Raw genomic sequence first — 144,179 nt, 5'->3', positions numbered from 1 at the left:
TTTGACGATTGCAAAGTTCAATGTGATTTATGAGCTTGTAATGTCACTACCTTTTCATTATTTAATGAAGGCGGTTCATAGCAAAGACGTGAAACATATGTTGATGGTATTAACCTACTTTGAATGTTAAGTCAGAATTACTTTAGATACAATATGCATCTTAAAAACCTTATTTACCTTATTACCGTTTTTGTTTGTTTGATTATTATCACATTTAAATACACTGGCATAACGTTTCATTTAACAAAAGCTTCACATTTGTCACAGATGTATGGATATGTATAATAGAGGGAATACTTCTTTAGGAATAAAACATATTCTGGTACAGAATAAAAAAAATGACACTTAGCCATATGTTTGCAGATACGATATCAGCAGCATAACCTTATCGATTATGTAATTTTAAGTAATTAACCATACAATAATTGCATACCTGAATGCCGGAAAATCCACGGAAGTGGACAAAGTATCTTTCGAGCTGGTACGAGGGAGAGGTAACGACTGCAGCAATAAGGGCGAATTACAGCACCATCAGTCTCATCAGCCATCAAGGCAAAGTAATGCCACGCGTCATCCTCAATCGACTGAAAAGACCGCGGAAGAGAAGGCTTGATGCGGAACTGGACGGAACACAGTGGGACAATTCTTCAACTGCAGAGTCATCATTGAGAAACGCATGCAACCCACAGTGAGCTCTTCCACAACTTCATCGACTTATAAAAACAACTCGACAGTGTGGAATGATTGCCTTTGGCAAGTTTTGAGAGAATTAAACATTTTCGGGAGCTTTTGCTAGTCATCTATGAATTCTACTGAAAAGCCAGCAACGCAGTAATTCTCCATGGACCAATGGGCGACCTCTTCATGACATCAGTGCGCGTCCATCATGGATGTCCGCTCTTCCCCGTTTACTTTAACCTTTTTTTTAAAGATTATAATTCAGATTACATTCCTTAACCAACATGCAACACTCTCTTTTTGTGGCCGACCCATTTTCAACTTGAGACTCGCTGATGAACCTCTCCAATAGATTCAATTAAAGGGAAGAACATACGGGAAGGAGATCAGGTCAGCACAATTACTTGAAGATCACGATGAACAGCACGAACAACATTTGTGAAGAAATCAACATCAACGTTCAGAAGCTGAAAGAAGTTAGCCTCCGAAAGTACTTTGGAGCAAACCTGTCCAAGAATGGCATCAGTACCTCAGAGGTCCGAATAAGAATTGACTTGGCGACCACAGCGATTGCCAAATTGAGAAGGTTGTTGACAATAGTTGTATTAGCTTCCCCACCAAGCATGGGCTGTACATGTCCCTCGTCGTCTCCGTCAACTGTACGGCAGGGAGACCTGGACACTTAAGGCGGGTACAGAACACAGGCTTTTGAAATCAAGTGTTAACGAAGACTTCTCTGCATCTCCTTCACATAGTAAAAGGCCAACTAGTTCGTCCGGAACGAGGCAGCTTCTCTTGTCAGCCCACAGGAACCCCTCTTGGCTACCATCAAACGACGAAAGCTGGCTTGGCATGGACTGTGATCCAGAGCAGGCTCGAAAGACTTCGCCGTCGAGGCCATCGGCAAGAAAGCAGTATGGACAATGTGAACGACTGAACACTCTTTCTACTCACAGAATCGTCTCTGTATCGTCGTAATCTCCCACCAATGGACAGAGGGAAAGATGATGAGATGATGATGGAATTCAGACCGTGCTTTTAATTAGTTATATACTTGCCCGTATCAACACACGTAAAAACAGAGTAATTTTGTAACGACCTTTGATTTTCAAATATTGGCGTTAACAAAATGCTTAAGTGGACGATAGCTTATATTTCATGTGGCTTATTACCACCTTGAACATAAATGCGTGTATTGCAAGCGCGCTACGATCTACGATCAATAGCTCCTCTAACAACAGACAATCATGTTATCGTCTCATTGCACACATCAGATGAAATGTGAATTTTCATTTTATTAAGATTATCCTAAGAAAACTATATGCGAACGAAAATCAATACTTTTCACAGACTTTCAACTTCATATCAACCGCTTCTGATCAATGATTTAAAAACCACGAAGCAAATTACCGAAAAACCAACGAACACGCAATACATTTAAATACGATACATTGAATTGTTTTTATAACTTATAATTATAAAAGGAATACGTTCGGAGTTCCTTTCAGTGAATAAGCGATAGGAATTTACTGGCAACTGCGGTTCAACATCGTTTTTATTCTGTATGCCCCCTACTTTTTACGTATGTACTTAAATGAAAACGTTACAAAATAAAAGTGACGTATCCCGCCAATGTTGTTCGCGAACAAGGCAACATCTCTTTGGAATTCCGTATTATACATACATATAAGCCCTTTTTATTTGGCAATAACATTGAGTGTCTGTCACGACCAATCGCACACTATCATTGATTTTCATCAGTACGTCATTAACATGCTTCCAACGCATACGTTTGAAACAATTGTCCGATATAATATCTCCTTTTAAGTTATCAGAAGGTCACAATATTTAAAAGATATAAGACAAAGATAGATATCGATGTTTTATATCATATCATATTTTCCTAAATAGAAAACTGTAGCATGTTACATATCTCACATAAACATCCTAGACGCTTGTCTTTTAATCCATTAAAGGTCAAAACATTTTTTGTTATGCATATGAATGTTAAGTTTTATATTGGCTTCGGTTGGGTGTTGTACTGGCACCACGTTAATGAATAATTGCTATAAATGAAAATGCAACATGCTGCTAAGCGTGAAATAAAATACCAACATTTCATTACTTAAACAGCTATTATATTCATGTAAACCATTTGCACATCAACATTTACTTATTGTCTTAATGTATTGATAAGAGAGCGATTGAAGCTGATCCGATATTCACCCATAATATAGTAAAGGCGGTATTTTACCTACCACTCGCCAAACATTTTTTCATAATATGATAATATATAACAAATGAACATTCGATTTGTTACCAAAACATACACTTTTAACTATTTTTATCTTTTATATGAATGATGCAACGCACCCAACCATTAAAGCTTATTATCAAACTGACAACATGTTACCTTTTTTTCACAACTTCCGTTGTTCGCGTGTGTAATCATAATGAAACTTCTTTGACATGATCAGGGAAGTTTTATTTGTGATGTGTCTATGCAGTAGAACGTATTTCCTTATCGTTTTAATATTATGCATTATGGTGGATACACACACACATAACTTTCAGCTTCCGAGCTAGGATTGTGAAATGAATGCATAAAGCACGTACTTTACTCGATAATCATCGTTTTTCCTGCTGTCATGATGAGACAACAAAATTATATAGAACCAATGATCTAGAACAACTGTTATAATGTTAGTAAATACATTTTATCTATTCAGACAATAATGTTCTGTTGAGTTGATGTAGGCATCTCAAATCTAATTATTGAAAGGCGAAGATAGATATTAAGCCGAAAATAATGTTGGCTATGTTTTTGGTTTTAAAATACCACACTGTAGAAACATAATTTCATAATATTTCAGATTTCATGAGGTATTCACATCGCTCAGTTCAAGAATTTTATAAGATTATGATGAACCAAAATGTAAGACGTATATAATTTATAAACTAACGAATAAATGTGACCCTGTAAGATGTAGATCTGTAGCTTAAAATTCTTTCTACAGTGTACCTATAAAGGGTTTATTGTAAAGTAAAATAGATAAATCGCACAAATAAATGTTTTCTATGTAAATGTGAAACGCCATCATTTATCGGAGCATCGAATAGAAGTCTGAAATGTATCAGACTGCTACAACCGTTATTTTCACACTGTAACTGCAGACGTTTGCATTCACAAACACACCCTCTTTCCTGTCATAGTTCCATTGTTCAAAAGCTTTTGCCAGTAGAGTTACTTTTGAGTATGCCATGGTTGCTGTGTCACATTGTTTACTTAAATATTTTTCATCATGCGCTGTTATTATTTTCATGTTATTTAAAGTCGATTTGCAATTTGTTACTTGATTTTGGCCAAAAAAAGTCGTGTTTCCTTAAACCCGACCGACCATAATTGTTCGATCGTATTCAGTTAATTCGATATTATTCGTTAATTTTAAATATTATCAAAAATAGTTGCAAATATATGTTTAGTAATTTGTCATTGAAAATCCTTGAAACGAAGCTGGTGTTGATGAAATTGACCTAATGGGTGGAACCATCAATGAACTCTCAAACCTCACGCACAGATTCAATGAAAAATCAGACACATATGGGATGGATGTCTGCATGGAGAAGTTCGTGGTGATCAACACGAAAACACCAATGCAGACATAAGCATGAACGGCGTAAAGCTGGAAGAAGTGACCAACTACAAGTACATGGAAGCAACCCTGTCCAAGGATGCTACCACTACCGCCGAGGTCCGAATAAGTATTGCAATGGCAACCCCAGGTTTTGGAAAAGCAACTCCATCAGCTTCAACACCGAGCATATGCTCTACAAGTCCTGCGTAGCCTCCATTTTTCTGTACGGCTGCGAGACATGGACACTTCAAGCGGACACAGAACGCAAGATAAACACAGAACGCAAGATAAGGAACTTTTTACACAGGTGTCAGCAAAGATTACTTCGCATCTCTTGTATAGAACGCAAGACCAAAGAGAACGTATTGGGCACGGCAGCATCACTTGTTAGCCCACAAGAACCTCTCCTGGAGACCATCAAGAGACGAAATCTGGCTTAGTTGTGACTAGTCACCAGGCAGGATTCTTCGTGGTGTAAGAACGTGGTCCACGGCACGCTAGAGTGAGGTAGCCGTCGACGACCTCCCCATGGATACGCTTCTCCCAGCAGCTCACAGCAGCTCACAGCAGACCTGACTGGCAGATGATCAGCGTTTAGTCACCCCTCATCTCCACTCAAAGGCCAGACCGGTCATTGGAATGATGATGATGGTTATACAATTCGGAAATAACTAGTTTGTTTGAATAACGCGACGAACAAAGTTGGGTTAACTAAGTGCCCTTCTTTTGGAAAATGTTGTTTAAAAAAGACAACTTCTTCTCTAGGCCTTTAATAAAAGATGGGAACAAACGTTTGCTGCTTGTAATATTTCAGTAGTTGAAATAATCATATATTCGCAATTAACCACTTGCAATCGATAAATAACTAATTTATAAGAGAACATTTTTTTTTTTTTTTTTTTTTTTTTTTTTTTTTTTATTCAATATCATACATACAATGTAAACATGTATATGATCATACAATATAGTGATATACAAAGCAATAAAGTTCAGACATGTTTTACAAGATATGCTAATATATATTTATTTTTTTTTTAGAGAGAAAAGAAAAGCACAACAGAGTAATAGTTATGAAAAATGATGAGTTGTATAAAGTCGGAAGAAAGCATACTGGACTTGTGTTTTTTGTTTTATATTCACAATGATCTTGTCAGATTAAAAAATAAAAATTAAAAAAAATAAATAAACAAAACTATTTTAGAGAGATAAACTAACATTAGGGTAAAATGTATATAAGTGGACAAAACATTATGAGAATTTAATCCGATTCCATTTTTGTTCAAAGATTTGTAATGTGTCATTACTGAGGGCTATTTCTTTCTCAATCTGGATTTTTAGTTTAAGACTATGGACAAAGCAATTAAAATTTGGTACTTGTTTTTTGTACTTCATGTTTAAGATAAAATATTTCATCAATATAACCATAAAATTCACAATATTATTACAGTCTATTGATTTCAATGAGTTAATTCCGAAACTTACATTTAAGAAAGATAGTTTAACGTTAAGTTGTTGTTGTTCAAGAAAAGATATTAATTGATTCCAAATAGGCTGGATGTGTTTGCACTCCCAAAAAAGATGTTCTATAGTTTCAATGTTTTCAAAGCAGAAGTCACACAGATTTGAGTTAGATAATTTGCATTTAAAGAGATATTTATTTGTAGCTATAATTCTATGGATGTATTTATATTGAAAATTTCTCAGTGTGCTTTCAATAGTTGCTTTATATGGCATGGTAAATATGTGTTTCCAATTAAGTTCATTTTCTTCAAAAAGGACTTGCCATTTATTTTGGATTTTGGAGTTTTCTGTAGGGTTTTTAATTTGTAGTGTGTAAAATATTTTATTTGTTTTGTTTTTTCTTCCAAGTATGTTTTCTACAAATGTTGTTTGAGTACATGGTGTATTATTTGTATTGATTTCAGATTTAATATGTATGGGTATACTTTTGATTAGTGTGTAGTACTTCAGAAAATTATTTGAAGGTATTCCGTATATGTAGCATATATTATCAAAAGAGTAGAAATCCTTAATTCTGTAGTCATATAATTGGTCGACATATTTAATGCTTCGTTCAAACCAGTCTTTATAGAAAAGCGTCTTATTGTTTGAAGTTATGTCTTTATTGTTCCATAGAATTGTTTTACTGCTAGTTTGGGTTTCTAAGTTATGAGTGACATCACTCCACGCTGATAGAACATCAGATAGAAATATGTTTTCGTTTGCAATGTCATGTAAGATAGTATTGCTGATGTTACATTCAAAGATTAAGGAGTCACCATATTTTTTTAGGATTTTCTGGTAGAATAATTTCCATTTACTCGTATTGGTATTATCTAGGTATCTTTTAACCCAGCTGCATTTGATTGCATTCAAGAATGAGTCAATGTTCGTTAATTGAATACCTCCATTTTCTACAGATTGAATTAACTGAGTTCTTTTTATTTTATCAGGTTTACCGTCCCATATGAAGTTAAATATTGCTGATTTTATATCGTTAATAACATTATTTGGTGGATTTGGGAGGACTGTTAAAACATATATCAATTTAGGAAGTGCAAACGTTTTCAATACTGTGTTTTTTCCGATTAGTGTAAGTTTACGATGATGCCATGATTTTAAGCAGTTTTTAAAATTCTGTAATTTAGGTAGTATGTTTTTAAGAACTGTATCCTTTTCATTATTTGTGAAAGTAATTCCTAACGTTGTGGCTTCATCGGATGTCCAATTAAATTTCATTTCTTTTTTATATTGAACATTACTTTGTTTTAATTTACCTACTCGAAGCACAGTACATTTACTTTTGTTTAGTTTAAGACCCGATGTCATTCCGTAAAGGGTTAGCGACTCTATTAGGTTATGGAAAGAATCGTAATTGTCATTTAAAAAATAAGTTGCATCGTCAGCAAATAGGGATTGTTTGATTTCTTCGTCAGGTTCTAGTGATATGCCTTTTATGTGTTTATTTGATTGGATGTGATGTGATAGATACTCGATGCAAATAATAAATAGCGATGATGAGAGTGGACATCCTTGTCGAACCCCTCGTTCGATGTTAAAACTGTTCGAAAAGAAGCCATTATTAATAATTATACTGTTAATATCGGTATAGAACAGTTTGACCCATTGAATGAGACTTTCACCAAAGTTCATATTTTCTAAGCAAGAGAACATAAATGAATGATCAAGCGAATCGAATGCCTTTTCAAAGTCTGCAAAGAATATTAGACCAGGATTATTTGAATTGTTGAAATAGTTTATGCATTCTTGGATAAGACGAACGTTTTCACCAATGTAACGTCCTTTTATGAAACCAGATTGAGATTTTGAAATGATTGATGGTAATATTTTTTTTATTCTGTTTGCTATACTTTTAGTTGCAATTTTATAATCATTGTTTAGTAAACTAATCGGGCGCCAGTTTGCTAAGGATTCTAAGTTTTTTCCGGGTTTTGGAATAAGTGATATAATACCTTGTTTTTGTAGCGTAGTTAAGTTTTCGTTGTTAAATGAATAGTTAAGTGAATTAATTAGATGTGCTTTTATATCATTCCAGAATATTTTATAAAATTCGATTGTGATGCCATCAGATCCTGGGCTTTTGTTATTTTGCATTTCTTTTAGAGCTAATCCACATTCATATTCATTAAGCAATCCGTCGCACAATTGTTTTTCCTCCTGGTTTAAAGCGTGATGTGTATTTTTAAAAAGGGTGTTATTTTCAACATTTTTTCGTTTATAGAGGGTTTCGAAAAATAAACGTTGTTCTTCTAGTATTTGAGTTCTGTTTGTTATATCTTTGCCATTGACTACTAATTTGTGTACAGTTTTTTGTTCACTTCTACGTTTTTCAATGTTTGCGAAATATTTTGTATTTTTTTCATTGTGTTCAACATGCTGTGCACGCGCTCTTAGTATTATTCCATTGAGATGTGTATGATAAATTCCATCTAATATTTGCTTTTTTAAAGTTATTTCATTTTCAATGTCGGTGGTATCATTTGTGTTTGTTTGATGCAATTGTTTTTCAAGTGTTTCAATGGTTTTGATGGTTTCATTTTCAAGTTTGTGTGTTTCTTTTTGTTTAAATGATGTGTATCTAATTGTTGTGTTACGTATATTTCCTTTAATTACTTCCCATAAGGTGTTTGGGTTTGCATCTTTATTATTTTGAACTGTATTTAATATTTCCTGTTTTATTTGTGTTTGATATTGTGTATCTAATAAGATGCTGTTGTTAATTTTAAAGTATCCTGGGCCTCTTTCAGGTTGTATATTGTGCAGTTTAAGTTCAACTAGAGAGTGGTCAGTCATAAACCCTGGTTTTATGTTACATGTGTCAATTATGTTGCAAAGTGATTCAGATATTAAAAAATAGTCTAATCTACAAAATATTGTTGGTTTTGTGTTTGAGTGCCAGGTGAATTTGCTTTCGTTTGGGTATATTGTACGCCAGATATCTATCATATTGTAGTTTTCAATTATGTTGTTTAAAATGTTTCTATTTTTAGTATGAGTATAAAGGTTTCCATTCTTTTTATCTAATAATGGGTTCAGGACAGTATTGAAATCACCACCGATTATAATATTTTTATCTTGGTTATTGATTATAAAGGATTGTAATGTTTCGTAAAATGTGGAATCGTCTATGTTAGGGCCGTAGACGTTGATTAATGTTATTTGTGTTTCGTGTATTTTGATATCTATACTTGCTTGTCTGCCAATTATTATTTCCTTAAAGTTATCGACTGTGACACCTATATTATTTTTTATCAGAAAGGCAATGCCTTGTTTATTTGTATGTTCTCCACTGAGATAAATTTCTCCGTCCCATTCATCTTTTAAGGTTTGTGCTAAAGTATGTGTCAAGTGACTTTCTTGTAATAGGCATATACTATATTTTTTGTCGTCTAACCATTTGAAGATTTTAATGCGTTTGTCTTTGTTGTTTAGCCCTTTAGCATTTAAAGTACATAATTTAATCATTTAAAAAGGTGGAGGGTGATGTTAATGATAGTTTGTGTGTGCTTGTCCAGTTAGTTTCTTTTTTTAAACATATCCAGTTAGTCTCTATTATAAGACATAAGATGTTTACACATACGAGCAAAAATAGAAAACAAAAATTAGGGATACAAACAGATGAATATTCCATAGAAAGAAGAAGTAAAAAGAAATAATGGATAATGTATAATGGATCTTGCCTATTAAGATGAGAGAGTTGTGTTAAAAACGAGTTTAAAGACATGAATAACATGTATAATAAAAAAATAGTGCGTGGTCGTTAGTTTTTGTATAAATGAAATATTTATAAAAAAAGGAATATAATTAGCTCATGAGTGTAAATATGTATATATATACATATACATATACATATATACACATACACATATATACTTCATGTTCAATGTGAGTGTATTATTTCTTTTGCGTGGTTTGTTACTTTTGTCATTTTTTCTTTTCTATAAGTCATTAAGCTCAACTTATATGGATGTCTATCTATGGATGCAAACGTATAAAAATTCCAGAAAAGCGTACGTGCATTCGTTCGTGCGTGTGCGCACGCGGTATTGTGTGTGAATGTGTGTGTGTTTGGTGTATGCGCGTGCGTGCGTGCGTGTATGCGCGTGCGTGTGTGCGCGTGTGGGTTTGTATTTGCACTTGTGCGAGCCGATTTGTTTTTCTCTAAAGAAGACTAATTACATACATGTTCGTATACAGTACAATAACACCAAGAAAAACAACAACACTATGATCAAAATCATTATCACCACTGAAAAAAACGATAGCATCGGGGGTAATCTAGGATACATTCTTTTTCAATTTTGAGGCTTCACAATTTGGTAAAAGTTCTCCACGTAAGAACCGTATGTATCAATTATTATGCCCCGTTGAACACTATAACTGTGTCTTCATGCAACTGCATCCAAGATGATATCGTTTTGCCATATGTTAGTGGTTACTTTAAAAGATTAAGTTAATCAAAGATGTCAACAAATCGTAGTTAAATTCACTTAAATATATGTAACGAAACTATAAATATTATCTATAATTGATTTATAGAAAGTTTGCAATAATATCCGATAATCGGTTAATCTTATGCAGTTTAAATGATTAATAACACATTGGACTAGTCTTATTTTGGGTACAAATAGCATACTACCAGTTTAATCTTTTGCCATCTTATCATTTATCTGTTTACATTTTTAACAACTTGGTACAAATCTGCATTAGATCTATAGTAAATGCATACTATTCAACAAGTTAAACACGTATCCTGTAGCATAAATATCGGATAATTAGCTAATCAATCGGAGTGATTGTGTGTGTGTGTGTGTGTGTGTGTGAGGGTGTGTGTGCGTGTGCGTGTGCGCGTGTGTGTGTGTGTGTGCGTGCGTGCGTGCGTGCGTGCGTGTGTGTGTGTGTGTGTGTGTGTCTTAGTGCGTGTGTGTGTGTGTGTGTGTGTGTGTGTGCGTGCGTGCGCGCGTGCGTGCGTGCGTGTGTGCGTGCGTGTGTGCGTGCGTGCGTTTGCACTTGTGAGAGTAAATTTGTTTGTCTTACAAAAACTAAACACATATATATTCGTATACAGTACAATAACACCAAGAAAAACAACAACATTATGGTCAAAATCATTATCACCACTAAATAAAAGACACACTATAACTTCGAGGGTGATCTAGAATGTATTCTTTTGCAATTTTGATGTTTTACAATTTGATAAAATTTATCCACGCCTGGACTGTCTGTATCAATACATTATGCATCGCTGAACAATATGATTGTGTCTTCATGCAACTACATCCAAGATGATAACGTTTTTCTACATGTAAGTGGTTACCTTGAAAAGAGTTAATCAAGGATACCAAATGTATATAGCATCACTACAATTATGTATCTATAATTGATTTTTAGGACGTTTACTTGTCACAATATTATCCAATAATCGGTTAATCTAATGAAGCTAAAAAGGCGAAAACACATTAGATTAGCCTTATTTTGGACACAATAAGCATATCAAAAGTTTGTATCGATTGCTATCCTAATTGACAAATTAAACACATGTCCTGTTGCATAACTATCCGATTATCAGCTTATCTAATGGAGCGAAAAAGCGAAAAAAATCTATTAGATTAGCATTCGGACCACTTGCTATATATTACAAAAATGCATGCATATATTTTATCATTCTAATTGTTATAGGTGCATTCATATAAAATCGGTCTACTTGAACATCTTATTACATATTTTACAAATAATACCTTTTTGCCGCTTTATAATTTTTTGCATTAATAAAAAAAACTTATTTTTTGATATAGATTGAAAAAAACTAGCCTTTTGCAGTATACAAATAATTCATTAGATTGTACATAGCTATCCAAAATCGTATTTAAAATTCACACAAACGCATATAGTTAAACTGTAATTATGTATTTATAATACAGTTAACGAACGCTTTTATGCATTGATAAACGAACTTTGTTTTTATAAGCTGAAAAACACAAAAAAACTACTGTATGTCAATATACAAATAATTCGTTAACTATTATTTTCTATTTTTAGGAGAGCTTGATGTCTTATAAATGTGACAAAATTATGATTCAACATATCCCTTTAACAAAAATCACCAGTGCATGGTTTCAAGCATCGTTTCCTCGTGAAAAACGCTTATGCGTATACTGTTCGATGAAAGATAGAGTGCACACATATTATGAATTGTTAAACTGTTTGAGTATGGTGTTCCATTCTGGCCCTGTCCATTTGCTGTACTCGTCAAATCGTACTTGGGTAATTGTACCACTTGCTGTTTTCACGTACAATTTCCCTTCCCAGGACCAAGCTGTTTCATTTCGTTCTTGGTTCAGTTTACGTTTTATTGACATCAAAACAGCTTGGTTCAGCTTTGTTAGGTCGTCATTTAGAAAGATGCCAGAACCTTTCAGGCACCTTCTATTTTTCATCACTTGATCTCTCTTGTACCTGGACACGAATTTCACAATTGCTGCTCTTGGTTTACTATTGGTATCTCTCTTGCCTAGTCGATGTGCTATGTCAATATCGTTTATGCAAAGATTAAGCCCCTCGATCTTCTCATTTAGAAATTTTATTATTGCCTTGCTAGTGTCTTCTGCCGTTTCACTTGTCGTTTTATTGTTATTGTTAGTATTGCTCGCTTCGGCTAACCCTGCTATCCGGATATTATTCCGTCTTCCATACTGCTCAAGCTCGTTGAGTTTACCTGATTGTTTTTCCATGACCCTAATTATGCATGTTTTGTCATGTTGTTCACTTTCCTTTGCTTTCTTCAGATCATTTTCAAGGCTTTCAATTTTCCTATTTAATTTGTCACTGTCGAGCTCTTTTTCGAACAACTTTGCTTCTAGAATTTCAATTCTCTTTTCAAATGGCTTAACTATTTCTGCTTTAACCTGTGTTGTTATTTTAGTTACCAATTCCTTTGTAAATGAGTCGTTTTTATCTATAAACGATGTCAACTTATCGCTCATCAATTTCAGTTCGACTTTCAAATCTTGAATTTGGCTCTCCATACTTTCACCCTGTGTTTCAGGGATCGTTTTTCCTTTTGATGCGACTATTTTACCTTTTTTCTTCTTTTGTTTTTCTACCACTACTTCACTTATACTTGACTCTAACTCACTCCCGCTTGTACTAATGTGCTTTCGCTTATCCGCCATTTACTATTTTCTTTTGAGAAGTATACATATTTTGATCTTGTTGTGCAGGCGTGTGTATTATTGTCAGTTTACACATATGTCAAAATGTACACATTCAATATGGCGACATCCTCTTTTGAAGCATAGCGTGACCATGTGCACTATAAAAAGTTTTTACATTGTAGTTGTTTTTCAATTTTAAATGAAGTCGTATTACCTCGTTACAAGAAAACTTCCATTTTTCACAAATACCACTTTAATCCAGTGAAAATATTCACTTTACTATGTTTTATTTATTTTTTTGCTCTGTCCAAAAATAACACGTCCTCCCTCAAAGGGAAACAACTCTATAAGAGAACATAACAAGTTGTTTACTAGAAGACATCGTTCCGTTTTAATAACCATCGCAGTAAGTAAAGCAAGATGCCAATTATATGGCCGCAACTGAATGTCGTAACCTACCGTAATCGAGTATATTATTGTTTTGTTTATTATTTTGCTATGATTTTATTGTAGGAGGCAACATCCGGTAACGCGTAAGACTTATGTGCACAACTGCACTTTATTAAATGCTCTCTTTCCAAGGAGAAGACTTTGTAAAATCAGGACCGATGTCAATGAACTGTACAATAGGTATTGAAAACCTCACAATTTCTTGTCAAGCAATTTAGGAAGGACTATAAATATGATTTAACTGTGGATTATTTTAGATCATTTTTTGCATCATTTTAACAACGGAAAAAATACAAATTCCTTTTTTACAGACATTTTTCAATGTCAATGAAAATTATGTGTACTTACCACAAACTCGTCATCCATGTCCATGGCCGAGATGTAATAAAATCCTTCAATATAAAGTTAATCCATTAAGTGTACTATTTACGAATAACACCAATTCATCATATAAATAGTGTGGTTGATGGGATGAATCGCACTTTGATTAAGGTTCAACGTAATTGAACAAATAGTTCCGAATTAATACATTTATTCGACCACTACCATATTAACCTTTAAATCTTTAACATGTGATAATATAATTTTAAGATGTTGTTTAAGTTAAGCGTCATTGACATATTAGTCGTTAAATATAGTGATTCGACTACTACCACATTCAATATTTAATCGTTTACATGCGATAATATCAGTTCTACAAAAGGCGCGTGTTTTCACGATACGGAGCATATCTTGAAAACCATACGAAGATATCCATTTGAAATGTTAAGCCGAAGGCAGATGTCATCAATGGGATGTTCAGCGCACATCAATCAATGATTTTGCTTTCCTATTTTGAGAGCAAGTTTCCTATTTAATTTTAATTTTTAAAACGGGCATATCATTTAAATTGAACTATAAGTTCACATTAATTACTCTTAAAAATTGCCATGCTGAAATTTTGTCAACTGCATATATCGAATATAAAGGGAAGTATCAATGCGACAGTTCATAAATGAAGCTTGCATTATTGTATTGTTGGGAATTCAGTTTTTAAAACAGAACTGTCTGTGCCTTTTGACCAAGCGACATGTTTCAATGACGTGGGAAAGGGGTATTTCAGGCACGGCAGTTACTGTTCTAGTTTTATGATGCCACGATATGCTACGATATGTTTGCTTCATATTCTGTCGTATAAAGGGGCCTTTTCACAGATTTTGGCATGTTTTGAAGTTTTTCAATAAATGCTTTATATTGATATATGTTAACATTGGACATAAAAAGCTCCATTAAAAAATCAATTATAAAATTTTAAAAAGAAAAAAGGTAACCCTCAGCAGGGCTCGAACCAACTACCCCTGGAGTCCTGGAGTAAACAGTCTCCCAATTAGACTACTCGGCCATCCTTCCGGATACAATGCTAGGTGTATTTTATACTTCATATAACCAATCCTCGTAGTTTCACAAAATATAACGACAATAACAGAACTCTCCAAATTATTAATTCGTTTTGCGTTGCAACGCTTTATAATTTTCGGATTTTTAAATCGTCAAAAGATGCATATACAATGTAATGGCTATTTTAGAGCATGGTAAATGTTCAGTATTACTGTTTCCTCACAAATATCATAACTGAAACGAAAATGTGCGAATCTGAAACACCTTTTTTCAATTTTGTCAATTTACCCAAACGTGAAAAGGCCCCTTTAATAGTTTCAGTCAAATCTCATTGATACGTTGTCATACCTTCTAGGCTTAGTCAATATTAGCGGTAAATATGAATATTTTTTATTTATTTCTTTGACAGTTTATTAATAATGGTTAGGCAAAAGTTTTTATGATTTACTTATTTTGCAAATACATTTGTAATATAATCTTAATTTCGTAGATCTTGATTTTAATTCATTGTTTTAATTTGCATTCAACAAGTTTTATTAAAGCCGGATACATGTTCATATTCTGTCGTTTAATAGGTTCAGTCAAATCTCATTGATACGTGTTCTTACCTTCTAGTTTTTTGTTCAATATTAGCGGTTAATATGAATATTTTGTATTACTTTCTTTGACAGTTAATTAATAATGGTTAGGAATTTTTTTATGATTTACTTATTATGCATATTCATTTGTAATATAATCTTAATTGCGTAGATCTTGATTTTAATACATTGTTTTAATTTGCATTAAACAAGTTTTATTAAAGCCGGATACATTTTCATTGCGGTAGAGTTAATTGCAATGTGAAATTAGAATATTACAAAATTAAGTCTTCACCACATTCAAACATTAAATCATCCTGATGTCGTATAAAATAACGCGGTATATTAAACGTGTCGTTTCTGTATTAACACATATTGATTTATCCTAATATAAGGATAGCTACGTATGTCTAAACTACTGTTCGATTATTTTATTTGTGGATTGTCGGCGGTTATCTTGCATTATTTGTGATATATATTACGTGAATATATATTATATAAAAGGGTTGTGAATTTCGGAAGGCGGTCATAAGATTGTTGAGGCTATATTTTGGAACAACAATACTATGGTTGTTATTATCAAGACGTATTTTACAAACACATGCGTATTTTACCATGAAGTTGAAGCAGTTAAATAATCAGATAAAAACTAATTGCTTTCAAAAATTACTGTATGATAGCCGATTGTGTCATGTATTCGAATAACAAAGCAAACCATGCCATGTTGTTGCTTCAGTCTATTTGAACTATGTGGCGCAAAAAATACTCACCATGCAGACATTCAAAGGCCTGTTACACCATCACGTGTCACTTTAATCGAACTTGAATTAGACGCTTTCGTTTGCTATGTGAATGTTCATTTTCTGATGAAGATTCGTCATGGTCATTATATCTGAACTGTAAATTGGATTTAGTGATATAATTATTATATAAAACAATATAAAATACGTTGCAATGAGAGAATCGCTACACTATACATTAAATAGTGAAAGTATGTAATTAATTGTTTAAATAATTAAAATTTGTTAAGAGTTTTAAGATTTATCAGTAGCCGAACAAAATGTATTCATATTCATAAATTTTAAAACGCAATTGCATCTTTTTCAATATTTGCATTCTTATAATTATATATATTTAATGTACGGTTTAGTTAAACGTGACGATATTTACCAGCGTATATGCAAATCTTGAACATTTCGATTAACGCAAACAGATGCATACACACAGAGGCGACTCATTTCATTATAATAGTTATTGCCTTTCTGTTGTTATAAATACGATCTCCAAATGAAAATACTATATTAAAGTACATTTTAAACTAATAAATAATAAATATATTTTGATCAGCATGCATAATTATTTCGGTCAAACAAATCTATGCATCAAAGAGAACAATGCGCTGTTGAATGTCAAAGGCCAACACTTCAATACCGGTTGTTTATAGCTGTCAGTTAATGTAAATTTTGGTTTGTTCGATCAGATGGCCAATTGATGTTTATACGTTCTGATTCTTTTGACGTGAACATTGACGAATATTATCTGCAAAAAACATTCGAACAATATACTAAACACGTAAAAATAGTTAGTACTTTATTGAAGACATCGCCATATAAGAAATTCTCCGAAAAATATATGTTATACATAATAAAACCCCATTTAGTGTTTATGTTCGTAAAATTCGTTTGTCTATGTCTAAAAAACTAAAGGTTAATCGTCAATTTACTTAAATCTACGTTAACTTGCTCACCTTTATTTTGTGTAAAATATGCTGCTTGTCTCTATTTCGGATACTCGACGGAAGGCCCAGGTCTTTATGTCCCTATCTCCGGTTATTTTTTTTTTTAATTTTTATTTGTGTTTTGCACTTCCGGAACAAGACGAAATTATTACGCATTGAGCGTAATAAGTCCACACAAAATAGTTCGCATTAACTACTATACTTTGGGGTACATTATTATATTGTTCTAATGCTTTTTGAGACGTACATGTAGACGAAAAGCTTCTTCTAATATATAATATGGGTCCAATTTTCTTTAAACTTTATAATATGATAGATGTATCTTGTTTTATGGAATAAAAACTGTTAACCACATAACAATTATGTACATTCCTAGAATTGTTATTCATAATGTTAACCTTTGTCATTCGATCATACGGAATTACACTAATTTTGAAATTGTATAACACTTGTGGTTAAATAGTGGAAAGACGTATCGGATTATCAATCAATGTATGCTTTGAACATGGCGAAATTAAATTCGTCACCATATCGTCTTAACTGTTTTATCTTGAAATGTATATCTGCCTAGATTAATTCATTCTTAAACGTGTTAAAAAATAAAAATATGTTTAAATGGTTTTTAAATTATTGAATTGAATCAATAGAATAGTCAATAAAAATAATGCTTTAAAGTAAACTTCATGCAACATTTGCAGCTTCTTTGGAATAATGCAAACGCGTATACATTATAGACCACCAAAATAATCTGACACTGACCATTATGTATATTATTTAAAATAAATGCAACTGTGAATATACGTTTCTGTAATCGAATCGAGATATATACATATCGAAAGTCTCACTAAATTATCGTTATGTTGTAATTAACCTCGTGAAACTTGTGCCCGAACAAAACCGGTAGTTTGACTATTAGAAGCAATATATGCGTGTAGTTCATACTTATAATGGTTACAAATATTCAGATTTATTATAGTAATCTCTATATTTGCAATGTGTCATTGTGAAGGACAAAAGAACGTGTATTCAAGTTCAGGTGCTAAACAACTGTATTCTGCACACAGTATTTTTAACATTTCAATAAATTAAAGTGTTTTTGTCCCGTCGACATGCTATACCGTCATTAATTCATGTCCGTCGAAATGCTATACAGTCATTAATTCATGTCCGTCGGGATGCTATACCGTCATTGATTCATATCCGTCGACATGTTATACCGTCATTAATTCATTTCCGTCGACATGCTATACCGTTATTAATTCATGTCAATCGATATGCTTTACCATCATTAATTCATGTCCGTCCTCATGCTATACCGTCATTAATTCGTGTCCGTCAACGTGTTATACCATTATTAATTCACGTCCGCCCACATGCTATACTGTCATTTATGCATGTCCTTCGACATGCCATACCGTCATTAATTCATGTCCGTCGAGATGCAATACCCTCATTTATTCACGTCCGTCGAGATGCTATACCGTCATTAATTCATGTCCGTCGACATGCTATACCGTTATTAATTCATGTCAGGCAAGCATTGATCCACTCATAATACAGCCGGTAACACTTTGCTATCAGTACATATAAACGTCGAGAGTAACAATATATCAGTTAACACATTTTGAAGTTTATGATTACCATAGTTAAATATTATGATGGTGTCAGCACAAACGTTTTATTTACGAAATGCATAGCGTGGTGTTGCGCCTATTATTTAACACCAGCGGATCTAAGTACAGACAGCTCAAATGATCATCTAATTTCACGCTTTTCGACGTTTGTCTGCATGCTGACCAATTGAAATTCCACCTTGCAATACCTTACGTGTGTGACAAACCGTACGTCAATGCATTCCGTATACAAGAGAATACAAGGTCAACCTAATAATAACATTAGGTTATTTATTTTGGAGACGGATAAAAGAACACCTTTTTGAAACATGTGTTAAAATGACGCTTTTGTCCGTACAAGCTTCAAGGCATGCAGGAATAACCACATTTGTTTTATTGCTTAACAAGGCATAATAAGCAACACAACATGGTTGTATGATATAACAGTAATTCTTTTTATCTAAGGCATTCTTCAAATACGAACGACATGTAAATCTTCATTTAACTAGAGTTCGCGCTTTTAGTTCTTTTTTCAAAGAAAGCGTGCTGAAAAGTAGAAACTTAACGGGCTTTTATTTAATATCAAGCTTACAATGTTGGTGGTGAATGGGTTTAGAGAATGTGCAAGAAGTAACATGCCACACAATACGGCATAATTTTACACGCTCAATATTTATAATTTATATTTTTGGAAACAGAAATCGAATACTTGGCTTAAATAATCTCCGTCACAGAGTAGGTTTGAAGACAGAAAATAAAAGCTTTTATGCATCTAACCTGAACCAAGCACTCAAAAGTGAGTCGGATCTTGCGTGTTTAAGCTACAGAATAAATATATATCTAATAGAGTAAACACACATAATATAAAACTACCTAACAGACGTAGAGACGTTAGTCTACATTTAAAACTACCTTTCCTAGTCAAATGCATCGAGGGTTGTATTGCTTGCTACAGATCAACTATCTAAGTGTTTATGCATTTCATTAAGAAAAACTCTGACAATATATTCACCCACGTCGAGGAATTTCAAATTGGCAACACGAGTAAAAGTAAAAAATTTAAGATGCAAACAGAGACATTGGTCTGTATAAAAAATCAGAACTTTTTGAAATATAAACAGACAGCAGGTGATTTTTGATTCTGTTTATAAAAGGCTAATCTAGATCATAAATGCTCCATGTTTGTTGAATATCAATTCCTTTCATGTCGTGTGGCATATGTAATATGGAATTTTTACACCCATTATTGCTGCTTCTTCCTGTATTTGCGCGATGATTATCTGAGATATTAACTATATGATTCTATATTCTCAAATCTTTTCTATAAAGAAGGAATGTAGTTGACAATTGTTAATAGTTTTATTTGATCGTTCGTCAAAAAGTTGTAATTCTGTTACTCTTGTATCTTCAATGCAATTGAGTAATTAAATAGTAATTAAATTGAATGCGTTTTAATTCCCTTTTATTATTGTTTAATTTGAGTTACTATGCTATGACGTTAAATTTTATTTACACTTAAATGTAATATGAATATTGCTGGGCCAAGTGTGAGGTTGAGCGCTCTATAACCAGGTTTAAACCCTCAATGCTTTGCATTGACCGTTCAAAGGCGGTGACCCCAGCTTTATTCATATTTGGTGTTTATGTTGGTTTGTATTGTGCTGTATTGTGCTGTTTTGTACTGTTTGGGCAATCGGTCACTTGCCTTAAATAAAGGACCAACTTATTGTTTTTAATGAAAATTCAATACTGCTCCAGCAGCTGGAGTTTCACTTCTTTAAATATAATAATTAGTTGACTAGTGTGCCACGCATTAAAAGCCAGAGTTATAACATACACGTCTATTATTGCTGACGTTTGACATTTGCTAACATAATTACTGCGACATGAATACATAACATGTAATCAAACACATTAATGATAGAGTTTCAACAATTAATGCTAATTAACAGTTAATGCAAATTAACGATTTTGACACATCTGAAGTTGGTATAAATATGTAATAATATTACGCCTACCGTCTTCAAAACTCAGATAAATCTTTCAGATACTAATTAGTACGTTCGTATTAAATTAAATTCGTATTCAGCAGGGACATGAAACGTTTTGAAATTAAGTTAACATAACACATATAAATACAATCTTACAATGCCAGTTGCCTCAAGTGTGTTTATTGTTTTCAGTACTTTCTAGGATGAGTTAAATTCACTGTACATGCTTTTTCACCAAAAGGTGCAATATATTGTACGGTAGTGTACTGTGCTAAAGTGTATTCTACTGTAGTGCAGTACGCTATACTGTACTGTAACTACTGAAGTGTAATGTAATGTACTGTGCAATAGTGTACTTTACTGTAGTGTACTGTACTGTAGTGTCGTGCAATTGACTGTACTGAAGTGGACGATACTGTAGTGTAATGTATTGCAGTACAATATACGGAACTGTAGTGCAATGTTATGTAATGCAGTGAAATATAGTGTAATGCAGTGAATTGTAATGTAATGTAGTGCACTGTAGTGCAGTGTAGGGTCATGTAGTGATATGTAGTGCTTTGAAATATAATGTAGTGTAGTGTAACACCCTACTGTAGTGTACTGTACTGAAGTGAAGTTAAATGTAGTGAAGTGTTATATGCTTTTCTGTAGTGTACTGTAGTGCAGTGTAATGTAGTGTAGTATAGTGCATTTTACTGTACATTTGTGTCCTAAACTGTATTATAATGTGGTGTACTTTACTGTGTACTATGTACTGTTGCATAATATACTGTTGTGATATGTTCTGGACAGTAGTGTAGTGTGATGAATTTTGGTGTAATGTACTGTACTGCAGTGAAATTTACGGTAATGTAGTGTAGTTTACTGTACCGAAGTGCAATATACTGTTCTGTAGTGCAATATACTGTTCTGTTGTGTAATGTACTGTACTGTAGTGTAATGAACTGTACTGTTGTGTAATGTACTATACTGAACTGTATTGAACTGTAGTGTAATGTACTTTACTGTTGTGTAATGTATTGCACTGTAATGTATTGTACTGATCTATAGTGTAATGCACTGTTGCCTATGTTTTGTAGTGTAATGTGCTGTAGTGTAAGTTACTGTACTGAACTGTAGTTTAGTGTAATTTATTGTAGTGTAATGTACTGAACTGTAGTGTCGTGCACTGTTCTGTGGTGTACTAAATACACTGAACTGTAGTGTAAGGTACTGTATTGTAGTGCAATATATTTTACTGTATTGTACTGTACTATAGTGTAGTGAAATGCACTTAAGTGGTATGTACTTTAGTGTAATGTAATGTATTGTAATATTCTGTAGTTTAATGTACTGTAGTGTACTGTACTGTAGTGTACTGTAATGTAAGGCAATGTTATATAGTGGCATATACTATAGTGTAATGTTAAGTTTATCAGTCTGATTAAATGACGTCGCCTGCTGGATGCGCCTAAGTTGACGATTACCATAAAGGTTAAAAAGCGAATGCTAAAACCAAGAATCTGATTTAGTGAAAGGGTGGACGATAGTAGAGATAACATGCAAATATTCAAACTTTTAACATGTTCATCCACGCAAATCTTAAACGCAAGTGTATTTGGGCATGTATGTCGCAATAACGTGCAGTTCACCATATATGTATTTCATCATGTTTATTCCAGGCTAAATAGCAATTTGAACTTATGTTTAATATTTATATTGTTTTGCCAGTCAATACTGAGAGATCGATCACAATATATACATGCATCTAATTATTATTATTAATAAGATGTCTTTGAACATGCTTGAAAATTCACAGAAACATTCCATAATTTCATTGTCAAGAAATACCATCGTTTGAATCAAGTTCACGGAAATAAACGTACTAAGTATTATTTTTATTAAAAAGCACGTTGTCTCAAGTCTAAAGACTTCCAAAAACAGATGCCGTTAGTTATGTTTATGTTAAGTGAAAGTAATTTTTTTATGTTATATATAGAAAATATTTGTGTGTTTTTTAAATATAAAAGGAATAACGAAATTCCGTCAAAGACAAAACAATTCCTGTTCCCTTCTAATTATATTTAACTAGAAATGGCGCGGCAGAGGCCGACGCGTATCCCCACGCCGCATGTCTGACCCAGGGGCGCCCCAGGTTTGGTAATGGGGCCATGCATAGTTGAGATTGACCGTATTGTCATAAGAGAAGTTCAGTATCAATTAGAAGTGAATCGGTGTAGAAATGAAGAAATTACAGTAAAAGGCAATTTTGGGTGGGCGCGGTCTATGTGGGCGGGGCGCCCCAGGGTTGGTAATGGGGCCATACATAGTTGAGATTGACCGTATTGTCATAAGAGAGGTTCAGTATCAGTTTGAAGTGAATCGGTGTAGAAATAAAGACATTATAGTAAAAGGCAATAGTGTGTGGGCGTGGCCTATGTGGGCGGGGCGCCCCAGGGTTGGTAATGGGGCCATGCATAGTTGAGTTTGACTGTATTGTCATAAAAGAGGTTCAGTATCAATTTGAAGTGAATCGGTGTAGAAATGAAGAAATTATAGTAAAAGACAATTTTGGGTTCGCGTGGCCTATGTTTGCGGGGCGCCGCAGGGTTGGTAATGTGGCCATGCATAGTTGAGATTAAACGTATTGCCATAAGAGTGGTTCAGTATCAGTTTGAAGTGAATCGGTGTAGAAATGAAGAAATTATAGTAAAAGGCAATTTGGGGTGGGCGTGGCGTATGTGGGCGTTGCCTATGTGGGCGGGGCGCCCCAGGGTTGGTAATGGGGCCATGCATAGCTGAGATTGACCGTATTGTCATAAGAGAGGTTCAGTATCAATTTGAAGTGAATCGGTGTAGAAACGAAGAAATTATAGTAAAAGGCAATTTTTGGTGGGCGTGGCCTATGTTTGCGGGGCGCCCCAGGGTTGGTAATGGGGCCATGCATAGTTGGGATTGACCGTATTGTCATAAGAGAGGTTCAGTATCAATTTGAAGACAATCGGTGTAAAAAATGAAAAAATTATAGTAAAATAACATAAAAAATGAGTAAAAATCTCTGACCCGGCCCTACCCCAACCCCTATCACTTTTGACCTAGGGGTCAGATCAATATTCCAAATAGTTCACCGTCGCGAATATGCTCATAGCTACCATGTGTGTACGTTTCAAGGTTCTAGTGCTAATAGTGTAGGAGGAGCAGGTGGCCAGGACGGACGGGCGGACAGACGGACATAACCACAATATCCCCACTTTTTCTCCGAAAAGCGTGTGGATAATCAAAGTCAAGAAACATATTGCCTACATCATCCCAGGAAACCCGATACCTTGTGATTAGTGTAATACCATTGGAGCAGTGCTCATTATTTTAGCATGAACTAACATAGGGTAAGTAAATTGGAAAAAATAAAATTGTTGATGTCCTTTTTGAAAGCTGTGTATTAACATTGATAATAAACATAGCTTTTGGCCTTCATGTAGAAAAAATCCTGTCAAATTTTCTTTAAAAAATGAGAGAAATGTGGCTCCCTGAAGAAGAAGATTAGCAAAATGGGCCATGTACAGGCATTTAGGGGAGAAAAACTGCTTTATTTTGCAAGCCACTACAATAATTAAAGGATTTATACAAATTTACACATGTCTGCCATAACCTCTTAGCAGGGTTTCTCTAGAAAACTATTTCTTGTGGAGAAATTTGCGTTTTTAATTACCATGTTTGGAAAACATGTGTACCATCTGGAAAAGACCAGGAAATTTTATATGAACAGTGACTTTATAATTCTTTTTGGTGACAAAAAACCTAATTTCCAGCCATTTTGTTGCAATTTCTTTGATTTGTTGAGGCATAGAATAAGTGCATGCGGGCACATATGCATACAAATGTACTTTTAAATGCCTTATTTATTATCAATAGTGTCCTTTCAACATTCTCGTGTTTTATTCCTTTTTACCAACACTATTTTTATTTATTTTTTTAAGAAAGACTTGACTGCTTTGTCACATAAATTAATTGGTTTGGTACAGAGAATGATGTCTTAATAAGTGTATATGGGGGTTGTATATATACTATTTAATTAGTCACCGTTTTAAAGTAGTTGGAAGTGATGATATATGTAAATCGGCATTTATTAGTAACTTAAAAGTCAGGTTGTAAGGGAGTTGTTATACAGTGAAACATCCACTAACAGTCACTGTCAATTTTAATTTTTCCAATTTACTTACCCTATGTTAGTTCATGCTCAAATAACGAGCACTGCCCCCATGGTATTACACTGCTCACAAGGTATCGGGTTTCCTGGGGTGTACATGTATACTTAAAGATTGCATTGAATTCCGGTTGCGTTGATGCGAGTATGAATACAATTGCTGAAAGTGACAAATCCATGCGTGACAGCTTGTGTGAGAAAACATCACTGAATAAAAAAAGAATCATTGATCAGCACGACATAAGGTAATATTTTACTATCACTGGTTTGTTTATAAACATTAAGTAGCTTGCATGGAGAGCAACTATCGATAATATAAGTCAGCTCTCAATTTAAAAGATTTAAAACCCCATAAATGGATAGATTTCGTACTGTTTTTATTGTCAGTCTGTGACATGTCAATAAACTTGATCTTGTTTGAGTTCTTTCAATAATATATATTTATATACTGCTTACGTTAATAATTAAACATTAAAGTAAACATTGAAATTCGTCCTCAAGAACGTTACAGTGTTGTTTTTTTTTAAACAGTATCTTTTTCGGCTTGTGCTATCCCCTTGCTTCCACTTATAGACAGATTCTCTATAACGAGTTAACGCAATTATACAATTTTATACATTTTCTACATTTAAATATGGTTGAAATTTTAAGCGACTGTAAAGGCTTGCATTACAATTGATCAGGTTTGCACACAGATATTCGTTGTTGAGTAATGGATAATAATATATTAATATATTATAACCCTTGACAAACCCGTTCTTCACTATATCCTTATGTTTCTAATAAATCCTTGAGAGATTTAACCCAAAAACTTGTTTTCTGGGTATATATCATGAAAATGTAATAACATATCATAAACGATTTTAGATGTATTTGACATCATCAGAAAGTAATATTTAATACCAGTATTTAAGAACACAAAAGGTACGTTTCTGTTTTAACGGTACACGTCCCAGTTCTCTGTAAACTAAATTATTTTGTGTTTGCAATTTGACACCTAACAATTGTTGACAATATCATATATGTATTATTCCAATCTGAACATTATTATTTAACGCCCATACTTCACAACCATAGAGTCGAATATGTTTAAAAAAGTTCATTAAAAAGCTCGAGTCTATGATTAATTGATATATCAAGGTATTAAACTGAATTTGATTTCATTTAAGCTTGTATATTGCTTTAAGAGCTTGTCATGAAAGGGCTATATAATGTTAATGAAAAATACCCCTCCCCCGGTAAATACTATACCTAGGTTGGTAAAATTACTCACTATTTCTAGAATGTTTCATTGGTTATACACATTTAAATTAAGTCAATTATGTCCGCCTATTAATTCCCCTGGTAGGATTGTATATAGCAGTCGGACCATCAGTTCGTCCGGCATTCCGTTTTCCGGAGTTTTTCCGGAACGCTCACGGAGAGGATTTTTGGTATGTACAAATGTACATGACCGACAGATGAAGCGTGAATTTGAACCGGTTCATCGATTTTGGCGAAGTAATGGGCACTGGACTTAGAAATTTCCTCTAAAATAACCGCTTTCCGGAGTTTTTTTATGCAACGCAATCATATATTGAGCTAATTTTTGGTATGTGTGTCTACCTACATGACTTACAGATGAAGTATGAGTTTCATTTCTGATCATTGATTTTTGGCGAAGTTATGGGCATTGAACTTAGAAAATTTCCTTATTTATACCGTTTTCTGGAGTTTTCTACGAGGCGCTCTCATATATTTAGCTGCTTTCTGGTAAATGATGCTAAATATGACTTACAGATCAAGTTTTAGTTTCGTTCCCGTCCATTGGTTTTTGACGAATTTATGGGCCATGTACTTAGGAATTTTCTTTAAAATAGTACGGATTTGTTTTCCAAAACGCTTCCAGATACTGTCCAATGCCTATAACTTTGTCAAATATCAACGACCAATAACTTCGTAATAATATTTTCGATTGGGATATAGCTGCTTTGTTGCTTCAAAGCGCAGTTGAGGGCATTGTTTTTCACAACCCAGCTCTTGTAAAAACAACAACACATTTTTGATTTAATCACATAACCATAGCTTACATCTAGTAGAATTCTTCTGTAAAATCTAATTCCAAATCCGCAAATATTACAATTAAATCAGCATAATTATAAAAACACTTTTACATACCAAAATAAACTCATTCAAACTAATTGGTCATAACATGTTCATCAATATCATTTTAACACATCGAATACAAAATTGGCGATATAGATTCACAATGTCTTACTCCCAAATATCATGTTAAGGAATCATTACTGATATCATTATTAAAATTTATTTTCGATTCAACAAAATTGTTCATCTATCTTACTGTATTAATACTTTTACCTCGAATCCCTTTTTGTATCAATGTATACCATGTGACATCTTTAATTATAAAATCAAATGTCTTTGTTAAGTCGACAAATACTGTGTACAGTTGTTTTCTTGTAAAAAACATGCGTTTTAATCCCTTGCAGTACTAAACATATGCAGTTGCTCCGGGATTGAACTATCGAAATTCTATTTTCATCCGACCTGTCCGTTCTATATGTGTTCAAGCTATTATAGAAGTTTAAGTTTTTATCCTTTGACACTCGTCATTTTACGAATACTTCGTGAAGAGATTGCTCTTTTCTAAACAGTGTATTGTTTAAGATGTTTTGCTGAATAAATATATGAACATTTTTATTCAATATATTCGCTGCGGAACAAATCCAATGGTTTGATCAGGAATACAATCGTGTTACTAAGAACATTTACAGAGTAATGCTCAGAATGCAAAAGTAGTACGTACATTTCGTTACACGACGATGTAATTTCAAGCTCTTGAACATCTTTGCGTATTTTGGTTAACTAAGCGTTAGAGTTTCAATAATTTACGTTATGGAAAAAGCATACTTTATGCATTCAAACTTAAATCGTATGTTTAATATTCCGTCAATCATTTTATAAATTATGAACGAACAAATAGATGAAACATGTTGTTACTAAGACGAATTTTGTCCTAACACACTGCATGTCATTCGGGAATAACCACTTTTACAGAATAAAGCTCACAGTGTAGTTGTTTAAAATGACATAGAAACAATTATCTTAATCATGCTCGAAATAAGCACGCAATGTGAGCTTTCTTCCCTAGATTTTATGCTCATAATTGGTGCAAACAAACGTATGTTTGTTCAGAGGAATTACAGATGCGATGTTTGATAACATAAAGAAACCTGTATGATTGATCTTCTTTTGCAAAAAACACACCTTAAGCATGTGTCTTTGGGACTACACTTTGATTAAGTATAACAATACGTTAATACAAGTTTAACAAAAACGTGCGCATTTGTTACTGCAAATAAGTTCACGTGTCATGATAACTAATTTACGTTCTTTCAAAGCAATGCATGTTGCATAATTTATACACTGACAAACTAATATACGGCATTAGAAACAATACTACTGCATTTTGCTACTTTAAAGAATACATGCGACACATTTACTTCAGTAATGTACATATATGTTCATCCCGTAAAGGGCTAGTTAATTTGACAATCACAACGATACGACTGGTTGATTTACATCATTTATTTTAAAAAAATATCACCAATATTAGTTCACAAGTAGCGATTTTTTCTTATTTCCTTAGTTTTTTTACTACACTTTAATGAAAAACATATACATAACGAAGAAAATGAACAAACTTACCAGTATTCCACTCATTTTCACCCAGAAAATAGTATTTCAATAAAAATGAAAGTAGGTCAGCTTGTTGACAATGTAAACATCTGCTAGGTGGCGCACAACGAAATACCGCGAGACAAGTGATACTGCGAGTCAAGTGATGTTGAGTAACTGTTGTTTTCATAGAATTTACAAAAAAGATGTGAGATTAGTTATTTAAACGATTGCGAAATGTCAGTGCGCCCAATAAGCATGTTATATCAATGCTAGTCATGGTTCAATCGAAACGGTTTATAACAAATAGGGGAAACATCTGGTAATGGTATGCGACAAAAGTGAATTGATTGGCTCTTGCTCAGGTAATAATACATTTTAAAACATCTTTTTGCCTGTATAGGTTTCTGCATTTGATTTATTAAAAAACATCATGTATGCTTTTATAGGTATCTACATTAAAATATCACGTATTAAAGTGTTATTTTAACACTATTTGTTTGAATGAAATGAATGTTAGTCTAACAAATCAGAATACAACTTAAACAGAGATATTTTATCTTTATATATTCTAAACCTTATTATATACACGTTATTAAATGCAAACGCTCTGAAGGAATGTATTGATTTATGATGTTAACTGATATTTAAAATTCCGGCACACATTAAGATATATAGCATTAATTTGAAAAAAGTCCTTACAAATCCTTACAAATAGAGCAATCGATAAAACTTTGAACTATACATAACAAACGTTAACACTCAAAGTCGATATCCTGATTTAAAACAATGCCTTTGTTAACACTGTTGATTTTCAGATATCAGCTTACACCATTGAACGGTTTAAACAAAACGGCTAATAGTTTGCATGTGTTATTCGTTATAATTGCAAATTTGCTTACGATAACACTGGTCACATAACTGTGAAAATGGTGAAAAATAGACATATAAAACAACTTTTTACTTTGATATTGGTCGGATTCGCAGTACATGTATTTTTCGGTGTTTTGTATACTCCTTCAAATGACCGAGCTGTGTCAGCAAAACTTGTCGACTCAACGGATATCATTTTCGATGTATATAATTCGAATGCAATAGAAAGCGAAACAACACCAGTGACAGCAAAGCATAGAAATGGATGTTTGAAGGAAATGAAAAATTGCATTCGCGTCTTTAATACTTCTGTGGACTATTCTAGCGCAAAGCAAATTTACAAATGCGTTGAACTGCGGGTACCATCACAGGAAAATACACCGATCTGTGTCTACGATCCCGCGATAGATAAGTACGTTTCTAAATACATCTTAAGCACTGGCAGTTGGGAATATGTGTATGTGCAGACAGTATTAGACATACTGACCCTACACCCCAATCTAGAATTTTTGGATTTAGGATGTAATGTTGGTGTTTTTACGGTGTCAATCGCCAAAACTGGTAGAAGAGTAACAGCTCTTGACGCCAACCGGAAGAACCTTGAAATGCTGACGACGTCGCTTAAGATGGGTAAACTCACGAAAATGGTGACAGTGATTTGGAATGCTCTTTCGGACAAACCAGAAACAGTGCAATTTAAAGAAGACAAAGAAAATGTCGGTGGTCTTCAAATGGTAAGTGACATAAACGACACTAGTAATGTGAATGATGACAACGGCTCAATAGCAATCGTTTTGGACGATTTAATACCGATGTTTGGGAACAAATCCGTGTTTATCAAAATGGACATAGAGACCTACGAGCTTAAAGCCATGTTAGGTGGAAAGAATTTTTTCGAAGAGGTTGACGTAAAGTTTCTATTCATGGAATGGTTCCACCATAGACATACAGCTATCGGTCTTCAAATCATACAGTTCATGACCGAAAGAGGGTATTCCCCATATGGACCGTCAGATAAGTTCATGGCACGGCCGTTACAAACTAATCATCGAAAGAATTGGCCATTGGATATAATATGGATGAAGGATTTAAATAAACAACCATCGAAAAGAAAAACAGTTGGCGTTATATATGCTGTTGTAATGATGATGTGTATTGCTATTTTTGCGATTGCTTTTGGGTTTGTTTTGTGTGCGTTCGTTGTAATATTTACACATTAGATATCGAAATTTTGCCTCCCAAATAATATTGCTTACTGTAAACTGCCTTCTGAGATCATTTATATTAAAAGCTTACCTTTCCTATACTGTTATAAATGATTATTTAAGTAAAAATGTATTTTACAAATAAATAACGTTGTTTGCCAAATTAAAATCCCGCATAAGGTTTTTATTTATTTATTTGTTGATGTGGTATGTACCTGCAATTATTTACAAAAGATGTGGTGTTATGCATGTCTAAGGTGTGTTCTGTTCCTTGATCATACTTGGGTGTGATACAAATTTCTAAAATCTATTCGGTTATATCTTTCTATTCGGCCACTTTCTAATGACGTTAAGAACTGTTAATTCGTGTATTTGCACGTGTCCGAGTCATGCGAGAGTTTAAGAAACATCCATTTGTCCGTCATCGATACAATGTGTGTGTGTGTGTGTGTGTGTGTGTGTGTGTGCGTGCGTGCGTGCGTGCGTGCGTGCGTGTGTGTGTACTAGGGTACCAGGGTACTAGGGAAGCAACCAAAGCCTTTCGAATGACACTGGTACTTGTAGTTTCCTTTGTAGTTTCGAATATTTGATGATACTTTTAGAATACCTGAGCAGTATTTGAGGAATTTAATTTTAATAGCTGAAATAGTAGGGACGTTAATGTTTATATAGGAAGACGTTAACAAAAACAAAATACTGTCAGTAGAACATTGTTTTAGCTAGGAAAGTGTGCTATACATTGTTTTCTAAACAGCATGTTAAACTATGTTTCATTTGAATGATATCATTCATTATAGGATAACAGCATGCTACAAGAAATAAAAAACGCACGCCCCCAAACGACCTCAAAGTACATGTCTCAAGAAAATTTAACAATGTGCAGCGTTGGTCAGAAGACAACATATAAAGGTTTAGTTAGCACTTTGTGTATGGGAAAGCACAACATAAGTTATCATATTAACGACTATTGGTGAGATTTCAAGAAATCGTAAATCAATGAAAGATATGAATTGACATGCTTGCACACAATACAGGAGATCCATTTCGATGACGTGAAAAATCATATTAATACAAAATCTGCGATAATTGACGGAGGGAAAATGGCAGCTGTGTTTGAAAGAGAGACATATGAAAAACCTATTGCTTAATGTATTAATAAAGATTCATCAAAATATATTTTCTTTTTTTACGTAATTTAAATGCTCTGTGATATGTTTAGTAGCAACGACCTTGACTTTAAAATTAAAAAACATCAAAGGGTCCAGTTTTGCGGATGGATAAATTGACAGACAAGGGACAGAACAAGTATAGAGTGCAACATGATTAACTAGAAAGGACATTTTATTTGTGTTTACATCAATTTCCTATGTTAATTTGATCTACATATGAAAGTAAAACATTTGAGGGGCATTAACCGGTGCCCTAAATATAAACAGAAGGTGATCGATTCAGGAAATAAATAATTTATCTAGATCGTGAACGTGTGTGGTATATTGAGAAGAATCACATCGCTTCATGTCGCGTGGCGTACTACGGTAAGATATCAAAGTAATTACACATATCAAAGTAATTACACAGTTATAAAACATTTACATGTATAATGGCCATGTCATTTCATGCTGACATTCGACTTTTATTTGAATCATTAATGTGACTTGAATACATTAAAGGGAATAAAACTCATCAAAGATGTAGTTCGCACTTTAATGTCATTAAAAATATGATACTTCATTATGTTGATAACATTTGCATATTTATACGCATATGGACTCCAAAAAGAGATAAATCTTTAATGAACTAATTGGTACGTTTAAGTAAATGTTATATTTATGTTTCTTGATTCAACAAGGATGACACAATTTTGAAGAAACATTAGAATCTACTCTCAAAATCATTGCATAACGAATGTCTTGGCTTCATTCTAACTGCGTTTAATTACAATGTATATTTGTTTTACATGTTTCTTTCAAACGTACATATATATGTTTGATTACATAAACCATATACTGAACAAACTGCAATATATGAAACAAATACATAACCAATATTACAGCAATATAATACTTTTATAATGTTATTAATATGATGATACTGTTTGTTCAAGGCATATGACCATCTTCCACACATTACGCAACATTCGTTTATTAACACTTCGGTCTCCTTATGGCAGTCATAAGACGTTATTGAGATATATTGGGATACTAAAAAACAAAAGATTATATACATGCACATTCAACACTCACAGGGGAATTAATCAAAATGGACATAAATACAGCGAGAGATAAAGCGAGAGAGAGAGACATAAGATAATTGTTAATGTCAAAATTAACAAAAAGAAGAGTAATCTGCTGTGTAATAATAACTTTAGTTTTTGGAAATAATTAAATAGTCATTCACATATATCTATTAGAAGATAAATGTATATTGTGTATAGATCAAAATGATAAGACAAGGCCGGTTGTGTGAAAGAGAGTCGTGACTGACCTTAAAAAATAACATGCTTTGTTCGCTCCCGTTTGCTGTTTGGTCGAGTTGATATTCGAGGAGCTATTATGTTGTAACAAGACAGAACACGATATACACATGTACGTTATTGAAGCATAAAGAAGAGGACTTGTTCACCCGATGACCATGGCCATGAACTCTTCATCCAGTATCAGGAGGCACCAATTGATCGCAAACACCCCTGATAGGTCATATGCGTTTACACTAAAATTCTCTCTCTCCCTCCCTCCCTCTCTCACTCGCTCTCTCTATCTCTCCCTCTCTCTCTCTCTCTCTCTCTCTCTCTCTCTCTCTCTCTCTCTCTCTCTCTCTCTCTCTCTCTAAAATTCTTAAAGGTCTCAACAATTCTTTATTTATTTATTTGTTATGCCGACAATGTTAGAAATAACAAATATCACATTTGTCTAAATTGTCGCTTAGGCGAAAGTCGCAAGTGATTTAAACTCAAGACGTGAGTAACTACTAACCATGTTGTAGAAAATGTTTTATCTGTCGTATATATATATTTGTGTGTTGATTGTTAAGAAGGGAAAATGCAGACATACTTCAGATTAATGTGCGTAAAGTGCATTTTACAGACAGTCATCTTAAGAACTTGAGTTTGTTTACGTTTAGTCACGTTCCGTCTTAGTAATTACGCGGAAGTTTGAGCAACGAAACAATATAAACTATTTGCTTCTGTAATATAAGAAATTATCCGCAAATTAGGTACAGATACGCGTTTTTGTTTTGGCCCAAAACAGGACAAATCGTTCACTTTGCTCGCTTTGATAATAAAATTCCATTGCATATTTTGGTAGAAGTAACCTGACAACATATTTCAAATTTGAAGTTTAAGAACATGTAGTTATTGAAAAATGTATGAAGAATTATACTTGGAAATGCATAAAATACAAGTAAGTGCTACATTACTTAAATATAGGCTTGTGTTGTAATCCCCAGTGCGTTTGTGTTGTATTATATATCCAACTGACAAATTTCAAACAAGAACTGTAAAAAACAACATAAAAGAACTGTGAAATTAATATTAAGGGGCGTTTTTATTATAAACGTGCGCTTGATAATGTTTTCGGGTTTCTATTTAATACTTGCATCATGCGTAAAATTATCATTGAAACAACATATCCTCCTTAATAACTGTGCATATTTAACGATATTTAACAGCAATGATCCTTTTGTGAGCATCTATACAGTTAATATCATTCGTGCTCATCGGGTCAAAACTGTCCGAGGTCACAGGCGTCACACTATTTATATAGATTCGAGGTGTAAAATAAAATACAATGTTCATCTGTGAAACCAAAAGTCCCAGAGGGATCTTATACCACGTTTGTGAAAATGGTGTCCGATATGTACAAACTGGTCACCCTGGGTAATATTGCTTATTTAGACTTATATTGCAAAATGACTTTGCTCAGTGTAACTACTAGGCCAAGAAAAGATGTAATTGGAATATAACAATTTTTTCAAATCATGCCTTGTCAAGCAAAACAGGCAAACAGCCGAGCGATATAGTTTTAATCACATACATTTAAACATTTATATAAAAATGTATGCAGGTAAGCGACGTTTTGCAATATTTCCGCCATGTTAATAAGTATGTGTAAAAATTGTGTGTTTTTTTTTATAAATAAATACGAGTTTTACCACTTGTGTAATTTAATTCCGCTTTTTGGTTGCATTTATTATGAAATGTTTTATTAATGTTACATCAATTACATAACAAATTAACTAACAGCAACCTTAATTTTGAGGATTTAATTTCATCCGGATATATTTTTATGAATCCCACTAATAACGTACGGTAAGTGTGTACGTTTTAAATTTTATGCGGTCCGCGCACAAATTGAGTGCTAGAAATCCTGCATTTTTTTCCTGTTGCTTTTTACACAAGTTGAGTCTCATTTATATAATATGATATTCGTTACTGACGGTTAGTATGTTGAGTACCTTCAGACGTAATCATTTTAATTCATGATTATTTTTTAAGTATAAACTTCAGTTATGTGCGATAATTCAATAATGGTATGAAAAAACAAAATGCAAAGTGCAAGTTTAAATACTAATAAATTAAAAACATATTTCGTTTAATAATATACAATAACATATACTACGTCAAATTGATATAAACATATATGTAATTAACCATTATTAATGTTAAAAAGCTATTCATTATATACGAAATTAAGTCAAAATGATTGACAAACAACACAGGCTGTGTTTTTTTTTTAATTCAAATATCAAATCGGAGCTATTAACTTCATTCACGTTGTGATGTTTATATTAGCCTTATATACCAATTTAAATATAAGTTTTCATAATTTTGAATCTGTCATATCGCCATCTCGTCATATTTGATCAGAAAGTGTGTTAAAAAAAACCCAAATACTTCAAACTCTGTTCAAATCTGTGCAATCATCATCTATTAAAAATGAACCTTCTTTGTATTAAGAATGAATATCATTAAAGACACATTTGAAGAAAAAATGTTGATTATACGCGAGTCTTCATTCTATGTAACTCTTTATACGACATGAATATAAAACACATACTAAAAGTATGCGCAGTTTAATGATTTATTTAAACACTGGTCAACGATTATCGAAAGGTCCATGCTTGTCATAAACAAATATATTTCAAACTGTTGTATTCAGCTTGACAAGTAAATTTGTGGTTCGAAAACTAAGTCTATTTTACAATATTTAAATGTGGTAATACATTATTTATTTGAAACAATACCAAACAACAATTACCATTATAATCACGTATATGCAAATTTTCACACAAAAAGTATTTTTTTTATCATAACAATTATTTTATTAATTGGTTGGACATAGTTATTTATCCATTTACTTTTATTTTTCAACGACCTCCGACATATTCACGACCTTAACCGAATTTCTGATTGCAAACCTCAGGTATGTTTTACACAATTTTCTTTCAAAGAAAAATGAGCCACACAATGTAAACAATTAACTGAAAATACTATTCGTTCATTTTTTTTAAATAATTTCTACATATCATTTTGTAATAATGCTTTATTTTATGTGTTTGTCGAATCCTGTTTTAATTAATTCTACTACTAGTGTTAGTAGAGTTGAAGCAACTCATGATGGTTTTGCTGAATGATTTGACTCCATGTTCAATTGTAAAAGGCGTCATCTACAAATGTGTATAAGCCATTGTGAAAATACACAATTGCATATTTAAGGTTCAGACTATTTTTAATGTTTTCATCCTTTCTACAAATTATATTCTATAAAAGAAACGATAAACATGTTTTAATGCAAATACGAAAGTATCTGTTCGTTCCACTATATAATCTAAAGGTCGCCGTAGCGTAGTGGACATGGTGTCCGCCTAGCGACAGGGAGGTGACGGGGTTGCTCCCCACTGTGGGAGCCTTCTTTAGATCTCCCCCATAGACACCAAGTACTGGTTCTAGTGCCACGAAGTGGAATCGATAGCGTTTCAAATAATTGGTAAATACATTAAATGCAAACGAGCTAATAAAATAAATAGGTTTAAACGCAAAGAATCTAATATCGGTGTATGTATTAAGCTTATTAGTAAAAAAACAAAACAGTTAAATACATTAATAAAAATAGGTTATACAGTTATATATCGTTTATATTTGTGAGTGTCTAAGAAATAAACAAATTTATTCTACAACAAATTTCGTAAGTTGATTTTATGTTTACTCTAGGAATCGCAATAGTATATGCTATCACTGCCATGAACTACATTACCATCGCAACGAAATCTGCATTTTAATATCTTAATTGTGTTATTATTGATACTTTTGCACTGTACAATAAAGGTGAAAATCATCATCATTTTTAGGAGGATGAGCAAACAAATACACGCAAGGCAATTCATATCCTTTATGATGACAGTCACAACTGCCATTATTCTATAGTACCGTAATCTAAATTTGACACTAACTGAACATCCTTTGTCCTGAATAACCATGTATGAAATTACTGAGAAAAACTTTCAAGATATAAAAAACAACAACATTTTGATATGTATAGCTCACATTAAAATGACAAATGTAAACCACATTAAAACGGCATGAGTTAAACAAAGTCTGTACTGCACTTGAAACTTATTCTTATTAATTAAATACCAAGACAATAAAAATGATCAAAGTCATTCAAATGTAATTAGTCTAAACTGGAATCATAACATTCCAGAGGCATAGCCCAGAATGAAACTCCTGTTACATTGATATGGTATTCTGTTAAAGACAAGTAAACAATTTCCCACACACTCTTACTAATAATACTAATAACACATCAATAAACAACCATTAAACCAGTAGTAGAATCAGTTTTAGAAGTAGTAGTAGCACTGAATAAATTATTTTATATTCAAACATGTAATGCATCCGCAAACATTCCAATTTAAAATAAACTAACCATCAACTAATGCTGTGCTACGTGAGAGGTATTCTTGAATAAAAACAACTGCTAACATTTCTAATTATAATGTCTTACCTTAGAACGCGTGTTGTAAATGTCAAGGTGTTGACGAATAACTTAAACATATACATTTAATTAGAAATGTTATTTACATGTTTGATGTATTAGTTTTTAAGACATTTGTTACTAGAAATATTCGTTATATGCGCGAAAAAAACCATTTATCAAAATTGTTCAAAGTGGTTTGTCCTCGACCCTACATGGCCTTATGCACCAAAACTATTTTTCTAGCAAGTCTATTGTCATGGTTTTGAAAGTAAAATTTTCAAACAGTAATTTGACAAGACAAATATTTACTGTAAAACTTAATGTTCGTATTTCGATTTGCTTGCCAATACTTGTCGTAAGGCATTTAAACCGGTGATTGTGAAAAACAAAATTAAACGTCAAACATTGTGATTTGCTTCAAACTTTGTGTTACACACTTTTTTCAATTATATACACCATAAACATGCTAACTCATTTATACAGAAAGTAAATTTCTACTCTTTTTCACTTATTTATCATTAACATGTAGATTTTTATTCATTTATGAAAGCATTCAAATTTTTAATCTTAAAATGAAAACTTATTTATTTATTGTAGTTATACTAACATTTTATAATACGGTTAAACTAATTGAAATAAACAATTAAAAATCAATTTTCTATTTACATAATTAAACTCCTTTACATAGAACATGTTACAGTGTGACAAAAATGAGTTGCTTTATGCCAATATCATATTTCTGTATTGGGTAGGCATATACTTGTCTGCAGGACATTTGTTAAAGCTACATCCAGACTACTGTTATCTTTTACACTCTTAAAACATGGACAATATGATCATTTTTTTTCCAATGGCATTGCGTTTAATTACAAGTTATGCACTTTGTGCATTTCGTAACATAAATACATAAGCTAGTTTCATTTGTCAATAACATTAGACTCAGCCCTATCCTATAATTTCTCAGTTAAAGGTCATTCACATGGTCAACTCTCTTGATGACAAACATTTATTTTTCAATTGTGCTGTCTTACCTTACCAGGAAAATTAGCTAATTAAATAATGTGTTCGACACTGTTACTTGGTAGTTAACATGTTAGTATCGACAAAATGTGAAGCATTTTTAAATTTGATTCAAACCAAATTTCTATGCATCACTTCCCCCGAATGAATTGATGCATTTTATGAAATAGTTATTAGATACATGCGCGTCGTAACCATTTTCCAGAATAGTTTATCTATGAACTCTAAGCTTTCGAAGAACAATACAAAGTCACCAATTTTCAATATAAAAGGTTCTGACTCAGTTGAAATAAAATAAATGTGTATCTGGAGTTCATCTTCGTGCATGAATTGTAATTCATACAACTTTGTTACTAAAAAAACAAAGTCACACATAGGCGCACATTCATATTGTTGATTTAAAGTACACATTTTCAAATTTCACTCGGGAAAGTTTAAACAGCGTTTTTAAATTAATACAGCATAGCAAAGGGTGCCACGATTGCGAAACATACACATACAACATCAAAGCAAGTGTCATTTCATAGTTTCAACAATCTATTTCTTATGTTCGGAGATGATTGGGCACGTTTGCTAGTTGTTGGGGACAGACCGACATGGACTGATATATACTTAATTTATGTTAAACAAAGTAAATTAAAAAACAAACATCGATACATACGTTTAAAAAACTTATCAACAAATAGTTTCAAAAAAGCAAATGCATGCGTTAAACAGACGTCTAAATACTTGAATGTATCTGGAATATATTAACTATTGTTAATATTGATAACACTAGATTGCAGTGGTATGGGCGCCCCTCGGTACGTGGTACGTCTTCACGCAACTAAATTAAAAAATGGAAGTGACAAGACCAACATTCTAGCATAGTTGCCTATATACATTCATGGTTACAAATACATTTATTGATGCAAGTGTTTTCAATAACCGGAGTTAATACATTATTTATTTATTAATGATGTTATTCAAAATCCAGATATATCTTTAAGTATGAAACAGGATCATACCAAACACAACACCAACATAAAAACCTTTATAATATAATCCTCATGACTTAATAGAGTACAGCCTTCCTAATTGTGACGTCATTGCTATCAACATTCCGCAAACAAGTATGACCCATATGGCATAAATGTACACGGAAGAAATATGTACATGTTATTGTTCTGCTGTTTATCAAATTTAATGTGACTAAAGGTTAAACCACAAATGTTTACATTTAATATTAAAACAATAGTTTACTATCAAATAATTAAAGTCAGTAACTTAAGTTAAATAGTTTACTACTTAACTTAAGCTCGTTTCAAAGTAATACACCGCCAAATCGATATACAATTATAAAAATATATAATTATGTACGAGCACTTCTTTTAGTTTAAATAACATTTGTTAGCATTTTGTATTTGGATATTGGCTGGACAGAATTGTTTCATATTTAAACAACAACAATCGTTTATACAGTATTGCACATATAATACATGTAATTGATTCTCGTAACTTTTATTATTTTCATAGAACTGTTTGGCATTTATTAAGTTGATTAAACGAAATTGCATGGAATTAGTGAGATTTATTGATCGTATTGACTTATTCCTGACAGTTTTCGTTTTTCACCGTATACCTCTTTGTATATATCACGGAACAATTTCGCATGTGATTATTTTGTATTGAAAGACTTCTCTTAACACAAAGCTAAGTAAAATGGTGAAAATGAACTTTTTTTTGGATCGGTCGGTCGATATTCAGCAGAGGAATAAGGTGCCTCGTGATATGTAAAATTTTTAATCAGTATAAATGAAACATAATTTGATAGTTCAATTATTTAAGCCTTTCTAATTATGTTTCTGTTGTTTCTATGTTTGTCTGTGTGTTAAGTAGCCCATTGAAACGTTGTTAGTCAAGTTCCAGAGTAACATTGCATGAAAAACCCTTATGTTTAGGATTGCATCAAAAGTTCTTTAGAATGCAAACACCATTTCTTCTACGCTAGTTGTTCTTGAAGAATATATTGCGATGCCTTGGCTGCTAAAATAACCGAGACGATACAGTCGTTTTAGTATTCCGGTCATGTATCGTTTCTGTGCCTAGTGATTGGAATTAGCCATCTGACTGTTAAAGGAGCCATAATTTTTCATGCTGTATGGCCATCAACATCAACAATCTAGATAAATTGGATGTAGCGATGCGATATGCCATTTATTATTATGGTTGTATGCTCTTAATTACATATCCTTCAAGTAAACATCTATTTAATTGAGCATAGTATCAAAATGCTTACTACTTCGCCGAGTTCATAATGAACATCATCTGTTAATAAAATATAGGACAGTGACCGAACAGGTGGTCACTGGCTAAGAAAAAAACACTGTCCGGCGAAAAGCTACAGGTTAAATACAAACAGTTTATTGCATAATGGTATATAACCAGTGGAAATCAAACACAGTTGAGCTTCTGATATAAATGCATGTGGTGAGCGTGCATTATTCGATAATCTTTGTCGTACCGGATCTTGTGATTACAAAAACACTTTAATAAAAGACATGGTTTTGTGCATTTTCTGACAATCGTATCCGGTAACTATAAACAAACACATCTCAAATTAACTTTTGAAAAAGCGAACATATATATGGTTAATGTCAGTTTGTAGGACATCCGGATACGTCAGCAAATTATGATTCACACGCTTCAAAAAGGGATTTAAATAAAAACGGCTCTTTTAATAGAGTTGTTGGATGAATGCAAAGCAACAGCGTAACAAATATATATGACTTGATTATTTGCTTCATTGTTTAAAAATGAACTTAACATTATTACCATTTATTTTGTAATTTCCAATGAAGTGATGGTACTACGGGAATTGGATGCCACACTTTATACATCATTACATTTAATGATATGCACATACCAGACATTTTAATGTACATGTATATCACATTTAATAATCATGTGTATTCAGGCGTGTCGTTGTGTATAAACGATACATAAATGCGCAACTTGAATGACGGAAAAGGGATCTTTTATTGTCTTATATTTAAAGAACGAAGACAATCGTATCGGTTTCTCAAATCTGATTACCATATAAAATTAGTGCACGAATAATCTCATGCTTGTGATACAACGCCGCTTACGATCTTTTTTATTCCAAACACTGGCAAAACATACTTTATCGTTACCTACAAACTTAAAATAATGTATTTTTAAATTGTGATTGCTTATATACAAACGGATATGAACTATTTATATTTAGAAAACTGGACATTACGTTTCAATTAGTCTGCCATGCTCGATAATGCTTCAATTTAACCGCACTTAATTTTCGAAGAATGTTGTCATTGAAGTTTCACACGATGTCTTCTCATGTGGACTATTGACCTATTTGATGGTAGTTTGTGTAGTAACAGCGTGGCCGTTACAGAAAGTCGTGAGTAAAATTACTGGAAAAAATCTTTTGACCGCGTTTATTGTTTCGTGTAGGAGGTAAATTAGAGGTACCAAGTCAGACTTCATTTTATACATGCACTTAAATTGAAATAAAAGCAGGCGAACAACTGATGACCGATGACCACGATACTGTACATGGGGTACATTTTGTATCAGGAAACATATATATTGTCAAACACGTTAGAAATATTTAGAGATGATTTAGGGTTCAAGAAACTAGAGCAACAAGTAAGTTAGCAAATAGAACCTAACCAGAAACATTTTGGGTATTTTTACGAAAATGACAGTGTCTGTGTTATTTTATTTAAAAAAAAACATCCTTATCTTTTACTTAACTAAGTGTTTCCAAATAAAACATGGTCAGTAGTATTTTGCATAGGAAAGCACTAACAGCAATGGACGTCAAATTACCATAGAAATTACAATGTAGATCGATATAATATTGTTTTATTGTATTTTGAAACTTTGGATTCAGCACTCTTTTCTGACGAACGCTGTGTTGTGTTATTGTAAATGATTGACTCATTCGCAAATTGGTAAGACTTAAAAAAAAAGGATTTTGAAAGATAAGGTTGGGTATATTTATTTACGTATTCAACGTATAGAGAGACTGGTTTGATGCTCCGCCCAGTGGCAAATAAATACTGAATAACTTGTTAAGTAAAGAAAAGCCAAAAAAGAGAAGTCGATCCCTTAAAAAAACAACCTGACTTCACGAAAACATTAGAAGAGACGCCCACTCACAACGATGGTTGAGACTGACCTTGATGACGAAACAATTTTAACCCGCGTCACATGTGTGTTTGAGGAAGTGTTAACCAATGTAGTGTCTTTGATACTACCGACATTCGTCTGCAGATGCTTGTCATTGTCAGCGCCTGTCCCGAGCGAGCCATGAAATAACAAGGAAGTTTAAGCAACAAATTAATGTGAATTGTTTACAAGCACGCATCAACGGTAATTTCCTTCAATTTACGGGACATTCAAGAACATAACCCTAAAAAATTGAAGACAGGAGATGAATATGTTCTGCGCACATTATCTTGGCATCGTTTGCAATTAATACAGTATCCTATTAAGAAAATTACTGTAAAACTGTGTACGTATCCATTTAATATTTATAATATATTCCTCAACAGTTAGGAAAACATGTAAATATTTGAAAACAACAAAATAACAAAAATAAAGTTTAAAAAACCTTTTCTTTTGGAATCTGTGTTAAATATTTATTTGCCATTTTGCAAATTGGTGAACAAGTGTTAACATGTTTGTGTTATTAAAAAGCAACAATAACAACATGTGAATACGTATTGCTCGAACGTACAAATACGTTGGGCCAACGGTTTTTCTTAGTTAATCAAGGATTTAATGCGAATAATGCGGTTAAACATTTCGCATGTTGATCAGTCAATTAAACGTTTTCTCAGTTTTTCTTAGTTCTTGTAACAGTCACACACAAGCCCATAGTCAACCGCAGTATAAACCGCATACCGCCATAAATACAACATTCTAAGCGTTTCTATGAAAATCCCAAATCTAATTGTAGATTTACAAAGAGCGTGTATTTATAGTATTCAGATGCCGAAGATTAATTACCACGAGGATTTTTTTGGCCAAACGTCATGGTTACGGTAACTTTACGTTATTACGTAAACGTTGACTTATTTATGGCTCTAGGCTATGATGAATGGTTTGTTTTTAACCGCACTTTTTCTTAAAAGTACTCTATGCGAATGCTTTACTTTATATGGTTTTTGTTGGCATGCAATTGTTTATTTAATAAAAGAAACAAATGAATGTACATCAATTTTAATACACTAGTTTTGCAATTGTACGTTTTGATCTTAATGGCTAAATTTTTTCAATAGACGGCATCATTTATAATCAGTTTATTGGCAATCCTTATTGTCGACAAATATATAAAAGTGAAGCTAAAGCTGTACCAGCACGATATGAACACTTATACTAATTTTATCGATGTCCAAACACTGAGAAATCATACAAATGAACTATATGCGACACTTAATGATACACATACACAACCACAACAGCCGCTTTAACTTATACGTGTGTGACTATAGGTAATCCAGTCGCATGACATGTTCGAATGTGGCAACTCAAACAATGCGGTCAATAAATTGCACATTCTTTCGTTCGGTACCTAATTGGTTTCGAGCAAAAGTACATTATACTTGTAATATAGTGTACTTCGTAACCCGAATATTCTGTTATTCGTCGGCAATATTTAGGTACTAAAAGTATCAACGATGAATATATATACGCTATATTAAACATTAAAACATTAATTTTATTCTGTTTCAAGCCCTAACATCCGCAGTCGGCATGTTAATAATAATTATTATGTAATAGTGCATAGTAAAAACTGCGAAAACAAATATATTTTATATACAATAGTATAAGTTTAGATGAATGAACATTATTTCATTCCGAAACAACTTCATATGACGATAATTTGTGTGTGCCTCAGGTACACCGCATCTTTAATTTATTGATAAGTCACAAAAAGCATCATTCGCAATAAAAACGAACTGTAAAACGCAAGAAATATAGATTTTCATATCATGTTACATTTTAGATTACAGAACGGTGGCTTCGGCACTGCAAATCACAAAAATGTCATTTAATCAGAAAGTATTCCATTTGTTGTGAGATAATTGTATACAACAAGTATATAAGGGCTATTCGGTCACTTCGATTTAATTAATGGCTTTATATAATCGCTTGATAACTTGAATTGCTAGGCTGGCGTACAATTTAGTTGTTCATTAATAAACGGTTTTATTTATCATTCCAAAACGTGCCATTTTTCGGGCATGTATCGAGAAAAACATTGATATTAATAATTAACTCTATTGCATCTCAAGACGGGTATAGTAATCCCGCACCTAAATAACAATGATACTTTCCTGAAACATGAACTGACTTTAATATTTGAATAAATACTGTGTATTCATTGTTGTGGTTATTTCAATCAGAGTTTAGATCAATACTGGGTTATTTACTTGAACTTTGCTGATGAGGCAAAATTTAATAATTAGTACTTAATTTGGGTGCATTACGATATGACTATAACACAGTTGAAATCATTGTCGTCACAGAATACGTGCAATTTTTACCATTTGCAAATTAATGTTTGTCTGTGGATTAGGTATGTTCAAACACTATCAAATATGACAGAGCATATAAATGGCCAATGCTAAAAAATCAATAAAAGTATTCGATTATTAGATGTACGATGTGTTAACTTATTTGTTTTGGCCAATATAAACATAAGTTACCTTGATTATTTATCTATCTTCAAAAACTTTTAAATACATAAACAAAACATCGCAGTATTTATTAGGCAATGTGTTTCAAAGTCCTATCGAATACGTGCTTTACATATGATGTTATGGTGATCGAGTAAAACAAAGCACATGGACAATAAGTGCTCCATTTGGACATAGCATTTGTAAATAGGACCATTACGTTAAATGCGTGGTTCTTTCGTCCCCCACTTAACCTCACATGAGGTGTTATTTGAAGAGTGTTTAAATAATTGGAAAAGTTATTAATTTGCTACTCTTTTTTCCTTTTTGGCGTTAAGTGCTTTCTTAAGACATTTGATATCAAAGTTAAACCTTAATCTTAAACAGTATCATATTGTTTTTGTTAGTTTGCTCCTCTTTTATAAATCAACACGTCAAGTATGATATAATACAAATTAGTATATGCATATGCAGTAAGTCATAGTGTGAGGTGGCCAAGTTGCGGGGCAGATAGAAACATCAAAGAACACAGCTAATTTATAACTAAATAAAGCCCCGTCCCCACAAGTAGTGGGTCGAGATTAGACAAATCAACATGAATAAAAATTTACGAAGGATAGGTCACTCAATACAACCTAAGTATTAGCATCCGTAGTCACACAAGTTACTAAAGTATTAGCAAGGTGAACGAGAAAAAGAAATCTGTTTAAACTCACGTCTGTTATAAGACTTAATTAATCCGTTTGATGCAAAATTAAAAATGACCACATTTCTTCGTTATGGAAACATGTTTGTATCCCGTTTTTTATGTGACTGTTCATCAAAGTATAACTTGATTATTGATATTGAAGGATCATTGCACATATTTTGGCATGTGTTGAAGTTTGTCATTAAATGCTTTATATTTATAAATGTAAACATTGGATCTACAAAGCTCCAGTACAAAAAACAACATCAAACATACAATTAAAGACAGAAAAAAGTAACCCTCAACTGGTCTCGAACCACTTACCCTAGGAGTAAAGGTCTAACGCTAAGACCTCTCCGCCACCTATGCTCATACAATGAGTGATGTATTTTATACGTTATATAACCAATCATCGCAATGTCACACAATATAACGACAACAACAGAAATCCAAATTATTCTTTTCGCGTTTCAACGCTATATAATATTCAGGTCTTTAAATTGTCTAAAGATGAATTGATATTTTAGAGATTGGTAAATTTTAAGTTTTACTGTTTCGTCATCAATATCATAACAACAACGAAACTTTGCGAATCTAAAACCATTATTTTATAATTTTGTTAATTTTTTTTTTTTTTTTTTTTACCAAAACGAGAAAAGGTCCCTTTAACAAATACAAAATTGTATGCAAATCAAACGTCTCTATGTCTGTAAAGCATATTAAAGCGAATACAATTAATTGCAGTATTTATACAATCGAAAGTTATTATTTAAACGTACTTCACGCATGCAGGCTTCAGAGAAATGCTTCTTAAATTTTACAACCACAGCTAAAAAATACTCGGACACACAATGCAAAGCTTGGATTAGTTGTTTATCGGGAAAGTTAGTCGCATTCGTACAATATTTAATGTGTATTGTCGTTCTTGTATTATATGTTACTTCAATCTTGACGAATATATAAGTAGATATGATATAATGTTACATTACCATCACGTCGAAAATCTTTTGAAAACCAAAGGTCGTTCTTAAGTGGCGTTTGTCGGCGGAGCTGGGAGTTTAGTGTCCAAGTCAAATGGCATGGTATGATCAAGACGGTAATGTCTTTGTTTTAACAAATTAACATGCAATTAATGACTTAGACTTTGCGTATATAATTACACAAAATTAACAAATACAATATGTTTGCAACCTAATTTGAACCACTCGACCAACAAGCTTCTCTGAAATGAAAATACGTTTATGTTCTTTTTGTACTTAATGGGACATGTTTGAACTGCACAGAAAACTGGTTAAGTATATAAACTATTTTCCTGCCAACCACGGCCATCCATGCTGTAGTTCTGTAACAACATCATATGTATGTAATGTGTGCTTGATAGATCACCGGTTTAGAGTTACAATATCATTTACTTGTATGGACATAAATGACATCAATGTTAAAGAAAATGCGTGGATGACTATGAACTTATAAAATGAACAACAACAAGCATAGCTAACATTGAAAGTGAAACTATATGATTGATACCTTACAGCGACGTTACTCCTCAGTAGTTTGAGCAGGAGCTAAGGTTGCATTTCGTGGGCAGCTTAATGAGGTGGCTCTTCCCTATGTTGTTATTTATTCTTCTTCCCATATATTGCTAAAGAGCGGGTAGAGTAGCTAAACACTTGCCTCCACGTCAACCTTCAGCGCCTCTGCCGTTTTACATATTTGTCGTCCTTCACTAACTTGATGACGCTGCGGGTTTCTTCTTTCGTAAGTACTCGATCCACCTCTGATCTGCCCTTGGTCATTTGCCATCTACCATCATTCTCCATTATTGTGTCTTTCCTGGACTCGCTGGCTAAGCATACTCACCTGTTATTATCTTGGCTCTTGCCGAATGAGTACAGGGCTGGTATCCATAAAGCTCCTTATCTTTGCATAAGCTGGATTTAAGGGAAAAAAAAAATTCAATTTTTCTATTGAAATTCTCATGATTTCAGTTGTGTAATGCCAAAATACTGTTCGTCTATGCAAAATTTACTTAAATAAACCAATTAAATGAAAAAGGACACCAAAATAAAATAGCAAAATACTTAAGGAATTTTTAATTATTTAAGGAGTTTTCTTAAATTTACCCTTATGAGCTATATGAATACCATCCCAGGTCCACAGTATTGTAGTGTGAATAAGCATCATGATTTGCGTATCTTGCGGATGCATGTTCTGTCCACAGACGGTCGTGAAATGTTTGTATACGTCTATTAAATCAGTACGCGTACCGGTCAAATACTTTTCACTATCCTAATGGCATTGTTCGAATGGAAGAAACTTATTGAAACATAAAAATTAAAGGTAATTGTCAACGATTTAGCATTTGTATTGTGCTCGTTGTTTCTGAGTAAACATTTTTATATTTTCCTATGAAAACATTTAAAACCAAAATGAATACTCAAAATCAACGTAAACGTGAGAATGGCTTCGGGGGCAGCGTCTGAAGCACGACGTAGTTCTCGTGAGCTGTCCGAAGCCAGTGTCGCGTTCGCTCGTGAATGTTCGGATATGTCGCGGGAAATTCAAATGAAATATATTGTCACACAAACAATAAAAATAGCATTTTTTTATTTCCTTAAATTTATATAAACGGACCACATCTACGTTGGAATTTTGGCTTTTGCTATTAGGAACACTAATATTTTAAGCGTTAACTTTATTTTTCGAAATATTTTATGAAACATCGTTGATTTTGCGTGTTAAAGGGACTTTAAGCTATGTTTGAGTTAGTTTTCAAACAATAGTTGCTGACTTACAAAATAGGCAGTGATATGCCATTAAACTAAATGGAAAATGTGATTTAAAGACTATGATGCTGCCAATTCATTAGCTTTGCCACTATTAATCACACCCGCGAACAAACTTTATCGTTATCAGTCGTCGCTTGCAATTACTGCTGATTGGATAGCGAGAAAGTGATAACTGGTTTGTAGGCGGATTTAGAATAATGAATACTGACCAATGGCTGAGCAATAAACAGCTTTAAGAAGCGCGGGGCGGAGCTAACGGGGTGCGAATTATCAGATTTTCTGTTAAGATTTGCACATCTTGTTATAAGAAAGAAGCGTACATTCGGGTTCTTGGACATCCAATGGATTTCCATTTGATGTAAAATGGACATACCACTACAGTTTTGGAGCACAATATTTACGCTACAGAGGTCTATTGTTTGAATCCTAGATGCGTGTCCCCCAATCCGTGAAACGTTATATCATTGTTTCATATGCACAAACATGCTATATAGTGTACATTCTGAACAAATAGATATGCTAAAATTTAAGCATACTTACCGATTTATAAAAAATACATCCTGTTGAATAGTCATTTCACGAACGTTCTAGTTTATAGTGGTTTCTAAGTTTAAATGCCGTTAAATTACCATTGTACGTGGCAATAATCTAGTTGAATATGGTGCTTTAACCATCAACGGCAATATAAAATGTTGAACTGTAACTCATACCATATATAATATGTGCTTGTTCAGTTAGAAGACGAAATAAATGTTCGTTTTGTTTGTTTTGTATTTGTTTTGTTTTTGCAAAATCTTAAATGCATTTATTAATGATTCAGACACATTTTCAAGTTCCGAACGTGTTCTCGGCACATCTAAAAGTATTCAAGTATCAGTATAGATTGCCCCAGAATATAAACCCCATCTTACGCCATTTTTAAGTATTAATATATGGTTTGTGTAGCGCATTGTGAATTATTCATTATTACAAGCTACCTGTAATAATGCTATTATGAACCAAGTGCGTTTTACAAGTCACAAATATAGATAAGTTAATGAACAACAAGTCCTACACTAATAGAAGTTGTTCTCTGAACTCAAACATACGGTTAGCTGACACAATGCCAATCCTTAAAGTTTTTGTATAGATGCCTTTATACAAATCACCATTACGAATTGTCACATTAATTGATATAAGTTTAATTAAGTTAAATTATGCAATTACACATGTACACAGATTAAAACCAATGACGTTTTTCTTGTGTGTGGCTTCTGTTTGATTTTGTATGAACCACAATCTGCATCTGAATTCCAACTGATTCTCAATATTGGAATAAAATACATTGCATGTACAAGGGCAGATAGACTGTTAAGAGGTCAATAAGTCATAGAGTCTTTCATATTAAATGTCCCCTGAAATGCTGACATTTTTTGGAGAACTATCATGAATTTACGAGCGAGTCTTCTTTTACCTCTGATAATGTCAAGATCTAAGCTCCTCGAAAATGAAGATATCGGTTGAGTCTCCTTACCGTGCACGAGTACGAAACACTTAATCACAATAAAAATGTTATTATGTTGCAAAAATATATACCATCGCTTATTGGCAGTCAGTGGCTTAGATAATATAAATGTGAAGTCAGCTTGTGCGCAACTATACGACTTCATCTAGAATGATTCACATATTTACTAGTCTGCATGAACAATTAACAAACAGACACACGGACGGACGGACGAACGAACGGGTGTGCGTGCGGGCGGACGGTAGCACGAATGGAAGACAGACAGACAGACAGACAGACAGACAGACAGACAGACAGACAGACAGACAGACAGACAGACAGACAGACAGACAGACAGACAGACAGACAGACAGACAGACAAACAGACAGACAGACAGACAGACAGACAGACAGACAGACAGACAGACAGACAGACAGACAGATAAATTCGACAGGATATGTTACAAAATACTACTTTAAGTAATAAACCAAATGTCACATTACATTACTATAAACCAATATATAATAGATGAGTAAAATGTGTTCGACCAAAGATTATTAATGAAACAATATTTGATTAAAATTAGTTTACATTCCGACGTCTTTTTTAATGTTTTGTGAAATATAAATGCACTGAACGAAATGGGCATCTTCTTCATAGTAAACAAAGTCATGGTTAAGGACAGTCCCATTAACCAAAATAGTTTGTTATTTGTGGCAAACATTAAACACTGCAAAAGTGTGGAGAAATGCTTTCATGGACGACACATTACTAGTTAACTAGCAGTTCTTGACCCCAAGTGTACCTCACGAACACCCATAGATAACCTGGTATACACTGATGTTTCACTTTCTCTAGACACACTATGTCGGTCCACATATAACGTTTATGTTATAATTTTAACGCTTTCTAAATGAGCTCAAATCTTTTGTATTCACACTACTAAATTGAATATTCAGTAATAAACCAATAAATTTTGTGATGTTATGGTGGTATACCATAGACCTCATTACGTCACGTTATAACGATAAACGTTTAATTATGAAGGGCGCACAATGACGGATAGGAGTTTAAGTGATTAAAATCGTTCAACTGAATTGCTAGAAGGAAATGACCACTGCCTAATTTAACAATAAGTATATCTCACGTGATAAGCTGCTTAATACATGCCATTTGGTTTCACAATTTAATATTTAAAACTACAATCATTAAGTTCGGAATGTTGGTATAAACATGCAAGGAATTCAAGAGTCAATGTTGTTTGGCTCTCTCATTCGTTCACTTTTCAGATTATTAAATTCTTACCAACATATTTTATACGTGTGAAATGAATTACCTCATTGTTTAGCGTGTTACATACTGAGTTGGACCTCATTTTGTTTTGATACTTATAAAACAATTTACATGCTTCGAACGGAATGGAACTTCTGTTTACAATCATTAAGCATTTTCGTGTTTTGTTTGCGATCTGACATAAAACACAGATTCTCTTTCTATCGCTGTGTCATAATATTTCACGGACATTTTCTTACAGTTATGTGTACATAAGAAGCCCCGTGCAGAACCAATCTGAGATGCAGATGCCGAGATTAATTGTTTTCTATTTCGACAGAAGACATACTTTAAAAACCTTATGCACGTACGTTCCGAAAAAGCTATATCAACATAAAACTTATCAGCCAAACGTTCATTTCATGATAATAACACTTAACTTTCACTTTGTTTTCCCTTTTGCATTTAAGCGTTATTATTCAGTATGCAAAACCCCATAGTGGTAACAAAGATTATTTCGGAAGAGCTAATCAGTTAATAGTTTGCTTACGTATACATTATGAAAAAAAACAACGGTACACGTCGTTAAATTACTAGTATATGTTTTATAAGCACACACATTAAATCTTTACCAACGATCAAAATACAAGACATCACAAATTTTTGTCTACGACTTTATTTTAATACATTTGTTTATTACAAATCATCCATCAGCATATACTTTGGTAAATTATGTTTGTTGTTCAACTTATTTAACATCATGAATATGACCTTAAAACTCTACGGCACCATGTATTTTCAAATACTATAATACTATCATAATTATTTGAGAATTGAAAATAAAAATAGATAAACAAAGTACTACATTTAAATCTTTGTCCTGCTCGCTGACGTGACCCTTAATGGCTTTCACCATTAATTATAGTACCAACTATTTCAAGAATGTCTGTGTATCAGAACTATGTGGTAAATGGCTGTTGTCGCTTCAAAATAAAAGATTGTGAAATATGACTATGCACCAGAAAAGTTGTTCACACTTTACAATAAAGAACATCATTTACAAAGATAACAACTACTAAAAAAAGTGGATCCGAACATTTAAACGTGACAACAATGCCAAATATTAAAAATGATGGTCGTGACTGACTTTGCTGTATGTCGTTCTAAGTTCTTTATTTGTGGTTAAGTCAGTGTTTATGGATGTAGGTAAAATCCATTTTACCACTAGTCGCCTTCATAACATACTCGTAACCGTAACTGTAATCGTCAGCAGCGTCTTGCCATAAGCAAACAATGGATCACGTTGAAGCTTGTTCAACAAAATAACATGACTATTTGGCAAGCAATAAACATAACATATTAGATTATACCGCAATTACAATATCTTAACGTTATATACAGAGCTAGCGCACAACAACCATGGAGTATTTCGCAGTTAGATTAAAACGTATATTAAGTTATACAGTTCTATCATACATTGTTTGCTCAACTTTTTTATTTGAACACATAAGTCTGAAACAAAACCTCTAAACTTGAAATTGAATATACCTATTTGGTTAAACACAGCTTTTTCTTTATTCAGACATTGCTGATCACGATTTTGTTCGAATTCTGATAATTAAATATAATATGATCTTATCATTTTCGCCATGTTTTATGAAAGGTCTTTCCCTAACAGAATCAATCGCATAACCGTTCAACTGTATATAGTCATAAATACTAATAAAGTTTATATGTACAATCCTGATCTTGTAGGTTGCATAGGGAGCAATTATCTATGGAAGAAACATGCTAAAGGTGAATAACTGTGAGGTTTGACGGACACGTTCATGGTCATGGTAACGTAAGGTTATGACGTAAACCTTTAGAGTTATTTATTACTGTTGGCGAAAGGGAAGATATGTGTTTAACCGCACATTTTATTTAAAGCTTTTTATCTGAAGAGCATATATTAATTTAATGCACGAATTCAATCTTTTTTTAGCTGTTTTATTATTTATAGCAATTAAACGTTATGTTTGTACGACGTAATGTCTATGAAAAAGGACATCATGAAGCATAACCTTTTAACAGTATATTGCCACGCTATGGTTCTCGACCAACATCCTTAGTATCTAATTATGTTACCGCTTCAATATATGAATAAGTGACTCAAGTCACCAGAAACTAGTAACAGTCACGATTTGCATTTTTGCTTGTGTTACATTCAAGCAAAAGTAGTATGCAATATTAATAAAATCAATTTCGGGACCCCAATAATCAAATAGGTGTGGATAACTTGTTCATGCACATATTACGATCCATGCATTAATACGAAGCAAGGACACACATTTTGTTTAAGTTTCCAATTTTGCAATCATTGAGAATATTACATTTTTTACATAGGATATTAGTTATAACACGTTTAAAAGAATAAATAAAAAAAACAACATTAGTACAATATGTGAACAATGTGTTGGCATTTATGTATGTAAACTCTATAATACTTTATTGGCGTTTTACCAGCTGTGCATGCATGTGGGTAAAAATTTAACTGCAAATGAAATATTTATTTATTAAAATTCTTTGCGAAGTGTATAAAGTGCAATAGGCTACCGCATTTTAGACGTTTCGTGTCTATTTTCTTGTCTTGATAAAATGCGAAAATAATAGTTTATATATAGCTAGTCTTTTAATGCATTATTGTGCATGTAGTGCTTTTATACGAATATTACATTAACGTGCTATTAATATGTATCCAATGTATAGTCCTCAGATAAGCTTATTCAAAATAACATTAAAACAATATATTATTGCATAAATCTTTTTTTCTATGCAAAGTGCATAAAAAAGGCCGCCATATATTGTTTCTAACATAGTACGTGTACGTTTGACATTTAAGTGTTATAATTATATTTACTACATCCCAAAGGTTAACATATGGTGATGATGATGCATTTAAAATACATACAACTTGAAACTCTTGAAATTGTAAACTAAACCATATTTTATAGCGATAATACCAGCGAAATTATTACAACAGTATTCTAGAACAACAGGGTATTCACTAATTTGCACACACAACTTTTATTATTTACACACTACATAAAACAAACAAAACAATACAATATATGTTCAGAAATCATTTCATTTCCGTGATCAATTATATAAGCCAAAATTTACGTATAATTTGTACTTAACACCTTAATTTTAATCCTTTTTTAATTAATTTGAAAGCTCTTATTTACCATGCCAGGCTATCAAGCAATTAATTGTTTGTGCAATGTTTTCATCGTGCATTTATCTTACTAGAGAACCAATAATACAACCCCGACAAGATTTTCAAACATTAGTAACGTGCAATCACTCAATCGTCCACAGCCATTTAATTTATACAAAATGTTTTTGTTTAATTGTAGTTTTCTTACTCACATTTTACACAGTATTTCGTGCAATACAAAAATGTCTAAATCGTTGTGAAGAATTATATTTCCTTCCAACCTTTTTTATCCAAAAAGATAAATTGACCTCTATCAGGATCCTTGTTATTGAAATACGTCAGAGATTGTTTTGAAATAGTGTTTGATGTAAAAAAAAAGAACTTACAAGGAGGAGCGGAAGTGTTGTAACTGCCAGTGCAACTACTACAAGAGTAACACATTCTTTGGGTTCAACTGCGAAATGTTGGAATGTTTTGAAACATTTAAGCACATTCTGATCTCAGATGAACCTTCGGATTTTCTGTCTATTGAAAGAAACACACACAGAGCTTCAAAGTCATCGTTTTGTTACGTAAAGGTGTCACAGAAAGGATTGACTTTCTAACAACACATACGCTTGTAAGATTTTATCCAGCATACTGAAGTGTTGCAAATACCTGCGTTGAAGGCATAACAGTTGTCGCACTAATTACTAGTTCCTTTCCTTTCCTTATCCCTCTTTTGGATCACATACGTTTCCAAACAACAGGAGAAACACAATCAAGGTACAATACGACAAAAGAAAAAAGTTCATATGTTTGACCTTACCCGACGCAAGGATTTTGCCAGCTTTCATTATCTCTAGCCTTGCTAAGTACATACCAAGAGAAAACGATACCAGAGAAATGAAAACGATATTATTTCAAACAAACTTACATTGGTTTGAAATTCGGATTGTCCATAAAACAAAATACTAATAAGTATGTATGCTGTTGCCATCGATATTTGTATTCAATCATATAAGGTAAAAGCCACTCGCCTTCCAAACCAGATTGCATGAATTCTTCACATAATTACAGCTATGTAAATGCATAGACATTTTGTTGATTATTTAAATGATAAATAAAAAAACTAGTCGACCTGAATCTCATTGTTGTTGTGTCGATGATAACACCTTTATTTGTGTACTCTTGTCATAAATTAACATCAAGTAAATATATCGTTCGTACGAATTCACGGCGATTTATTATTATTGTGATAGACGGATAGTTCCATATACCCTGATCAAATTTTGGATAGCCGTTCAATAATAAAGATAACAAGTGATCAAACGCTATCTTACAGTATCAAATAATTTAAAACTTTTGAACAAAACTTTGATTTTCATAATACTATTATTTGATTTCATGGAATAACACGAATGGTTTTAATACATGGAAAATATCTTGAAATAATTCGTTCATCTGTCATATTCAAATAGCAATATGAGCAACAACATTATGCGCATGACAAATATGTACAAAATGTGTTTCCTTATTATGCCCCCTTTTGAAGAAGAGGGCGTATATTGTTTTGCTGGATGCCGGTCGGTCTGTCGGTCGGGCTGTCGGTCGGTCGGTCTATCAGTCTGTCGGTAGACCAGTTCGTTTCCGATCAATAACTTGTCAACGAATTGACCGATTGGCTTGATACTTCACATGTGCATTGGCATTAAACAGTATATGACCCTTATTGAAATTGGGGTCACTAGGTCAAAGGTCATGGCCACTGTCACTATAAGTGGGAAAATCGTTTCTGATCAAAAACTCGTCAACGAATCGACCGATTGGCTTGATACTTGCCATGTGCATTGGCCTTGGACAGTAGATAATCCTTTATTGTAATTGGGGTAACTACGTCAAATGTCAATAAGTGTGAACATTGTTTCCAATCAATAACTCGTCAAAGAATTTACCGATACTTCACATGTGCATTGGCATTGGACAGTAGATAATCCCAATTAAAATTGGGGTCACTAGTTCAAAGCCCTGTTTCGGGTGCATATGTCTCCGACCGCGGAATATTTTTTCAATGTTGAAATGATGTCCGTAGTTTTAGGGCAACGCCATTTATTTTTAATTGAACGCTTGCACACGATTCAACCTTAACAGATATTCGTATTTGGTTGAAAATATATTAACGCACTAAGGCGGTCGAAAAACGAACGAGAAAATTGAACGGACACAATGCAATTCTGTGAAAAGACGAAAAAAATTAATCTCTTGTCAAATATAAACTTAACAATTTTTCTCCATGATGAAACAGAGTTGTAAAATGCTGGTGTTTCGTCAACTTATTCTGGCGCTTTTACTATAGCACTGCGATGGCAAGGCATACTATGTATATGTTTCATGCAAATTAAACCCATTTTTGCCATGAGATCTGTGTGTTCGCATGATGAATTGTTCATCCAATTTGTAAAACTGTCATGCACCAGGTGCAAATACACCAGGTGCAAGCAGTACAGCTTTACCGGTATATACTATGTTGGCTTTTACTGATGCTCACAAACTCATGGAGTGTAAATGTGATGAACGATAGGATAGGTAAGTTTTAGCAATATCATAGACATACGTACCGCAAAAGTTTCCTTTACATCTCAGTTAGTTTTTGACATAACACTAGTGTGCATGCATATATTATCTTTATTTGAAGTCTTTACACGTTACGCGCACAGTACGTTGCAGCTTTACAATTGAAGTTGAGTTGCATTTCATAGAACCAAGACCGATTATTTGACATGTGAAATTGAAACATGAAGCCGCAAATGCATGAATTTAAAGAGACAAAAAATACTATGTTTAAATGCATTCCGACACAAAGCAACTGAAGGGCAGCATTAGAAAAAAGGGATTTAACTTAAATAATAAATTTGCTTACAGTGAAATGCATGTGGTATTAAACATCCAAATTGAGTATCAAACCAAATGGTTCAATGAAAGCCCAATACATTTCCTGACCGGTTTGCGCATAGCAAAAATATCTCAAGTAATTTGTCATGCTGGAAATTTATGTAATCAAAGTACCTTGACAAATATTAAGGCAACTTTAATTTTGAAACTTTTCTTACCATAAAATCAGAACTATTGTTAACCAAAGGCTTATGGATCGTCTTTGGATAAATGAGTGTAGATCCAGTCGGTGATTTCCCTGATATGTTGGGTTGCCAACCCAGCAGTAATTATATAGTACATATTGTCCGAAATATAGGAAGGTAAATCGGGTATTACGGTAAACGTCATTTAAGGAGTAAAACAAGTCAAAACTGATTGTCAATCATCGCGGTATATGAGCTAAACATCCGATATTTCAGTAAACCAGTCCTAAATACGTATCACAGAGCTTGCTTTCAAAATAGCTTTCGTATAATTTTAACCAATATAGGAACCTTTGATATCAAAATATGTTACACTATGGTCTTCAAAAAATGCTTATTGAAACAAAGATCCAGTCCAAGAAACGAAGAGAAAACCCCTCAATCCGGGGTGAACTATTAAATTTGGATTGATTTGAAACATTCAATATCATGTTTTGATTTACATCTGTCTCATTCTTATTTCATTTGCTTGTGTTTTCTGTTGATTGGGATTAACAAGCACTTACCAATACAGGCATAATATAAATAAGCAAATATCTTGAACAAGTATGTTTGCAAAATTAATGGTTCATCCCAGGCAATTGTCAAGAAAGTATCAAGGATTAATGAAAGTGTTAAAGAACAATGTTCTCACATTTAACTTTTAATAAATGACCATGTTAATGCGCATCGGTGCTTGTTAGTCGAGTTCTTACATGCGCCTGACGTCATCAAAGTTATTAATTTGAAACGGCAACCCAAGCTTATCGATGGAGTCAAGCGTAGTCTCACAAGGTTATTTTGCGAACATCCACTTGTTAACAGCCCATCAACCGTGTTTTTTGGTACCATCCGTAGCCTTTGGTAAGTAGGACATTACAGCCTAAAGATTGATGAGCTCGGTCGCCGTGAAAGTAGCTGTGAAAATGCATTTAAGTCCGCATTAAGTCGCGCTACATTTATATATGGTTTTACAAAAGGCACGCTATAAAATATGCAAGAGCAGATCATTTGTATTGAACACATCATGCACTGATGATCTCGTGTGCGATTTCAATGTTATTTTTTGTAAAATAAGTATGTAGTTAATTACAACATGTTAGGATTCAATAGGTTTTTGCGTTTTTTCATTTTTTTCTGTAACAGCTCTAATTGTAAGCAATTTATACAGTAAAGAAATATCACGCTTGTTTGAACTTGATTTTTTATATATCCTTGTTATTCATATTTTTTAAACACTTCATACTAGTTATTTAAAATTTCTACGCACAGATAAAGGCGATACAGATAGCATTTTATATTACACAATAATTTCATATGAATGAACGTTCAACAACAGTTAGTGTATAACGGAGTATTCACGCGCTATTGACAAAACGCTAGAAACAAATGCGTAAAATTTTCATTTTTGTGAAGACAAAGGATACCGTTGCAATATCTTAGCACACACCGTATCTTGATATGAAACGGTTTTCAAAATAGTTGCAGCAGTAGTAGAATAGAAATAGTAGTAGAAGATGTAGTAGTAGTAGTAGTAGTAGTAGTAGTAGTAGTAGTAGTAGTAGTAGTAGTAGTAGTAGTAGTAGTAGTAGTAGTAGTAGTAGTAGTTGTAGTCGTAGTAGTAGTAGTAGTAGCAGTAGTATAAGTAATAGTAGTAGTAGTAGTAGTAGTAGTAGTAGTAGTAGTAGTAGTAGTAGTAGTAGTAGTAGAAGTAGTAGTAGTAGTAGTAGTAGTAGTAGTAGTAGTAGTAGTAGTAGTAGTAGTAGTAGTAATAGTAGTAGTAGTAGTAGAAGTAGTAGTAGTAGTAGTAGTAGTAGTAGTAGTAGTAGTAGTAGTAGTAGTAGTAGTAGTAGTAGTAGTAGTAGTAGTAGTAGAAGTAGTAGTAGTAGTAGTAGTAGTAGTAGTAGTAGTAGTAGTAGTAGTAGTAGTAGTAGTAGTAGTAATAGTAGTAGTAGTAGTAGTAGTAGTAGTAGTAGTAGTAGTAGTAGTAGTAGTAGTAGTAGTAGTAGTAGTAGAAGTAGTAGTACTAGTAGTAGTAGTAGTAGTAGTAGTAGTAGTAGTAGTAGTAGTAGTAGTAGTAGTAGTAGTAGTAGTAGTAGTAGTGGTAGTAGTAGTAGTTGTTGTTGTGTTAGTAGTTGTAGCAGTAGTAGTATATCAAAAAATTTCAACATCAACGGTCCTTAAATCCATGCCATTAAACCTAAGAAATCAAATATGCTTATGGGTAAGATGTAATACTATAATTATCATTTACGTAACTTTATATAGCTACATATTCAAATCTATATTAAACAACACTAGGTTTGGGAATGTCTCATAACAGTCAATATACAGAAGCTTTGCCAAATGCCATATTATTTGTCTTTTTGCAGTGTATTTTTTAACAAAACACTAATTATTCTTCCCTCATTCAGCTAATAAACGACAATAGGTAACAATAGATACACGTACCACTGGCTTGATTGTCCCTAACATTGTATGCAAGCTTTTAATTCCGATTCTATTTGCGTTCTATATACTTATAATAGTGTATACAAATCATTTGAATTCGTTGCAAATATATATTGGGAATCTTAAATAAAGTTTTATAAAAACCAAATTAAATTAACCAGCAGATACCATATGTATAGATACAAACACTACGTTACTGTATTCAAACTATAGCTTATGTCTTAATTTCGAGGTGACCTTTAATTTGACCTAGGCAAGTACATAAAGAAAAGAAAATTAAACACTTTTGTTCACTAAAGAGAGAGAGATAATAGTGATTTTTTTCAGAGAAGTTGATTTTACGTAATAATTTGATAATTTTTCATTAAAAATAATTATTTTACTAATTAATATCATAGCCACACGCTAACCACCTGTGGTGCACATGACCAGTCAGACAATCAGACACATCGCAATAGAAAATAAATAATAATAACTGGTGTCATTTCTTGGAACGGTCAGCCCGTGGGCGTCCGATAAAGTATGACATGATAAATAGCTACTTCCTAAAGCAATAAATTTGGACAATTAATAATGCCAATTGCCGTCTTATATAGACCACGACACATAAATATTTCAGCATCAAACAGGCTAGTTTCTCAAGTGAACTTTGTTTAGCAGTCATTTATCTTTTAATCATCCAAAGGCTATTACAAGGCTAAGTTCTTAATTTCAAACGTCAGCGTTTTCTGACCGATGACAAAAAACACGTACTTAAAATAGATTTGTTCACAAATAATATGTATTTGTATTATTACCTTTGTGTAAAAAATGGATGGAAAATATACAGCTTTCTTGTCCCCTACCGGTTTCATCGGAGGGGACTTATGGTGTGTGAGTCTGTGAGTCTGTGAATCTGTCTGTCTGTCTGTCTGTCTTTCTGTCTGTCTGTCTGTCTGTCTGTCTGTCACATTTTTCTGGATCCTGCGATAACTTTAAAACTTCTTCATATTTGTTCATGACACTTGAAACATGGATAGATTGCAATAAGGACATTATGCACGTCATTTCATTTTGTTCCTACGTCAAAAATTATGGTTGCTATGGCAACAAATAGACTAGAAATACTGCTGAAAATAGTGGTTTTCTGGATCCTGCGATAACTTTAAAAGTTCTTCATATTTTTTCATGAACGTTGAAACATGGATAGATGGCAATATGGACATTATGCACGTCATTTCATTTTGTTCCTTCGTCAAAAAGTATGGTTGTTATGGAAACAAATATATAAAGAAATTGACAATGGTGGAATTTCTGACAATGGTGGAGCCGGTAGGGAACATATGCTTGGCAATAATCTTGTTTATTTATAAGACATATTTACTGAGGGGAGGGGGGATTGAGTCATACTTTTTACGTTTACAGCAGTATTGCTTATACGATATTACACCTTTAAACATACTTTAAACACGATTTTTGTAAGTATCACTTTTAATGATTATAATACGATTTGGAAAATGTCACAAAGCGTTGCATTGACTGCATCGGAGGCAGCTTCTACTTAAATTGTCCAAAACTCAGTCGAGTAATGCTGCTTAAATACTATGGGAGCGGTGAAAGGTACACACGGAGTATTAAACGCGGGTTTTGTCACCATTACGCTTGTTGTGCTGAGCTATGACCCGCAGAGAGGCACATCCGTCCGTTTTTCTTTCGAAGATCATAAAAAGGACACACGTTCCTGCTTGTTTGTAAGGTATAAGATGTGACACACACACCATCTAAACACTACTTTTTGAAACAATCTAGACATGACAATATTGATACTATTAGTAAAAAAGGCAGGGGAAAATAATCAACATAATCAGATCTAGAAATAACCTACGAACAAATACATTAAGAAGCACACGAATATTTGTTGGTTTTACACAATGAAACGCACCTTGAACCCCAGAAAAACGGAAGAACAAAACACAAACTAGTTGTTTTGCTATACAATGTTCAATTTTCTTACACCCTTTATACTTGAGCCTATATTTCTTACAGTGTGGAAGATATACGTGTTTAAGCTAGTAAAGCACAAATTTTCTTTCGGACCTCATACATGAACCATCAACAATACACTTGTGAAACTACTAGCGAAAATACAATCCGCCACGTTATTTTCTTCGTTCAAAGCTTAATTGATTAAAGGCCAATAAACATATATTTGCCAAACTGTTATGGCGAAAGCCTGTCTAACATATCATGTTCTTCTTGTAGTGGTATCAATGATTATCAGGGTGCAGAATCAATGTGGGTTTTAGGGGTTTACACACGGGCTGGATAGAATATAATCACACCGTTAGGAACTTTATTTTTGAAAATATCTCAAGTTATTGTAGTGCATTTACAAAAAAAAATTGTGCATAAAAGACCGTTTTTCTTGCAGTTTGTGCCGATGTCTTAATGTATAAAATTAAGTCCTTAAATACGTCTAAAATCGGTGACAAAATTTCACGTTCCGTTAAAAATAACCGTGAAGTACAAATCGAGTTTTGAACAAGAACACAGGCTTATTTAATAAAGTAATTCTAATGTATTTTACATTGCCATAAGCAGCATAAAAATATATATTTTATGCACTAGTTGAAATTCTTAAGAACAATTGTTTTAAAAAGTAATTTAAAATAAAGCACCACTAACCGTCGTGTTCCAATCCATAATGTTAAAAAGGAGAACCCCATAAAGTCACGTGATCCTGCACTATGATTATATGTACGCGAAGAACGCTGAGGCAGTTGCCTCGGCTAAAATTTGCAAAGCAATGTTGAGATTACAAGGATAAAAATGAAAATTGATGTCAAATAATAAAATTTATATAATAAATTGAGGCAATCTTATGATTTTTTAGGCACTATGATATTCACAAACAAATATTATTGAGTACAATTGGTTCATGTTGAGGCAGATAATTATTTCAATTTAATAACTTCAATTGATGCTTAAAGGGCTCAGCTAAATGATTTGGAAAATCTGTATATTAAACAAAGCGTCGCACAGTACACTTCGATGCAATAATCATGGTGGTCCATTCTATACATAGATGGTGACGTCACATAGTTATTGTCAGTAAGACCGGTGTGTACACAATGCATGGTGGTCATCGGAACGTACCGAGCTAGAATCGGGTGTTTTCGGCCAGGCGACCTATTTTGGACCTAGACACACTTCGGATGGTTGGCGTTTTCGGCTTTCTTGGTATTCTCCTCTTTATTACCGTCGTCGTGTTAAAATGCAGGTGGTAAGAATCTTCGTTTACATTAGAATTTTCAAATTACGATATCCCGGCTATTAAACTTTTTTGATTTAAAGAAGTTCACTTCTTTTCTTCATATTATAAGGTAGATCTATATTATTTTAGTATTTCAATAATAAATATATAAAGCACATTCTATTATCCATATACATATTATGGCTTGTATGAGAGAGCTTCGTCTCAATTTTTTTTCTTTTTCTATCTGACTTCAAATGAATTAAATGACTATTTTTCTGAAGTTAAGGTTTTTATATCATAATTGTCACTTCAAACACCGTTTATGGTAATAGAATCTAAAATTGACAATAAACTCGTAGCAGATTTAACTTTATTTATACTAAACGGTCATATGTAGCGTCCATGATTCCGATAATTTAGGTATAAAATGTGGTTGTAATGGCCTGTAAAACGCATCAAAGACGTCCTAGGTAAAACCAAATTTCAGGGGGGGGGGGGGACATGTCTCCGGCCCCCCTAAGAATGACCTAAGATACTGCCTTGGCTAAAATTTGGGTCTGGCTACGCCACTAAAATTTCATGGATACCCCTTTTTGTCGATATGGTGAAAGAATATTAAAATTACAGTGCAGTTTCTTCTATTCGATCTTAAAAACGAAACATATGTTAATAATTTAACAATAAGTAAATATGGCAAAGCATACATATGTGTGTCACATTCATATTCTTATTTTGTTTCATTAAGTATAAAATCTTTAACTAAACTAATAAATACTAAAGAATTTACTGGTGCCAATAGATATCATTGACTTTTCAATTTGTTGTACTTTCAGTCTATTTTCTCCATCGTCCATAGCGAATTGTTAAATGTTAAATGCCCCTCTTTGCGTTTTCCCGATTATTATCTTAATTACCTTTCTACACTAATGATTCTTATACACATTCGATTACAATACATATTAAATCTTTGTTGCTGGAAAATATATAATCTTTGACTGTGTTCTTAACGCAATGCAGCAAGTTTATCTAATTTATTTTATTATCTATTTGTCATTACAAGATATTTTTACTGGCGGTAGTCTAAATCGTACCTGCGTATCAGCATCTTTTAAACTACGACGGCAAGGAGAGGTATGACAAGCCATAGACTGTAGATTCTCCCAAAATACATACAATCACAATGTTATTATTTAAGCATCTTTGCAGCTTTTTTGTTCATTGTGTGCTTTTGATTTACTATTGATATCGTTTTGACATATAACTTTTCAAACTTACACTAATGCTTGTTTATAAATGCTTGCATGAATATATAATTATATAAATTTTTCAAACTAACATTATTAATTTTAAATGCCAACGCATACGGACTGATGAACATACCAGCCATCCCGTCACAAGGTCATTTCGCAAAAATACAGGTCTCTCACGTACGCTTAGCTAAGCAGCCATTCGTCTGTTTACATTTCTTTAGTAAGCCGTTTTCTATCTTACAGAGCATTTTTGCGACGACATGTTGGTGGTCTTTCAAGTTGCGTTAGTAATTACAGTATAAAATGTTGATAAAACGTCGATAAGCAACATTATTATTGTATATAATTGTGTGTGTTATTGGGTTTAACCATAATTATTGTGAGTCCTGTAATAATAATCATGCCGACAAAGATAAAGCTTTAAGAAAGGCGCCCTTTTTATAAGGATAATAAAAATGGTTTATTTTGTTTTAATTTGTTTTTTTGATGGATGGTGTTACGATATAATTTTTGCGTTGCATTATTAACTGAAAACAGTTGCATTATTGAATTATATAAATATGTTATAGGCCTAGTGAGAAAATTGCCATGAACGGCACAATATATATTTACCGTGTGGCTCTTGTGGTTCAAATGTATTGCAAGTATTACCATGTTCTTAGCATGTGTATACAAACCTCTTAATGACATCAAGGAAAATTACATATATAATTTGACTTTATAAGATACAAATATACCACAGCACAGTATAAAATAAGAACTACTTAATAAATGACGCTGTCGCTTACATATTTTTATTTTGGACTTGATTCAACCCTGCGTGTTTATTTATAACATTTTCACCTTTACTGACAGACATGTAGCCGTGATAGAAAGATAAATGATACGCCGAACAATGCTCGTTTTTGTTAAGAAAAACTAAAAGCTTTGGTTTGCGATAAATGAAAAGGACCATCTGTCTACTCAATTTTAAATTTATAAATACATCGCGTCCTTTTGATCAAGTCAACACTTTATTATATCGTTGGTTTTCAAAAGTTAAAATTAAACGTAAAAAAATAATTTTGACATTAATATGAATTATGTTTTATCGTTTTAGTGGCTTTATGAATTATTAAAATGATTTGTAATGGTTAAATATAGCGGTTGAGTTAAACACAAATTCTTAAAAATGATAAAAAGTCTAACCAGCATCCGTGTATTATGTTTTTAACTGCTTAGCTCCTTTCAAGTATTTTTCATGCAATTACAATTCAATCAATCACCATACAAGTTACCAAAGATCAATAACAAGTTCATCAGTGTAAAGCAGTATTTTATGTGGCTTGTATTTGTTTGTACGATACACAATCCGCTGTTTAAGACATTATCAATCTTCCAAACAAAAACGTGAAGTGGGAAAAGAGGCAGTCACATAAAATATTGCAAAATAGATGCAAATACGAACATTATAATTCATCTCCCAATTAAAAGCTTTAAAAGTTTTAACAGCCTTAACGTTTTACACACGAGATTGATCTCACGGGTAACTTGAATTGCAGTAACAACGCTGATGTCAGTAATGTAAACTTTAACAGGCTGTTTTTAGGTCGTTTTTTTTGCAAATGAAACCCATCCCCTTCAAAAATTGGCGATTTTTTAAACATTCATTTACAAACAAAACAAGCCATGTTTGTAAAACAGAAACATTGATTTGTAAGCAAATTTTTTAACCATATACATTTGGCAATCATTTTAAATGTGTTTTATGTTTATTAGCAGATTCACATTATGCATAATGTTGAAAGTGTAACACTTTTATCAGTCGGGGCGAACATAAGACAAGCAAATAAAGGATGTATGTAAAAGCATAAACAGAAATGAGTCCGCAGCTCTCGCTGTGTAAAACATGTAACTTTAAAAATAAGTTTATTTCTTTTGACCTTTATTTTCACTTTTGCACGAAAAGTTATTTTCATCGCAAACAAGAATATTACATTACCAAATGTGAACGTAAGAAAGATAGAGTCGTTTGGCTCAAAATATGCGACATGTCATTAAGTTGTTTTATATTGCACGTTGTTATTTTGGGAAGACGATCGTTAAAGAAAATGTCACAGCAGTTTTGTTTATGATGCAATGAAATTAATTATGCCAAAATTCACGTGCGCGTGTGCTGCAGATATTTAGCCACCGCATCGAAACGTATCTTGGGGAATATGAGGCTTTCGTGATTTTCAATAAAGAGCGTATACACAACAAGGTGGTTTAAAGCGGCGCCCTTCGTTGTATTAAGAAGTAGAGGATAGCACGTCAAGGAACAAAATGGAAATCCCAGTCCATGTAGACCGCAGCACTTCCTTGTCCCTGCCTAGTGGCATTTTTTTAAAGTGATTATTGTTTTATACAACAATAATTGTAATCAAGATATAATTGATATTTAAAAGAACCCGGTTAATTTTCAATAAATCTGGTTCGAACAAACTTTCGATAATACCTTTGTTCAAACGTTTGTTATTTTCAACAACATGTTATTGTTGCGTTCCGAGCGATAGTAAATATAAATTGGTAGTGTGTAACCTTTAATGAATCGACAGACGACGTTTCCGTGTTTACTAAATTTATTCATGTAACGTATGAACACAAATAACTATGGTACTATTTGTTTGGTCAAATTGTATTGAAATTGTCATTCAACAATGTGTAAAATAGCTCCCGTTCACAAGCATTAACATATAAGTGTGCAGTATCTAGACTATATATGCAATTCAGTACGAAAAATCTTCATTGTTGACATTGCAGAGATCAACTTAGAATTAAAACACTACGAGACCAGCATAGACTTCAATGCGACGCTATAATGCATAATAATTGTCTTATTCTATATATTAACCTTTTCATTACAAGTTGTAGTTTAAAATATAAAATATAATCTCATGATAAATGTTATTTTATTTAAACTATTATTTACTTCAACAAAGTGAAGGAGTTGCCTTTAAGATGTTACGTTGCAAACTGAAACTGACTGAAAAATCAGTCCCTTATATACTAAGAACTCTAGGTCGACCCAAAACATGGTCGGTCGACCAGAAACATGGTCGACCAAACGCTACCGACCTACCGAAATGTAAATGTCGACCCAAATGATGGTCGACCAGACGCTGACGACCAAAATTATTGGTCGATGACGTAGAATATGATACAAGTACTTTACAGTTCCTAAGCAACGCCGGAAGCAATATGGCGGATGAAACATTTTCCGATTTTAACAACAAAGTGTTTAAAATTAAAAATGAGCTGTTTAAAACTATTTATGACAAATTTTAACAGCAAATATATGAAATATATTGCTTAGAACCTGATCTATCTAGTAAGTACCATGAAATAAACGTAACTTTTTAACTGATATTTAACAAACTTAAAGTCAGACATTTAGCGACTAAACAATGTTACCATGGACATGAAACGGAGCTGAATTTACACTCGAGTATGAAGGAAAACATGGATTAAGGTAGCGCACCTCTAATGATTTCCCGCGATTACTTCGAAGGTTGAAGATCCTACTATTAGGTGCCGTAGCCTAGTGGTTAAGGCGATAGATCAGAAATCTTTTGAGATATTCCCGCGCAGGTTCGACGACGTATACTTTTTTGCGACGCGTTTTATTTATTTTCTAACGTAATTTGATTTAATATGGCATATAAGCTATATTTATTGTTAAATATGTTGCAATTTTTATGCACATTCTCCAATTATTAAAATTAAAACAACGTTATGGCGAAATTGGGTGATTAACTGTTGAAAATACGAACCATGCATGTTGCATTTTTATTTTTTTTTGCAAAAAGTAAACGGTAAATCTGTCTAGTTCTTGGTATTTTTTGCTGTATATAGTGTTTCTATAAAAACTAAGTTTAAAATATGACTTAAATGATACTATTTTGAATTTTATGACACTTTGTTTTTAACCGACCCAATTTTTACTTGGCTGAAATCACTTACATTTCATGGCGCTCTCCCATAGATAATGTTATGAATTACTGGAAGGGCTAAACAATGCCTTCTTGTGCGTTGTATCAGTAACAATCTTCAAAGAATGAAGGGAAGGGAAGTTGTTAAGAATAATCACTACCCATAGTAGTAGATTGCATCATAATTATCAGTTTTTTTTTCGTTATTAAATGTATGCGATGCTCAAATTAGGTTTGAACTCGCATGTGTATGTACTCGATTAACGGGTAAAATACTTATGTCTATAGCTGACAGCGCAGGTTTTTTGTTTTTAAATGTTATCTTTTAAGAATAGGTATCGCATCATATATTTGTTGGACAAATGGACTACCTTTCATTAACTGTTTAAATGAGCTCTGGGATACGCATTTTGCAAATGGGTAAATGGAACAATCCAAAGACTCCATTATATGTCGCGTTTGTTTGTGGAAGCTGCATCAATTATTTAGTCCAACAGATTTATAAAAGGATATTTATATCGCTATGTGCCATAATACATTTCGTGCCTTAGCAGCAACTTAACATATCGTACTGAATGTTACATAAATATTCTAATAAAGGAAACAAATTAGCAATATGCAAATTTAGAAGACTACATAGGTTTTCTGACTTAAAAAGCATATGCATCGTTATAAGAACGCTGCAAGTCCATTTTGAGAATATCAAATATCCAATATTTACCACTTCATGTGTCACTTAAGCGTGTTTATTGCTCATATATAAACACACACCTTATTTCGTGTAAGTGCTTTCATAACGATATTCATTAACTTAATCGTGTTGTTTATGAATAGTCGTAACAATCGTTGTGATATTGTCAAAATAGATCCGTTTACGGTGCTCCTCACCTCTTATAAATGCATACATTCCAACAATAAAATGTAAATTCGACACGAAAGGGCGATATGCGTATTTCGTCATATTGTTTATGTAAGAAAAAACTATTAGTAATCAATTATTATATTGCAATAGTTGTTGACGCCCTTGATAATGTACAGCAGTCGGATCAAATATAGAATAATGTACCGAAGCGTAGTTATTTTTGCATTTATTACTACTGCAACTTCCCAACGTACCATCAATCACGGTGTTTATGATACATTTTACGAATTCTGTCAACACAATATAAACTAGGTCAGTCGGCTATGTTGTTTTGTTATGGGACATCACAACAGAAATACATTAATCATAAAATAGAAACTAGTGTTTTTAATAGTTTTGTCATAATTTGAATTAGGTGTTCGTTACAACAAAATTCCTTTCAAGGTAACTTACAACTTAAATAACTTTAAGTATATCAACGGTCAATCTGATAATATTTCACATAGATCAATTGATAAGATTGCACCAGGCCATTAACACATAGATTTGAAAAAAACGCTTTTACTATTATATCAAACTATTATTTCTCTGACATACAAACTGTTGTTTTTGAATTCCAATTCATAAAATAGTATTTGTATACAAAAACAATATTTAAAATGGCTTTTTATCCGCTGTATTACAGTGTTTTTTTTCATGAAATGCAAAATGACCTTATGCTAGTTATGTGTGGTACCACTTCGTGAAATTGTGTAAAAAAGGGAAATAAGTTGAAAATTGCGTTTATTTTCTATCATAGATTCTTGAAAGTTGTTCTAATCTTTCTTCTATGCATGTTAAACTATTTAGTACTTAAATTAAAATTTAATCGAACTCATATCATTTATCACTGTTTTTTAATTTAAGAAACAACAACATTTGGTTATTTTTGTTACTTTAGCTTGTTAGTAAGTGATTAATACTGGTGTGAGAATAGACTCGTCTTTTAACCGATTTATACCACGAATGCTTTTTATTAACCGTTCAATGGCAGTGACCCAAGCTTTAATGATTTTGTGTTTTGTCTCACGTCGTGGTGTTTATTTAGATAGATAGATAGATAGATTAATTTCAGTATATAAAATACATGTAGCATGGTACACAACATAATTAAAAAATTTCAACATGTCATGAAATACAAATGCAAAATATCACAGATCAGCTAAAAGACTAGAGCTTAAAAGCAATTCGATAGTAGTCATTTTGGTAACAAATACATAATTATTGCTTCTTTTTATATCATGTGTTAACATATGAAATTGGTGAATCAAATATTAATTACAATCTAAGTGTACAAGGGCATGTACTCACATACCCAGTATAGCACAAAAAGGGAATGGGAATTCCCTTATTTCCATTGTGGTCCTGGTGAATGATGACATGTCCTAGCAAGGCACAACAACTTTGTTTTTAAAGATGGTAAACTTGGCAAATTAACATCTGATTAAAAATACACATCATTTTTATAATAATAAACATCACATGGAGATTACAGGCTTTATTAATAAAACTACAAGCTATTTAAAATATGCTTTTTACTGCAGCCTTAAATGTCTGTAAGTTGGGGGAATCTTTTATATTAATTGGTAAGCTGTTCCATAAAGAACATCCATTATATGAGAATGACTTTTTGCCAAACCCTTTTACTTTCGGGACACTGAAACAAGACCCTTCGCTAAATCTAGTATTATGGTTATGAACAGTACTGGCTAGTATAAAATTCTCATTTAAGTAAAAAGGGGGCAGAACCTGAGTGTTTTTTAAAAACATGGTTAGGAATAATCTGTTCTACTCTTTTTTCAACAGGTAACCAGCCCAACTGAAGAAAGTATTCTTTATTGATGTGACTTCTTTTATCTAGTCTGAAAATAAACCTAATGATCTTGTTCTGTTTGACCTGGAGTCTGTTCTTCAGATTCTGAGAAATGCCATAATACCATATAGAACAGACATAATCTGAATGACATTGAATCAATGACATAATAAACATTGTTTTAGTATCTGATGATAAATACCTTTGCTTTCTGTATAGAAACTTAAGTCTGGCATTTGCCTTCTTAATGACCGATGTAACCATACTTTCAAAACTTAAACATTTATCTAAAGTAGCACCCAAATATTTGACTGAGTCGGTGTGCTGTAAGACTGTACCATTGCACGAAATATTAAGGTTAGGCTCCTTCTTTAACTTAGGTTTCGAGCCAAATAAAATTGATTCTGTTTTACCCAGGTGTAAAGACAATTTATTGTAAACTAACCAGTTGCTAATTCTTTCCTGATCCTGTGCTAATAAACACTCAATATCAAGTTTTGACTTGCCAGACACAAGTATAGCAGAATCATCGGCATATAATAAAAGCTTATTGTTTACAACTCCTGCCATGTCATTCTCATATATTATTTAAAAAATTATGGTGTTGTATGGGCATATCCTGATTTGCCCTAAAGAGACATTTTCACAGACGTTGGCAAAAGTTTGAAGTTGAAGTTTGTCATTAAATGCTTTATATTGATTAATGTAAACATTGGATCTAAAAAAAAGCTCCAGTAAAAAACTAGAATATAGTTAAGGAAAATGAAAAAAGTAACACTCAACTGGGCTCGAACCACTGACCCCTTGAGTAAAAGTCTAACGCTTAGACCACTCTGCCATACGTGCTTATTTAATAAGTGATTTTATTTAAGTATGTCTTACTTTATATTAGCAATCCTCGTAGTGTAAAATAAAACGACAACAACAGAACTCTCCAAATTATTCAATCGAATCGCTTTTCGACGCTGTATAATTTTCAGGTTTCAAAATCGTCAAAAGATATTTCAGAGCATGGTAAATGTTCACCATTACTGTTTCCTCACAAATATCATAACTACAACGAAAATTTGCGAATCTAAAACAACTTGTTTTAATTTTGTCAATTTACCAAATAGTGAAAAGATCCCTTTAAATAAAAGACTAGCGAAAGTTAGTTATACCTGTTCTTCTGATAATACCGCCTGTATCAGAACTGGTCTCTGTTGCTGATCATGAGAACCACGGGTTTGATGGAGCCGTTCAGAAGGGCGATGTACATGACGACGAACTCGATGATATACGGCATGGATTCATTGGTGAACGTTATGACTCTTGGCAAATTAGATGCGGGCGATCAGGTAGGGCAACCAGCAAATAAGGGAACTAATATGTATATAATATATATGAGACGTGCTCTGTGAAAAAGGGGCTTAATGCATGTGCTTTACGTGCCGTCCCACAGGCTAATCAGGGACGACACTTTCAGCCTAAATTTTTGAAGAGACTTTCTTAAACGAGAAATATAATGAAAGCGGAAAGTGTCGTCCCTGATTAGCCTGTGCTGACTGCACAGGCTAATCTAGGAAGACACTTGACGCACTTCCATTCAACCCCTTTTTCACAAAACACGGCTCATGTAATACGGTTTAATAACTAGTTTGCTAAAACGTGTATACATTTACAATTGGGAAAAATCCGTTTTGAATTTTTATTGAATATTTGCAATTGGAATTAATAAATTTTACAAATGTTATTATTCATTTGATCAGCATTAACGCCATATAAACAACGAAGGAATCTCGTAATTCTTAAAACAACCATTGTAGTTCCACATTATGACATGCCTTTTTGTCACATTCACGCTTTCAAAATATATATATATCTCAATAAATACTTATACACAATTATGAGAATTTTCGTGATGAATGACGAAATGTATTTGTTTTGTCACATCATCATGTTTTGCTACCATAAAAATCACGTTGTTCGCATTTGATGGTCACTTTATTTCCGTCGTATTATTAGTTTCCTCATTGGGCTTATTATAATAAGTAAATTAATGCTATAAATAAAATTGTAGTTTTCTAGTATTTTCAGTTAAATATCTGCTTATTAGACTTAGTAAATTTTGAAAATTTATCTTGTCAACTTATCTCAATAAATTATACATATGCTGACAGAAATTCACATACAAACGTATTCTGTTTAATCGACTGTAGGTATCCAAGCATAATGATGCATGTAAGATGTTAAAGGGGCCTTTTCACGTTTTGGTTAATTGACACAATTAAAAAAAAAAGTTGTTTCGGATTCGCATATTTTCGTTTTAGTTATGATATTTGTGAGCAAACAGTAATACTGAACATTTTCCATGCGCTATAATATCCATTAAATGCATATTTAGGCAAATTAAAAACCTAACAATTATAAAGCGTTGCAACGCGAAACGATTGACTAAATTGGAGAGTTCTGTTGTTGTCGTTTTATTTTGTGATACTACGAGGATTGCTTATATAAAGCATGAAATACATCACTCATTGTCTTATCACGGATGGCCGAGTTGTCAAAGCGGTAGACTTTTACTCAAGAACATCAGGGGTCAGTAGTTCGAGTAAAAGTGAGGGTTACTTTTTTTCTTTTTTTTAATAGATTCTTGTTTTTTTTTATTGGAGCTTTTTGGATCCAGTGTTTACATTTATCAATATAAAGCATTTAATGACAAACTTCAATACATGCCAACATCTGTGAATAGGCCCCTTTAAAGAACATATTAATGAAACGTCATACACATTTTTACATTCAGCCAATACTCGCAGTCGTTATTAAAAGTTTTGAAACCATCTTTGTATTTTTGATAATGTATACGCCGATAAACAGTACTCTTTCGTTGGTTGAAGTCAGTTAGTAAATCAATGGCTTAAGCAAAACGTGACTGAAGGCTGTTTGTGTAGAACGAATATATCGTGTTTGTACGCTAAACTCATTAGATCGTTATTTATGGAGTTTGTGCGGGAATCATCAACTGGCTGAAATTATTTTAAGTTTTTAATTCACACAAATAGCTTGATGACAAATGTTGATGGTGTAAGTAAATCACAACACTCAGAAAAAACTTGATATCCATATGTCCTTCAGAATGATTGTTTCACATGTTTAAATGCACATATTTTGTTTTTGCAAACTCATTCATATGAAAAGTCCAATGTGACCGAATGCTTTTGTTTGACCATAGTGTTTTTAAGAATGAAGCTTGATTGCTGAAGAAATATTAGATTATCAATGTATACCTACCGCTTCCAAATATAACGTCTTGTTAAGAGAATTCAGCTTCTATTTGAGCTTGCTCGTTTTAGCTGACGTTTAAGATTAGGAGGACGTGAATGAAACGATTGCTGTCGATCCCGAAGAAATGGACGAAGGATCATCGGAGTTTCGGCGGAGTTCCATGAACCTCGACTGTCGTCTGACAATGTGATGCAGCAAAGAATGCCCATAAGTAAAGCGGAAAATTTTCGTAATGTTGTCTCCCGAAGCGGATTTAGCATTAAAGTGGATATGATTAAAAAGTGGTCTAATGACAATGCATACAATTGAATATCATTAATATTCAGAGGAACGATACTGAACTGAGAACGTATTCTTTAGCCATATATGTACGGTGGCATAGAGGTGACATTCACTTCTCTTTTTTTAAATTGCACTCCTCTTTTTTCTCTCTCGTGGCCACGACTTAGTAACTTAGAAGTAGTAGTTGTAGCAGCGGTAGCAACAGCAACAGCAGCAGTAGTAGTAGTAGTATTAGTAGTACTAATAGTAGTATGTTATGTTATATCAGAGCCTTGCCTTTGGGACGTTTTCATTGGCTGATTAATTTGAGGGAACAAGATAGTATTTGATTGGCTGACTAACTCGTGGCCACGAGTTAGCTAAGTCGGGATCTCGAGATCTCGAAATTCTCTCCTCTTTTGTTTAATGCACCCTTCCTTTATTTACTGTACAACTCTTTTTTAAGTGCACTCCTCCTTTATTTAGTTGTACACTCCTCTTTTTTCTATTTCGTGGCCACGTCATAGCTAACTCGTGGCCACGAGTTACTAACTCGTGGCCACGAGATAGAAAAAAGAGGAGTGCAATTTAAAAAAAAGATGAGTGAATGTCACCTCTATGCCACCGTGTCTAGGCCTAGTTGACTCTCCCATCCTTCTAAATTGGATCAATTTATTTCCAAAAATAGGGATGTTTAGTATATTTATTTCTATATTTAGAATATTTCTTACAGAAAATCCTTTAAGCAAAGAGCGCAGACCCTAATGAGACGCCGCATCATGCGGCTTCTCATCTGGGTCTACGCTGTTTGCCAAGGCCTTTTTTTTAGACGCTAGGTATAGATGGGTTAAGCAATATCGTAATGTTGGTGATTTTGGTGATTGGCATGATCTCGATAATATACTGCAGAGAACAGAAATATTAGCAGAAGTATCGCGTCATATTATTCACTTTCATAGGTTCGTCTCTCAGCAACTTTTTATCAGCTTACTTCTTACTTTAAAATTGCCGGACACCGCTTCCGTATTTGTTTGCGAAAAGAAACTATTTGGACCGTGCAACGTGAAAATGGGGTTAAATGCATGTGCGTTAAGTGTCTTCCCAGATTAGCCTGTGAAGTCCGCACATGCTTATCAGGGACGACACTTTCCGCTTTTATGCTATCTTTCCTTTAAAGAAAGTCTCTTCTTGAGAAAAATCAGTTTTAGTCGGAAGGTGTCGTTCCTGATTAGATTGTGCGGACTTCACAGGTTAATCTGGGACGACACTTTACGCACATGCATCAAACCCATTTTTACAGAGCACGACCCATTTATATATTTAACATGTCCACTACATCATATCGCTGTATCACCATATTCTACTTAGTATCATATCGGCATTGCTGAGAGATAAACTATGCAAAACATACTATAACGAGCTTGAGTTTGGTCAACGACTTAGCAAGGTATTCAATAATTATTGGTCGGAAGTCGCTGTAACAGGCAAACACCGAAAGAACGGAATCTCCATTTCAGTGTTCGAAACTTTAGATTCGTTTCGCACGAAACAAGTAATCAATAATCAAATCAACCAATGCTAGTTCGCCTAAATACTTGATAATAGAACATATTTGTTATTTCGAAAAAGGGGTACGTTCTTATATTATTATACCATAAAACAGTTGACTGTGCCATTTGAAATGCCATTCAAGCTTGTGAAGGCACAACTTCAAACACACTTGTTAAAGTATCTAACGTTTTAGAAAGTATCATATCGCGGTAAATTGTCGACTTCGTAGGCAGTGCCAATATTATTTGACAAAAAACATATCGATACAGTTTGTGAAGTACATGATATATTCAATAGAAACAAAACGAATAGTAAGCTAAGTTTTCGGTAAAATTACAATTAGCATTACTTCTTTGTCATTCTTTTCCTGCCAAGCGAAGTATTAGTTCTGTGTTGAACCAGACACACGATCAAAGTCCGTGATATAAATCAGGCATACCATGCGAAAAAAAAATTAAAAGTGATATGCAAAGTAACTAATTTCAAACGCCAACTAATACTGCCCGATGGCCAACAATTCATCTTTCAACAAGGTCACTTTGCAAGTTCTTAAGTCAGCGGATATTATTTTTACCATCTAAATGTTAGTACTATGCAAAAAAACTGAAGTCAAATGACTACGCCTTGTGCCTGAAGACCACCATCCATCCTTAACAAGGTCAGTCTACAAACACGATAGTTGCTATTTGTATTTTTTCATATAATCATTTAAATGCTAGAACTGTGTACTTAATTTTAAATACGAGAATTTCTGGTCAGTGAAGGAACATTCTTGGCATTTGAAACGGCTCTCTCAAAATAATTATTAGCAATAGTTTTGATACGTTTTTCATATATGCTGTCATGATAAACCAATTGTTCTCCTTAATGTTGAAAAATAAGAACGAATTTCACGACTTAGATTGGAATAAATAAGTATATAATAAATAAATCGGGGATAATCGCATTAGAAACATGAACCCATTTATGCCTAGCCTCTAGAAAAAATGAATTGGCTTAAAATAATTTCTGTACGAAATATTCTAAATATAGAAATAAATATACTAGACATCCCTTATTTTGGAAATAAATTGATCCAATTTAGAAGGATGGGAGAGTCCACTAGGCATAAATGGGTTAAACAGCAATATAACTATTCTGCACATGCTTATGATTCTTCTGTATTTTTTGTTATTTCAAATAAATTTACTGAACTTATTTATTTAGAAATTTCATTACACAATTATTCAAAGCGAATTTCATATAATAGTATTGGACGTATATATAAAACTTTGAAAAAATGAAATATATAATTAATAAACTAACACGTAGGACTCATTTAAATAACATAAATGTTTGTAATAGATTAAAACCAAGACGCTATTCAGACGTTGTCCCTACGAACGTGAAGATGACCGTCAGGTGACCTGGAAAAAAATGGCGAAATAAATCAAGTTGGTTGGAAGTCAAACTAAATATTTGGTGTGAAGTCAAAATTAATCTTTGTGTCGCTTAATTCGAGAATAATAAGATTTCGTAATTAATAAATGATTTTCTACATTCAAGTTTTCTCGATAGTCACTAGATTACACTCATGGCTTTCGCAAGATGTACAAAAACAGAACTAACGTATATGCGAGTGTTTTTTTATTGCTCATAATGACTTATTTAAACGATGTATAAACCTTGTACAATAGAATATATCTATAATCAACAAAAATGTTCAAGTAGATTTCGTATATTTGTAATAAAAAATAAATAGTTTTATTTGTGTTGAATAACACGCAATGTTTATTTTTATATTCACTGTTTAATTCATGGTTAGAATATTTAATTTTATTGCAATGCGATGAAACCGAATGTTACCAAATTAGCAAGTTTTAAGCAGTTTTTGAAATGTGGAAGTAACTATATACGATAACGAGCATATTTAAATGGGCCTTTTCACCGTTTTTGGCATGTTTTGAAGTTTGTCATTAAATGCTTTATATTGATTAATGTAAACATTTGATATAAAAAGCTCCAGTAAAAAAAAAAAGAATAAAATTTTTTAAAAAATTGAAAAAAGGTAACCCTCAGAAGGACTCGAACCACTGACCCCTGGGGTCCTTGAGTAAAAAGTCTACCACTTAGACCACTCGGCCATCCTTCCGGTACAATGTCCCTCGCAATCCTCGTAGTTTCATAAAATATAACGACAACAACAGAATCTCCAAATTATTAATTCGTTTCGCGTTGCAACGCTTTATAATTTTCGAGTTTTTAATCGTCAAAAGACGCATATAATGGCTATTTTAGAGCATGGTAAATGTTCAGTATTACTTTTTCCTCACAAATAGAATAAATAAAACGAAAATTTGCGAATCTGAAACAACTTTTTACAATTTTGTCAATTTACCCAAACGTGAAAAGGCCCCTTTATGATCAACTCATATTTCAGTACAGGCGCATAATTATGTCGGAGCTATTAACGATAACGGATGGCGATTATTTAAGAACATTGTTGTTTTGTACATACAAATTTACAAATTGGTTGTGCCGTAAATAATGACAAATGTTTGGTCTTAATTGTATTATATTACATCTGGAATTGTTTAAATAATCCGATATCTTTATACGTCTTTGCTATGAATCTTTCTTCGACTGAAGAACAATACATGGAACAAAATAAAAACGTAAAAAGTAGATACAATGTACAATAATGTGAACTACAGTTTTACGGCCCAAATCCAAGTATACACTTTTAAGTAAATCATTCTTTCTATTTACTGAAGAAACTGACAAGAATTATCGATTGTATGAGTGAAATGAACCTACATTTTTATTTCATGTGAAACCTGCAAATAGATCAGAAGTAACGAGTAATTTATTTGTAGCTGTCTTTCAAACATCAACGTTCGTCAATTTAAAATTTATTTGTGGCGTTTTGCACTCGGATGCATAAATAAGACCCGCATGTAAGGCCAATCAAGTAATAAATTTGAATTATGTGGTAGCTTAAATACAAATTCATTCAATCACATTTGATCTGGAAAACAGTTTAGATTTTGTTTAAATATTAGATGCGTTTGATCTTTAGTTTAATCTATGCACTAGTTTATTTTTCTCGCGAACCAAATAGCGAAATTAGCATAAATGCAACGTCGATTGGTAGCGTTATACTCGTAACGAACGGCGTATCAAATGCAACGACTACTTGTAACGGACGGTGTATGAAATGCAACGTTGACTGGTAGCGTTATACTCGTAACGGACGGTCTGTCTTAAAGTTTGTTGTAAATTACAAGTTATAAAGACGATGGTTAAAAAAGTTATAACACAGATTAATTGCTGGTCGGGTACGCATCATTATGCAGTGATAATCCGATGCACCTGTGTTGCTTTATGTAATATCACGTTGCACGCATCTTGCCAATTTGATTACAAGAATGTATTTCATAATAATTCATTCCACACACACGTCTAAACTTTTTTTTATAAATAATTAGAAAATTAAACACAGTTAATTTATAATATTGAAAAAAAAGAAAGAATAAAAGCTAAAAATTTTGCGTGGCTTCAAATAGTTTCGGAGTTGTATGTGTTTGCGATGTTATTTGATTCCACATGTTCAGTTTAACAGTAATGACCGACACGTTTTACCACTTAACTGAGTCGTGTTCTAAGAAAACTGGGCATAATGCATGTGCGTAAAGTATCGTCCCAGATTAGCCTGTGCAGTCCGTACAGGCTGATCAGGGATGACACATTCCGCCTAAACTTGATTTTTGGTAAGTATGGACTTCCTTCAAACTTAAAATACCATAACATCGGAAAGTGTCGTCCCTGATTAGGCTCATCTGGGAGGACACTTTACGCACATGCATTAAGCCCAGTTTTCTCAGAACAAGGCTCAACTAATATACATGTACACTAAAAGGTTGCGACGAGTGATTAGTTTTATTTCCAGTAAAACTAAATTTCATATTACATTAGAGTAACTATGCATCATTTCATTCATATTAATTTATGTTCATGTTCAAAGATAGTAGTACTTAGTCTTATGAAACTTGCAATATTTAACGTACTAAATATATTTACTATAAAATAAATGCTATTACATTTAATCGGGGCAATAATAAGGGTTGGGTATGCTAAGCGGCGACGGCTCTTACAGGATGTCTCATTTCAAATGATTTGTTAAATAATTTATCAATGTGTGTATTGCGGGTCGTGATTAAATAGACTTGTTCGTGGTTTAATAACAATGATTGTCATCGATTCAAAAAGGAATGTATTAATTATGTTTAAACAAGTAAACAACTCTCCTGACAAGGAAAATTGTGAAAAATATTGTTAAAGTCTTTGATAATCATCATTCTAGATCGGCAAATTAATTAAGTATCTTTAATGGTCTTAAAGGGGCCTTTTCACAGATTTTGGCATGTTTTGAAGTTTGTCATTAAATGCTCTATATTGATAAATGTAATCATTGGATCCAAAAAGCTCCAGTACAAAATCAAGAATAAAATTTTAAAAAATAAGAAAAAAAAGGTAAGCGTCAGCAGGGCTCGAACCACGGACCCCTGGAGTTCTGGTCTATAAAGTCTACTACTTAAACCACTCGGCCATCCTTCCTGATACAATGGTAGATGTATTTTATACTTTATATAATCTTTATTCACAGAATAAACGATAACAACAGAACTCTCCAAATTATTTATTCGTTTCGCGTTGCAACGCTTTATAATTTTAAGGTTTTTAAATCTTAAAAAATGCATATAAAGGCTATTTTAAAGCATGGTTAATGTTCAGTATTACTGTTTCCTCACAAATATCATAACTAAAACGAAAATTTGCGAATCAGAAACATTTTTTTTCAATTTTGTCAATATACCCAAACGTGAAAAGGCCCCTTTAATCGAGCATTAATTTTGAACGAAAACGTTGAGTAACAAGATAGCGTTTATGTTTTACTTCGTATACAGTAAGCTGCGTTGCGCTATGATAGCTTATTTTCTTCGAGAAGTTTAAGTTCCGAATCCCGGGTATAGCAATGCTATATGTCTTTTTTGCCATTCAAATAAGTAAAAACTATTCAAGACATTAACAAGTTTTTAGTAAACAAGGCGTTGGGCTAAACTATGCATCTTTGCTCAAACTTTAAAATGGGCATGTACACAACTCACACCTTTTTTTTACTTTGTGCGACTTTGACATCGTGATATGAAACAAAACATCCACAATGCAAATGTATACTAACATATTAAATGCCATATAATTTGAATAACGAACTGCCCACTTTGATTATTGTAACACTTTCTGTATCGCTAAGGCGTGTAACACGTTTATTCAAAAATAAAAAAGTTGTATCGTTTGCGTACTCGAGGATATTCGTAAGCTCAGTAACGTTATAAAAATGATAATTATTATTTTAGTATCGTCAATATGCAAAAATTCAACAAATGGTGTGTTCATAATCCTATCATGAAATGCAGGCATGCATTCTGCACATAGCTCAGCCATAATTTGTATATAGGGAGGGTGCTGTATTTATAGTTAATACTATATGTGTGTATGTAGTTATGATGTTCATGTAAGAAAATGTTGTGTGAACTCGATTATTCCTAAGATAATTCACTTAAGTCGACTCATACACAGATACAATAAGACAAAATGAATCATATGTTTCACTGATATCGCCGAAAAAATAGGTAAAAAAAGGTATGCGAAATGTTTTGTGTCATTAACTTCAGTACGACTCCCAATTTTACAAAAATACGCATACAGAAATCCTAAACATCTCTGTTGGAAATAGTGTTAGTTTTATTTTGATAAATTTGACCTTAATTTAGCAAACAAAATTGAAAACTCAACATGGAAACTAATAAAAGTTTAGAATTGGCAAAACAATAGGCTGGGTCGGGTTATTGGAAACAAACAACCTGTTTGCACTTAATGTACCGAAGCGTTGTATTTTCTTTTTCATTTTCTACAAGAGCACCTTCGTAATGTATCGTCCATCACGTGCTTTATTATTAATAAGCAACTGCGATCGTACGTGCCTTTAAGACAGTTTACACACAGAAAAACGCATTTTCTGAATTCTGCTTGTCAACTAGTACAAGTGGGTCAGTGGGCTTTACTGATATGTAACATAACAACATAAATAAATGTATCACACACACGAGAAATAAGTTTTGTAATATTTTCTCACAATTTGAACATTGCATTCGTTACAAAAAGTACAAATAACGTATTATAAAACTTAAATATTATAGTGTATGTTTAATGGTAAAGATAATAATAAATTATAATAAATAAGGTAGATAAATAAGAATGGCCGATTTCCAACATATTCAGCAAACAGATTGCACCAGAAACAATTTACAAATGAGTCGTGTTCTGAGAAAACTGGACTTAATGCATGTGTGTAAAGTGTCATTCCAGATTAGCCTGTGCAGTCCACATAGGCTAATCAGGGACGAAACTTTCCGCTTATACGGTATTTTTAGTTTCGAGGAAGTCCCACCTTACTGAAAATCAAGTTTCGGCTGAAAGTGTCGTCCCTGATTAGCCTGTGTGGACTGCACAGGCTAATCTGGGATGACACTTTACGCACATGCATTAAGCCCAGTTTTCTCAGAACAAGGCTCAAATACATAAAAAAACAATAGCGTAAACGAAACGCTTTCTTCTCAGACATGCATGGATTATGCAAAAAGTTTTCTAGTGCACCAAACCTTCTTGTCTTTGTTAATGCGAAACACGGTCATGAATTTCTTCTAAATATACAGTCGACACCTGGCTATTAATCATCTTATATAATTAAGATGTTAAAAAGCCTTGTTCATCAACATTTAAGATTGCACAATCAGATTGCACAATCAAAACGTCACGACCGCCTCGATCACATAAATTGCGTTTATAAAATGTACCATTAACACTAAACAATCAAATCTCCCGAGTCGTATTCGCATGTTCCACGGAGAAGATACGCAACGCTCTCCATTCGTCAACCCACTGACTCCGACCTGACCTTCGGATGTTATTCAGCTTAGCTGGATCTCAATGCACTAGAGAGTGCATGGTTTGGGATGATTTGCGCTATCGCAGTATATTCACTTTATATCAAGTTTTGGGTCGTCATTTGCATCAAGTTCTGAATCTACTATCGATTCCACAGATATCTGTGTAACATACCTTGGTGCATGGAATTCGACCTTGACATTTTCTAACGGAGTGTCGATGTCAACGCTACCCTGACTGGATTGTGACATCAGCCTTCTCGCTTCGTGAACGTCACTAGCGAATCGTAATTGCATCTTGGCGTTGGGCTGTGTCGTTGTAGAAGTTAAAATTTCAGAGGCTTTGTCAATGGTAGATGCGACAATTTCTCTATTCTGCAACTGCAAATACAAGTCAACCTTGAAACTCTCTAACGGGGATTCAATATCAATGCTAGCCTGGCTGGATGGCGACATAAGCCTTTTTGCTTCGTTAACGTCACTAGCGAATTGCAATTGCATCTTGGGATTTGATTGTGTCGTTATGGGAGTTAACATTTCAGCAGCAATGTCAAGGATAGATGTGTCACTGTCTTTTTTCTGCAACTGATGTGACTCTGTTGGAGTTGCAGGCGTTATGTCAACTTCGAACTGGAGCTCCTGAATAGTCTGAAAAGTCTGCGATAAGGTCGACTTCCTAAACTGAGCTCTTCTCGTGTGAACTGTTATCGATTCGGAGCTTGAATACCCGCGGTCATCGGCAGAGCTTAAACCTAGTCGGCGCAGGATAAGGGATCTGATCTCGCGCCTATGGTCTCTGTTGCTGAGCATAAGGACAACGGGATTTATGAAGCCGTTTAGAAGGGCGATGCACATAACGACAAACTCGAGGATATACGGCATGGACTCCTCAGAATGACTGATGTTTCGAACGTTGGTCATCCAGATGTGGGCGGCCACGTATGGCAACCAGCAAACAAGAAAACTGCCTGAAAATACACAAATACAGTGTTTAGCAATGCATGAATAAACTTTTCGTGTTAACATTAGGTGAAATCAGTTTAGCTTTTGACTACAATATGGCGTACATATATGTTACAAAATAATTTATGCATGTTCGTTAACAAAAACGTGAGGTAAATATCTACGCAGTACATATATGCCGCTGTACTGCTGTAGGGCACATATAAGTTTAATCACATGTATTACATGTTTTGTAATAAAAAAGTATTTATATCATTAACAAACTCATCGTAGTTGTTTCAAAGCCCCCCTGCGTTAAAAAGAAAAGAATAAACAAGTCACAGATAATAATGCATGTCTCTTTGACCGTATCACCATTATGAAACATCATATTGCCCATAATTATTCAAAACAATAGTGTTCAATCGTTTATGACGTTACTTATTTTGTCACATCGTCGTGATAAGCTGTCTTAACGGTAATGATGCCTACATTTAATTGACAATTAATGTCCACTTTTGTTATGATAGTATCGACTTATTTAAGTAACTGAAAACATTGTTTTGCTTGATTTTATTTTATTTTCTAAGCGATTATCATATAGCATATTGTAAAAGCCATGCCTAGTTTTCATTTAAATATATGTAAATGCTTCTGCTTCTTATTCTTTCTATATTGAAGAAATTTTATTGTTGAAAACATATGACATTTGCTAAAATTATGAGCAGCAACGACTAACGCACTAGCAGTAAATCATATTAACATTTTAACATGCGACATTTTAAACTCTTGGTGTTACAAAAAATAATCAACAAAAACAGATGTCCCTCACATTTTGCCAAATGTGACTGAAGGCTATTAGCGGACAATGCCTGTCACCATAAATCGTTTTGGTACGCTTAACACTGCGGTTGGTATTTTTGGAAGTTCAATGAGAATCTACAAAAGTTTGCAATTTTAAGCTTTTGGCTTAAATAGTTAAATTACAAGAGTTTGTTTTTTTTTTGTCAAAATTAAAATTGAATCACACGACGCAAAAATAACTGCATCGTATGCAAACGACCAATAGTTATCGTGTTTAATGAAATCGAAAATATTTTTTGAATGCCGTCAGTTGATTCGTTCTTTAGCTTGTATATAAAAAGTCTAATAGGACAGAAATTAAATGATTCAAAATTTAGTCGATAAACGTAGCTTGAATTGACAAGATATTATGTTTGAAATGAACACCGACCAGTTCCGGCAAAGACGAGTCTAGAGAATTAAGAACAAAATAAAGTCAATAAACGAAGCTTGAATTTACAAGAAATAGTACATTTAAAATGAACACCTACCAGTGCCGGCAAAGACGAGTCTAGGTGAATTAATCTCAAAATTATGTCAATAAATGAAGCTTGAATTGACAAGAAATAGTACATTTGAATGAACACCTACCAGTTCCGGCAAAGACGAGTCTTAGTGAATTAAGCTTCTGTTTAAGCTTGCTCATTTTAGCTGACGTGGAAGATGAGGAGGACGCGGAGGACGCACTTTCTGTCGATCCTGAGGTAATGGACGAAGTCCCATCGGAGCTTCGGCGTAGATCCATGCACCTCGACTGGCGCCTGGCAATTGAGATGATGCGTCCACAGCACAGAATGTCGATAAGTAGAGGCAGTATAAAGCCGGCTATTATTAGAAAAAGGGTAAAGGAAAATGAATCCTTCATATTCAAACCGCAAATCGGAATTGCGTCCGGCATAAACGTGTATTCGCCCCAGCCGATAATCGGTGCTGCCGATATCAGGATGCAGATGATCCAAAGCATAGCCACAGCGGCCAGTTTTTGTAAGGTTGTCGCCCAAATCGGATATCGCATCGGATTGGATATGATGAAAAAGCGATCTAAAGACAATGCGGATAAGGAGTAAAATGAGGTCAATATCATAAGGATCCAAAAGAACGACACTGACCGGCAGAACGCGTTGGATTCTTGAGCAAAGTTCGGCGAAAGACGAATAATAATCCAGGATGGTATAACAATAAGGCTGCCTATAAGATGAGCGAAACACAGACTTCCGAAAAACACCTTCGTATTCGATACCAATGATTTCGTCTGAAAAGTGATATACACCATTAAAATATTTGCTGTCGTTGTAAGAACTGATAATATAGCCAATGCGATTAGCTTTCCAAAAAGTCCGGGCACCCAAGTCGCTTTTTCCACTTGTATCATCTCACTACACTCCAAACAATCGTTTGTCGATATTTCGGTGACATTTGCCATTGTCGTAATCTTCATGAGATACTAAAGGCGACGGCAATAACACTGTTTCTATAATTGTTCACTATTCACCTCTTTACGTATGCCACTCAGCAATCCACCATCATATGACGAGTATATGTAATTACGGTATAGAAGCTTTGAATGTTTACTCCAACAAATAACAACCGATTTGACAATCCTAAAACGGTTTGTTTTCGTTAAACGTATGCAATGACGTACAGCTGACACAAATAACGATGTATACGTTTGTTACACTATGTTATTGAATTACATTGCGCTAAATTTTCGGTGAAAAGTCGTAATGATATTTATTCCAAGTATGTGTGTTCATACGCATGGGAACAATGAGGCAATAAGAGAATATATTAAAATAAACCGTAGATACGTTAACGTGCCGTCGTAGATCCACAAAGCGTTTACTGCTTTAATGTCTCTTAACAGTCCTTATATATGCGCGCGTTTTTAATTAAATTAAGTATACAACAACTAACGATGTCGATTGCTCTGTCTTAGTCGATGAGTGACAGTCCACAAGCAAGCTTTACATTGGTCGAAATTTCAATGCGTTTATGAGTCATTTAAACGTTACGTTACCTGTTGCTTTACGCTGTTTTAGTCTATTACTTTATTTCATTTTATTTTGGGCTGTGGTCGGACATACCGTGCATAAGAATAGGCAAATCCATCATATGCAATTAGTAAAAGTAGTAGTAGTAGTAGTAGTAGTAGTAGTAGTAGTAGTAGTAGTAGTAGTAGCAGTAGTAGTAGCAGCAGCAGTAGCAGTAGTAGTAGTAGTAGTAGTAGTAATAGTAGAAGTAGAAGTAGAAGTAGCAGTAGCAGAAGCAGTAGCAGTAGCAGCAGCAGCAGCAGCAGCAGCAGCAGTAGCAGTAGTAGTAGTAGTAGAAGAAGAAGAAGTAATATCATTATTATTATTACAAAAATATTATTTTTATTACAATGGTTCTTGTTTGTATTATCATTATTAATATTATTATCTTTAATGCTTTTTGTGCAAATGTTAAAGTGATATTTAAAAGCAATCATTATGGCATTACCTTCTGTAAATGCTAATTAGCAATATAATCTGAAAGCGGAGAAATAAAATAAGATAAATCATATGTCATTTGTCAAATTTGGCAGTCGAAGGTACATCAACGTCTGGATGTATTTAAGTATAATAATCGTTAAACCCAAATGGAGACATTATAAGCAAAATATGTGACCGCTGGCGAAAGAGAATTGTTTAGTCGCTATCAAGCCTCAATCGCTGAAAAATACAATCCAATTATTTAAATATGTGGCAGAAAGGTCAAAGGGATGTTATTTTTTTCACATACCTCGAATCTGTTGTAACAATATAATCAAATGCGTTAAACTACAACATATTTTGTATTTCAATCCGAAAGTTTGAAAGAAAACATTTGTGGACGAATGTAACACGTGTTCGGCATGCACGTGAATCTCGTGAATTTTCATTTAACAAGCATAGACGACATACCATTGCTATGCATGAATAGCGGTTCATCATGAAAACAAACTTTGAGGCATCATTTCTAATAGTTTAAACGAAATTCCAGTGTACTCTTTGAGAACTGCTATATACATACGATAGCGAGGGTAAGGAAGACAATAAAAGGATAAGCCTTCTAGGTGAAGGTACACAGTAGAAACATTTCGATATGCTTATATGAGTCGTGCTCTGTGAAAATGGGTTTTAATGCATGTACGGACTGCATAGGCCAATCTGGGACAATTTCCGCTTGTATGATGATATTCGTTAAAAAGAAAGTATCTTCTTAGCAAAAATCAAGATTAGGCGAAAAGTGTCGTAACTGATAAGCATATGCGGACTGCATAGGCTTAACTAGGACGACACTTTACGCACATTCATTAAACTCCCTTTTCACAGAGCGCGGCTTATATGTTTATTACAAAGCAATTCGAGATTCATTTTATCACCTGAACACCTGTTGACCAGCTCAGTAAAAAAAGAGGTTGTTAAGGTTTACATCGGTTAATTTATCAACAAAACGTACACACGTGTACCTATTATGATTGTATGCACGCGCATAATGTACAGAAGTGTGTTCACTCATATTGCAGATGTATTATGTAAACATATATGTGCAGCATCTATATGTAGCATATCATATCATATCATATATACATCATATGTTTTCAGTGGATGTTCGCACTTTTTGAATATTCTGCTTGTGAATACACGATAAGAAACAAGAATCCTAGTACTACTACGCAGGTGCGCTCGATTATGTAAATCTTGTTTTTTTTTGTAAAAAATATTACGGAACTTTAAATTATAACCACAACTCAGTGAGAGTATTACTGTAACAGAAAGAAAATGTGTGTGTGCGTTTTACAACTTGGACAAGAAGTTTAATACAAGACACTTTAATGCAAATTTCGTACCAAAAAAATGGTCATCATACCATCAACAGAGCAACTGTAATTAAATTGCCATTGAAACGTGAATTTAATATGTCAAATATACATGTATATGGAACAAGCGTCCAACAAAATACGCCTGTCAATAAAGTTTTTTTTAGGTATAGATTGACAAGTTTTCAATTGATTTTTCTTAGTTTACTTTTTTTATTGAATACTGACCATAATATTTTCCATAGGTACCTAAGTGTGGTGTGCACAATTAATACTCTCTTATAATGCATATTAATTTAAAATATTTACTTTTGACCTTGGATTGTGATATTGACCTTAGCGCGTGGTTTCTGCGTGCGTCACGTAGCCTCATAATGCAATCACTATTACCAAGATATTTCACAATCGATCCATGCTGGATAAAAATATACTCCGGGCAAATGTTAAGATAGTTGACCTTGAATTGAAATCTTGACCTTTTATCTAGATACCCGGTTGTTGTGCGCGACACTCCGCCTAAAGAAACTGGTCATTTTGCTAAGTTACTTGAATATCTATCATTAATGGACTAACCGGTAGTTACGCTCCTGACATATATCCCCCCCCCCCGTACGCCAGCCCATCCGCTATAATGTTCCCATTGTACGACCTTTTTTCAAACGAGCGTATAAAGCAGTGCAAATTTAGTTATTTATGATGAAATTGTGATTCAATTAGTGTATATGTACGTTTTACATATATTAAGCAACATATTCCTTGTTCAAGTGTAAATCACGTAAGTCAGTTTGCCAAGGATCTGGTGATCGAATTTTATTATTGAAAAAATGTTCATATATTAATATCTAATCACCGGAATTCACATACGGAGGATCATTATTCTAAAAAATAAACTAGTACTAATTAAAGCAGCGTTCAGGTTTTACAAATTCAGAATTTAAAAACTTTTAACAATAACTCGTTTGTTACAATAAAGCGAATTTATCTCAATTCAATAATTAATAATTAACTAAATTGAATGGGTATTTTTTCCACCTGAACATCATACTTCATAACTTATCAAAAATATCGATTAAGATTCATCGTTCAAAATCGTCCCCATTTTAATTATTTTATGTTTACTTTTAGTAATCGGTCACATGCGTTTTATTTAAGACCAGCGAATTGCAACACGAGTTTGTTCATGGTAGTACCTCTGGGGTTTTAGTATACATGAACCTATGTATAAAGTGTCAGCGGTCGCCACTTGTATATTTATTTATATATACATAATGTGGGTTGTTGGTTTCAAGTGGTAGTGCAAGGGAGACGAGAAAGTTTTTCAAATAAAGTATGTGCGTTCTCGTTATCTATCTTTACGTATACATTGTGTGCTACGTTTACATGCATTTGACCCAGCAAGAGACTGTGCGCACGCTAATAATGTTCGACAAAACTTAACTTCTTGGACATGCACGATGTTCATGTTAAATGTGCGCATCCCGACTTAGAATGGCACAATAATCGTACTTTTTTACCCAAATTTTATATATTCTAAACTCAATTTAAAATGTATTAGCTTTGAACCAAAATTCATCTACTGACATAATTTTCAAAATGAAAATTGTTTAATACGGGCAAAAGCCCGCGAAGCGGGCGTTGACCGTTCATACATATGAGAATTTAGACATAAAATTACATAAGAATACCACATATGGATACGTCTAAAAAAAAATTGCAACGCGACATATATTTTCGCGATGCTATTTATGACCTTGAGCAAATCAAAACACTTTGACATATGCTAAATCACATGTAAATACATACCTCAGGAAAAGTTAAATCAATGACATCATAATTGTGTAGCGAATCGCACTAAATATTCTCGCATTATTTTTTTTTTCTTCGCAACCGTTCCAGAATTAAGTCATTACTCAATTATCTCCCCTGAATGCTCTTCTTCAGTGGGTATAAGCCGAAGACTGGTTCACTACAAATAGTGACAGTCTTCACCGAACACAATTTAGGGGAACATAACCCGTCTTTAATATATTGCCGAATCTCAGATTTCTGTCGAATTTATTTGCTTTGATCTTTCCGATATCTTATTGTTATTATTATCCTGACAAATCACAAATGCTTGTTAAAAAATTAGTTGTTTTAAACACTATAGTTGGCATCTCTATTCTTCCAGTATTCTCGCGGTATTTCAATAACGACACCCTACTGTTTATGTGTCAGAATTTGTGACACATTTTCCATTCGCTCTCAGAAAGAAGTTTTACGTGTGATCATGAGCAATATGCTGGTAAGTTGTCGTTGTTATCCACCAGAAACACATTTATTCACAAAATTTAAAGATATTCAGATCTAACTTTTTGTCTTCTAGCTTTAATTTTTAAAGTATTTACTCCTCGTCTGCTCGCACTTTACCGATATCCCGAAAGGTTACATATCACTATAATTAGTTTAGGCCTTAAACCACAAAATCCGATACCGTTGGATTTTCGTACCACAATCTTACGTAAAAAAAATCTTCCAGATTCGAAATCAACAAAAACAAGACATTTATAAATTGTCTGCATTATTGAGCAAATTTTAAGATATGTGTTGGTTTTCCGTTTTTAGAAGCTGTTCTGCCAAGGCAAGAGCTGGGCATCATACAAGCCATTCTATCCAGCAAAACTGACAGTTTTGGTTTACAGAAATTAACAAAGGAGGGATTCCTGAACTATCAAAATTTCCAAGCTATACACACAGTTATTATCTGTGGTGATCTTTATTGGTTCTGTTTGTTTACTTGGATGGAACATGTGTGAACTTTTATAGAACTTTGAAAAGTCTATATATGTATATCTATAAACAAAAATCAGCTATGGTATAAAAAGATCAGATGTGCAATCAATGTCAAAGGGTTGTTAAATTAACAATTTGAAGGCAATTATGCGGAAAAAATATGAAAGTTCCCATGCAAATTTTGTCTGTATATCGACAAGTGTCTGCCGATAATTGTCAAACTAGTAATACAAAACTTACCACAAGTATGTAAAAGCACTAAGTACCTGTGATCATTTTTAGTAAGATAGAGTAATTCTAAAATAGCAAATAGCTTGTTTAGTAAATGCATAATGCAATTAATATGATTTCCGTTCTATTGTGTAATTAATAAATTGGTTGTTACTTGCTAATCCATGATAAATGTTTTATGGCTAGTGCAAAACCAGCAATGTTAATTTTGTAAAAGGAAATACAATAACACCACTTTGTAATTTCATATACGTAAATATTCTTGAAATGTAGGTTGATGACAGTGTTTTAGTTTTACTTATTTTGTAGCTATTATTTTATGTGCATATAAATGATGTGAAGTGTTTTGTATATCCACACAATACCACATATCTTTTTATATATGTACTGTGTTATGTGTTATTTGAATGTTTAAATAAAAAAATATTGGTGATATAACATGATGCATTCTAATATTTGCATTCAAATTGTAACTATAGAGCTAAGTGTATGCAGTTTAGACTGTGATTTTAGAATTGCTACAAAATGGCTAGTTTTTTAGTGGCGACACAATTTAAACTATTCAACAATAGTTTGCGAAAGAAAATTAGAAACCTGCAAGATACCTGTATTTATTAAATATTTTAATTGCGAAACAAGTATGTTGTTATGCTGTTACACATAATTATACATTGATAATAAATAAGAAGACAATTAGTGGTGTTAACGTTTCCCAACAGTAGAAATCATTCTTCTGATGAAGTCAGTGGTATACAGACGAAAGCTCCAGGTATGGCTTTCAATACGTAGTGTGTGTTATTTGGCAGTCTAAAACTTATTGGATTAAAAAAAATCCTGTCAAATTTGTCAATCAAAATTGATTTGACACATCACATGATTTTGATAATGTTAAATCAGTGTACTGTATGCTAAATGCAACTGCTTTAGCAAGCTGTCAAGTTGAATTGAGACATTTGATGAAACAAACTGGTTCCTGGGTAGGACCAGTACTTAGTGTCTATATGACGTACCATGACGTCGAAAGTCTACAAAACCTACTAGGTAGAACGAGAAATGTACTTCGACGTACAATTTTCACCGACCCTTGAGTGTTAGCCAATCATAAGACACCTTACATCTGTTGCTTTTAGAGATATTTGACATTGAACATAAGTATTATTATTATTTATACCAATTATGCGACTATCGACCGCTTACTCATAGATATTGTGCGTATTTATTAAACATTATTATTATTATAATTTATACCAAATTATGCGACTATCGACCGCTAACTCATAGGTATTGTGCGTATTTATTGACCTGGCGTAGCGGAATTAACCTCTGACTTATGCAAGTTATGGTTATCACAAAATACGACCAACGGGGAGGTTATTATACATTATTTATCCCGTTAATGCTTGGTAACTGTATGGTTACCGTTGGGAATTTCCTACACAGTAATGCGCTGAACTGTCGTGATACTCCGCCCCGCATGATCAATAAATACTCACACTATGCTGAATAATTTTTATTTAAAAAAGGTAACAATTGAATCTTCTTCAAATTTGTGTATAATCTATTTCAATGCATTAAATACTTGAAACTTCCATGTGTTGTTTTTTTGCCATTCTGATATTTTTATTCATTTTGTCCTCAATTAAAAAAGAGATTTTAAACATTTATTATGAATAAATCTGAAGGAAAAGCGGCTCAAGAGACTAGTGTTTTGATTGGCTGTTCAGAAAATGTGTACGTAGAAGTACAAACTTGTATGTCGAAGTACAAATTGTACTTTGACGTACAAATATATACTTCGAAGTGTATTTTATATTTATGTCGACGTACAATTATTGTACTTCGACGTACATTTCTCTTTTTAACTTGTAGGTCTTCTTGATTTTCAACCCAAATGGTACGCCATAGTATGTCTTTAGGGTTATCTAAAGAATGCTCCCACTTAAGAGATCAATACAGAGACCTCCCAGTGACTAAGCCAGTTAGCAGACACCCCATCCACTATACAACAGACACCGAACCAGCTATAAATTCCTGTGGCTAGAAAACAAAAAAAAAAATAAGATGCTAGATCTTTAAGCTTGGAACATGTAACTTGTTTTAAGATTGATTTTTTTTATGCATTACTTAATTATTGCAACAATTATAATATTTTGAACACAATCATGTCCATATATTTATTAAAAATACATGGTTATCAAAAAAACTTTAAAAGCTTTTGCCCGTAAATTAGGTAGCACCTATAATCATATTAATTAGCTTTATCAAAAATGTGTTATTCATTCCAAAAAATAGTTGCTGAATCAAACGGAATTGATGAAAACTAAATAAAAGAAGGATAATTATTTAGCAAAAAACATCAATAAGATTACTCAACTATGGTAAAAATCAAGACATTGTGTACGTGTGTCTCTTGTCAACTAAATTCGTATTGTGCCTCGTTGTTAAGCGGTTAGATTGTAGTCGCATAAAGTACGGCATTGAATGATTAAGCAACCCTCTCCTGCAGGTACTACCATGAACTACCATTTCAGAGGTACTACCATGAACAAACTCGTGTTGCAATTCGCTGGTCTTAAATAAAACGCATGTGACCGACTTAAAATAAAAATTGAATTGAATTGAAAAGGTGTAACTTCATTCTCCTAGCAGAGTTGTCGTTCGTACCTCAACATATGAACCCCAGTGGTGCAACTTATGGTTCTCTGCGTATATACTTGATTACATGCTTAGTGTCATGTAACCTCTGATTACATGATTTAATTTCCGGTTCCTGTGTAAACAAAGATGGAAGAAGGAGGAGTAAAACAGGAACTTTTACCGGATAAACTAGTGTTTCCTGTTTTAAAAGAAAATGACAATGCACAGTCCGGTAATGATAGTCTTTCAAATACAATTTTAGATCAAATCGATCCCAGACAAGGCGATACTACTCTTTCCAAGAGCGGAAGCGAAGAAAAAGACTCGAAATGCAATCAGGAAATAAATTTAAGTGGCTGGTTGAAATACAGAACAAAAACAATTGGAGGGCTTAAAAGTACTTGGCAGCATCGATGGTTTGAGTTTTCGGATGAAACGTGCAAACTCTACTTCTACAGGTGTGTGTGTTTTAGTGCAAACTCATGTTGTTTACAATGATATTTGGTGATTGATGTCTATGATTTATTTAAAAGAAGCATGTGTGTCTCACATATGGACCATGTTAATGAAAACACCAACCATTTTTTTACGTTAAATTATTTTATTATAAATACACATGAATGATATGTCAAACTGTTGGATTTAAAAACAATTGAATGCAAATCAGCTAAAATATGTCCATTTTACTGGCTATATTTAGCCATAAGTAATAGCTAGACAAGTTGACATGTGAGGTAAAGTGCAGCTGCAAAAAATTTAGACTCCACCCACTAAGGCTTTTCCCCAGGCAGTTTAAGCCCAGCGGCACTGCTGTGCCTTAACTTGCAAATCAATGTTGCTGTTACACTTGATTGCCAGATAATAGTTATTATAATAGTTATTAAGCGCATGAAATGTTCATGAAAGCCCTTGAAAGCTGTGATCCAATTGTAATCTGTTAACGACAAAGCGAGTAACTAAAGCGCTGATCAGCTGTTTGTGTTAAGAAGCTTACACATAACATTTGGGAGATATACTGTATGTCAATCTTTTCTTTTCGAAATCTAATGGCTAATCAGCACTCAGATGACAAAGTAAAAATGGGCCTTGCTCTGTGAAAAGGGGGGTTAATGAATGTGCTGCATAAAGTGTTGTCCCATATAAGATAAGCCTCACAGGCTAATGCGGGACGACACTTTCCACTTTTATGATATTTTTCCTTTAAAGAAAGTCTCTTCATAGCAAAATCCAGTTTAGGTGGAAAGTGTCATCCCTGATTAGCGCTCGATTGGTCATTGTCGGCTTGGGTACTACTTACATGTATATACTAAAATGTACCCGGGGTATGGTAAATATACTAAAACGTACCGTGGAATTTTTCTCGCTAAATCGGTCGTTGTCGGCTATTTTATTTTTATTAACTATGTTAACATTTATGTTAATTGTCTGTAAAATGATATATATTATCGAAACTCATACTCAAAAAGCAGGATATGATGCAGTTTGTTTGAGAGAATAAGGTAATCGGAAATGCGTTAAGTCGCGTTTTATGACATTGGACTTAGGGCGGGAATACAATTCGGGTACAGTCTAATATCGACAGGGAACGTGTAAGTATATTTACCGTACCCGGGGTACATGTAAGTATACTTAAGAGTACCCGAGGTACATGTAAGTAGTACCCGAGCCGACAATGACCAATCGAGTCTGATTAGCCTGTGCAGACTGTGCATTCATTAAACCCCCATTTCACAGAGCAAGGCTCAAATGTATGAGTAGAACATTAAAATTACTGTTTTGGTTTGTTTTTAGAGATCCTTTAGACCTTGCGTCCCTTGGGGAGATTTCTATAGCAACAGCATCATTTGATTTTGATGCTAGCAATGTTGAGCGACAAGGGATTTTTCAGATTAAGTAAGTTGTGTTTAACATATTTTATGAAAATTTAAAAAAAATGCAAATCAGATTGTGACATACATAATCATATGGACAATATTGCCATGCAGTTATGCAGATTTCAAAAATGTAAATATTATGTTAAGAATCGGTCTAATATTTTAGTCTTAATTTTAGGTATTTTTAATAACTATTTGAATATAATCATATAATGATATTCTAAAACAATTTTAGCTCACTTGAGTATGTAGTGATAAAAGGTCATCCTAGTCCTGGCGTGTTGTTCATCCGCATCTTTTAGCTTGTTATAAATGCTCTAGAGTCTGCATTTTCATCCAGTCTTGATGAAACTCAGTTAGAATGTTGATCTTGAAAATATCTAGGTTGAGTTTGAATCTGGGTCATAAGCATACAAAGACTAAATCACTAAGTCATATCTTCAAGAAAACCTCATTAATATTCTAGAATCCACATTTTTATACAATCTTTATGAAACTTAATCAGATTCTTCCCTCGACAATAACAAGGCCAAAATAGAACTGTGTTATGTGCATCCAAAAACAAGGTCATCAGGTCAAATATTGGAAAAACTTTGTTACCACTCTAGAGGCAGCAATGATGTCTTGAAAAGACTTGGTCAGAGTATTGATATTGACAAAGCTAAGTTTGAATCAGGGTAAGATGCTTAAAAATAAATATAGGTCGACAGGTCAAAGTAAAAAAAAATGTAAATTGTAACCATTCTAGAGGCCACTTTAATGATTTCATCTTGATAAAATGAAGTCAGAATGTTCATCATTACTCTATCTTAGCCGAATAAAAATATGTGTCTTGTGCGTCCAAAAATGGTAACCAGGTTAAATCATAGAAAAAACCTTGTAACCTTTATTAGCCACATTTATGGCATATCTTGATGAAACTTAGTCAAATGGCGATCTTGACAATATCTAGGATAGGTTTGAATCTGGTTCATGTGTGTCCCAAAACTAGATTACCGGTTCAAATCTTAATTAAACCTTGAAACCTCATTTATGACTCAATAACGATGAATCTTGATCAGAATGTCATGTTGGAAACATCTTGGCCATATTTATCTTGTGAGTGAAAAGCAAGATCAAAAGGTCAAGTCTTTAAGAATTGGTGTGCCTGACATATATGTGAGCTTTCGGCTCGTCATGACACTCTCGATAATACCTGAAACATAATTTCAGTTATTGCTCAAAGTATATAACTGATCTCATGTCTGTGTGTTTTTCACACCGATACTCATGTAACCAGTCAACAGTCAGTGTGACTCATGTAACTAGTCAAAAGTCATCCTCTCATTGTCATTGTGTTGTAATAAACAACTTTTCATAAGGGTTATACTTTTTATGTTTTTTTTCTGACAGATTTTCATATATTTGTGTTCTGTTCAAGGGCTGACGGAAAAGATTATTTCCTTGATGCAAGTACACGCAAAAACATGTTCTACTGGTTGCAAACATTACAAATGAAAAGACGAGAGTTCAATTTGTCGCGGCATTGTGTCTCCAGTAACAGCCTTGTGCACAGGCGGAAAAAGGTCTATTTGATCATTTATGGAACATTTAGTTTATAAGTTAATTTTCCGTGTATTTCAAAGAACTCAATTCACAATGAAGCAGAAGAATATACTTACACCTGCTAACATAAATCACAACTTGTGGGTACATATAATATTATTTAATTCGTTGCAAAAATATCTTGAATTACATGGTAGGGTCATAATGAGTAAGCATTGTTTGTCCAAAAGATGTATACCTTCATTGTATCAATACTTCTTATCATATATTTTAGAAAACCAGTAATATTGGAGGTCTGCTATCGAAAGACATGGGGTCAACAAGTATGGCATATGAACCTGTAATAGACATGACCAGTGACTTTCCAGAAATCTGTGTACCTGATGGTGATCCAGACAGCAGCCAAAGCAGCCTTAGCTCCCTACCAGGGGCCTCTGGAAGGGACAAGTCCTCTTTATGGCCCCTTATGAGTATCACCAAACGGTGGGGATTTACAGGTAAGACGGTGCTTTAGTACTTTATACAGGGCTGGCATATAGAAACCATCTTAAGTAATTTATTAAATTAATTCACTTAAGTAAAATCTTAGGTTATGCAGGTTATTGAATAGAATAAGATGCACATATTTTACACATGATTTAAAAAAGTGATTATACCCATCTCACGGCTGTTTAGTCACTATTTGAGTAATCGTGAGTTGGCTGTAGTTCGGTGCTGCAGATTGACAATGGCAATATTATTCAGGTTTCTAAGGGCTATTGACCTGCGTCCACCAGACACACATTCAAGGGGCTGTCCCCATTACACATTTCTATAATCCGAAAATTCAAGGAGTAATAAATTTAGATAAATATTTAAAGGCAGGTTTAAACTATACTGGTCATGTACGTAATTCCGGCCACTTTTGGGACTATTTAAGAAAAATCTTTAGTGTTAGGCAACTGGTTGAAACTAAACTTCACATATATAATCCTGGGTTCAAAACTCACCTAGCATGAAAATTTAAATAGAATTAGATCGGTGAATGTTACTTAATGAACAAAAAATGATGACATGTAAACTATCCATTTTCGTAGGTTAAATGTACCTAAAAAATCGGCCACTTTTCAGTTTGACCTGCAGATAAAATTACAAAGCAATATCTTGAGACAAATGTCCTCAATTTCAGAGTATTAATCAATGTTTATACTATTAAAATTTTTGACTTGAAATTTAAATTAAATGCGAAATTATTATACCAGTTACTCCCCCTACCTATTTTAATAAATATAAACAATGGGAAACTGCTAATTCACAAAAAAATATTTGTTTTTAATGTGTTTAATAATTTTTTTATAACATAGCTAAAAAAGTAAACACATCTTGTTTAAAAAGTTGACTTCAGTGTTGATTATTAGTAAACGCCTATATATAATATTAAAACATGTAATCTAGTAATATTCTTATCAAGGGAGGTAATTCATATATTAAAAATTTATATTTAGGTTCTGATTTTTATGTTTTGAATATAATTTTTTGTACAATTAATTGGTAAAACTTTAATTAAAGTTTATTAGATAAAATAAAAATAATTTTATCAAATATATTTGTTTCTTATATGAATATAATTGTTGCAACTGATGATGACATCACTTTCCCCACGAGCCAAATATTTCCTGCTATATTTGTGACATTCTAACAAAAAAGTTTACAGTGATATGGTTCTTACATTTGCAAAATATTGAGAGTGCGGATGGTTTTCATGTTGATTTTTCTAAATAAAAACAAAATATGTGCGTTAAGATCATGAAAATGATTTTACACAGGTGGCCGATTTTTTACGTACAGGCCGGAATTACGTACATGAGCAGTATGTTGTTCAATGTATTTAGTGTGTTTTATAGGTCGACAGAGAGATGAAAACCAGAACACAAGCAGCTTCTACTGTGAGTTGCACCCAGATTTGCATAATGATCATCTTAGTGTATCAACATCTAGCCTGGAGTCAACAGAAAGCAACAGTATTTCTAGCCAGGGTTTTTCTACTGGGGACAAAATAAGATCTAGTTCACAGATATCTAACCTCAGTGTGGAGTCAGATTCTAAAAATTATCCAATAACCCCAAGTGTAAAATTGCCAACAAGTGCTGATTTGACCTCTGTTGCTGAAACTGACGGCAAGAAAATGGAAGCAGGCAGTAAAACATCATGGGTTATTGTTGATAATACACCAGAAACAGTGACTTACAACAACAATAGTGCCATTAATAGCAAGCAAAAGAATGAAGGTCAAAAGGGAGAAAATTCAAAAGCTAAGAAATTTTTGACAAGCTTAACTAGGAAAATAAAGGTAAGCCAGAGGCAGTTGTCAGACCCAGTTCAATCAGTACAGGTAAGCTTGCAGCGATTTTTTTCCCCAATTGGAGAAAGTACCAGTACCAGTACCAGCCCATTTAGAAAAATATGCGCAAAAAAAACTTAAATTGAGAAAATTTTCCTGATTAATATTTCAAATGGGGAAATTGGTGTTTTGGATTTGTTGCTCCCAAATACTTTAAATTTGATAACTAAGTGTTGTCAAGTTGTCAATATTATATTTGCATAGCTTCAATCCATAGAGCTGCATAGGGAAACTCAATGTTGCATTTAATTTATAAAAAAATGTATTTCAAAAAAAAAAAAAATTGTTGTTGGAAACCTTCAATTTGGAATTTTATTGACAGCAATTTGGAAATTTGTATTTTTTTCCTTGTTGGAAAAGTGCAGGTACTTTATAAACAAGGAAAAAATCGCTAGCTTGACATTTTACATGAGCAGTCATTAATGTTAAGCTTTATGTGCATGTTCATTTTTAACTCAACCATTTTTCCGACTAGGTTTAAATTGTTTGGAAATATTTAGGTGATGCCATATCCGCTACGCCAAGGTGACCTTATTCATAATTTAATTCTATTGTATACACTTGCTTTACTCTGCACCACATGAACATGATATAACTTATAATCTAATGATTATAGTGTACTATCTATTATCTTTTTAATATCAGATAAAGCTTGTTGTATTGACAGTCCATGTACATAAATTGACGTGGTCACAGCTTGCACTGCAGACTTTAAAATCACACTCTCATTTGTAATTGTGCACATGTATTTGAGTATGGGGCATGAAAGGTTCAGGATGTTTATCTATAAATGACACAGTTTGTTCAAGGGTTGTTTATTGCATGCAGAATTAATTATACAATACTCTACTGGTTTTCACTTGTAAATACAGTTTTACATTTGATATCAATATTCATGAATAATGTGAACTTTTAAAGAAGCTCTGGTTGTTTTTCGGAAGTACTTGTATCGTGTAAGTACCTGTTATCGAACAGCACCTATTATCGGACGTTTTGTTTTGGTTCTGTATGCACATGCGTGTTCGATAACTGGTTCGTCCACCATAATCACTGGAATAAAAGAACAGGTGGAAAAAACCTGCTGATTATAGTATTAACGAGGTTTCAATTATGAAAAAGACACGGTGGTCATTATCTTTTTGGAATAATGTAAAGCAAAAAGAGGTAAGTTGAAATACAGAGATATTTCATTCATGAAATTGTAGCTGCAATTATGGTATACATTCAAGTAAAAGGCAGGTCTATTTTGAGGTCTGTAAACATCAATAGGGCTGCCGATAATTGCAAATCCTATGTATAAGATTCCAATATTATGTGTAGTTGGCCAGGGTGGGCTTTTCTTGCAATGTCAAGAAGTGGGGTATGGCTCAAAAACTATTTTTGCACTGACCTTAATGAAACTTAGCAACCTTGCATCAAGGCTTAGGTTGGTATTGCATTTTGGTGGAGTTGGTTTAAGATGGGTCAGGATTGTCACTGTAACTTAAAATAAAAAGCAACTTTTTGTGTGCTCAACATCTTAAAGGGATCTTTTCACGGTTTGGTAAATTGACAAAATTGAAAAAAGTTGTTTCAGATTCGCAAATTTCCGGTTTAGTCATGATATTTGTGAGGAAACAGTATTACTGAACATTTGCCATGGTCTAATATAGCCATTATATGCATCTTTTGACAATTTCAAAACCTAAAAATTATAAAGCGTTGCAACGCGTAACGATTGAATAATTTGGAGAGTTCTGTTGTTGTCGTTTAAATTTGTGAAACTACGAAGATTGCTTATATAACGTATTAAATACGCAACTTATGTATGCTTGGCAGGATAGCTCAGTTGGCTAATGCGTTTTTACTTCAGGATTCCGGGGGTCACTGGTTCGAGCCCTGCTGCGGGCTACTTTTTTTTCCTTTTTAAAATGTTATTTTTGATGTTTTACTGGAGCTTTTAAAATTAAATGTTTATATTTATCAATATAAAGCATTTAATGACAAACTTCAAAACATGCCAAAATCTGTGAAAAGGCCCCTTTAAATTTGGATGGAGATATTGTACTGAAATGGTGTAGGTTTAGGTGACTTTCATCTAAACCTACCTAAGAATTGCATTTGGGGGGGGGGGGGAGATGTTGGATCAAGTTGGTTGGAGGTATTTCACTGACATCTTATTGGTATGTAGTTAACTTGAAGACTTTGCATGGGAATTCACAATCAATTCATTTACTATAAAAAACAAATCAATAAAAAAATCATGGAAAATCTTGTTTTGTTTCATGGCCATGTTTCTTGTCATAAATTTAAGTATCTTTGCCATTGCACATTTAAATAATTTAAAAACAATTCTGTATTAGAAAACTTTATCACCATGCAGCAAAAATTTTCATACACAAACTTGTTTATAAATTGTGTAAGGTGGAAAATCAAGTTTTTCTAGTTGCCCTACAAAATATATGTATTGATGGTAATACATGTATAGCCTCTCTCAACTTGCAATTTATATGCAACCAATATGTACACTTTCAACTAAATTTGATAAGCCTTTAACACTGAGTGGGCTTCGTGTTTATAACTTGTCTGCACTTGCAAGGCTTCATCATTATATTGTTATAGATTTTCTCTGAAATGGGCTAGATTTTTCAAGATATCCCACTAACCTGCCAGTATAAACAAATCTTGCCCTTTAAAATCCTTTATAGAATGAGTGATATATTGACGTCATCATTTGATGACGTTCAATTGAACGAATGATAATGGCGACTAAAATTTGTTAAGCTCCTGGTTATAGCCGCGATTTGGGTCTCTTGGACACTGGCCAAACGCCTTTGCTGAAATTTGACATGTATATGGACCAGAACGCGATCTACCTGTTGGCGTATTCGTTATAACTGGGAAAAATCTAGTTTTTGATTAAATCACGAAAAAGTGGTGTTTTTTATTGCGCAATCACTATAAACACGTGGCTTGGCCGGAAGTACATGTAGCGTTAATAGCAACCCCAAGACAATTCACCCCCAGGAGACAATTCACGCGCTAGACAATTCAAAATTGATTTTTTTGTACCCCAATTTTTTTTTCGTAACCATTAATTTTGTACCCAAATGTTTTTCGTACCCAAAATTTTTTCGTACCCAAATTTTGTTTTGTAAACATTTTTTTGTACCCAAATGTTTTTCATACCCAAATTTTTTGTACCCAATTCGTTTTTCGTACCCAAATGTTTTTCGTACCCAATTTTTATTCGTACCCAATTTTTATTCGTACCCAATTTTTTCCTACCCATTTTTTTTCGTACCCAATTTTTTTCTTACCCAAATTTTTTTTCATACCTAATTTTTTTCGTACCCAAATGTTTTTCGTTCCCAATTTTTTTCGTACCCAATAATTTTTCGTACCCATTTTTTTCGTACCCATTTGTTTTTCGTTCCCAATTTTGTTCGTACCCAAAAAAATGTTAGCACCCAGTTTTTTCGTACCCAAATGTTGTTCGCACCCAAATTTGTTTGTACCCAATTTTTTTTTTCGTACCCATCTTTTTCGTACCCAAATGTTTTTTGTACCCAAATTTGTTCGTACCCAAAAAAAAAATTCGTACCCAATTTTTTTCAGACCCAAATTAAAAAAAATGTGTACCCATTTTTTTTGTACGCAAATTTGTTTCGTACCCACAATTTTTGGTACCCAAATTTTTATTCGTACCCATTTTTTTTCGTACCCAAATAGTTTTTCGTATCCTAATTTTTTTCGTACCCAAATAGTTTTTCGTACTCTAATTTGTTTTCGTAACCAAATTTGTTTTTTTCCTGCCCACATTTTGTTCGTACCCATTTTTACTTCGAACCCATATTTTTTCGTACCCAAATTTTTATTCGAACCCATTTTTTCGTACCCAAATAGTTTTTCGTACCCTGATTTTTTGTTGTACCCTATTTTTGTGTTCGTACTCAAATTTGTTTTCGTACCCAAATTTTTTTTTTCCTACTTATTCGATTTTCAATTTGATTTGATTTCCCCACTCATTCCATCCCGCCAAACCCTTAAGGTGTCGCAACTCTAGTAAAAAATACATAGCAAATTGTCCGTCTGTCTGTCAATCGGTGCGTCCGTCCAAAAACTTTAACATTGGCCATTACTTTTGCATTATTGAAAATAGCAACTTGATATTTGGCATGCTTGTGTATCTCATGGAGCTGCACATTTTGAGTGGTAAAAATTCAAGGTCATCCTTCAATGTCGAAGGTCCAAGGGAAGTTATAAGCTTTAAAGGGAGATGATTTCTATACCTGCCAAATGATCAATAGAAATTTTATTTCAAAGCGGTGCAGTAGGGGGCATTGTGTTTCTGACTTACACTATTCTTGTTTTTCAAAAACTGGTAGGATCTGAATTTCAAATGATGCATTGCCATTTGTCACTATGTTACCACATATACATACTGGTGGTTTTGTTTATGTTTATGATCACTTGTGAATTAAAACCAATTTTATACCAACAACTACTAATAGCCGTAAAGTCATTTGCCAAAGAAAGTCAGCAAAAACCATGTCAAGCCTTAGTAAAGCTCATTCTGAATCATGTCATTAAAGTTAAGTTAATATTTTGAGTCAAACTGGGCAATACAATTAAAAAACAAATTAGACATTGTACGGTGTACAATTAGCCTGGTTTGCTTCCCATCATCCGTTCTTGCCTCTGTGCTGTAGAAAAATCCTAAAAAAAGGCCTTTTTCTTTGTCATAAACATTTTTTCAGAACATTTTATTTCAAAATTGCAAACAAGTACACATAACGAATAATTACAGTAATGCTTTGCAATCAGAAACAAAAAAAAATCAACAACAAAAAACAACATTAAATGCAACTAACTCATATCTAAAGTTATATATACAGTATTAGTAGTCATCAACAGTTAAAGCATATAAATTTGTGAAATATCTTGTAAACGTTACAATTACATTTGGTTTTGTGTTAAAAAGACATAAACAAAGTACATGAAAAGGAAAAAAAAAAAAAAGAATTATCTATTCCTTTGTTTTTGTACAGCAGCCAGTGAGCACCAATGCAGGTTACCAGTTACAGACGGGTACCAGCACAGCCATGCAGAAGGATGTCGCGGATTTGGAGGAGGAGCTCAAAGCAAACAGAGAAATCATCACTTTACTGCAGGAAAATCTGAGTCGTCTTACCTATGAACAGCAGCTAAGGTTTGTCAAATACAAATTTAGTTCTGATTGTGTTACCTTTGAACAGCAGATGATGTTTATCAAATAGCAAGTGTGTTCTGATTGTGTTACCTATGAACAACAGCTGAGATTTGTAAAATAACATTTATAGAAAGATTGAATAACTTGTTAACATTTACTGATTTTATTATGCCCCCAGTAGGGTGGCATATAGCATTTGAACTGTCTGTCTGTCCGTCCGTCCGAAAACTTTAACATTGGCCATAACTTTTGCAATATTGAAGATAGCAACTTGATATTTTGCATGCATGTGTATCTCATGGAGTTGCACAGTTTGAGTGGTGAAAGGTCAGGGTCATCCTTCAAGTGCAAAAGTAAAAAAATACAATCCATGGGAAGTAATAAGCTTTAAAAGGGAGATAATTTCTAAACCTGCCAAATGATAATTGAAATTTTATTTCAAAGCGGCGCAATAGGGGGCATTGTGTTTCTGACAAACACATCTCTTGTTCAAATATTAGTGTTGTTGTTGTTGTTGTAGAACTTATAAATAGCAGCTGATTCAAGTTAAGATTTTAAAGTTATGAAACTCAGCAGTTGTTAATAGTTTGTAAAAAATATGAACACTAGCTGAGGTTTGTCCCAAAGAAATGGTGGTTTGTCAAAACAGGTGATGTCAAATAGATGTTTGTAGTGGATATAGTACAGCTTTGGTGTGTCCTATAGTCAGGCTTGGTTGTGTGAACATATCTGAGATTTGTCAAGTAGCATTATAGCGACCTTTGAATATATACATATTCATAATGAACTTTTCAAAACCATTTGCAAAACCATATTGCACCATATTGTATATGATTAATTGTTACTCTTCAGTAATTGCATTGCAACTGCCACAGAAGATGAAAAGGCAGCAATGATATTGGAACAGAGTGAGCGGACACAAGCTCTTAGCAAGGAGAAGAAAGTTCTGGAAGAGATTACTAACAGTCTTCAAGACCAGTTGGCAGAAAGCAAGAGCCAATGCGCCGAGCTGGAAAAGAAAATTAGGTTCATGTTTTTATTTTAATCCATTGGAGATATTATTTCTATTCCTTATTCTCATAGTATCGGTTCTCCTCATAGTATGGTGACTTTAATGAAAAACCCTCAAGAATTGCTGGAAAGTTAATGTTTTTCAATTTTTAGAAATTGTAATTTATTTTATGGTTATCCATTACTATTACGACGAGCATTCTCATGGTTTCCTGTGGTCATTAGAAAGTAGGTCATGTGTATTAAAGGGTGATGCTATGATTTTTAGCTCGGCTGTTTTCGGAGAAAAACAGAGGTCTTTTCATAGCCAGCCCGTGGTGTCGTCCGACGTCCGCCGTCTGACGTCCGACGTCCGTGTTGTGCTAAAACCTTGACATTTTGCTCTAAAATCAAAGTGCTTCCACCTACAACTTTTAAACTTCATATGTAGATGCCCCTTGATGAGTTCTACACATCAAACCCATTTTGGGGTCACTAGGTCAAAGGTCAAGGTCACTGTTACCTAAAAAAAAATAATATTCTGACAAGCTTTCATTTATTCAAAACTGCATCCGCAGCCGAGCGTTGGCACCCGTTATGCGGTGCTCTTGTTAAATTAAGTAACACACAATCATGTTAGTTTATTGCTTGTTTTTTAATAAAATATCAACATATTTTAGGAACAACATCCGCAAAAGTTTCATTTTTCCATTAAGATACGTTTTTTTGAACAAGCAGATGTGCATAGTAAAAAATTGTAGCAACCAATCAGAAGGGCCGATATTATGTGAACCAGTTTACATGCTACAAATTACTACATGGAGCTAAATCTAGCCATTTTTTTGTCAAAACAATGCCAATTTAAATGCAGTTTTTGTTGTTATTTCCAATAATACACATTTAACTATAGATTGACATATAACACATGCGTGTTTTTGTATTTGTTCACTTTCAAAATTTGTATGTATTCACTAAGAGGGCCGATACTACTGATAGACATGCAAGTATGAACGAAGAAGTATCAGTGAAAGATCCACAAATTACTAGAAAAAACTGCTTTTTTATTGACGATGTTTATATTTTAGTCCATTGTAGACTTAATTTGTAGCCTAAAAGATGACACCCCAAATGTTTTAATTGCAGTTCTGTGGAACTAGAGCTTAAAGCAAGTCATGAGCAGGTGTCCATGTATGATGAGATGCTACATGCCAAAAATGATATCATCAAGGCTTTAAGAGACCAGCTTGACTCTGAAAATAAGGAACGAATTAAATACAAGGTTAAGTTTATAAAATTTGCTATTCAAACCGTTTTGTCCTTTAATAGCATAAAAACAAATGTCACTCCAGTTTTAATTTTAAAAAAAAACAACACAGCTGTACTCTGGGAACGCTTGAGCTGAGGGGCGGGTTTGCAAGAGGGATTGCGTGCAGGCTGTCAGGTGGCATGACATATTAGAATGGAACATAACTCGGCATGAATGGATTTTCAAATTATTTGCCATATGTGATCAGCATGATCATATGGAGTGAAGTTTACAGGAACCAGGTCCTTTTTTTCAAGGTCAAGGTTACAATTCAATGTCAAAGGGCACATTTAGTAAATTCGGAGATGACACTTTGTCCAGAGCATAAGATAAATTCAGATCTGTGTGTCGTGCTTCCAAAAAATAAGGGAAGGTCAATTAAAAAAAATCTTGTTACCACTGTAGAGGACATATAAATGAATTAACTTGATCAGAATGTTTATCTTGACCATATCAAGGCAAAGTTTGAAACTTGGTCAGGTGCGTCCAAAACCTAGACCACCAGGTCAAATCTATAAAAAGATGATCTCTTTAGAGGACACATTTATGACTAATTCTTGAAAATAACTTGGTCAGAACGTTAATCTGACAAGGCCAGTTTTTAAAAATTCGAAAAAGTGGGGTTAAAAAGATGATCACAATGTCAGGGTCAAGTTGGGTCAAAAACTAGATGACACGGTCTTCAAAAATTGGTGAACTCATGTGATCTTGACCCTGTAGTCAAATGTTTAGCTTTTTAACTTAAAGTATCTTTTGTAAGGACTTTGTATCTTATTCAATGATTATTGTCACATTTAGGGGCTAAAAGTTAAAATGTGAACATAATGCAGCACACCGTAACCTTTATTCATCCAACAACTTCAAATAAGTTGCCAATCAATTTTCATTGTTTGTCTGTAATATTCTTCAATGAAATAATAATAATTCTTTCCATGTCAGGATAACTTTAAGTTTTTTTATTTAGCTTTTATATCTCATTTTTGTCTATGTCATAATTTCAGGACATGTGCCTGGGCTATGAATTGCAGCACAAGTTCCTCACAAAAGAAATCCTTGAGTTGAATGACCTCCGGAAAGATGACCTTGCCAGGGAGCAAAAACTAACAATGTAAGTTTTTGAATAGTTCAAAACTTACAATTTGTTTTCAAAGTATTACATAGAACATTGGTATAAATTTGTATTCTTCTAATATAGAATCCCAGTAAATTAAATCTTTATTATTTGTTTTAATAACTATATTTCTTTTATTAAACTTTATTCCCAATAAACATTGTATGAAAGGAGCTGTAATTGGAATCTCTCCATTTGATCTATAAATAATACAACTGGGTTCTTTCAATAGAGTTGTCTCTCATAAATTAATATACATGCAAGGTTTAAATATTTACATAAAAATTCTGTATAAGAAATCTTTTCAATTGTCAAAAGTGTGTCATCAAGATAAGCCAAGAAGTTAAATATGTATGTTTCATAAAATTTTATTTTTCTGAACTCCACCTTTTTGAAATAGTGAAGTTCTGTCATTTAGCGAGTGCCATCAGGCCCACAGATCTCTTGTTTCACTATAGTATATATAGTGAAGAAAATTTAAACTCCTAACTGCTTTTCAGTTTTTTTGCTCAATTATTCTTTGCAGGATGACCTTAATATATAGATGATTGTTAATAAAGGAGGTTTGGCTGTGCCCAATGTTTGCTGAATTTATGGCCCTTTGTCTTTTTGCCATCTGTTGAATATATAGTCGCTTTGTTTTTGTCTTAGCATGTTTTGTGGAGGGTATCAGTGTCAGTGACTCATTTGTTGAAATTGCCCTTTCAACTGTGCCAATTTTTATCTTGTTTAGTCTTACTATGTTTACTCATTAAATTTTAAAGTTTAAAATATGATCTTTTGTTAAATTTCAAGAATAAACTAAATGTCATCAAGAAAGCAAAACGTATGCCCCTTGATTTTGCATTGATTAAACTGATCAGAAAACAAGGAAAAATGGAGCTTAATGCACGTGGGTAAAGCGTTGTTCCAGATTAGCCTGTGATTTCCGCAAGGCTTATCAGGGATGACACATTGTTTTAACAGTATTTTTCGCTTTAAGTAAGTCTCACTCTTCAAATCTTCAGTGTTGTAACTGACTTGGCTTTGAACACTTTATGCTCATGCATTAAGCCCTGTTTTCCTAGATCAAGGCCCATGTCTATATTTGAAGGGACAATGCCAAACTGCGTGCCAAGTACTATCAGATCAAGAGCAAGTATTTTGTGGTTCTGAAGCAGCAGAAGGAACAGAGTCCTCTCAGAGGGGCAGGTAAATAATGGCATTGACACATTCAGCAATTTTTTTACCCTATTCGGAAAAGTAGTGGTACCAGCCCTTTTGGGAAATTTGTGCGCAAAAAACCTGAAATTGGGAAATTTGTGTTGTTAAGTCTTCAATATTGGGAAATTGGAGTATTTGATTTTTTCTCCCAAATACTTTAAAATTGATAACTAAATGTTGTCAAGTTGTCAATATAATATTTACTAAGGTTCAAGCCATATAGCTGCAATTGGGGTTGATTTTTTTCTCCAGAAATTGGGAAATTTGTAGTGTATTCCTAATTGGAAAAGAGACGTTTTCTAGTACCGGGTAAGTTATAAAGAAGGAAAAAAATCGCTGACATTGTAAATACAAGCTTGTGTAGTATGGATCATTTTATTGTTTTGCTTAATAATATGTAAACAATTTATGTGAGTTTCATGTTTTCATGAACTCAGTATTTTGGTATGGATAACTATTAACAGAATATATCAGGGTTTTGCGTAACATGATACAACCTTCTGTATGTAATATTTTGAAATGTTGTGGTAACTTAAGATAGTAAAATTAGATTGAATTTGTTTTAAATATGGTTTAAGTATAGTTAAATTATTTTACATATGTATTTGTATAGTCCCTGAGAAACAGATTATTTACATTTAAGAGAAATGCCAGAAAAATACATTTCAATTATTTAATCATTAACACTCTCAAAATTCCAAGTTATTAAAAAAAAAAACAGAACGAAAATTCTTCTTACACAAGAATTTTCTTGCTCCTTTACTTTTACTGAAGTTTGAACACTTCTTTTGTGCAGTTTCTTCTGACATAACATGAAAATAATGATTGAAGAAGGCTTCATGTGTCATGGATCATTCCTCACTGGTGGAAAAATATATCTACATGGTTCTCTTTTGTTTAAAAACCTATGGTTCCCTGTATCCTTTTTTGCCAATATTCTAATGTCAAGGTCAAGTCTGATAGTAATTATTCCAGAAAAAACTAATGGTTGCCATTGTCCATGTGCTCTTCAGGCCTGGAGGAAGGTCAGGAGGTCGTCACACAGTTGCTGCATGACGCCCTTGAATTTGATACTGACGACCATGAGATGAGACTCACTGGAAGGTATTAGGAGACATCAGCCTTTCTTAATGTGCATATGTGTCTTGTTCTGTGAAAATTGGGCACAATGCATGTGCGTAAAGTGTGGTCCCAGATTAGCCAGTGCAGTCCTCACAGGCTAATCAGGGACGACACTTTCTGCCTTTACTGGATTTTCGTATAGAAGAGACTTCCTTTAAACAAAAAATACCATAAAAGCGGAAAGTGTTGTCCCTGGTTAGCCTGTGCGGACTGTATAGGCTAATCTGGGATGACACTTTACGCACATGCATTAAGCCCCGTTTTCTCAGAACGCGACACATATTTGTTCATTTAACTTTTATGTGTAATGCTTTGTTAAAAAACAGGGCTTTGTATCTTTTTTATTATCATTTGTTGCACATCATTGGCGATTAATTATTCTTATCATAAGCTGCTAAGTGGATTAAAACTACATTAGGCATAAATAATCCTTGTGGGATTTCCACCCAAATTTTCTTTAAAAAGTTTTAAAAAAGGCAAGCAGTTGTTGAGCCTATTTTCCTCATAGGGCTCATTTCATTTTAGGGTTAGTTGTCCTTAATTTATCTTCTATTTTAATGTAGAGGAGTATGATGACTTATGGAGGTCTAATTGCTAGCTGTGATTTCTGACTCCCATTGCAGTGTAGAGAGGTATTATTGCTAGCTTTGGCTGCTGACTCTCCCCTTTCAGTTGAGGAATTGCACGCTGTGGTTTTTTGGCTCTCCCATGGCAGTGTAGAGAGGTATTATTGCTAGCTATGGTTGCTGACTCTCCCATTTCAGTTTTGGAAGGTATAATTGCAAGCTATGGTTGCTGATTCTCCCATTGCAGAGTAGATAGGTACAATTGCTAGCTGTGGTTGCTGATTCTTCCATTTCATTGTAGAGAGGTATAATTGCTAGTTATGTTTGCAGACTCTCCCATTTCAGTTTTGGGAGGTCTAATTGCTAGCTGTGGTTTCTGACTCTCCCATGGCAGTGTAGAAAGGTATTATTACTAGCTATGGTTGCTGACTCTCCCATTTCAGTTTTTGGGAGGTATAATTGCTAGCTGTGGTAGTTGATTCTTCCACTGCAATTTAGAGGGGTATTATTTCTAGCTATGGTTGTTGCTTGTGCCATTTAAGTTCAGGGAAGTCTAGTTGCTAGCTGTGGTTGCTGATTCTCCCATTGCAGTGTAGAGAGGTATAATTGCTAGCTTTGTTTGCTGATTCTCCCATTGCAGTGTAGAGAGGTATAATAGCTATGGTTGCTGACTCTCCCATTTAAGTTAAGGGAGGTATAATTGCTAGCTATGTTTTCTGATTCTCCCATTGCAGCGTAGAGAGGTATTATTGCTAGCTTTGGTTGCTGACTCTCCCATTTTAGTTAAGGGAGATTTTATTGCTCGCTAATGTTGCTGACTCTCCCATTTCAGTTTACGGAGGTCTAGTTGCTAGCTTTGGTTTCTGACTTCCATTTTAGTTAAGGGAGGTATTAATACTAGCTATGGTTGCTGACTCATATAGGGAGGTCTATTCTCTAGCTATGGTTTCTTTCCCATTTCAGTTTAGAGGAGTATGATCGCTATGGTTTCTCAAGGAAACACTATATGGATGAGGCAGAGGATTGGGAAGAAGACTCCCTGGGTAACAAGGCTGCGGTCCTTGAAAGACAGTCAGAGGAACTCAGCACTCAGGTCAAGGTAGGTTAAATTAAGGGAATTGAGAATTAGTTCCAGTGGTTATAAATGCCCCACTCCACAATAGTACTCACAATAAACTCTCTACAAGTGATTGACATCTTAATAACCAAAACATACAATAAATGCACTTATTTATAATATATATATTTATTCATCAAGTTATAAGTTCTTAGTCATTGTTAGTCATATAGATTATGTACTATATTTACATTCCTTTGGTATATCAAAGAGTATTTTCAGTTACACCAAGTGCTTTCGAATAACACATGTATTTTTTGCACACAAAAAGGCTTTCATGGAAGTAAAATTAATTTCCTTTTATAGCAACATATGACACATTTATGATTAGTGCTGTATTCATCAAATTAATTTTGGTTAATGGGAAATTAATTCCTCTTAACAATCTTAATGGGATATAATGCAAACTCTTGCATGTCACAAGTTTGTTTTTTGCAACAATTTAAGTGTTGTTATACTGCAAGATTTACATAATTTTTACTTCTTTTAATTTTTTAGCATATATTAACGAAATCAAGGTTTATTTATGGTCCAGTCTTTTTTATTAGATTGAATATTCTTTAGTATTTAGGATTGTTTTTAAACATGTATATTCTATACTGAAGCTGTATTGGTCTTCAGGATGCGGACCACAATGCATCACTGCGAGTAAAGTGGGAGAACTACATGGTGGGTCGAGGAGGGAAGTTACAGAAGTCAGTGGAGCTGAAGAACCTTATCAGACAAGGGGTGCCCCACCTGTACAGGGAAGAGGTCTGGAAAGGGTCAGTATGTTGTAATCTTGTTTGTAGTTATAGCTCTCCTGCAACAGAAGTTGTAGAGACGGGGTCAATTCCAATCTTGTTCTGTTTTTCTGTCTGCATAAAGTGTTGTATATTTATGAATCGCAAATTCGCAATACCTCAGCATTTCTCTAGCAATTTTTCTGAAACTTATGAATAGGTTTTCATCATGAAGTGTATGGTGAAAGACACTTTTTTCATGGCAAGTCATAAACACATTTTTTTTATTTATATTCTATTTAACAAAGAGCACAGTAGTCTGATTAAAATTTGTTCTAATGTTTATTTACACACTTTCTAGTTTATGTCCAGTATGTATGTGTTGTAATACGATTTAGTACATTCATTAAGAGTGGGCTGGTGTACTCTTCAAAATTGTTATCAGCTCCAGGAAACAAGTAAGTTGGCTTACTGGGGACATGGCAAGATACAGGATATTTCCTGTTCCTAAGTAGACGCTGGGTCATTTAGTGTCAGATGGATGGAACATTAAAGGTTGGCTCAACAAAATATGGGTTGTAGAAAAGATGCAGTGGAGAATCAAAGCTCTTGACATAGAATTGTGAGGCCAAAACACTAACGCATGACTCTGTAATGTGCAACTTCCTTCATATGTTCCTATTGTCTTTAAAACAAGATCATTTAGTGACATCTCAACCTAAAGATCAAATTTACTTCCATTTGTTTCAGTACAACCTCTTGTTCCTAATGAGTGTATTCAAGTAAGTTTGTCTAGCAAGGTTAATAAAACAATCCTTAGAAAGCAATTACAAGCAGCTTATCCTATCAACTTGCCTATTCAAAACTTATATAGACTAGTCTTTAGTATAGTGAAATTAAAATCATTTAAAATTCTTTAAGTTTTAAAATCAAAACCCAAAACAGAGCATAACAATTTTTAGGAGTTTTTATGAGTGCAAATGATGCAATCAAACATCAATAAGTTACCATAGGCAATAATTATTATTCAAAGTGTTTGCTGTATGGGACTAATACACTATTTTAGGTGCTCTGTGTGTAACTGCTACACTTCTTCCAGTGTTTTATGTGGAATTATCAGCCTATTTCAGGTGCTTTGTATGGAGCTGTAATAGTTTTTCAGGTTGTAAATAAGAAAGTATCTTTACACATTTCCAGATGCTATGTATGGATTTATAACACAAGTTTAGGTCCTCTGAACTATTACACTTTTTCGATTAATCTGAATCGAACATTTTCAGCACTTCAGTAACTCTGTATTATAGAACTTTTACACTACATGGTTATCATGTGCTCTGTACGGAGCTTTTGCACTATTTCAGGGGCTCTGTATGAAACTGTAACATTATTTCTGATGTTTTGTATGGAACTATTACACTTTTGCAGATGCCCTGTATGGAACCTTTACACTAATTCATTATCCATATTTTGAAATTTTACACTATTTCAGATGCTATGTTTGGAATTATAAGACTATTACAAGTCCCCTGTATGTAAATATTACTCTATTTCAGGTGCTATGTATAAACCAGTTATTCAACTACATATCCTCTGAATGGAAAAAAAGTAATACACTGTTTTAATTGTTCTGTTTGGAGTTATAACACTATTCCAGGTGCCATATATTGAACTATTTCACTATTTCAGATGCCATACATGTATATTACTCTATTTCAGGTGCTCTGTATGAACAAGTTATTCAACTACAAATCCTCTGAATGGAAGTATAACACTGTTTTAGATGCTTTGTTTGGACTTATTACACTAATGAACTATTTCACTATTTTCAGGTGTTCTGCATGAACTCCATTCACCATTTAAGGTGCAGTGTATGGAATTATAACCATATTTATAGTTTTCTTTTTTGAACTAGTATGCCATATTAGGTTTCCTTTACAGAGCTCTTACAATCTTTTGGGTGCTATGTATGGAACTTTAACTTTATTTTAGAGGCTCTGTATGAAACCTATTTCAGGTGCATTCAACTACATGTTGGGGATATCCAAGAAAAGAATGGAGATGGGTATTACCAGGCCCTTTTGCAGAGGAAGGCACAGTCTAGAGGCTTGGATCTTGCAATGAAACAGGTGAGAACAGTGCACAGACTGTTGCTACAGGACAACATACAAGGTTACACAAATTATTTTTATAAGTAGTTGTCATTCTGACCTTAGTCTTAAGACATTTATTTTTCAAATTCCTTCAAATACTTTATTGTGATGGAAATTTGTTGTGACCTTTCAGAAGATATTTACTTACACAAAAGGTTTGATGTGTGCAGTAAATATTGCTCCCAAATCTGTTTCATAATTGTTGTCCAATAGAGCTGCAAAGATTCACCAACAGCTCGATTTGATTTCCATTTCAGACACTCCGATACCGATTTTTTCGATTCGATTCATCTTCAAACCTAGTTTTATAATATATTCACTCTTATGCCTCAAAATTAACATTTCTTTTCAAATGTGATTTCAATAAAACACAACAAAAAGAAAAGCAAATTAGGAATTTTAATATAAAAACTTCTGACTAGAAGATTGTGTTGATTACACAATCATATAAAAAAAATAAATAAATAATCATAAAAACGTATCTGGAATCAGTTGAATGGTAATACTATCACTATTATACTTTTACGCAAAACAGCAATAAGCATGTCTACCATTGTGACATGGCAGAATCACCTGTTACCTGTAGGACAAATCACATTCTCTAATAAACTTAACAAAATTCCAACAGAAATATAACTACTTTTCTGGCTCGCGACTTCAGTAGTTGCACTTATGCGACCTCTTAGTCTTGCTAAATCAACGTTATGTTTGCGTTTGACATGTTGCATTAGAGTAGTGGTTGAGCCGGACTTTGCGTAACCACATCCGTGAAGCACAGTTTACACTTTGCTTTATCGGTAGGGCTACCATCCCGAAACCCAAAATACTGCCACACTTTTGATTTTAGCTTCTTAGGCGCATCTGATAATTTCAATTTGTCGGCAACAACTTGTTCAGCCATTTTGACGCTTTTTCCGAAAGTAGACCGTAACGCGCTTATTGATTGGATGACTAAAGTAATAAGCAACCAATCGCGCGGGTCGTAATTACAGGTAAAGATAAAACCTTCACCTTCCAGTATCAATAGTCAGAATACAGCGTGCTTTACGTATCTATGTATATATATGTATATATGTTAAAGAATCGAATCGAATTTAGTAGGTTTGGTATCGTAATCGAATCGAAGCATTTCAAATCGATTTTCGATGAATCGGATTGAATCGTTGCAGCTCTATTGTCCAATGATCTGTATGGAACTACAAATGTATAACACTACCTCAGATGCTTTGTATGGAACTATTACACTACTTCAGATGCTCTGAATGGAACTATTACACTACTTCAGATGCTCTGTATGGAACTATTACACTACTTCAGATGCTCTGAATGGAACTATTACACTACTTCAGATGCTCTGAATGGAACTATTACACTACTTCAGATGCTCTGAATGGAACTATTACACTACTTCAGATGCTCGTTATGGAACAATAGACTGTATTACTCTATTTCAGGATAGTTCCATACTGATCACCTGAAATTGTGAAAAAGCGCCAGCATGTGCCCTCATTTTGAATTTGAAATGAACCTAACATTGGACTTATGAATAATTCAGAAGATTTAAATTCTTCGTTTACCAGAATAATTAAGAAGATTTAAATTCTTCGTTTACCAAAAATGACAAGTCTCGTCTAACAACAATACCACTTTCTACAAAGCTTGGATAAATGCTTGCCAAGTTGGATGTTATCCATGTACACTATTGACACACCCACATCACCTGACTATTTGTCCTTGAGATTGACCTCCTGATTTACTATTCTTGAAGGTTCAAATCGTTGATTAACCCAAAGTGATATGTTTTGTCTTACATCAATTTAGCATGCTTCAGAGCTTGAATACTTGCATGGATGTTGTCATCACCCTTTTCTCATTATTACCTTGACATTGACCTACTTTTTATACTAATATCAAAGGTCAACATGTTTGGTTATACTATATGGACCGTTCCATTGATATCAATACCACTTACTAAAAATGCTTTGATATTTTCCATCCAACACTGAGCACACTCACATCACTAACTTCCTGATAACCTTGACCTTGATCTTATTTGGATTAAGGCTTACTCATATAGGCCTAATGAATCAATATTGACAATTAAAGCCTCTGTCAGGGGCTAGAGTGTTTATTGAACGCTGCATCTTGTGTTTGTTTTTGTTTTCAATTTTAGATTGAACTTGATTTACTGAGGACACTTCCCAACAACAGGCACTATGAATCGATAGAGTCCGAGGGAATTCTGAAACTTCGACGCGTGCTTCTTGCATTCAGTGAATATAACAGGCTCATAGGATACTGTCAGGTACACATTTCCATGCTGAACATAATAGAAAGTTGTAGTTGATTATGAAACTAGCTCTTTAGAAGTACACAAGAGTACTTTATCTTCAGTGCCTCTGTTGAAATTGCCTTCTTAAAAAAGACGTCCACTGTAAACGAGTCAAACCATATTGATGGGTTTTTATGCCCCTGGATCAAATGATCAGGGGTATATTGTTTTTGGCCTGTCTGTCTGTCATTCTGTCTGTCATTATGTCCCAAAACTTTAACCTTGGTCATAACTTTTGCAATATTGAAGATAGCAACTTGATATTTAGCATTCATGTGTATCTCATGGACCTACACATTTTAAGGGGTGAAAGGTCAAGATCATCCTTCAAGGTCAAATATATGGCTTCAAATCAGTGCAGTAGGGGACATTGTCTTTCCCAAACACAGCTCTTGTTTATTGAACTATGTGGTTAATTGTATTTTTTTTATTTTCTTTGTTGTCTTACCAAAGTTAACATTATTGATGACAAACTGTTCCACAATGTAGCAATACCTCCAGACATAATTATGTGTTTTTATGTATTTCCTGTTGCTAAGAAGGAGGATGTTTGTAGGAATGCTTTTTTACCCGTCCATTCATTCGTCCGTTTATCTTTCTATATCTCTGATCATCTGTAAGATTGTCTTGGCACAATTGTTGAGGTCATCAAATGTTGCACAATAGGCCAAGCTGGCTTTAGGTCAAATGTTTGAGCCTCCATTTGTGTGTGCTTGTTATATTGTGTCTACCATTTCAATGATTTTGATGAAACTTGGCTCAAATGTTCCCATTATTGAGGTTGAAGTTGTGTAAAAGGCAAGAGTTAATTATGTCAGCTAAAGATCTTGATCCCACTTAACCCTTTCCCACTCTGAGGCAAAGTGAAGATGGCAATGTGCAAATAGCATTAAACCAGAACAGCCTGCAAGTAACTCGCAGTCTGTTCAGGTTTTATGCTGTTTGCTGCTCATCAGTTTCAAGGGTTGGAAATGAAGCCTTTAAAACTTGAATCTAGTAAGAAAGGTCCTTAATTAAAATTAATTATCTGGTAGATGACAAATGCATCAAAATACATATCTAAGTGGGAAAGGGTTAAAGGTAAATGTTTAAGCCTCCATTTATGTAAGGCATGTGTCATATTCCTTTTGAATGCTTTTCATGAAGCTTGGCTGAAATTGATTTATAATTGAGACTATTGTCCAGTATCAAGAACATTTTTGTGTTTTTGAACAACTCAGAAGATGAGATTTTAGTATCCTCTCATCTGAATACACATGTAGTGAGAATGTAGATCATATCAAGAACAATCTCAAATCACAGCTTTAAGAATATGCACATGTTTCTCCTCAGACTTAGGGTCACATGGCATTCAAAACTCAAAAATTCCGAAGACCAAATTGAGAATTAAAGTCAAACTTTCAGCATTAAGTTTATTCAGAATATTGAACTTGAGTGTGTTTCATGATTCTTGCCCCCTGTACAGAAAGCATGGCAATCTCTCCTACTTGAGGTCAAGAGCACACGTTGTATAAGTAATAATTGTCCCCTACCGGTTTGCACTCTTTGTGTCTGTTTGTGAGTCTGGCTGTCTGTGAGTCTGGCTGTTTGTGAGTCTGGCTGTCTGTGAGTCTGGCTGTCTGTGAGTCTGGCTGTCTGTGAGTCTGCCTGTCACACTTTTCTGAATCCTGCGATAACTTAAAAAGTTCATCATATTTTTTCATGAAACTTGAAACATGGTCAGATGGCAATATGGAGATTATACACGTCTTTTCATATTGTTCCTACGTCAAGAGTTCTGGTTGCTATAGCAACAACAAAAAAATAATCTGACAATGGTTGAGCTGGTAGGGGACATATATTGCTTGGCAATAGTCTTGTTTATTATCATTTTTATGCTCCCCCAAAATTTATTTTGGGGGGAGCATATAGTCGCAGCTTCGTCTGTCCGTGTGTGTGTGTCCGTCCGTGCACTTTTTGTCCGGGCTATTTTTCAGCAAGTAATGACCATATTTCAATGAAACTTTATGGGAAGCTTCACTATCAAGAGGAGATGTGCATATTATCAGCGGGTTCTGGTCGGATGATTTTTCACAGAGTTATGGCCCTTTGGAAAAAAAAATCTATAAAAAAAATCTTGTCCCCCCAACTACTGTGCCCTCAAGATGTTTCCTTTTCTCTGAATATATAGTGCAATATTGTGACCAAAAAAACCTTTGGGGAGCATCACCTGTCTCCCACTGTTTCTTGTTATGTTTGAGTCTGAAATTTCATGTATTGTATATATCTCTTGTGACCTTTAATCGATTTTCATGATATTTACCGCCAATCTGTATCTCCTTGTTGCTCCTTTATAGTGTGGACCAAGGTAAATTAGCTTTTGTCTGGAATTGCATTGTGCACTTTTCACAATATGTTTCTTCTTAAAAAACTAACAGCTTTTTCTGTGGTGTATTGGTCATCTTTAGTGATAGATCTAGATGAAGATTTGTTTGTGGATTAGGTTTATAAGTCCGTTACTGTCTGTGTGTCTGTGGTGCGATCCATCAGTTTGGCTGTCTGAATATGGATCCTCTGATAACTCAAAAAGAACTAAAGTTGAAAAAACTTGCTTTGTTTATAGAGGGTTATATGGTGACATGCACCTTATTATAGTATTGTTTTCATCACACCTTAACTGTGTTTGCTATGGTTACACAATTATTTGAAAACGAAAATCTGCATCCTTCCATTACGAAAAAGAACTTATAGGCCCAGTCTCACTATGATGCTGGTGGAGCCCCAGTGCGTGATCCGGTATCTATTGGGATGAACCAGGGCTCTACCGGGTTGAACCGGGGCTCAACCAGGGACAACCGGTGCTTCACCAGGAAAGTATTAAAATGTTTAATACCTCCGAGATGAACCGGGAGTCACCAGGAAGGACTGGCAATGACCGGTGCGCACAGGGAACAACCAGGACGGCACCGGGAACACCGGGGACGGCACCGTAGCTCCTACAGGGCCCATACAGACCCCGGCCGAGCTACGGCAATGCCCTGGTTGTCAACGGTGGCGCCCCAGTGAATGAGAGTCCCGGTATAGCTACGGTACCTCGGTAAACCAGCGCTCTGCAGGGACGCCACCAGCATTCAACGGGACTCCGTATGGGCATTACCAGCAGCGACAGGGGTTAAACCAGGGCGTTGCCATAGCTCTGCCGAGGTCTGATGACTGTATAGCCCCGGTGAGTGCCGGTGGAGTTAGGGTATACTGGGGCATGGCAGGGACGCTGCCGGCTTTCACCAGTGCTCCACCTGGGCATTACCGGCGACAACCCTGGCGCTGCTGGGGCTTCACCGGGATAAACAGTAGCTAGTTCGGGGTTGACCGGGTCTCTGCCGGGTTGTTGACCGGTACAACCTGGGCAGCACCGGAAAATAGTGTGACCGCGTTTAAAAATTTCTACGCATCATCCAGGGTCTCGCCGGTAGACCGGCGTTAGCAAACCTGTGATGGACCGGGGCTCTACAGGCAATAGTGAGACTTGGGCTTATGGACATCCTGTTATTACTTTGACAACATTTACCAAGTAGAGGCTGTTGTCTTGTCAATGAGAAAGCCATTGTTTATTTATTTTAATTATTTTTCTCAACTTGCATTATTATACCACACCACTGACTTTGATATGATGTAAGCTTTAAACTCCATTATTTAGCTGTGTCATTGAAAAATTCAAAACACTTTTATTGTTCATTTTCCCGATATAATGATATGAATGCGTGCATGTGCAATCAAATAATAAAAGCTGACATTCCCAGCTTTCTTATAAAGAAAAACAAAATACATATTTAGCAATTTGTATTGGTCTGTTATAAGTAAGCCAATTACAATTAGTTACTTTTGGTGTGTTTTTCTTTTTATTGGGTGTCTAAGTATCTGACTTACCAGTAGTTAGTTTGTATGTGACAGGTTTTACAAGTGCATACAACAAAGGACATGCTATATTTGTAAAAAAAACGAGTAACTTTGGTTGTGTCAGAAATTTTGTGAAGTAATACAACTAGTGAATCTAAGGCAGAGTAAACTTTCTTGTGTATTGCCAAGCCATGTTAATGGTCTCATTACAAATTTAAAGAACATAAAATATGTAGACCATAGAGACAAATATTCATGTTTTCATTTGTTTGCCAGCATTTTGGCATATAATTATTTTGATAATGTAATGTATGAGGGACAGACTTGAACCTTTATGTATTAGAAGTATGTTTGAGCTGACTTCATGGCTTGTTGCAATTGTTTCAATTATTTTCAGCTGGAAGCCATCCAAAAAAATTATGTACCTGCAATTTCTTTTGTAGTAAGCTTTCAATACTTGCTTCTATGACTAATAATGAAACAGACCGCATTCTTAAATTCAAAATAGCAGCTTATATAGGACTTTTGGAGTTTATGAACCAATCAAAATCTCAAGATATCAATTATAACCATTCAGCCTCTTTCACCTCCTTGTTAAGGGTTTAAATCGCCTTGCCGCCATAGCCCTGCTGTTTCTGAATGAGGAGGATGCCTTCTGGTGCCTCGTTGCAATTGTTGAGCACATTCTTCCCCCTGAGTACTTCAGCACCACCCTAATGGCAGCGCAGGCTGATCAGGTAGGAAACCTTCACCTGAACACATTGCTTTTCATTATAGAAATCCAGCTTATAAGGTGTCATCCACATTGCAGTCTTTTATTTCATAAAACATGAAGAAGTTTGTTGAGCAAATTATTTCCGTATTTCTCAAACAGCACAGCATGAGGTTTACGTGTGCAGTACACTTTATTTGCAATCATGTGCAAAACACTTTATTTTCATCTATGTGCAATACTTTTTATTTGAATCCATGTGCAATACACTTTATTTGAATCCACTTGCAATACACTTTACTTTCATCCATGTGCAATACTCTTTATTTCGTTATTTTCATCTATGTGCAATACACTTTATTTACATCCATGTGCGATACACTTTATTTGAATCCATGTGCAATACACTTTATTTTCATACACGTGCAATTCACTTTATTTTCATCTATGTGCAACACACTTCATTTTCATCCATGTGCAATACACTTTATTTTCATACCCTGCAGTGGTCTACACTAATAACACCTCTTGAACATAGCTGACACAGCTGTGCTGTTGTTTTTATTAACATTTGTGACAATTTTTTTAAGCTCTAGTTAATATTGCTGGGTTTTTTAACCAATCTTTATAAGGCAACGTCTTAAGTTATACATTTTTCACTTAAGATTTCTGCACAAATGTTAGTATTTAGTTTCAATATAGGCTATATTGAAACTAAATACTAACATTTGTGCAGAAATCTTAAGTGAAAAATGTATAACTTAAGACATTGCCTTATAAAGATTGGTTAAAAAACCCAGCAATATTAACTATATAGAATACACTTAACCCCCTCAGTGCTTTGGTGTAGAGGGTGAATCAGTACACACAAACTTGTGGTTATATTCACTTTTAGTAACACACTTAACTGCTTCGATTCCAAGTGAAAACAATACAGGTTGGTTACTTAATAATAAAATTGGCATTTTATTGATTTTCCAAAAATGAATGTATACATATTTATATTTAGAAGACTATCAACCAACAATGCATCTGCCATTTCTTTTTAATATAATAGATAAAACGTTTGGTTGGAACCAACATGGGTCCAAATATGCTGTACTTTTTGATTGGGGGTGGGATATTTGGCGTGAAAAACTTTTGGTTCGCTGTGGGATATTGGGCAAGAAAATCTCACATCCTTGAATAACTACAGTGACTTTTCATTGTTTAAGTGGTACAGGCAGAATGGATATTTCAAACAATCAAATAGCGCAGTATTTAAAAAAAAATTAGAAACAGATATGGATCTTTCATAAATAGTCATAACACCAAATACGTGACTGGTGATTCTTTTTTAGTAGATGATTAAATCATAACAAAATATATACTCAGGGTTCCATGATGCTGGTCATCTGACATGGATATTTTATTCAGCTCACATTTAGATTTTATGCCCCCAGATTGAATGATTGGGGGTATATTGTTTATGGCCTGTCTGTCATTGTATATGTGTGTCTGTCATTGTATGTGTGTGTAAGTTTGTCCCAAAACTTTAAGCTTGGTCCCCAAAACTTTAACCTTAGTCATAACTTTTGCAATATACAAGATAGCAACTTGATATTTGGAATGCATGTGTATCTCATGGAGCTGCGCATTTTGAGTGGTGAAATGTCATGGTTATCTTTCATGGATAAAGGTCATTTGTTTCTAAAAATAGCTTCCGTGCGGCTTCAAAGCGCAATAGGGGGCATTGTATTTCAAAAATACAGCTCTTGTTTGTCCTTTTTCAGCGTGTGTTGAAGGACCTTGTGAAGGACAAGTTACCCAGTGTGCACCAGAAGCTGGAGGCCAATCAGGTGGACCTGTCCCTGTTCACCTTCAACTGGTTCCTCACCGTGTTCGTAGACAACATACCCACTGAGATGTTCTTGCGTATCTGGGACACTTTCCTTTATGAGGGAAGCAAGGTAGAGTTGCTTCAAGGACATTTTTCTTTAAGAGGGAAGCAAGGTAGGGTTCGACCACTTTACTTAATGAGGGAAGCGAAGTAGAGTTTGAACACTTAACTTTATGAGGGAAGCAAGGTAGGATTGGAACACTCTTCTTTATGAAGGAAACAAGGTAGGGATGGAACACTTTACTTTATGATGGAGGCAAAGTATGGTTGAAACACTTACCTTTATGAGGGAAGCAAGGTAGGGATGGAACACTTTACTTTATGATGGAGGAAAAGTATGGTTGAAACACTTACCTTTATGAGGGAAGCAAGGTAGGGTTGGAACACTTTACTTTATTAGGGAAGCATGGTAGGGTTGGACCACTTTATTTTTAAGTGGGAAGCAAGGTAGGGTTGGAACACTTTACTTTTTGAGGGAAGTGTGGTAGGTTTGGAACACTACTTAATGAGGGAAGCATGGTAGGGTTGGAACACTTTATTTTTTAGTTGGGAAGCAAGGTAGGGTTTTGGCAGGTGGGGTTCTGGGACACTTTCCTTTATTTGGGAAGCAAGGTAGGGTTGCATCCTCGATACTTTCCTTAATGATGGAAGCAAGGTTGAGTGTTAGGTGGTAAAATTGGGACACTTTCCTTGGTGAGGGAAGCCTTTAATAAGGAGGGAAACAAGGTACAATTGCATCTGGGACACTTTTCTTTATAAAAAAAGAAAGGTAGGATTGCATATGGGACACTTTCTTTAATGAAGAAAGCAAGGTAGGGTTTCATCAGGGACACCTTCCTTTATGGTTACAGTATACTAAATAACCGTTTCATGTAGGGCTGTACTCTCTAAAAAAATATCATAGTTGATTCGAAGGCATGTTGTACACTTTAAACTATTGTTCTGGCTTTATCATTTGGAGAAAGTAGTAGGGCATGAATAGGTGTTCACTACTCAATTCCTGATATATGATAAACTTAGAGACAATACTAAAACATTGCACTGAAAAAGGTTACATTCCACTAAAAAACGGCCGGAAAAAAAGTTGCAAAACAGTCAATTTTGACTTTTGACAAGTTCTTTCTTGGCTTGTACATGACATATCTTTTTTAGTGCACAAATCGACTCCGCCTAGAATGGCCTTTAAAAAAGGTATGGTTATGGGGGTCTCTAATGTTGCATTTATTTTCGCTTAAAGATGTAGCTTTTACATTGAATTATATAGGGAAACTATTTAGTATATTGTGACCTTATAGTCAGCCATGATTCAAGCAATCAATGGGTGTTAGAGGATTGGGGTATTTACATATTTCTCTATGAGTGATGTAATTTAGTATATTGTCACTATCAGTTGTTACCAATTTGGAATTGGTGATTAACATTAATTGAAAAGAAAATTATTAAAAACAAGTTAAATAAAGATTTCTGATGTTTTAGTGATGGCATCAACTTTAAGAACAAAAAGATGCTTAAGCCTATCTCCCATTTTGTGCTCATGTTCAGGTATTGTTCCGGTTTGCCACTGCCTTCCTCAAGCATTGTGAGACTGAAATCCTGCAACAGCAAGACGGCCTGGATCTTAATAGACTCCTGCGGAAAATAGGGGAAAAAATGACCAACGTGAACCAGATATCATATGTATGCCCGTCGTTTGTCAATCCTGTTATATATTTCTTTATGTTTTTGCTGTGACGTCTCGTTACAATTCCTTGAGAGTAATCTGACATTGCCCTCAATGCATGAATGCAAGAAAATCTTTGAAAGAATGTGACGATAAATAATTGGCAGTTGTCATAAACCGTACATGTGAAAAATTGAATCTTGAAAAGGATACAATACAAGCTACTTACTACTTTTTGTGCTAATGATAGGTTAATTTTGGCAAGCTCTCCATCTGTATGTAACAAATTGTTCTCCATATCTTATGCTATTTACGGCATCCACTAAACATTAAACCAACCTAGTGTAACAAGGGACAGTAACTGCTTCTTTAAGAACGGTTAAATAGAAGCTTGCAGTGATCTAAGGGGTAAATATGTTGAAATATTCTGCAAATCTGTGTGTTAATTGAAACATGTACCATAAGTGTACTGTACCACATTGTGCACAACAATAAACCTTTGTGTTGTTGTTCTATATTCCTTAAACATATAACTACATACCTTATGTAAAATTTCAAGGTTGAATAACCTTAAGTTATCGTGAATTTTCTTATTATTTGTTTTATTGGGCCAAAGTTAAATCTATTGTATCTACCCTTGTTCATTTCACATGTTCAGTACGCATTCAACTGGATCATTTTACATGTTATTTTCAGTACGCATTCAACTGGATCTTTTCATATGTTATTTCCAGTACACATTCAACTGGATCATTTCACATGTTATTTTCAGTACGCATTCAACTGGATCAACCCTTTCTCCATGAGATTCCTTGCCAACAAGCGACAGCAGCATATGCAGGACATCAAGGTATGTAGGAATAAGTATCTCTAAATCATTACGCTTAAAGAAGAATTGCATTTAGGTATATTGGAAAGTACCTTTATAAAGCATAAGGCCTAAAGAAGAATGACATTTAGGAAAGTATCTCTAAATTATAAGCTTCAATAACAATTATATGGGTATCTCTAAATTTGAAATCCTAAATTAAAAAAAACATTAAGGTATGTTGAATAATATTTCTAAATGATATGTAATAAGAGAAGAACGGTTAGAAAAACTCATAAATTTGCTGTGTTAGCATCGCTATAAAAAAGTGCAGATCTAAACTTTTTTATTTTGCAAAATAGCGAATTTGCATTTTTATTTGCATGTTTCTGATAAAACAAGTTTATTTTGTGTGTAGTGATGAGTACAACGTAAAAACAGTAAGAAAAGCTTGATACTTTTCTGTTTTAGCATCTTGATAAAAAAAAGTGTCATTATGGTACATTCAATAGTTTCTCTAAATAGTAAGAATGAAAGAAGTATTACATTACCACATGTGGAAAATTATTTCTAGATCATAAGGCTTAAGGAAGTATGACTTAGGTACTCATGCTAGTATCCCTTAATGGTTAGGCTTAAAGAAGAATAACAATAATGTGTATAGAAAAATAATGTGTATAGAAAAGTTTCTATAAATGGATAAGCCTTAAGAAATATGACATTATGATGTGTACAATCTTATCTCTAAATGATCTCTAAATGACTTACAGAAATGTTTACATTTAGGTACATAGGATAGATTTGTTCAATGGTGGATACTATGAAAGATTATTTTAATTGTTAAACTTGATGATTATTTAAGTGTTAAATAATAAATATCTATGACAATTGTAAAATTACATTATAAGTTGATGAGGGTATAATGTTTGATTGAAGACTCACCATATATTGAAGCATTAGTATAACATTGAGTTATAAAAAAAAGAAACAATTACAAACATTTATTATTTTGTGAATAAAAAATTGTGCATATTTATATATTCAATAATTGTTTTAGACGTCTGGTAGTGAATTGCTAGTCTTATTAGAAACAATTTCACATTAATACTGAGTGTCTGAATCAAACTTGAAAACTACCGGCATATATTTGACCTTATTACAGATGGAGTTAACAGAATTGGACAAATTACGCAAAAGTATAAAAAGAGAGAAGTCAGTAAGACGGCAGGAAGAATACTTAAGTGAAGATGACCTTGACAGTTGAGGCGTTGTTTCTATAGCAACTGTGTTACCATAGAGATATTAGTATGCCGTATTGCAACAAAAAATACATGTAGCATTTTTTGAGGCCTTCATGCAATATTTGATGTTAAGGACATATGCCAGACAGTGTGCCAACTGTAGAACTATTTATGGCATGGCCATTTAAATAGGATCGATGGAATCAAAAACCAAACAATCCCAATCCAATGGTGAAATTAAAAAGTTTGATTTGTTATATACTTATCAACTAAATTTTGTAAGTATAAGACTTTTTCTATTTCAAAAAGCGTATTCCATAAAAGATATTTTACTGACAAAACAGGGTTACATGAAATGTAATTATAATTTTATTTGATTAATGAGATTTTACTTGTTTTACGTTTGAGTGTTTATTAATATTCTGGAAAGGGAATTAAAAAAAAAATGACAATGATAATGAAATCCTACACATTTAGAAAACGTACAATTGATCCCTGTTATTTGATCACATATGCTAATTTATTAGCTCATTTTAACACATAGTGCTAATGGGAGCTGTTAGCAAATTTTGACATCCCCCGTTCGTTATCTTTTTCTTTAACATCTTCTATTCCTTGACAGGTTTTTAGGAAATACTTGGTTTACCCTCTTAGTTGATTAAAATAAGTCCTGTAAATTACGTGTGTAGGTCTCAGGAGGTTAAAATAAATTTTAAAAATGTAAACTTTACAAATCTTCTAATCTTAATTCCCAAGGATCAAGGCTTTGATATTTGGTGTGTTACATTGAAGTTTGCTTAAGTTTGGCGATGTCTGGTGTGCATCATCAAATTTTAGCTGGTTCCAGTCTTAATGTCACACTTTCATCCAATCTTGATGAAACCAGGTGGAATGTTATCTGGAAAATATCTAGGTCAGAATGAAATTCGGCCATGTGTGCCCAAAAACTAGGTCAATATGTCAAAACTTACAAAAAAACGTGTGACCACTTTAGAGGTCACATTTATCCAAATAACAGAGGGAGTTTTATTGTGCAATGTGCTCAGGCAATTGTTTTTCATTTAGTCTTTTAGGTAAATTACCCCAACAAGGTTAGAGGCCACCTTTATGACTTAATGAAACTTGGTCAGAATGTTTATTTTGACTCCATCTTCTCCAAGTTTACATCTTGGTCAAGTGTGACCAAAAACTAGGTTACCAGGTGAATTCTTGTTCACACTCAAAAGGCCTCTTAAGGAAGCTTGGTCAGAATGTGTATCTTGACAATATCTAGTAATAACTGGCTCCCCTCCTCAAAGGTCAAGGTCACATGAAAAGGTCAAAAGTCAAAGATTGCCATAAAGTCCTGTCTCCGCAATAACTTTGCCATTTATGAATTTATTTTTAAATAACTTTAAGAAAGTTCAAGCCATTATAAGACAACAAGCTGCTTTTAAAATTCATCTTGCAAAATAATAGGTAAAGGTAACGCATACGAGTTTAAAGATCAAATTGGCCATAAAAAAGCTTGTTTGCACCATAACATTATCAATATTCATTTAAGATAAATTTTGAATAAATAAGCTTGTAACTTATAATGCGAATGTGTTTATAACGCTGTCTTGTTGCCTGGACCCTGTCATCAGCGTTATATTGAAGTTACAGTATACATATTAACCATGTTATGTACTAAAATCTGAAATTTGATTGTTAAAAAATACTTCCATGACTAAAATGTTTGGGTCTCAGTAGTCAGTGGTTTATTGCCATTTCTAATAATCTTTTAACATACTTAGTACATTAAAGTTAAATGTAATAGTTTCTTAAAGTGAAGACTGTATTTCATTAAAGTCATAACAGTAATATGTACTGTGTTATGTTACAAATATTTTCAGAATGAGATTTTCTAGTCCCAAATGAGTGTTGCCAACAGTATCCTGTGTTTGTATTTTATTATTGTTTTTTGGTAAGCAAATGTGCAATACATGTATTTGTGTTTGTGTTTTTTATGAGCATGTTTTTAGTGTCGATTTTTGTTTAAATGGGATGTATTGCATCTTGCCATGTATTACAGACTATATGTTTAATTGTTGTTTATGTTTTGTTTTTTCCTTTCTGATGTTTTAAGACTTATCACATATGTTCTCTATTAGATTTCTATAAATGAACCTGCAATATCATGTTGTATCGAGCAATACCCTTTCACAGATAAATAAAGGTTCAACAACGGTACCAGATTATTTATTTTTTATTTTGATTTATACATGTAAACATATTATATAAAGTAGGGAGGAATCAAATATGTAGCCATGTATGTGTTTGTAAACATGTTCTATGCAATAAGCCTCTTTAATCAAACAGTATCAGTTGATATTTGTGAAGATATTATTGTTTACATGTGAAGATAAAAAAAAAAATTATATGACAAATATATTTAGCCCAATTGGTGCAAAAAAGTACAATGTGACATTGAAATATGAAGGCACATGGTACCATTTTGCAGCAATTGGGTGATTTGTAAAAAATGTAATGACTTCTTAAGGCTTAATTTTTTAGCTCACCTGTCACAAAGTGACATGGTGAGCTTATGTGACCGTATGATGTCCGGCGTCCGTATGTGCGTGCGTGTGTGTGTGTGTGTGTGCGTCCGTCAACAATTTGTTTGTGTAGACAGTAGAGGTCACAGTTTTCATCCAATCTTTATGAAATTTGGTCAGATTGTTTATCTTGATGAAATCTGGGTTTGGATTGTATTTGGGTCATCTGGGGTCAAAAACTAGGTCACTAGGTCAAAAACTAGGTCAAATAATTGAAAAACCTTGTGTAGACTATAGAGGTCGCAGTTGTCATCAAATTTTTATCAAATTTGGTCAGAATGTTTATCTTGATGAAATCTGGGTTGGGATTGTATTTGGGTCATCTGAGATCAAAAACTAGGTCACTAGGTCAAAATCTAGGTCAAATAATAGAAAAAACCTTGTGTAGACAATAGAGGTCGCAGTTTTCATCCAATCTTTATGAAATTTAGTCAGAATGTTTATATTGATGGAATCTGGGTTGGGATTGTATTTGGGTCATCTGGGGTCAAAAACTAGGTCACTTGGTCAAAAACTAGGCCTAATAAGAGAAAAACCTTGTATAGACAATAGAGGTCGCAGTTTTCATCCAATCTTTATGAAATTTGGTCAGAATGTTTATCTTGATGAAATCTGGGCTGGGATTGTATTTGGGTCATCTGGGATCAAAAACTAGGTCACTAGGTCAAAAACTAGGTCAAATAATTGAAAAACATTGTGTAGACAATAGAGGTCGCAGTTTTCATCCAATCTTTATGAAATTTGGTCAGATTGTTTATCTTGATGAAATCTGGGTTGGGATTGTATTTGGGTCATCTGGGGCCAAAAACTTGGTCAATAGGTCAAATATTAGAAAAACCTTGTGTAGACATTAGAGGTCACAGTTTTCATCCAATCTTTATGAAATTTGGTCAGAATGTTTATCTTGATGAAATCTGGGTTGGGATTGTATTTGGTTAGTCAGGTGAGCGATTCAGGGCCATCATGGCCCTCTTGTTTACTGTAGATACACTAAAACAAACATCCATAAGCTTCGTTTGGTTCTTTTATGTATAAATAAATGTAAATCAAGTGTAATTGCCTGTTGTTATAATACACATAAATTACATATGAAGTGCCATTTGTTACAGATGGTTTAACATTACCATCCATGTCTTTGTGATATTTTAGTACACAAATTAAATAGTTATACTTTATAAAGGTAACTTTATTTGTGTATATTTGTATGTGTTTTTGTGTTATTTATCACATCTTTCGTTCTGTGTGTTAAGTCTGTGATTTTGTTTTCTTTGATCAGTAATAAATCTTGTTACAAAGTTTGTGTGTGTGTCGTATATTTAAAGCATTGACTGTTTTTATAAAAGAAACAACTATATGCAAAATAGGATAATGCCCATTTCACCATTTCCGTTTACACACTTTGGTTTCTTATTAAACCAACAAAGGTTGCAGCCTCCATTTTTTGTGTTTTCTCTATATCTTACATATTATTTGAAGGCGGAACTGTGAAGGGCATTAAGACATGTGCAGAAGGCATGATTCAGTCATGGTGGCTCAAGGTCAATGGACCACTTCAAGGTCAAAGGTTTAAGCCTCCACCATTTATGTCTGGTGCATATCTCCTATACCCTTCCCTGGATTTTCATCAAACTTGGGATTTTCTCTAAAATATCAGTTTCCCGGGCTTTGTTCCTGAACACTTCAAAGTGCAGTCGGAGGCTTTGTTTCACAAACATAGCTTTTTGTTGTAAGTGCTTCTTATATTGTGTATTCCTGGATATATTTCCATCATTAATAACAGGCATTCAGAAGTTTTCAAGATAATATAAGTCATGTAATGCCGGCTGAAAACCAAGGTTACCACTTCAAGATAAAACAATCGCCAGCTTACATAGCTGTCTCTCGGACTGCATTGTTAATTAAAACGTAGTTTTCCCCGTTTGTTTGTAAAAGCGACAATTTTTGGTCAAATGATTTTTGAATGACTTCTTAAAATATTTATAATGCTCCCCTCGAAGAATGCTGCATAAAAGAATGGACTGTCCGTCTAAGCGTTAATGCAAAATTTCTGTCTCAGCCATAACTTTGCCATTTATCGGTGCATTTTTAAATTACTGTACAAAATGCCCACCATTGTAACACATTGTAACAACCGTCTCCCTACTTCAAAGGTCAAGGTTACAATTAGAGGTCAACTGCGGTTATAAATCAGGTTGTCCAGACAGTAATTTTGTGATGAGGGGGTAAATTGTGAGAGGCAAATGTACTCTAATTTATTTTTTATTTATATTTTTCCGTAAATAAAACATACCCCATGATTTAATAATTAAAAGAAAAGATTTTGTGAAAATGGTGTTAAGCAAACGTTAGTAGTATATTGCTACAGAACAAACAATATGCTGGGCCAGTCAAAGATGAAAAGGCAAGCGTTCAGATAAAGTTAAGCATGTTATCAATGAAAGTATAGCGCGTTATTTCATTCGTTAGCAATGGATGATCATAGAAAGAATTAAACAGATATAAATAATAATTCGTCTTATTCTTCATAATGACACTTGCCAGCCATACCCATTCCCATATCATGATTTTCGTACCGGAAGTCTACGGAGCAGTAGCGTAGTGTAGTGATAGGGAGGTGTACTACAATACTGTCATTCGTGGTTCTAGGCGGGTACTAAAGCTATTTTTCAAAACGAATTATTGTTATATTCGACACTATAATTTTACAATACACTAAATATGTTAATGTTTATACTCTTTATAGATGTCTCCCCCCCCCACCCCCGCAATATACACTATGAAAATCGTCTAACATACATGCACATACAGAAAGCACCGGAACTCTAGAAGGTGTTGGTTTGGAATGCTTTTTTTCTTTGTATTATTTATTGAAAGATTTTTGATTTTTTGCGTTACTTAAATGTCATAAACTAGTACTTTCTTACATTAAATAATAAATAACACAGTTACAAAACAGATCACATACGTGTTGCCCCAAAGGCGTTGAAGAACATTGTTAATAGTAATAGAACAGGTAGTCGCGTAGAAGATAGTGTAAAGTATCCGCTGATTTCTTCACAGCTTTGTTACACGTATTTCATTTGTGTATTTCTCAGGGTAAATGCCACATGTCTATTGTATCTGCAAACCTGATTTCACTTTAATCGCAGGCCAGTGAGAAATATTCTTACAAAGTGAAACAAGACTATTTATTGCCAAGCAATAAATGTCCCCTACCGGCTCCACCATTGTCAGAAATTCCACTATTGTCAGATTTTTTATTTTTTTTTTATATTTGTTGCCATAGCAACCAGAATTTTTGACGTAGGAACAAAATGAACTGATGTGCATAATGTCCATATTGCAATCTATCCATGTTTCAAAGTTTCATGAATAAATATTTAGAACTTTTAAAGTTATCGCAGGATCCAGAAAACCGCCATTTTCAGCAGTATTTCTAGTTTATGTATTGCCATAGCAACCCGAATTTTTGACGTAGGAACACAATGAAATGACGTGCATAATGTCCATATTGCCATCTATCCATGTTTCAAGTTTCATGAAAAAATATGAAGAACTTTTCAAGTTATTGCAGGATCCAGAAAAGTGTGACAGAAAACCAACATTTTCAGCAGTATTTCTAGTCTATTAGTTGCCATAGCAACCAGAATTGTTGACGTAAGAACAAAATGAAATGACGTTCATAATGTCCATATTGCCATCTATCTATGTTTCAAGTTTCATGAAAAAATATTAAGAACTTTTAAAGTTATCGCAGGATCCAGAAAAGTGTGACTGACTGACAGACAGAGCGCAAACCATAAGTCCTCTCCGGTGAAACCGGTAGGGGACAAAAAGTGAGGAATTTCGAAGAAATCCGTATGCAACAACCCGAAAAAATGGAAACGCGGCCTCTGCTTGTTAGCAACCGATCATAACACAAGTGTTTACATTCCTTTAAGTGTGAATATGCATTTTTTAAATTCAAACGAAGCCGCTTAAAACCATTAAATTCATAATCTGAAAATCGTCTGTAAAAACAAATAAGCCATATAACTCATTTCCGGCTTCACTTGTAAAAATCTCACTGTATAAAATGTCATCAGGATACTGAAGATCAGATCTTCATTCCGGACAAAGAACATTAAAGGGGCATTTTCGCGTTTTGGTAAATTGACAAAATTAAAAAAAGTTGTATCAGAATTGAAAATTTTCGTTTTATTAATGATATTTGTGAGGAAACAGTAATACTGAACATTTACCATACTCTAAAATATCCAATATACGCATCTTTTGACGATTTACAAACCTGAAAATTATAAAGCGTTGCAACGCGAAACGATTGAATAATTTGGAAAGTTCTGTTGCTGTCGTTATGTGTTGTTACACTACGAGGCTTGCTGATATAACGTATAAAATACATCATTAATTGCATGGGGAAGAATGGCAGAGTGGTCTATGCATTCGACTTTTACTCCAAAGGTCAGTGGTTCGAGTCCAGATGAGGATTACTTTTTTATTTCTTTAATTTTATTCTTGTTTATTTACCGGAGCTTTTTTGATCGAATGTTTACAGTTATCAATATAAATCATAATCTGTTATAAGATCCCATTAAGCTACTCAACTCGGATAGACTCAAAGTCTCAATAAGTGTCCTCATGTTTATGCGTAATATCTAAAGTACACAGCGACTTTAGCGGACGCCCACAGTTGTTCGCAAACAATATCCCTAACTGTCCCGGAGCGTCATACAGGTTGAGGAAGTGAACACATGAGATGTTCATTCAATTAAGTATTGTATATCGTATTGACATAAATAACAGAATAGCTTAACGAATCAGGCCGAATGCTTAATATAAGTATGTTTTCACATAACAACACGGTTCTTTCATTAAACCGGTTGCATATATGCACTATATACAATACAAATGGGCCGTGCTCTGTGAATATGGGGTTTAATAGAGGTGCGTAAGCTGTCATTCCAAATTAGCCTGTGCAGTCCACACAGGCTAATCAGGGACGACACTTTCCCCTAAACTAAATTTTTGCTAAGAATAGACTCTCTGTAAACGAAAGATATCATAAAAGGAGAAAATGTCGTCGCTGATTAGCATGTGCGGACTGCACAGGCTTATCTGGACGGCACTTTACGCACATGCATTGTTGGTAAAATCCAAATACGTGTCCCTATGTGTCCATTTTCAATGACAGAGTTTGACTTAAGCACACAATACTTTGCATCGATTGATCTATTGGAAATACGCGTATGTTAGTGGACTATGAACGCGGTACCAACTTGCTATCCATTGAGGGTGTTGATGATTTCATTTCATACAGTCATCCTTATGAAGACTATATATCCACTTCGATTGCATGTCAACGATGTACCAGATATGGCTACTTAAATTATTTCCGTTTTCAAGTTGGTTTTTTTCCCGCTGCGTTGACTGTGTGCGAACATAAATCAGCGTCAATGTTTTATATAAACAGGGCATTTAAAGATGGCTTATAATTCATAAAGAATTATGTTAAAAAGTAAAAAATAATGACATGGAAATGACACACGTAATGAGTGTTTGCTTCGTCACCGCTGTATTAGGAATAACTGTTGCCAATGGTAAATGTTTTATAACTTAATTATTATGACAGATTTGGTAATTTAAACGTGTTTGTCTTCATTGAAATATTGTTTTTGTAAATGACGACGTTTTAAATTACTATAATGCTACATAAAACAGAATACGCTTGTATACGATAACATTGAGTTCATTATAGTCACCGCGAAACCAGTACCGATTCTTGCATGCGAATAACGTTCTTTTCACGTCATTTTTAATTTAAAGATGCTTTTCAGTTTATCTATCGAAACTCCATTCAAATGTAAATGATCAAATGAAAAACAAAACGCGCGCTGAACGTTATTATTTATTATTTCCCCGCCCGATAGTTTTCGTCAGTAGTAGTATTAGTAGTATTAGTAGATGTAGTAGTAGTAGTAGTAGTAGTAGTAGTAGTAGTAGTAGTAGTAGTAGTAGTAGTAGTAGTAGTAGTAGTAGTAGTAGTAGTACTAGTAGTAGTAGTAGATTTTTTGTACTGTAAATATTAATATATTGGCCGATTATTTTAAACAAAATAGAAAAAGATACTAGTATAACCATTATCTATAATTTTATGTTATAACCCCCAACTAACCATTATTTATGATGTTGTGTTATAACCCCAAAATAACCATTATCTATGATTTTGTGTTGTAACCCCCAAATATTTCATAGTTCATTTTATTTACATTGGTGTCCTTTTTTTTTACTGGCATCCGTGTGCAGTTTTCATTAATGGAACATAACTGAGTTGGTTTAAAAAATCTGCTTCATCTTGTAAGCGTAATTTCATATTTTTCTCAACTTCAAGGGGAGATGATTCTGAACTTATTCTTACGTTGCTCATTGACGATTGGGGTTGAATACTCATTGATATGAAAACACTATAAAAGTTTGAAAAAAAATGAATGAAAACTGTAAATTGCATAAAGAAGCTGCATTTCACAATACTTTGAAATTCAGTAAAAGATCATAATAGATTTATTGTTTTGATATTCATCATTTTCAATAGGGTTCGAGTAATAAAAACACTAAATAAGTTTGGAAAGATTCAGACGAAAGTTGTGAAATCTTTTAAACAAGTGGAAATTGTTTATTTTGTCAAATTTAATAGAAAAAAATTCTGGACTTATTGTCCCGATGTTTCTAATTTTAAATGAGGTAAAAATGCTCATTGATATGAAGACACTGTAAGTTTGGAAAGAATCTGATGAAAAATGTTGACATAATCACCTAACCAAGCAGTTTTTCACTTTTATTTTTAAATTCAAAGAGACAAAATTCTGGACTTATGGTCCGATATTGCTCATATAGAGTTTGGGTTGGGTCCTCATTGATAAAAAAAACCTGTGCAAGTTTGGGAACAATCGGATGAAAATTTTGGACTTCGAACAATGATTTCAAAATTTCTCAAATTGTAAGGAAGATAACTATGGACGCAATGGTCGAATAATGCTGAAGGGCCCATACCACCTGGATACGTGTCGCGCTTCGCGCTCTATATGTGGTTCTTAAAAAAAAACTCCGAGGAGTGCTTGACTCTAGGGAAACGGATTGCTGGGACACAGCTCCTCCTTGATAAGCGGCTGCTTCCTTTATCACAACTCATTGTTACAATCAATAATACGTGTCGCGCTTCGCGCTCTATATGTGGTAGGGATAGTACTTAGGGCCTATGGTAGACAACCATATAAATACATGGATAATAGATGTGTTGTTTGCATTTATTTGTTAATATAAAAACACGTGTATTTTTTTATAAGATATTTAAGTGATGTAAGAAATTTTAATTAACGTTGTCACCACGCGGCATTGATTAATTTTATTTAAAAAAAAATCCAATTGTAGTAAAATGGATTTTAAAATGTCTACATAAAATAAAGCTTTATTATATTTATTAACCTGACTTAAAAAAAAATGTCAGCCGTCGAACTGTTCCGTTCGTGCCAGAACCCGGGATTGAACCGGTGGCCTTTAGATGATTGTTGCGTAAAGAATTTCAGTCTAACGCTCTCCCAACTGAGCTATTCCGGCTGAAATCATTTATGTACTGCTATTTGGTGAAGTTGTGTATAGCGATCTTTATTATATATCTATTAATAAACTAATACAATGTACGTTTTCGTACCACTACGCCTTCCAATAAACTTGCTTGCGCGATGGGTCGTCAAAGATCGTATTACATTGATTCTCCACTAAATACGCAAATTAGAAAAAACCACAAAATAAATATATTTTGATTATGTTTTGTTTTTATACAAAACCAGACAGTTTCGTGTATTTGCCCAGTCCCTGTGATCTTTCCCCTGTGATCAGTTCTGGATCAGTTATTAATTAAAACAATTAGCTTTGCATTATTGGCAATAAATGTTGTAATAAATGTAATAGGCTCAAATGCAGTACTTGTTTACACTAATTTACACAAAAAATCACCACTATGCAAGATATTCTTAAAACAAAAATATATACATTGATCCGTAAAATAACTTCTCTCATAAGCGAAAAAAATGCATTACATACTAGTCGCCGCTCTCCAGAGCGACGCCAATTACTCAGGATGGATATGTCCTGGTGCAATTGAAGTGAACACTTGTCAGTTTCGCCGAAGAATGCCTAACGCTTCCGGTAAAAAAAGTCCGGCTATATCATTTCTATTATTTATGTGCGCCATATGATAGACACAAACGAATTCGAATATAAACTGCGCCATGACAAAAGTCATATGACATACGCGTGAGCCAAACTGATGTGCATACAACAGTATACACATGAATCAAATACTCTTAAAGGCAATTGTCCACAGCTTTTTTTCGTTTAAAAATGTAATTTATTATGTTTGCTAAAATATATATAATGTTTTGAATTGTCTTAACTTATTACAAGTTTAAGTGAGACAAACTTAATTAAACCATTTGATAAAGTGACATCTGGAAGCAACAGTTAATGCGCCACCACTACGCTACGCAGCATTAGAGGGTTTTAGTTCTAGAGGGACCTTTACATAAATTTCGGCATGTATTGAAGTTTGTCATTAAATGTTTTAAATTGATAAATATAAATGTAATTGGATGTAAAAAGCTTTTTGTAAAACAACAAGACTACAATTAAAGAAAGAAAAAAGTAACCCTCAACTGGGCTCGAACCACTAACCACACGGAGTAAAAATTTAACGCTTAGACCACTCGGCCATCCGTGCTCGTACAATGAATGACGTATTTTATACTTTATATAAGCAATCCTCGAAGTGTCACAAAGTATAACGACAACAACAGAACTCTCCAAATTATTCAATGGTTTCGCGTTGCAGCGCTTTATAATTTGCAGGTTTTTAAATCGTCAAAAGATGCATTTAATGGATATTTTGCAGCATGTTAAATGTCCAGTATTACTATATCCTCAAAAATATCATAACTACAACGAAAATTTGCAAATGTGAAACACTTTTTTAAATAAATTGTGTCAATTTACCAAAACTTGAAAAGGTCCCTTAAAACGAAACATAAACGCTATCCTAGTACGTAATGTTTTTTTATATTAATATTCGAGAAAAGAACGATTTATTATTTGTACCGATTTCGAATGATGACAATCCATTAATTTACCAATATTTTAAAGATTGTACTTAGTAAGGAGTTTCAAATCGCGTGTTAAAATCTTATATATAATTCTTTTTGTAATCTATGACATTTATTTTGAAAATAGTCATAATACCAAACTGTGAACAAGCCTCTTTAAATGATATTGACTTTCATATGCGAACCTGACGAAACGCGAAAACTCGGCATTACAAAAAACGAACACAACAAGCGGCAGAACGCTGGCAAAAAGCGCAATTGCGCTTTCCTGTGAAGTGTTTGCGCTATCGCTTGTTGGGAATGAGTGTTTTCGCTTCATTCGCGTGCATCATTTAAATGCGAAATTATAAATTTTATGACAGGATAACGTAGAATGAAAACACATAATGTTATTGTTCAACATCGGCGAATAGTGTCTCTTCTAACATCGAAATCATTACACACGTTCCTTTGCCACACCGACATCGGTGAATAGTGTCTCTTCTTACATGGACATCATTGCACACGTTCTATTGCCACACCGACATCGGTGAATAGTTTCTCTTCTTACATCGACATTATTGCACACGTTCCATTGACACACCGACATCGGTGAATAGTTTCTCTTCTAACATCGACATCATTGCACACGTTTGATTGTAACACCGACATCGGTGAATAGTTTCCGTTTTTACATCGACATCATGGTACACCTTCTCTTGCCACAACGACATCGGTGAATAGTTTCTCTTCTAACATCGCCATCATTGCATTCGTTCTCTTGTCACATCGACATCGGTGAAAAGCTTCTCTTCTTACATCGACATCTTTGCACACGTTACATTGCCACACCGACATCGGTGAATAGTTTCTCTTCTTACACCGACATCATTGCACACGTTTCATTGCCACACCGACAACGGTGAATAATTTCTCTTCTTACACCGACATCATTGCACACGTTCCATTTTCACACCGACATCGGTGAATAGTTTCTCTTCTTACACCGACATCATTGCACACATTCCCTTGCCATACCGTCATCGGTGAATAGTTTCTCTGTTTACAAATACATCATTGCACACGTTCCATTGTTACACCGACATCCGTGAATAGTTTCTCTTCTTTCATCGACGTTATTGCACACGTGCTCTTGCCACTCCGACATCGGTGAATAGTTCCTCTTCTTACACCGACATCATTGCACACGTTCTCTTGCTGCACCGACATCGGTGAATAGTTTCTCTTCTTACATCGACATCATTGCACACATTCTCTTGCCACACCGACATCGGTGAATAGTGCCTCTTCTTACATCGACATCATTGCACACGTTCCATTGTAACACCGACATCGGTGCATAGTTTCTCTTCTTATATCGACATCATTGGACACGTTCCATTGCCACACCGACATCGGTGAATAGTTTTTTCTACTTACATCGACATCAATCACACGTTCAATTGCCACACCGACATCGGTGAACAGTTTCTCTTCTAACATCGACATAATTGCACATGTTCTCTGGCCACACCGACATCGGTGAATAGTGTCTCTTTAAAAATCGACATCATTGCACACGTTCTCTTGCCACAGCGACATCGGTGAATAGTGCCTCTTCTTACATCGACATCATTGCACACGTTCTCTTGTCACATCGCCATCGGTGAATAGTTTCTCTCCTTACATCGACATCATTGCACACGTTCCATTGTCACGACGACATCGGTGAATAGTTTCTCTTCTTACATCGACATCATTGCACACGTTCTCTGGCTACACCGACATCGGTGTATAGTGTCTCTTTTTACATCGACATCATTGCACACGTTCTCTTGCCACACCGACATCGGTAAATAATGCCTCTTCTTACATCAACACCATTGCACACGTTCTCTGGCCACACCGACATCGGTGAATAATGTCTATTCATACATCGACATAATTTGCACACGTTCCCTTGCAACACCGACATCGGTTAATAGTGCCTCTTCTTACATCGACATCATTTCACACGTTTTCTTGCCACACCGACATCGGTGAATAGTGTCTCTTCTTACATCGACATCATTGCACACGTTCTCTGGCCACACCGACATCGGTGAATAGTGTCTCTTCATACATCGACATCATTGCACACGTTGTCTTGCCACACCAACATCGGTGAATAGTGCCTCTTCTTACATCGGCATCATTGCACACGTTGTCTTGCCACACCGACATCGGTGAATAGTGCCTCTTCTTACATCGACATCATCGCGCACGTTTTCTTGCCACATCGACATCGGTGAATAGTATCTCTTCTTACATCGACATCATTGCACACGTTTCCTTTTCACACCGACATCGGTGAATAGTGCCTCTATTTACATCGACATCATTGCACACGTTTTCTTGCCACATTGACATCGGTGAATAGTTTCTCTTCTTACATCGACATCATTGCACACGTGCTCTTGCCACTCCGACATCGGTGAATAGTGTCTCTTCTTACATGGACATCATTGCACACGTTCTCTTGCCACACCGACATCGGTGAATAGTTTCTCTTCATACATCGACATTATTGCACACGTTCCCTTGACACACCGACATCGGTGAATAGTTTCTCTTCTAACATCGACATCATTGCACACGTTCTCTTGCTGCACCGACATCCGTGAATAGTTTCCGTTTTTACATGGACATCATGGTACACCTTCTCTTGCCACAACGGCATCGGTGAATAGTTTCTCTTCTAACATCGCCATCATTGCATACGTGCTCTTGCAACATCGACATCGGTGAATAGCTTCTCTTCTTACATCGACATCATTGCACACGTTCCATTGTAACACCGACACCGGTGAATTGTTTTTTTTCTACTTACATTGACATCATTGCACACGTTCCCTTGACACACCGACATCGGTGAATAGTTTCTCTTCTAACATCGACATCATTGCATACGTTCTTTTGCCACACCAACATCGCTGAATAGTTTCTCTTCTTACATCGGCATCATTGCACACGTTCTCTTGCCACACCGACATCGGTGAATAGTTTTTCTTCTTACATCGACATCATTCTATAACTTCATCGAAATCGGTGAATAGTTTCTCAAGCAACACTGACATTAGTGCATACTTTGTGAGAACCGTTTTATACATTAGGATCTCGAATTGCTGTTAGATAAGTAAAGCGCTACGATCTCTCTTTAGCTGGTCGGTCCGATAAACGCTTTGGTCTCCCTTTAGGTGGTAGAGCCGTAAAACGCAATGACCTTACACTGTAGCTTGTAGATCTTTAAAACGCTACAAGCTACTGAGATAATGAAATTAGTTACTTGATTGTGTCATTCATTAATAGTTACAGAAATTATATAGGAAACAATAACTGAAGAAAACTGATGTTATGGATTTTAAATAATAATTTTGTAACAGTTATTATATTTTCTAGATAACTTCATGTCTTCAGTCTTTAAATCCTTATTTGTGAACGCAGACAAGTAGCCTATCGTTAGTGCTATTTCTGATTGTCAGCTGTCACCAGAGACACGCTCTCAGTGGTAACAACAGCTGCAACTGCAACCGTTTTCGGCAATACTACGGGTTCCCTGAATAGTACTGCGACGACTGCCACTACTTCCGGCAATTTTACGCTCGTTACATCTGCGGAGACTGCAACTATTTCTGGAAATATCACGCGCTCGGTGGCTACCACTGCGGAGACTGCAACTATTTCTACAGCAGCAACAGGGCCGTCACCCTGCTCTGGTTAGTAACCAGCTAGTATCTTTTATATTGTCTTCAATGCAAACAGGTGTTTTTTTATCATATGAACATACGAGCCTTGTTCTGAGAAAACTGGGCTAAATGCATGTGCGTAAA

General features: G+C 34.0%; 3 protein-coding genes across 12 annotated transcripts in view; 2 read left to right on the top strand and 1 right to left on the bottom strand.

The window, feature by feature from the left end:
• Nucleotides 1-82,792: 82,792 nt before the first annotated feature.
• On the bottom strand, nucleotides 82,793-86,753 carry LOC127874168 (histamine H2 receptor-like). The gene is made up of 2 exons (XM_052418366.1): nucleotides 85,950-86,753; nucleotides 82,793-84,541 (listed from the first exon to the last, which is right to left on the bottom strand). Exons 1-2 carry the CDS (start codon nucleotides 86,728-86,730, stop codon nucleotides 83,667-83,669), a joined length of 1,656 nt encoding a protein of 551 aa, XP_052274326.1. The 5' UTR covers nucleotides 86,731-86,753; the 3' UTR covers nucleotides 82,793-83,666.
• Nucleotides 86,754-94,958: 8,205 nt separating this feature from the next.
• LOC127874163 (TBC1 domain family member 2B-like) lies at nucleotides 94,959-132,474 on the top strand. Of its 7 annotated transcripts, XR_008046674.1 has the most exons (21): nucleotides 94,959-95,276; nucleotides 96,610-96,711; nucleotides 98,113-98,257; nucleotides 98,512-98,734; nucleotides 100,121-100,566; nucleotides 105,648-105,808; nucleotides 106,661-106,834; nucleotides 107,942-108,077; nucleotides 109,106-109,212; nucleotides 110,309-110,406; nucleotides 111,432-111,522; nucleotides 113,070-113,205; nucleotides 113,845-113,987; nucleotides 115,960-116,071; nucleotides 118,269-118,400; nucleotides 122,903-123,040; nucleotides 124,788-124,964; nucleotides 126,437-126,571; nucleotides 127,327-127,404; nucleotides 128,525-131,418; nucleotides 131,891-132,474. XR_008046674.1 is itself a non-coding variant. In XM_052418356.1 (20 exons), the coding sequence occupies exons 1-20, from the start codon at nucleotides 94,966-94,968 to the stop codon at nucleotides 128,624-128,626; spliced, it is 3,144 nt and encodes a 1,047-aa protein (XP_052274316.1). In that variant the 5' UTR covers nucleotides 94,959-94,965; the 3' UTR covers nucleotides 128,627-132,474. The 7 variants fall into 7 exon arrangements, 6 of the variants coding, with proteins under 6 accessions (XP_052274316.1, XP_052274315.1, XP_052274319.1 ...); XM_052418356.1 differs by having other exon boundaries at nucleotides 105,651-105,808; nucleotides 128,525-132,474; XM_052418355.1 differs by having other exon boundaries at nucleotides 128,525-132,474.
• A 4,110-nt stretch (nucleotides 132,475-136,584) lies between these two features.
• Nucleotides 136,585-144,179, top strand: part of LOC127874165 (cell death abnormality protein 1-like) — a 29,129-nt gene continuing 21,534 nt past the window's right edge. For all 4 annotated transcript variants that reach the window (XR_008046676.1, XR_008046677.1, XM_052418362.1 and 1 more), the window contains exons 1-2: nucleotides 136,585-136,776; nucleotides 143,832-144,065. Coding sequence is in view for 2 of the 4 variants with exons in the window: in XM_052418362.1 (XP_052274322.1) it covers nucleotides 136,710-136,776; nucleotides 143,832-144,065 (301 nt within the window). In the remaining 2 variants the exon portion in view is untranslated. The remainder of the gene's footprint in view (nucleotides 136,777-143,831; nucleotides 144,066-144,179) is intronic.

The sequence above is a fragment of the Dreissena polymorpha genome, chromosome 3 (assembly GCF_020536995.1).
Source record: "Dreissena polymorpha isolate Duluth1 chromosome 3, UMN_Dpol_1.0, whole genome shotgun sequence".
In the NCBI taxonomy this organism is placed as follows: domain Eukaryota; kingdom Metazoa; phylum Mollusca; class Bivalvia; order Myida; family Dreissenidae; genus Dreissena; species Dreissena polymorpha.
The sequence above is the reverse complement of the archived record's forward strand: the minus strand, read 5'-3'. Positions and strand labels throughout refer to the sequence as shown.

Coding starts and splice junctions, on each gene's coding strand:
- LOC127874163 (XM_052418355.1), top strand. CDS start 94,966: ATGGAAGAAGGAGGAGTAAAACAGGAACTTTTACCGGATAAACTAGTG. Junction 110,407..111,431: donor GAGTCCTCTCAGAGGGGCAG/GTAAATAATGGC, acceptor TGTGCTCTTCAG/GCCTGGAGGAAGGTCAGGAG. Junction 113,988..115,959: donor AGGGAAGAGGTCTGGAAAGG/GTCAGTATGTTG, acceptor AACCTATTTCAG/GTGCATTCAACTACATGTTG.
- LOC127874168 (XM_052418366.1), bottom strand. CDS start 86,730: ATGATACAAGTGGAAAAAGCGACTTGGGTGCCCGGACTTTTTGGAAAG. Junction 84,542..85,949: donor ACTCGTCTTTGCCGGAACTG/GTAGGTGTTCAT, acceptor GTGTATTTTCAG/GCAGTTTTCTTGTTTGCTGG.